Source organism: Corvus hawaiiensis, chromosome 9 (genome assembly GCF_020740725.1).
Source record: "Corvus hawaiiensis isolate bCorHaw1 chromosome 9, bCorHaw1.pri.cur, whole genome shotgun sequence".
Classification (NCBI taxonomy): Eukaryota; Metazoa; Chordata; class Aves; order Passeriformes; family Corvidae; genus Corvus; species Corvus hawaiiensis.
The window spans coordinates 13,496,795-13,640,973 of NC_063221.1; the positions used below are offsets into that span (position 1 = coordinate 13,496,795).

At 37.8% G+C, this 144,179-nt stretch overlaps 1 long non-coding RNA gene across 2 annotated transcripts; it reads right to left on the bottom strand.

The window, feature by feature from the left end:
• Positions 1-994: 994 nt before the first annotated feature.
• Positions 995-101,394, bottom strand: LOC125330461. Of its 2 annotated transcripts, XR_007205544.1 has the most exons (7): positions 101,153-101,394; positions 80,535-80,588; positions 79,397-79,564; positions 78,342-78,482; positions 74,343-74,427; positions 1,589-1,643; positions 995-1,390 (listed from the first exon to the last, which is right to left on the bottom strand). It is a non-coding gene; the product is annotated as an uncharacterized LOC125330461 (long non-coding RNA). The 2 variants fall into 2 exon arrangements; XR_007205545.1 differs by lacking the exon at positions 79,397-79,564 and having other exon boundaries at positions 101,153-101,392.
• Positions 101,395-144,179: the final 42,785 nt, after the last annotated feature.

Below are 144,179 nucleotides of genomic sequence, written 5' to 3' on the forward strand. Positions count from 1 at the left end.
AGGCTTACATCTTTCTTCTATTGTGGCACCCAAAACTGCACTCAAGGTGATACTTACAGTTTAGTACTCCAAGAAATACACAAAAGCCCTCCTTTAAGAGGTGGCTTTAAAGACACTTTTAGATGTTTATTCTGAGCAAAACTCCCTGCAGAGGCCTGGTTTGGGCGCTCCCCGTTTTGCCCTCAAGCCTGTGGGCCCAGCCTGAGGGGTGTGCTCTGCCAGGTGGCTCCAAAGCCCATGAGGTGACTTTGAGCCCATATGTGTGTCAAAAGAGATGTACCTTCACTTACCCCTAGCCAAAACCCAACACTATCTTTTTGTCAGGCATTTTTCTCCCCTCAATTCTCATTTCTCCTCAAAGCATCATATTAAGAATGTACCACTCGCAGTGCCCACAGAGTTTGATACGTGTGCATGTGGAAGAGGCGGATTCACATTCAGTTGTTACCTCTGCAGAGGCATAATTAGAGTAAAAAAAAAAAACACCAACAAAAACCCAAACCCTACCAAATACAAACCTTGCCCTCTCCTCCAAAACTGTGCATGTGCTCCGACTCCCTGCCCATGGTGCTTGCAGGTCAATGGCACTCTGAGCTTTCTCCCTGTCATGCCATGCAAAATGCTTCCCATGCGTTAGCACCAGTCTAGGGGTCATTCTCTCCAGACCTTGATGTCTGCAACCTGAGGTGAGAGGCCGTTTTAGTGAAGGAATGAAAAGGGGTTTGTTTTCTTTACCCCACAGTTTGTTTCTGTGGTAGAATGGGCTGCAAAACCTGAGTACCTGTGGGCATTCGAACAGCAGGTATGCAAAGGCAATATTTAAACAACTCTGTAAATGAGCTAGAGATGTGTGTCATTGGTAAAGAGTTTTTATGCTGAAAACACTTCCTTTGAGACATGAGTCATATTAAGCTGCTTTGAGGCAGATGCTGTAGCTCCTCTTTCATGCAATCTCTTTCTCTGAAAGCTTTGATTGAGAACTAAGCCACATTCAGGGTTTTGTGGTTGAGCCTGGGAGCTTCCTTCAGTAAACTTCTTCCTGAATTATTTGCTGCTGGAGCTCATCACCCGTAATAATATTTCCAGAATCTTTCCCCTATTATCTTCATCTGTCAGGTTAAATTAATCTTTTTGATGTGACACACATTAAACACTGTAAAAGAGGAACAAAACTTTCACTACTCAACAGGGAGAAGCAGCACAGAGTCTTGTTACTGTCCACAGGTCTGCTTTGGCACTTGGTGAAATATGAAGGGCATTTCAGCAGAATGTTAAAGATAAACAGATGAAAATAAAGAATCCTCTAGTCCACAGTCCATCACCTCTGAGGAACCAAGGCTCTCTTCCCCTGGTTTTCTTTAGCTGTGAATTGTGTTAGGCTGAGGGTATCCTATAGAAACAAATGGAATGATAATTCTTGCTCAAAATATTCAGCTTCCAGGCAGGCAGGTGGGAATTGCAAGTTAAAACACTCCTGAGCAGGGTAGAACTGCAGGCCATGGTAAATTATTAAATTAACATAGGTGCAAACCATGCATTCTCCCTTGTTAGGCATTGCTCCTATTGGGATTGCAAAAAAAGGTCTTACCTTTAATGAGCAGGGTTCCAGCTATGCAGGAAATGCAAAGACACATTTTAAATACCTAGGGATGAAAGGAGAGAAAGGTTAAGACAGTCTTGATACGTATCCCATCTGAAAATAAATGCAAATTCTCTTTCTGGCAGATGCTTTTAGAACACTTATAAAAAAAGGAACCCACAAAAATTATTTTTCTTTTATGCTTTCATGAAAATACTAAAGAATTGAAAAAATTGCTTGTGCTGTAAATATGAATGATGTATCTTGATGTATCTTACAGGTGTCCAAAAGTTTTAAAGCAAATCAAAAGAAACTGTTTCAGTAGGCTTAGATTTTCTGTACATAGGTGGAAAACATTTAGTTTTTCAACTTCTTAAAAAGCTTTTATACGACATTTGGAAAAAAAATATCCCTTCAGTCACTATCACATTGTAAATATATGCCAGTATAAAACAGACAAAATTTACTTTTATAGAAGTTACATAAATATAGGTTTATACAAAGATAAAAATACATTCACTCTTCACTGTGGCAGAATCAGCCACTTATAAATACATTTAGTCTAATTTCACAAAATTTCCATGTTTTGTGGTGGCATCAAACCAAGACTGCACAGAGCTGAAGGCTGATACCAGGTTAAGTGAAAGGGAATCAGAGCCATTCTGCTTTTCTGACTGCCATTATGGTAATGCGATCAGTACCTTGACAGATGCTAAGAAGAATAATTTTGCTGATTGACTTTTCTTCAAACCTAAGGCTGTGGGCAATCAAAGAAAATATGAACATCTGGCTGAGCTTTTGATTGCCATGCTCACTGATATAGTGCACCCAAATAAGCAACAATTAGTACAGCTTGTGTCAAAAGACCCATCAGTTAATTCAAATTAAGTCAGGAAGATTGAATCCAATTGGCATTCATGCATATTTGTATGCGAAGTTTAAATAAGATTCTCCTGCATTACATTATCTTTTATTTTCAAGGGAAACACATGCAAAGTTTTGTGATTTAAGCAAATATTTTCAAAAGCTTTTGGACTTCTTAAAGCCAAACTTCTGGGAAAACTGTGTCCTTTGGAAGGACAGTCTAATAAACATAAAAATGTTTTAGGTCGTATTTCTCACTACTTAAAAAATTTCACAAATTTGGACAAGTTATTCATAGGCATTTTGTCAGTAGCAAATACAATAATGCAGAACCGATATTTGGGTAAATTTACTAGCTAAGATGGTGGCCAAGATAACTACCAGACTGTAGTAAGAAAGAAAATTCAGAAAGCTGAAGACTAATTTCCTCATGTTTTTGCTTGATTCTGAGTGTAAAACCCTAGGAATATGTACTTTCTTTTACAAAAAAATAGCATTCCTGTTGGAATTCTCTTTATGGTAACAGTAAATTAGGTTGCATGAGAACCCAAGATTAAAACTAATCAAAGGCAAAAGACAAGTTGCGTGCCTGATTTTTTAAAATGAGAAATTTAGGAAAAAAAAAGGCCAAATTGATTTTTTATTTAATTCTAGCTCTTTGCAGTAAATAAATTTTAGTCATTACTTGGCAGATATAGATACCATTGTTTCCAAGTTAAGCTGTTAAAATTTTATTTGCAACTTGGTTATAAAATCTGTTTTTTCAAAAAAAATAGTGACAGACTCTCTGGCTGAGGTGCTATCTGTGCTCTACTAACTAGAGGTGAAATTTACTGTAACCTCACCTAAATCTCAGTTAGCTCAATCTGACCTGACTCTAAAATCCTATTATGAAATTCCAGGATTTCTGCAACTCATTCAGATGTGTTAATCTAAAGCCTAATGCAAACCAGTGTATCACAGACTACATGGGGGATAGGGTCACACTGGCAGCCCCAGCTGCAGCTTTGCTCATGGACTGGGGTCACATTGCACCTGTAGCCACTGCTCCTGAGTGCTGGTGCTGTCAGAGCCAGGGAGCTTCAGAGCAGAGCTGGGAATACCTAAAATACTGATAGAGCAGAAGACCACGTCAGAGGAGAAGGCTGGGTGAGTCAGTCCATTGGCCTGGGACTCACATGCTACATCATCAGCTGCCAATGATGCAATGAGCGTGGCCAAGCAGCTGTTACATTCTTTTATTTTCCTGTATTTTTATTTATTGGGGGTCCACTTTGTTTTGATGCCAAGAAATAGGTTTTCCTATTCACTGACTTCTGTGAATATTAAGACTCAAACACTCTTGAGAACAATCAGATCGATTAATTACAAAACTGTTAGCATGCTGCCTTCATAAATCAAGAGTTAGCTTGTGATCCATAACTTCAAACAGTCTTTTAGCAGCTGTTTTCTTGAAGTTCTTTTCTTTAAAATACTAATGTCTCTTGTACATCCATCTTCTGATTCAGAGGTTATGAGTCCTCCTACTAGTGTTACCTTGAGAAATATAGTTGATGGAAAATCCCTTAACTAGTCTAATGATATGGTCCAGTTACTCTCAAGTGCACAGGCCCCTTATAAATGCTACTGAAAAATCAATATCAATCCTTCAGTGCCTTCAAGAGATGTGGAGTAACACCATAACAATAGTGATGGCCTCCAGCAAATAGCTGTTCAGTGATTATACTGCAGTGGCCTGGAAGTCCAAATCCCCTTCAATAACTTTCAAAATGGATGCATACTGGGAAATGTAAAACCATCCCTAGCAGGCAGGTCAGTAGCTGCACTTTCTAGTCAAGTACCTACTTATTTACTGTGTTGCTCTCTCATTATTGACATAAGATTTTGGAGAAGAAAGTCTGCAAAGAAAAAGGTAAGCTGCAAAACAGTAGATCAGCATTTCAGACATGTTCAGTGCAGCAAAGAGGACTGTGCACCACAGGAGAATCAGCTGGCAGCCCCACCCTTTGCCTGTTTTATTTAGGAATTTGAAAGTAGACTAAGGAGAATACATTTTCAAAGACAGTGGTAGCAGGGAAAAAAAATCACTCCAAAGTGTAAACAACAAAGCAGCATTCATAGTTATGGCCTCTGATATTTATTCTGTGAATAAAGCTGCTGCTTGCTTGGAGTCAGAAACAGCAGAATACTTAGCAAAGTTCGAAGTAGTGTGGCAATTACTTTACGGCTAAGACTCTGAATGCAATGTCATGGCATTTTCCTGGTTTCCAAGGTTTGCACATGAGGAGGTCATAGTGGACAGTATCAAAAGCTCAGCATAGTCTGGATGTAGCAGCCATTGCTTTGACTCTCCACAGAGTAAGCTGCACCACTGGAGTAAGAGACTGGCTTGGCTTGGCTCGTCAAGAGCGAGTCATATAAAGCCCATGTTTCCTCAGGGCATTGCCTTCCCATGTCATTATCTTCTGCATGCTGATACTGCATCAAAACTAGCCAATCAACCAAAATGGTTTGCCAAGACATCAGGATTTTCTTAAAGTCTGCTCTTTGGTTGAATCCATGCTTGACCCATGTGTACAATTCACTCCCAAAAATTAAAGACATGACAAAGTTCTCTCTCTCCACAGAATTATTGGAAAATGAGTGCTCCATCTTTCCTAAGATAGGAAGTCCTTGCCACAGAATAGACAACCTTGCTGCATTCACACTTCACCCTATCAAAACTTTTAAATAAAAATATTAGAAAAAATTGTCCATATGCATGCATAGACCTACTGCCTGGGATGTTACTTGCTACAAGACACAATGAAGTAATGATATAATTTTTTTAAAAAAATTGGAAATATAAAGACAGTGATGTTTTTGCATGTTAGAAACAGGATTACAAAATAAAGGTTGGAGAAGGAGAAATCCCAACAGTTTTTTTAAAATCCTGCATTGGATTTAAAGTATTTTTATTTCAACCATCTCTCAAATATTAAAGTTCATTTCCTACCAGTGTTCCTACCAATTTAACTCTGTTAGCAAGTTCTGGAAAACCAATCTTTTCTGCATACATGCTGTACCACCATGTTGAGTTCTACAGCTCCATCAACCATAATAAAATCATCCTCATGTGTTCTTCCTTAATATATAATACAGTGTTTGTATAAATGCTCATTGCAACTATTGTGCCTTCTGGCAGCTGACAGTTTAAACAATGCATAAATATTAGAATAGAGAAAAGCCCAGTGTGATTTCAGAGCCAGTTTCATTGAAAATTCTCTGAACTGGCCAGTCTCTTTGTGACATCTGTTCTCATAGGATATTCTGGTAGCTGAGGGGGGTTTTATCTCAAAAACTTTGAGAACAAATGTTATGTCCAAATATATTCTCTGCAATAAGCATTAGGTAGTGAAATAAATTAGACTAAGTAGCTACCCAGGAGTAAAATTAGGTTTTACGGATGTGAGTGCTACCAGAGCTATCAGACTCAGGGAACCTGTTATGATTTAGACTGTAGTGATTATGGCAGTAATAAGACACTTTAAGCAAGCTGTTGGCTGAATCAGTCAAGTGAATCTCAACTGTGTGTTAGTGAAGTCATTTTATCCACATAAGTTGATTTTAGTCCATTAAGACAGGCCTTTTGCTTCACAGTGTGTATAGTCATTACATTTTCCTACATTCATTTGTCTTCATTCAAAGGAGCACTCAACCACCTTGGTGCTCATTGCCATTAAAAAGATTGTGGTTCACCTTACTACAGTGTCAAATGAAGTCACAAAGAGTCATGCGGATGATAGCAAGAGAAACTGCACCAGCGTGCACAATGTTATCATGCAGATGAGAAATATAAATGAGGGATGAAATGCAATTTAAGCAAACACTCAGATGGAAAACAAATGTGCCATTTCAGACAAACAATTCCTGAAACAGCAGTACAGGAGTCCTCCTTCACTTGTAATTCTTACAATGGGATTGAAAACCAGAAGAAATCAGAATTCTTAAGCAATGAGGAAATAGCAGATATTTTCCCTAAAGTTGTTGTATTTCAATGAAATATTATCTTTTACTGACAAGACAAGCATTATAAAACATACAGAGCTAACTGCATGAGCATCTTAAAAGCTTGTGTATTAAAGCTCAAAAGTTCATTTGGCAGAGAGACAAATATGCCTAAAAGCTTTCTGGCTCATTTTAACACCTTCTGGTTTTCTCTTCAGTGCTAGCACTGATGTTCAGTTACTATTGTAGGATCTGATCATATTTACAAACTCTTGCTACTTTTCCTCCTTAGAGACCTCATCTGAATCACTTTTGAATATCTAGCAGATGTTCAAGATACTCAGTTCTTAGAAAGATGCAAGACTCTTTAAAACCATGTGAAGCACAGCTACAATCTCTAACTACTGTGCCTAAAAAGGAACATTTTCCTTGAAGACACTGTCTCATACAAGTACCTGCTGCTGGTTTTATCCTCTGAATCAGATTGTCTTGATCATGGAGGATTCAGGATCCCAGACTAGACTAAGCCCACACAGCTGTACAAAGTCCCTGTGTTAATTTTGTCTCCAGCACATATCATGTTCAACATTTCCAGTACCACTTTTGATAAAAGTCTTTTACCATCAGTCCTTAGCTTCCAACCTTTTGTAGAAGAAATGTTAACTCCTGAGGCCACAGAGTTTGGATGAGAGAAGATAGTTTTGCCTTTTACAGTACTGAGCTTAGTAACTTTTAAAAATGCACACTCAAGGGAATATGCTAATTTGACTGAGTATTCCTCACTTCATGAAAGAATCAACTTTTATCAGCATCTCAGGTTTGCTTGTATAAAATGAACTTGTGGGGTCTGTGCACAGCTAATAAGTTTAGTGCTCTTATAGAAGCAGAGTGTTTTGTCACTGTGCAGCAGCAGATGACCTGCTGAGACCAGATCAGATCAGAGTTTTAGAAACACTTGCAATTTTCATTTTCTCTGAAATTAAGGGTAAAAATGTCTTCAGCATAAGAAACATCTTCATTAAGGATGGGTTCCTATACGCACTCCTTTCTGTACACCTTGATCTCCTTCCACATTAGCCATAGGGGAGTTAATAAGTTGCTCAAAGTGAACTTCAGGAGAACATGCATATGTAGCAGGCAGGTTAGAAGAAATCACTCATCTCTCACTGGCATAGCAGTCACATGATGAGGTGAGCATGGATATAGAGCTGAGAGGAACAAGAGTGATGCTATCCAAACTCAGAATGCCTCGATCCATCATCAGGGTCAAATCACAAATACTTCCCACCAGCAAGAGAGACCAGCCCCAGCTACAACCACCACAAACTGTAATTTTTTGAGTAAGCAGCAGTCCAGTAGACGATCTATGTCCATGTGTGGTAACTAAGCTCTTATAAGCTATATTTCTGATGCTAGCACACCTTTTTCCTAACTTTTCTTGTAAGACTAGCATTGGAACCAGCTTTCTCTTTGAAGAGCTTCTCAGGTCTCTTCCCTGCCTGCCCCTCTACACCACTTTTCCAGAAATATATTCCCATGTATTCATATTTGCTGTTTTAAACCCACACTGGGACTACATGAATCAAATCTAATCTGCTCATCTGCTAATTGTTGAAATAATGAAGTTTTTTCTGTGTATATCTGTATGTACCTGCCTTGTCAAATTCCCTGACCTGTGGGTGTTACCAATAGCTAACCCCAGTACTCCCACTGCAGCTGCACCTCTTAAGAATCTTGGCCTCTTCTGCTCTCTGAGGAGAGAGGAAAAGCATCAACGTGACATCCCACTCCCCTTGAAATCTCTCCAAATCAGGAACAAGTTCATGCAGGACAGCTTGCTCTGATTCTGTCAGTGTTTACACTTAGGCAGAAAGGGGCTGACTCTGATGACTAATGGTACAAGGACACTAATATATAAAACTGTATCAATTAAAAGGAAACATCTACTTTAATATATTAATACAAGAATATAGTCAGAAATCCGAAAACCCTTTTTGTTCTTCCCAAATTAGATTACATATATATCATTATAGTCTTCATTTTATGGGTATGTGGAAAAAGAACATATGACTGACCTTCAAATCAACCCTCAGCTTGACAGCCTAGATCAATGTATTATCCAGACCTCTATTTCTCATTCTGTTTCAACTGTCAAATAGAATTTGTTTGTTATAAATAGGAACTCTCCAGTAACAACAGCAAATAAGATACAGGCAGCCACCTTGCAATGTACCTGTTCTCAAAATTCTCTTTGGTTTTTAAAGAACCCCACATTTCCAGGGTGCTTGCACAAATAGCATCATCATCTCTCGGACTGGAGTATTCATAATGAAGTGAGATGAACTGTTTACAATGTCCTGAAGGACATGGAGTTGACCTAAGTCACAGATTAATGGCTTTTTGTTCTCTGTGTGGGAAGGTCATAGGAGATCTCAGATTATAGCAGGTCTTAGATCATAGAAGGGTCTCAGTTTAAACAAAAATGTAAACCAGAGACAGAAACTTCAGGACAAAGACTCTATAACTTAACTGCAAACAACTTTCCTTCACTTTTTGAAGTCCATTTGACTTTAATACTGTGTTTAAATACTCTTAAATCACAGCTTCAGATAGCCAGAATTGTAACAAATGAAATTATTTTTAACCCAGGGTACCTTCAAAAGGTATGTCACTGACATTCCCGTGTTGTGAAGACAGGTAAGGAGTGGGTTTCTGAAGTCATTGTTACGCCCTAACAGACTTGCATTCATTGCAGGTACAGTCTTTTGCTGAAGTACATAAGCAAGCCTTGGGAAAGAGCACATGCTGGGGAGGTGTCCTTAGGCCAGCAGTAATTAGCTCCCCTAAGAATCCTGTAGCCACGAGGCGCAGTTAGCATTAGGTAATGCACTGCACTTTGAAGATGTAAAAGGATTTCAAAGAGCTCATTGGTACCAGATTATCCACTACACTGGGATTTCTGCATTACTGTTTTCAACTCTTAATACAGAACTATAAATAGATATTCAGCCAAATTTGTAAGTTATTTTTGACAACCAGTTATTACACTTATTACTTGAAACCCCAAAATAAAAGTTTTCACTAGGAATGTCCCTTTCGTGTAAGGAAACAAAAGTTTGTTTTCATTTATTAAGGAGCCTGAAAATCTGTTCTTTTTTTTTTTCCAATTGTTTGCTCCTTAAAAAAAATTTGTGGTCGGTATAAAAGAACAGAACTCATAAAAGTAACTAATTTTTTCTTCCCTGATTATACTGCAAGATTCAATGAAAAAAACCCCAACAAACCACAGAAGGATTTTGTCACCTTTTGACAACAGGACAACAGAACAGAAATGTAAGCTGCAAAAGGCTTTCTTTTCCTCCAAAAGCTCAAGATTAATATGAAATTGATAATCAAAAAACCAAGTTGAAGGGGAGTCACATAGACATCAGAAAAAAACTTTTTCTCAAGGAAGGTAATGCTGCTCAGGGACAGGTCATTAGCGAGAACACCTCAGAGGTACTCAAGACAGCAAAACAAGGCCAGGACTGGCTGGACCAAGCTCTAGTAACAGCACCACCTCAAGTGAGGGCCTGGAGTTGATAATTCCCAGAAGACTTTTCCAAGCAAAAGTTCTCCTACTGCAATTACTGAAACTACCCAAGAATAATCGAAGAAAAGAGATTATAGGATTTTAGCAAAAAGGTTAAATATGGTAAACCCCCTAAATATAGAAATAAAGCCAAATATTGAAATTCTAATGCAAAAAGAGCAAAGCTTCAAATAAGGAAACATATGCATTCCTCAAAGCCACACTATAATTTTGGGCTTTTCATTGAGTTGTACATACTAAATGGAAGCTAAGAAGGGACCCACACTTTTTTTTCCTTTCAAGTCATCCTAACAGAAATCAGATACGTTTACTTTATCACAGCAAGAGTCTGCAGACAGAAAAAGTATTTAATAAAAGTTACCCATATTATCTGTCATCTGCATTTCAAAAATAAACATGTAGTTTTACACAGTAGAAATCCTTTAAAGGTAAGTATTATCACTTCAACATACTTTTCTTCATATAAGATTTTCCTTCCCAAAATTTCAACATTTCAGACTTCAAACTGTAACAAGAAATTTTCTTTTATTTTCCCTGTTCAGCACTGTTTCTACTCAGGCATTCAACTCAACGTTTTACACTAGCAGGGTTTGTAACTGGTTGGATGGGCTGCTTGTTCTGCAGGTAAAAATTTAAAATATACTAAATTCCTCTCTAATACTTGGATCAGTGTATTCCCAAGAGGCAAGAAACTGATACTTTATTCTATCATCCTGAGAGCACACCTTATTGTAGACAAGCTAAAGAGTGAAGCCAGCATGAAACCCAGCTTCCCTTCCTCATAAGCACATGCCCAACCAGCTTATAAGATTGTTCTACTTCTTCAATGAATAAATAGATCATGATTCCACTACAGCTTTAGATACAGCAATTTCAAGCTACTGGGTTTTGGTGTAAGGGGAAGAATTGGCTCAGGCTGCAATTACTCATAATTTTAGAACCTGGAGATTCATGGTTCATCTTGTGTACCGGCCAATATCAAAGACATCACATCTGTAGCAACAATATTGTTCTTGCACGGGGATTTTCCCATATTTTTGGACTAGAACCTAAAGAGAATGATGTTTGAATCATGGTGATTTCACTACTAAACCAAAAGATGAGACCTACATTAACCCCACTCAGAATTCAGTGCCTGTATCAATTCCCTACATGAAACAAGTGACCATCTGCTCCACTTGCCCATAAGCAATACTAATATCTTCTCTCTCTGTCACCCTATTCATCCCCCTTCCCCCCCTCCCTGCTTAGCTTTAAATCCTTCTCTTCATATAACATGACCCACCTATTTTTAACTCATGTCTTCCAAATTTCCACTTGGCTGCTCACCTCAACATATGGTACCTCTGCTCACTGGTGCTACAGACCTCCTATCTGGGACCATTTATGAACCATCTTGTAGCTGGCACAGTCATTTACAGGTCTTAAAGGCATTTACAGAATGTCACCACCTCAGAATATATCTTCAGATGAAGCTATAGCCAGATCTACTTAAAGCTGTTGATCTTAAGTTTGTTCGCTCTGTAGTGGGTCATAATTTCAAAAGTTAAAATAAAGCTTGATGTTAAGTCTGGTACTATCATTCTAATCCATCCCATTCTGATATTGAAGTTTCCATTTGATCTGGAAATTTCTCTTATATTGAAAAGTAGGGCTTTGTGAGATTAAGAAACGCTTTAGTATTTATATTTTTTCCCCCCTTCCAAAAGAAGAGGAAAGATACATTTCTACGCTTAATTTCTTCCACTCTTAATTTATTTGGAATACTAGATTCCGTCTTTCAGATGTCCAGTGAGAAAAGTGTACCTAATAAATGTTTTGTTTTTAAAAAACAAAACATAAGGATGTTTCTGAGCTTAGAGGGCCTTATTGCTGAAGTTTGAGTCTAGTGATTATCTTACAGCTGTTCAATAACAATTCTGGGTTTCATATAAATGTGTAAAGTCCTTCTTGTACATAAGCCAAGAAATGATGCAGAGCTGCTCATCTGAGCTTTTCTAATCATTCTTATACCAGCAGCACAGGAATTCGTGTAGATAGGTTTGTCATAATATCTTGTCATTTTTTATTTCACAATTGCCTCTTGAAGCTAAGCAAACCCTGGAGAAGAATAAAGCTATGGTGAATATAGATGCAATACTAATTAACATACATGCTAAATATGAATTTTTTAGTAAGAATTTAAAAAAAAACTTACCAGCATGTCAAGAAGCCAGGAAATACTTCGAAAATCAAGTTTTATTTCCTTGAAAATCTGACACTCTGCTCCATTAGAATACATTGAGCTGAAATGCAGGGCAGCAAATTAAAGCAAGGGCCTTGTGTGTGCCCCTACGCATTATTTCTCTGGTGTTGATGCTTACCTCAGCTGCCCTTTGGGTAGACTGCAGAATTTGGACAAATTTATAAACTTACCAGTAATTTCTAGGCTCTAAAGTACTGCAATACGAAGTACTAACAGCAGTCATCTGGAACAGACTTACTGATTAGGCAGCCCAAGTTAATTATTAAAGACATAGTAGTTTTAACACTGCTGTCTCATATTTGTAAGCAAAACAAAGGAAACGTCAGCGACATATGTACTTTGACATGTTCTAATACTCTGAAGAATGCCAAACCATGTGTATATAAGAAATGGCTAGAGAAACTCATCTGAGCTCCTCTGAAGGAAAAAAAGTTGGTAAAGTCAAAAGATAAATGAAAACAACTGATTCCTCTCCAATATCGTCTCAAGATATCTGATATTGTTGTCCTCAAGTAACTAGGAGTTCAAACTAATCCTGGTTCAGAGGCGAGGTCTGGAGGTAGATACAGAGATTTTATTAATCCTCCCCTAGTACTGCTTTTACTGTGCTAATATTAGTTCTTTATTTCCATCATGTGGCATCCTTAGGGTCGGGCTGTACCTAACCCAAGTATCACTATCACAAAGGAAGCTATAATAGAGATTGATTTGATTTGCCTTTATCTAGTGAATTACTTCATCCTGCACTCACTTTCCTTTATTTTTGCAATTTCCTGAATCAAGAGAATGAACTGTTATTGCCAAAGGAAAAGGAGAAGAAGAAAGGGAGGGGTAGAGAGAATGGAGAGGGAATCTTCATTTGTCTGCATTTCTCTGTATCTCAACTTCTGCCTTGCATTCAGATAGATTCGGTGCTAAAAAATCCTCATTAATAAATAAAAGCAACCTTCTAACTCTCTATTGCTTTTAGTCCTGAAAAACATCAAAAAACTGTGCAAACCTAAAGTAAAATGCAGTCAATTACCAAGCTCTGGGGATTATTTCACCAAAGCAATTGATTTAACTTCACCACTGCAGCCACTTCTCATTGGAAACATATCAGCTATTTAAGAGCACACTCATAAAACAAGGTAACAAATTACCTCAACATTTCCTAGCGAATAACCTTTCAGTCTCACTAGAAGAAGACAGGTCAAAAATCACCTTTTTTTTTTTCACTTCAGTTCATATGATCTCTACTATACCTACAAGAAATGTATTATAAAAGGGAATCCAACTGAGAATTTCATACAATAGAATGTATAGCTTAGGTTTCAGTAAATAACAGGATCTTTAATGACTGCATACAACAAGGATTGGGAGTTGTCACATCAAACTACATTTCTACTTAACAGCATGACAGGAAATAGATTTCAGAAAGAAACACGACTCAATTCACAAATGGAGGGTTTCCATCAGTGAAGACATTCTATCCACGTGTGATCCCAGAGGGAGTATATGCAGGAATTTGAGGACTGACATTTGTCTTAACGAAATGGAGAGTTCTGAGTTTGACAAGGGGCACTACCTTAGAAGGGAAGGAGACACTGTCTAAAATATCTTATCCAAAGTAACTTGTTTATTTCTTGGTCTTGCCACACATTTTTTTCTCTATCAAATGAGAAAGTGATTCCTTTTCTTTCTTTCCCTTGGGCTAGGGCCACATCTTACTTTCACTGTGTATCTAAAGAGAAAACGCTCTCTGTTGATGCTGGTTCCCTTCAGAGACTTCCCATACTAGTAATAAGCAAATTCTATTAACCTTTTTTCAAAAGTGCTGAAAAATCTGTAATTGCCATTACAACTCAGCAAGACACTGCAATGTTTTTCACTGTGTTGTTGGTTTTGAAAAGCTACATAACATCATACAGAAATGAAATAACTTCATTTTCACCACCAATTCCTCTTTTTAACATTATTCAGTATGTGGATCATCTGTCTTGTATTCCCATGATCAGATATTGAAACTTAGCTTTAAAATTTAACTTTTCTCATAAACCATAATGCCCGGGACTAGAATCTTTGTCATGACACAGGGTTTTTTCAGGGAAATCCAGCAAGGTGAAATCATTCAAGCAAACACAGTTACATAGAGGAGCATAAATAAGTCATCATATACCCAGGTGGACAATACAGGAGCCCCAGGTGCTGAGTAGCAGCTGCCATTCTGATGGAAGTGCTCATTAAAAGCTGCCAGCGTTCATGCAGTGAGCTGGAAATGCCTGACTCTAGGAAAAAAAATAGGCCAGAAATTGCCAAGTGTCAAGAACACAAAGTGCAGACCACCAGCAGCACTTTAAAGCTCCTATAATTCCTGAAGATCTGTTTGGAATGGTATTCCTCTTGAAATCTGTCAGCCCATGGGCCTGCCTGACCTCTGCTGTTGCTTTTGTGGAGTCAGCTGTACCAGCATGCAAGTGTGAAACAGCATTTCTCTTGCTTGTAACCAGTCAGAATGAAAAAAGGGATATAAATATTATAGATTCCCAGATCCCAGTGCCTCAGGACAGGTGGGAACATGACAGTGCACAAGTCTGTCTAAAAGCACACAGGGATGGTACAGGTAACAGCACTTCTCTGAATAAAAATTTTCACTGGCTTTGGCAACAATGACCCACTCAGGTTTTATTTTCTCCCCCTCAAATGAGAATTGTTCTCAAATCAGCAGTGTTCTAAAGAGTACAATTTGAAATTTAATTCAATCTTTATTTGACATGTATTAACATGTATAAAGAATTGCCTTCACTACGGCAATTTTTGAAAGTTTTTTTCATGTTTTGTTTTCATTTTTTCTTTTTTTTTCAGCCAAACCTGTAACACAGTACTGGTATTTAATCATCTTCAGAGATTTTATCATCCTAATTCTTGAAAAATAAAAAAATTGTATTGATGTGTACTCTAGATACCTCGTGATTTAAAGAAGAAATTTAGCATTCATGACTGATATTTTTCACTTTGCTGATGATACTACATTCTCATATAGCAGCTGAATACTCTGTAAGTATATAGGACATACCCAAGCACACAAAAAAGGAAATTAAGGTCGTCTATAAGGTGGCATTTCTATAAGTAGAAATAAAAAGTATGACAAACTAGTGAGAGAGTCACAGAAAGTCATTTGGCAGCAGTGGTTATGTCTGAAAATAATCCAGCTGCCATCTCATTTTAGACAGTCACAGGAATCTGACTGACTTTGAGCTAAGAAGCTGTCATCAAAGAGGTCTGAAAGCTTGGTAAAGTACAGAGAAATCAATTTTTCAAACCCAGCCAAACTTCAACTTGGATACTTGGGGGATACAGCAGAATAATTGACTGGTGTAAAGGAACTAGAAAAGTTAAATTACTCAAGATATTACTGGATTTGTCTATTTGTTCTGTCACCCAGTTTGCACACATGAATATTTTGTTCACTGTACTGCTATTCATTTTTTTTCCAGTTAACAGATAAAATGGACTCAGCGCTTCCACTTTTGGATTATCTTTTTTCCTCACTTGCAGACATTGTACTTACAAAAATCACTTCCATTTTTTTCTGCTAAACATCTTCACCTCCCAGTACTGTTTCTATTTATGTATACTCAAGTGTGTAAGTTCTGCTGAAAGTCAATGGACTCTTCAAAGAAATTCCCACATTTATTTTATGGAAAATACCTCTGCATATACAGTCCAAAAGGCTTAAATCACTTCTGGCAGTGACAGACAACACTGTTGCTTCATGTTTTCTCTATGGCTGTTTCCTAATTGTGGAAGTTGTGGTGCCCGTGTCCACAAGCCATTTAGACAGCTTTGAAAATGTAACCTCAGATCTCCTATCCCTTGCTCAGCTCCAAAGAATTCTCCACCTTCTCATATAATTTCTTTTACATCTGTTAATTCCAATTAAACTTACACTAAACAAGTTTAAAAAATATATTGCTGCTTTAAAATTATTGAATTCCTCTTTTTGTTTCATGCTCCCTCAAGGAATGTTTTAAAGAGTGTACTTACATATAATATTTTGCAATTTCTTGGGCATGTTGGGTTTTAAAAGTGATCAGGTTTCAATTACCAATAATGACCTTGCAGGACCTCAATAATTACCACAATTCTCAGCTGGTGCTTATTAAATTTTAGTGGGTTTTCCTCTTATTTAAGAAACTTTATTCCTTTTGCACAAAAAAAAAAACCAAAAAACCTAGATGATTTCAAGAGGACTATTTATGCCTGAAGCTACTTACTGATGATAAAAGAGTAGTACTGTTTGCTCATATTTTATTTTTCCATATTTGCAGCTATTTAATATTCTGCCCTACCTTGCTATGTACTAAATACTTTGCAGCTTTTAGATGCTTGATGTTATAATTTTTAACAGTCCTTATATTCCTTTCTGGTGACATCAGCTGTAATTTTAATCCTTAATTTTATTGAAATAAGTGTTATTTCTTTTCCTTATATCATAATCACCTCTAACATCTCACAGTAAACAGCAGGTGGTTCTAATCAATCTCCTTCCATCCATTACTTATTCCCACAAATGTTGTCTTTTAAAAGTTCTGTGGGTTTGGAACTATACATTGTATAAAACTGTCACGTAATTTTCATTTCTGATGATCCATTATCACAAGATACCAGATGTTCACTACTTCTTCTTAATTACCATACTTAGGGCTTATGTCTTAGGACTAACTGAGATAATCTTTGAGATAATTTTTGATCTGGGTATTTTCTTCCAACACTGGGAGGACACAATGCTACATTACCTCAGGTTATGCTCACACAATATTTAGTAATTGCTCATAGGAAAAGCAATTTGATTGTTTGAGCAGCAAAAAGAAGTCTGCAAAAGCTGCTTTTCCATACATTCCTCAACTTCCTGTAGTCCATAGGACTACTCAAGTGCTGTGTGTGTTGAAGAACTACCTTCTTAAACCAGGGAAAACAAGTTTTTGTCAGGTAGGAAAAAATATACATGCAAGAAAACATAATGCTTAGTCCTTAGGGATATCTTATTTTAAATATTGATTTTTCTCCCCTAGATCCTCACAGCTCTTACCAGAAATTACAACATTTTTGAACTGACATTCTGGGGATAGAATAACCTGTCTGCTGTCCAAAAAAATACTTCTTTAAAAAAATTAGAATTAAGAATTTTTTCAAAAATTTTAAATTTCATTTTTCTTCCAGTAAGTATTTCTCAAAATAGTGGATATTGTAGCCAGCATGTTGTCTACAGCCTGATTTGCTAAGCCCATCCTGCTGGTCTCACACCACAGAAAGCCTCTTTCCAGAAGGTATTGTCTGTCTTGACTGCCTGGGAAAGAGATGCTTAACAAGACCTGGATTATGCAGCCCACAGGTCATTAGAACCAAAGTCTCTCACAGTGACCACTTTCTCTACCATGAGTTGCAGATTTTTCAGACTAGCACTCCACAGCAGTGTTAATGTTAAGGATTAAAAAAAAATTAGTTTGAAGCAGATTTAAGAGTTAAAATCTGATATTCAGCAGTGCTATTTTTAAATTGCCAAGTAAGCATAAAACTCTGCTTTAACTTCTGAGGTAAAGAAGTAGAGAGAAGAGCTTATCTTCAGTGGGAGAGGGAATGTCTGTCTCTAGAGACTCTGCTCCACTGAGTGCTAAAAGGATGAACAGGCAGGTTTATACTGCAAACTGAGACTGAGCCCAGCAGTCCAGCAGTGTGGAAGCCTGGCTTCCTTTCCTTGCCAAGTTCTCTCTAACCTTAGTTAGCTGTGCATTGCTTCACGAGTCCTTAGTTTTTGTCTTGCTCTCAATTATCGTTTTGAATGGCACTAATACAGGAGTGCACACAGTGGAACCTTCCAAGAAAACTTTTGAAATATTTAACTGGCAAAAATAATACATATTTAATTAACATTTGACCTACTGCAAATAAAACATACCTTTATTTTCTGCAGAATTATTATGTCAACTATGAAGTCAGTTGTCTCTAATACAGGGCCATACCTTGGGGTTTGCTTTTGTCATTGTATTTTCGATGCAACTTTTCTAATGAGGTATATAAATTATAGTTCTGAAGTTCCCAATCAGAAGTCAGAAGTGTCTTTATTTGCAAGAATTCGGGTGAATAGTGAAAGATTATCCAGAAGTAAAATACTTAGAAAAGTTAGCACAGGAAACAATTTTTAAATATTTTTTCTTAGCAAGAAAAAAATCACCTATTCAAATAGATTATGATTATCTTCCATTCAACACTCTCAAAGCAAATTTTTCAGGAGGTGTAAATTGACATGGCTTCACCAAAACCAGTATGCTTTTGGAGTTCTAATCCTTCATTATCCAAGTGACTTCTTAATACAATTTTACAGCCCTGGTATGGTTCTGAATCATTATTTTCCATATATTCAGAGACTCTCAGAATTCGACAGCTTCCAGCCATTCTAATAGCTCTAATTTCGTGACAGTTCTTCAAAATTGGACCCCAAATTACTCAAAACTGCAAAAAATATCATCTGCATTTTCGAATCTACCCACAAAGTTCCACCCTGATTTATGTATTTCTTAACTCTGCTGCAGATACCTGAGAGCTAAGTCTGCTCTAGTTCGCACGAATATGGATGATCTCACCAGATCATTCACGTACAGATTCTTCAACAGCTTAAACAAGCACTGTCATAGTTTCTAGTCTTGAAACAGGAACCATTCTGCTATCATCATCTTTACACTTCACAGGCTGAAGTATTTATATCTCATGGGAAGGATTATTCAGATTCAGTTCTTCTCTGCAGCAATTATAGATCGGTACCACTCAGTAACATGGACAGTTCTACTCCGTGTATCTGAAGCCATCAATACTGTTTTCCTGGGATGAGGTTTTTTGCTCATCACTTCCAGCTAAGTGAAATGACGGGTTTGGCATAAAGTCTCTAAAGAGTGCCTCACACACCCTCCCAAAAGGGACACACCTTAACAAGCCTGCAAACGGGGCAGGTTTTCCAAAAGCAGGACTGTTGCAGTTAGAGCTGCAGAGAACTTGCAGTGCTGCTGGCCTGTAGGCAGAGACAGATTGCACTAATTTAGATGGCTCCTTGGGGCGTTCAAAATTATGCCATGGGCCATTCCATGGGTGTGAGTTATGAGCTGCAACTCTTTGAAGAACAGCATTGAATTTCACCTCAATGTATAGGCTCTGCAGCCTGATATATATCATGTTGACAGAGTCACTTCTTTCACATCAGAGCTCTGTTGTTCAAGTCAGTGAATTCAGAACTTATTCAGGTTAACATCTGGAGCTAGTCCCTAAATTTCTGAATTTGGTAGGCATATCTAATGTAATTCTGATCAAGCTTTTATTCATATTTCTATGCTTTTATTTCCTACCCTATTTTCTTATATTTTTGTCTTTCAACCACACAGTAAATGACCTACTGTAAAGAAAAATCCTACTGATGGATTCATTACTTAGTTTGCAAAGCTGATGCTCAATTCCAGCATATGAATATTCAGGACTAGATAGTGAACAAGCCTCAGCAGGGAGGAAGAAAGATGATGAGGAAGAAGTCTTTACCTGACATATTATGCTAGCCTTGTTCTGCATGTTTTAGCTCTTCATTCTAGCACCTTCCATTTTTTTTATTACCTCATATTTATTTTTCTCCTTTTTTGCACACTGATCAAACACTGACAGTTTGTCTTTCATACAGAATGATCCTGCAGTCACATTTTCCATCCAACCATTGCCATTGGAATAAGCGATGCTTATTTCTCTTACTAGAGCATGTTACAGTTAATATCAGACTCCAAATAATGAACCCAAGGAACAAAAAAAATAACATCAGATTAGATCTCTGACTTCTTCTGATCCAAAATGTTCCTTCAGGTAACACTGGAGGTGTGTAAAGATTTCTCCAGGTGACCTTCAAGTTATTAAAAAAATGAACCAATTATTTCTTCTCCCAATAAGCTTCCATTAAGGATAAAATACATTCTAATTTGATACAAGTGTTCAGTCAAAGACAGATGCTGCAAGGCATTCTGGACAACAGTAGTCACAGTTCCATAGACCTTTGCTAATTATGGACTTGGCACCAAGATTTCCCCAAATGAAAAACAAAGGGGCTGCATCCTTGTCTAGTTCAGCCTGCAGAGTGAGAAGTCATAAGAGAATGATGAGAGGCTCAGAGGCATTTTGTAGCTTGGCTAATCCTTCAGGGAAATCAGTGAAAGGCTGCACAGACTACCATATTCCCAATCACCTCCCAAAAGGCCTTCCAGGAAAAGTGTGGAAGTGAATCATTTTGCACAGGTGCCACCAGTGTTGTGCAGAAATTTTCACACTCTGTAACTTACTCCAATTCCCTAACAAATTTGCTCCTGCAACTGTCCAACCCTGGATCACTCCTGCAAAAAAGGCCCCATTGGCATTCTTGGTTTTAAACAGCCTTAGAACTTTGTGTATCCAGGAAGGCAATAAACAAGACCTGGACTGTGCAAGGGCAAGATCTTTCCCATCTTTCAAAATTGCCAATCAGTAATAACCAGCAAAAAGATCATGTCTCAGATCCATCATTTTGTTTCAAATTGGTTTGTTTCCCCTCCCAATTTTTCAAGTTTCACAGGGCTTTGAAAATGCAAAGCCATACATTGAGTTCCCATGATTTCCACAGAAATTGAAAAGCCTGAAACACAACACCAGATGCCTAATATTGCAGGACATTTGGTTTGTGGGATGCAGTACAAGCCAGATGCACTATTTTTCAGTATCTTGTCTCACCTTTTTGCTCCATTTCACATGATACTTCACTACTCATTCCATCAGCATTTTTCCTCCTTTTCTCCTTTTGCAGTTTGGGAAACTGAGATAAAGCTAATTCAGAACATGTTCAGCTACCAGGATTGATTTTATTAAGGTTTATGTAGACAACTTGCAACTACTGCTATTGTTATAAATTATTTCTTCTGCTTTACCTTTTACTGAAGTATTGTAATTACTTCAGTACACAAAAGTACTAAAATCAGCTACTAGATTAATATACCAGAGTAAGACTACACCAGTTTTCACAAAATTAATAATTGTGGACTTGGTGTAATGGTATATATTATCTGGCTTCCCTGGAATTTTGTTAGCTGTTATATTTTTGCTATCAAGACCATAGTCTGATAAATGTTCCTTCCTCATCCCTCCCCAAAAAATAAGTTTATGTTCTAATTATTGTGACTGATAAGATCACAATAAGAACAATAAGAAGTTCAACCCCCCCCCAATAATATTTCCTTGAAACTTAAAGTTAACTAATACCTGCAAAAGCCCATCATTTCTAAATTCAAAATACAGTTCAGTATGCAAAAATCTATTCAAGCACACATTTTCCCGGAAGACTTTTATTCCTCCCATTTCTCCAATTTCTGTATGTAACAACTAGAATCTGAAGCAGGACTAGAGCAAAACCACTTTGATTGTACTTTAATATTTCTCAAAGAAATTTTGTCAGACACAACTTGTTAGTCAGTGTCCTCTCCTTGCAAATCAATAATAGACGTTGCAGTATTCTAAGCACAAAAGGACTGGAAATTGGCTTTTTTGGCAAAAATATGCCTCTGAGTCAGCCCTCAGCATCTCTTTTCAAGACAATGCCTCTCTGCTTCAAGTACTGTACTCTGCCACTTCCAGAGCAGTGGCTCTCTTCTCAATCCATCTCCTGCCATAGCATGTATTCAACTCCCACAGCTTCATTAGAACAAGATTTCATTTTATTCATGTTCTAAAATGACTAATTTCTGTCTGGATTTGATCTACATTTTGTGACAAATACTCATTTGTAGACTAAATGCTAAGCCTAATGATTTTGATTTCATCATTTTCATGTTAGAGTCTGCTTCTCTGTTTCTAGAACAGGGTGGCTGTGTGAACCTTATTGACTGCAACTAAACCTTATTTGCCTCTGAAAAGCAGGCAAACTGAGCTGGACCCTTCATCCATCACTAATTAACTATAGAAAGCTGTAAAATAGCTAGACTGTAATATTTAGTTTAGACATAAATTAATCTTTGCATTTCTCATTAGAAAGCATTCTCTATTCTTTTGTCCTTCAAAGACATTTGTCACTGATTTTGAAGATCATCACACTTTGCATATAATCACTTCCTTTGGTAACTACCCCTTTGTTATTTCACTGGTTTGCAGCTACTAGCCTGTTCTTCAGCCACTTTTTCTGACCAGGTTAAGCAGTCTAATTTTTTCTTGTATCTGTTGAGACTTAAGCAGGTAATTGAAGAAAGTATATTTCCAATATAGTGGATTCCCCCTGTTTCTTCCTCTTGTCTTGAATTACATTCCTAGACAAGGTCTTCTATTTCTCATCCATTCTCCTCACCCCAAGGGAGGTTGTGGTTAAGCTGTAGAGAGAATTGGCAGAGAATTTCAGGAGGTGTCCTGGCACTGGTCAGGGACACCACAATGTACACAAGCTCTTTCCAGGAAAGTTCTGTGCACCTTTGCAAAACACAAGTCAGTTCTAACTTGCATTTCTACTGCTTGGGTTAAAAACATTACCTTCCTTTCCCTTGCAAGGTCATAGTGTTTTAAGCAGCTGTGATTTAGATCTAGCAGCTGCAATAATTTCTTCTTGCTGAGAGTCCAAAGACACACAGGCAGTTAATTTGGGTGACAAACTCAGATGCTGCAGATTTCAGATTCTATGCATCTTGTCTGCAGTCTCCCTTGTTCTGGTTCAATAGTAGTTCACACAAGATTTCAGGCTTGTTACAATTTATGTTTCATTGCATTCCTCCGATGGACCCTGCAAGCTCTGCCAACCCCAAGAATTTCCGTTAATGAGACAGACAATTCATCTGCCATCCCATCCTCCTCAGTCCTTTAGCTTCTTAACTGCAAATATAAATGAAAATTATTCCTAAGCATTCTGCTTGACAGAGAGTGGGGGGTTTTGAGAGATAAGAGAACTAACATACCAAGCCTTTTTTAAGAAACAGTAAGCCTTTCCATCTAACATTTTGCAGGATTTTCTCTCTCACCTCTCAAAAGGTCTAGATTTCCAAAGAACCTAATAAGCAGTATTTTTTTTCACTGAGTCTTCATGTCCTCAAAGAAAAACATCTCTACAGTTATAGTTTTAATTGCTATTCTTCTTCACAACTTGTTATACAGAAGAAACAAAGGACTGCTTCTACATACTTGAAAGGAACCACTAAATTCCTATCAGTGCCAATGGCACTGATCAAGGTTTCAGGCCCAGCACTCAACAAGCATTATAAATTCAGCTGTCTAGTGGGATCTGCACTGAGACACAAGATAGGTACTAAGCTTTCAGGGTTCTTTTCTGAGAAAGGAACAGCATTCCTAAACTAGAAACAGAGCTTATCTTGCAGTTACATGTCAAATATTGGGGAAAGGGCAGGCAATACCATGGCTTGCAGCTAGGTGCCTATACCTAGGTCTCTGCTGTTAAAAAAAAAAGAAAAAAAAAAAAAGAGAGAGAGTGTGCCACCAAAGGGTAATCAATAGATTAAAAGCCTGACCATCACATGGCCATCATGTTCAATTGTAAGAATACTTAATTCAAAACAGGGTCTTCAGCATAGCCAGCAGGAATTTCATTTCCTAGAAAGGAAATTAAGACATCCTGGGTTTAAAAACAGGTTAAGTGGTAGGTTTTCCATCCAGTTGCACCAAAACACCATTTTTGCTGCATGCAAAGCACTTGAACAACTGTATGTTCCAGGCCTTGATGGTTCTGTGGCTAAAAGCTTTGATACGCTAAATTAGTTGCCTGTTGCCTACCTTGACTTCCAACCAGCCCAAAATTCCCACTTTTTGAGCTGCAAGTATCATCTTGAATGAGATGGAGGCATTTCTTTCCACCTTAGTCTCCCTAACCAGACACAGGTTATTCAGAAGTAAAGTAAGTATCTCTCATAACAAACCTACAAAATGACATACATAATTACTCATTCTGACATATCTTTAATCAGTGCATATCCATTCTTTCATTAACCAGTAGCATTGCTAAAAATGATGTACTGAATAAGCACCATCAGCAAGATGGAAAAAACTCCACATAATTTTTGAAGCACATCAGCCGCTTACAAAACACTGCTTTTTCCCATTCAACCTTGACCACGGTGAGAACTTGTTAGTTGTCATGGCAATAGAAGCATTCAGGTGGTAGGAAAGAGAAATTAGCAGATTCCAGTTGAAACTGCTCTGGTAGGGTGTGTGCTTGGGAACATTTATATACCAGGCAAAGATTGATAGTATTTACATTTTGATGTAGTTGAATGTTTTGAAAAATCAGTCAGTGTGATAAATGTGAGTTTTTTATTATCTGCTATAACTTTATCCAGCTGTCTTTTGCCAGAATACACCAATGGCTGACTAAATATCTTTTTAAAAGTTCTTCTGGTAAAATAAATAGGAAGGAAATTAAGTACGATTTTTTTTTTTCCCAAAGCCATTGCAAAAAAATATCAACAGCAAAATAGTGATAGAGCTGATTTTGCAGAAGGCTCTTTGACATTACTCTGTATGTATCAGAGAGTTAAACTTATTTTACAAGCAAAGCAGAGCAATACTGCTACTTCAGAAAGTCTTTGGAGCTTTTAATAAAGCCAGCTTGAAGCTATAACAGTTGGGATAACTTGCATCTGGCCTTTATTGTTAGAGCATTTCATTTAAAACAAATCCATGTGTGATCATATGCCAGTAGCTATTTTCTGACTTAGGACATACACATTACTTTTTATTGTGGAAATTTTACGGTTTAAGCTTTCACTTTCACTGATATAAAACAATTAGAAGTAAGCTGGTTTGGGTTTTTTTTGTTTTTTGGGGGGAAGGGTGTTCTTGTTATTGCTTTGGGTGGGTTTCATGTGTGTGAGAAAAGGCAAGCAAGAAAAATTCAGCTCTTTTCAGTGAAGACTTCAGAAAAAGTCCTAATGACTCAACTACACCTAAATAATTCTTGACAGATACTTGCCTAGTTTATTCTTCACCATCCTCACTGATGGGGACTACACAGCCTTCCTAGGAAATCCCCTGCAGTGTTAACAATCCTAATAGCTGGGAAATGAATCTTAAAATCTAACCTATGATTTTCATGCTGTAGTTGCCATCCTTTTCTCTTACACACAATGAATACAGAGATTGATGCATTCTCTTCCTGTTTGCACTAATCTTTAACATTTGAAGACTGTTATTATGTCTGTTCTCAGTGAGGATCCATTAAAAAAAAAACAAACAAAAAAAAACCCCACCCAAGAGTAAATTTATTTCAGATCATGTGTTTATGCCACCCACCAACTCACCTTGGATAACTCCACTGCTCTTTCCTGGCTCAGCTGTGAAGGGAAGTACATAAATCCAGTTGAAGTTAAAAGCAAGGGCTCTTACAAGTGGGGCAAGATTAGAGCAATCTCATGGCTTCCATCAGTCAACTGACAGGAAATAGCTCTGATGGTTTCAGCAGAGCAGCTATACATTAATTTGTCTAAACAAAACAACTTGAGGCTTGTAACTGTTTCTCAACGATCTTGTCTTGTAACCTACTCCTTCCTATTTCCCTTCTACAAAGTAAACTTTTCCTCTTAAATTGCAGCCTGGTACATGCACCTGGAGATAATATTGAAACCTCTGTTAAGAGCATGATAAAAATAGTACCAACTATTCTATACCCTTTATGCCTTGCATCTTCCTTCCTCCTCTTTACAGCAGAATGATAGATTCAGTGGAAGTGCTGCTAAGCCAGGCATAACCCAGCTTCTACTCTGCAGTTGATTATCTGCAGTTGATTAGTATTGTAAAAAGCACAATACTTTGCACTTACCTTCACAGAACTGCCTTCCATTTTTTAGGTTTGGGGGTTTCTGGTTGTTTTTTTTAATTTCCTACTTGTCCACACTATTTTCAATTCTACTCTTGTCTTCTAATATGCTTGCAGCCCTTCCCAGTTTGGAGTCAGTGATTGCAGTGAATGCTCTATAAAGTGCTCAGCAATTACAGTTCCCATGCAGAGCTCAATTCTGCATATCTGGCACAACAGGGTTTGCAGACTCATCTTGCTGCTATTAGATATGGCCCTAATTATATTATGGAGCAGGTAGAATGAAAAGCCAAATAATTTAATTATCATGAAAATAACACTGCCTTCTAAGTCCGAAGGGAGTAGCATGGTCACTCTTGAAAACAGGCTGCTCATATGGAAAATGCAGTGTGCATTTTTTGTTTTGAAAGAGGGCATTTAATTCTGACCTTCATGAGCAAGCCCAGCAACACCATTCTGCGGGGCTTTTTTTCTCTTTGTTTTATAGTAGTTGCTCTTATTTCCAGTGTCATTGCAATACTTGGAAAACAAAATTATCTAAGGCAGTTGGAGTAGATGATCATTGCATGTCCCTTCCAACTGAAATAGTCTATTCTATTCTGTCTATTCTATTCTGCATCTGCACAATCAATCACATGTTACTGCTCCTTCAAGCAATGTTATCTTGTACTTTTATCTTGACTGTATTTTTATGTCATTTTAATGGGTGGCCTGGTATTAGTTTAGAACTGGTTACTGTTGCATTTGCAATATTGCAAAATTTGGAATTTTCATCTAAGAATTCTGGATCAGACTATTGGAACAATATGCGGGGACAAAGGGTACCACACAAAGTACACCACACACATTTAAAAAAATTGTTATGTCTCCTGGGACATCGAAAAAAGAGGAAAAGCCACGCAGAAGATTCCCAAAGCAAGTGTTGAAAGAGATAAAGATGTTCATTTATACTAAGTCATCCTTCTCATTCACATTTTAGAGGAAAAAATATGATTATTGGTGAATATCTCTGTATATTTTGAACACTGGTTTTGAGGCACTGGAGAAAAATAATGAAAGTTGACTCCTCAATTCCCTGTCTGTGATAGCTTAAGGGCAAAACCAAGGTTCTGTGTAAAAGCTGAAATAAAGGCACTGAAACTGACATTAAAGCACAGATACAGGAATATCCTCATGGATTTTAATACACTTCACTCAAATTGTCTCTGCCTTTCCCTCTGAGGGTAGAATTCAGACACTGTAAAATTCTACCACCATAGGAAACTCAGGAAAACTGCCCTGTTTCATTTGCTTGGTATCCTATTATTTCAGTTCAGAGAGTAAACAGGCTGAAACTATGGGAGCGTCTTCAAAGCTGAACCATTTTAAAGAAATGCATTGCTTTACAATAGGGGAAATCAAATTAAATTCTGTATTCCTTCCATTTCTATTGAGTCATAATTCTCACAGGTAATTAAAAAAAAACCAAACAAAACAACTAAGGCAGATATATTGATATGTTTCCAAAGGCAGTAATACGTGCTAAACATACAATCCCATGACTTGCATAGGTATCAGTTAACCACTGGCACTTCACACTGCTCGATCCATTAACAGGAACAACATAACCAACCCTCTATTCTTCGTTATACAGATTTTCACTTCCTTTCTCAGTCATCCTTCCTATGTCCCCTGCTTATCACTTCTCATTGGATATTTTTAGCTGCTTTGCTCAACTCTAAGCAGCAACAAACATAGCTGCTAGGTACACCTGCTGATAGTGTTATGGAGAACACTTACAACTCTATTTGTATTTAATTTAAATGTTTGCTTCCATTGTTCATGTGATTACGCTGAAAAGATTGCCTTTAACTACAACATTATGGGATTGGAGTGCAGAGGAATAGAGAACCAGGGCTAAAAATTCCAGTTCCTCCCTACATTCATTTATATTTCCTTAATGTAAGTTCATTTTTTCATTTCCCTTTTTTTACAGTGTTCTCAGTACAGGCAAGCTCATTTCTCTCCTACTGCAGAAACGTATTAAGGACTAGCTATATTTCCATTTGCTCAAAAGGTAATAATGAATACTCACTTTAAGCATTTTTAGTCAGCTTATAATGTTTTTTCCTGTGTCTTTTTCCTAAGGGCTCAGTAGATTTTGAAGAATAATGATTAATTGCTAAATATAACATATTTTTTCCAAATATGAAACTGAGAAACGTATGGGTTATTGTATTCATGTTAAGCAAGTTATTCATTAACACGTCACTTGGAGTATCCACCATCCTCATTTACTGTTTCAGGGGTCTAATCTACATGCATTTCCATGCCAAGGGCTGACCTGTTAATAGCAACATCAGCAAGGCTACAAGATTTATTGTTGGCCTATTCTAGAACAGCCTCATTTAAGGATGAATCTGCAACAGTGACTGAAGAATTAATTAGAATGATTGTGCAACTTATCCAACATTCTTCAAGACAGTTAGGGCAAAATAATCAGAAACCACTTTTTTATTTTTCAAAACTACTGCAGCTAGAACACGATCAATGACGACACATCCTCATGCCTAGATGCTGTAACACTCTCAGATGGCAGTCATACATTCAGCAAACACATTTCATGTGCAACATCAGCAAAGCCTGCCAAGTGTTTAAAGCCATGTTTATGTGTCAGAATGTGTATTTCATTGACTGGAATTACTTGCAGAACTGGCCAAGCAGCTATAGGCATTAAGTACACACACACATACCCACACCATTTCTTTCTGCAGTACTGTCATGATGCTGTCATACACCACTCTCTCTAGGATCACTTCTGTTCAAAGTCATAGGATATGAATTAATATATTTACCTGATTTCAGCCTCTAATCATCTGTTTGCAAACTTGTCTTTGAGGTCTTTTTCAGTTTTCCTTTTCTATCTGAACTTAATTCAAATAGGAAACTTGCAGTAATTTATCAAACTTATTTGCATTATTAATATTTTAAAGTTTTTTAAAAGTTGTCCTTCAGCACGGGGTTGATCAGATGGCTATATGGTTATATAATATGCTTCTCCTGAAATTTTTATCATAGAGCTATTGCAGCCTTAGTGGCCTAAAGGTAAATAAAAGCCAAAGCCTACAGGGAGAGGTGAACATTTGTCTGTAGCAACTCACCTAACTGGAAATGACACAAGAGTTTTCAGCCCTGCCACTGGAACACATGAAAGAACCCTCATCTGCTGAAAGTTCATTATTCAAAACAAACCCTTCAGATGCTTCACCTGTGAAATGACATTGTGACTCCTTACAAACCTTGCCTAAAAATTATTTATCAGAGAAGAGAGAATTGCCTTTTTCATTTGCCTTACCAGCTGGAAGGTCTATGTGGTGATGAGCCACATCAGAGAGCAGAGTTGTGGGCCTCTAAGGTGGAAGGTACAGCAAGGCTTGGATAACAACAGATAAATTGGAGAACTCTCCTCCCAGTTACCTTATCACAGATTGTCCACTAGTGTGTTTCCCCTTTTTCTCTTCGTGACATACCTACCAGTATAATACATATATTAGAGTAATTTAGCCTTACAAAGAGATGGTGGATGGTCACTAAAAGACCAGTAGCCTTGACCTTCCTTTGTTCTTACCTTATTAACAAAGAAATTGAGCCTACATTTCTGCTGCCAACAGTGCCAGTATTTTAAACACATTTTGTCCTCCTCTCTGTCTCAACTAACACATCCATAAAGATCTACATTCTTCATGAAGTTATCTACACTGAATCCCCAATAATGTAACTAATTTTCAAGAAAAGCCCTCCCATTATTTCCAGAAATGTAGAATGATTCTTTAAAATGTCACAAGTAAATGTGGACAAAATACTCAATCCCGGGGCAAGACTTTGCTCGCTATTATAAGACCTTGCAATAAAGAGAGAAAGGTTTCCTGAGAAGGCAATAACCTAGGTGAGCTAACCCTTGTGAGAGTGAGGGGTGTCTTGAATCAAACTAAGATGATAAATTTTGCCACAAACTATTACTCATCAGAGTTCTGTCATTATAAGGAAAATGGTGATTTTCTCAGTTTCCATTCTCCTCCCGCTCCTCAAATTTCTTCATAACATCCAGTTATTTTGTACTTAGTTGCCTTGAGATCTAAAGCATTTCACCTCCAGCTTTTGAACCAAATATTGTTTTTACAGGCTTGCCCCACTTCATGTCATTTGTGGTAAGTAGCAGGAGAAAAATATACAATGACAGGCAATCACAAAAGGTTTTTCTTTTGTTTTGAGTGTTTGCTTGGGGTACCCCCTCCCCCCAGAAAAATCCCTAACCTATTTTCTTGCCACTGCAGAAGTCACAACTCTTGTTAACATTCCAATATTCTCACAAAAGGAAGCCTCCTTGTTCTCCTTCACTCTCTGGTGACGTCTGTCACGTCTCTGCAAAGTGCTGGTTTTGTCTTCTCAGTCCTGAAATTATTCCACTACTCTACAGCATTGCCCCACTTCTTGCAGATGTAGCTAGCTAGGGTTTTCATGCAATTATGGCAGCATAAGGAACAAAAATCTTAGGAGATTATTGTTCACATTAGCCCTGTACATGCTGACATGAGACCTCTGTAAAATAGAAAGAGAAATATAACTTGGTTTTGCACTTTTGACATGGCACTTGCAATTTTTATGGACTTGTCTCAAACATTGATATTCATTTCAGTTCAATGTATCTTTCTCTTTAAAAACAAGTTCTGGAAAGTATTGTATTACTAATGTAATGAGTCATTTCACCTGATCTGACATAATCAAGTAAATATCAAAACAAAGGTATAGTGTTGCAGAAACCCTTATATTAAAACAAAATATCAGAAGTGGAAATGTAATGTGGCAAAGAGAAATGCCCAGCAAATTATGGCTTTTATAAGCTTTGCTAGATCTCCAAGTCAAATTACTTATGGAGAGCAGAGAAATGTGCCTTGTGCAAATTCCTGATATCATTCAGGTCTCTCTTTTTCAGGAACAAAATTATAATTGTGTCATCATGATTCAGTGGAAATCCGTTTTCTCTAATAGTGCCTTCAGTCTCTTGAAATAAAACCCAGTGAAAACCTCTAAGGACAATGTTTCTGTAATGCAAAAGTTCATCGGTTCCTGAAAATATTCTTTTTATAACCCTGTGGAGCTGGGGTCTAGGAGATGCTGCTGGATCTGGAATACACAGCATTAATCTGTTAATCCATAAATAGATATGCAGCTCAAAACTTTAATTCAGAGTTCCCTAAGTGAGTAAGGAAATTATTAGATTTAATATGATTTATTTTAACTCTTCCAGATATTCATGTATGTTAAGACTGAAAGTTACTTTTGTGAGAGCCCACATACTTTATAATTACTATCTTAAATATGAAAATTATGAGAAAAGGTATCTCACAGTCATTACCTTAAAAGTCTTGGTCATTTACTGTAACTACTCAATAGTGCATTTTAATTTTGGCATTCTGGAATTGTGTTGAAAATGTTCTTATAAAAAAAAAACCAAACCAGAAACAAACAAAACAAAACAAAACAACAAAAACAAAGAAAAAAAAACAAACCAACAACCCAAGGCACTTAGTTAATTCGCTATATGGCCTTTAGTACTGAGTAAAGCTTCTTTTCTAGGCCAAAACATTTTACTATTGTAATAAAATATTTAAAACTTGATACCAACTTTCCTCTCCTCAGGGAAAGTTTTTTGTATTTTCAAAATATCTTTACTTTCTTAGCCAAAAAATTAGTCAATAATATATATCGGACTAATAGTATGACTCCAAAACTTTCAAACTTTCTTTTTCTTCACAAGCATGATATTCTCTCCCACAAAGAAAGGTTCAGAGAAAGGCATTGTGACTTTGTTACTAATGATAGCGTTGTTACTGATAAACATGTAGGTTGATTTGCTAGAAAGAAAAATACGGATGAACGATGCCAGAGATACCTGATAGGAATAGGGCTGAGTGTACAGACTTTTACCAGCAGCAAGGAGGCCCAGCCCCAGCAAAAGCTGTGCTATCCCAGAATCACACACACAATGGGGAGGGTTAGAAGGCACCACTGGAGCCACCTGTCCCATCTCCCTGCTCAGGCAGGTCCCCCAGAGCACGTTACTCTGGGTTGTGTCCAGATGGGTTTGAATTTCTCCAGAGGAGATTCAATTATGTAACAACCTCAATTATGTAACGTGCTGCAAGAAGAGAATCAGTGGCTTCTCCATTGTAAAGAGTTGGTAGAAACAGAAAGGAAGAATCATATCTTTTTGCAAAATGCTTCTTAAGCAAAGGTTTTCAGCTTTAATCAGGTCAAAAAGGAAAGTCAAGCGCAGAAGAATCATCAAATTGAGATATTAAAGAAATCATGCAGCTAGAACCCAAGACGAAACATGATCAGACTCTTCTATGTAATCATAGAATATAAACAAGGTTAAAGAGTAGATTCCACTCCTTAGAAAGAGGACAGTAAATTAAGTGCATCTACTCAACATGTGTGAAATGACAGCTTTCTGCTAATGACTACAAAATGAATAAAGGAACACTCATATTTTTGCTAAAGGACCTACTTTCAGAAAAGATACACAAAAACATGCATTCCCTCTCAAGTAAGCATCTAAAGGACAGGGATAATTTAGCCCTAACAGCTGTGTCACATTTTACTATTTCTTCACATCGTAAAGTTTATTAGCATTTCAGCAATAAGTATCTTTTCTTTTCTAATGGAACATAAAATTGTACTACTTGTGTATATCTTTCATGAAATAGTTATAGTGTGCCAGTTGGTTTGTGATTCATTTTCAACAAAGTTCCTTTAAAATCAAGTTCTTATCTTTTTTTCTGGAGCTGGCTCCTCTAGTTCCCAGATCAGGTCTGCAGGTCAGAAGGGTCTGGTGCCAGCTGGCTCTGCACTGGGTCCATGCATAGCCTGGCACTTGCCTTTGTATGAGAAATGAAGGCTAATGCTCTAACCTTCTGACTCAGGCTCAGGAGAGGCACTGATCATGAGGCACTGATCATGATCATTTCAGGGCACACAGGTATTCTGAAAAAAAGGATAGGTTGGGTTTTTTTGGTATGATGTCAGCATAAACTTCGCCTTATTGTGGTGTGACTGAGTTACATTCTTGGAGACAAGCAGTGTTGCCCACTCAGTTCATTCAACATTTGGCAAAAGCCAAGATAACCACACACACAAGTTCCTTCAGCAAACAAAACTTCCCTAAGAAACCACTGCTTCTGCTCTCTAGGTTTAACACCCAGCATGGAAAGAATAGAAGTCAAAATCCCCAGAAACATCAACATTTTGATTACTTTTCCAGCAAGGTCCAAGGATATTCTTCTGCCGTAAGTTGCCACGTGTTAGATTTTTCATCTGCAGGCTGAAGTTACTTGTTACCAGGTAGCGCCCATTTGTCTCTTTGCCAATGTTATTCTCAAGCTCTTCTTCTTTAATGTTGAGCTTCTATAACAAAGCACCCACATTTCTAGAAATGCCTCACTTCATCCATTCTTGCATCACATTTGCCTTTATCATAGCTATCTTTGTGGCTAATTATTCCCCTAAAATGTATCATTTTACACCTTCCTCCTCTTTTCTTTTATTCCCCCTCAGCTTTTTAAGCAGAGGTGTGTTTGCATCCCTGTTTCCTGAGAGCTATGAGCATGTGTATGGAGACCTTCCACAGCTGAGGTGTTGAGGTGGACTTGCATGACCATTTATTTGTCTGTGACTTGTTACTTGTAGGTAGTAATTTGGACACATGGCTGCCAACCTATTTTTTCAGCTTTTTTTAAAAGTTAATGGAATGTTATCTACCTCTTTTATTTATATCCTCTTCATTATAATCCCGCTCTTCCAAGTCAGGCATTTACATCAAATACATGACATTGTTATGGATTGAGCAGCTATTCCAGCTTCCCTTATGTCCCTGCTTTTTGCTGCCATTGACGTTTTTTATATAGGCCTTCCCAGCATATTCCCTTTTAACAGCAGCAGATCAATCATCCTTTCATGCACGATCAGGTATCAGAGACTACAGTCACTCCAAGATGGATTTTCTCTACCTTTATAGCCTGTTTTTTGCTACAATTGCACTTAAGGTCACATTCTGATTTAGCTCTTTCCCACATTGCTGGAAAATTTCTCCATAATAGATACCTTTAGTCATAATATTACTAAGTATCCTAACAGAAAAATCACAAAGACACTTAAGCTTTGTTTTTATTGTTTGACAAGGGCTGTTATAATCTCAGAAAAAAAGTGCACCCTAAAATGTTTTGAGCATATTAAACCTATGCAAAAGATTCAGCAGAAGTATGCACGGACCAGGGCAAGAAGGGCATCTACTGTGAGCGTCTGTGTAGGGAACACAGGTCACAGAAAACACCCCAGACTCCAGATTTTACAGATGGTTCCTGCTGCCACCCAGGAACAAAGGATTCAGGCTCATAGGGACTTAGGAGAAAGCAGTTAGCATGGGCATTGAGGACCCTTGTCAACTGAATGGAAACCAAAGGAGTGAGACCTGCTCGCAGGGAAGAAAGGATGACCTGCTATCAAATTACCACACAGTGGCTCTGGTTTTATAACACAGATTGTACAAATTGTTATCATCCAACAACTCTCATCTTCAAATTTTTTCTATAGAGTCATAAATCTAGTTTCATGGGATAATCTCTTTGCAGCATATAGTCTTTCAAATATATAGCATAACTAAGGTGTGAAATTGTTTGCACCTTGTGAAATGCAGCTGTGCTAAACCAGTAAGACAAAAATTCAGCTAAGCTAAAAGACAGCAAAATCAGTAGTTACCAAAAAAAAGGGGGGGGGGGAAAAAAAAACCAAAAAAGGCAAAATGCAAATGGCAGCTATTCCAGACAGTAACAGTGGGTGATAGTCCATGCTGCAGCATCTTGCTGGCAGATTATTACTCTGACAATAGCAGTGCAGAATTTATCCTACAATCAGAACTTTAACCATCTACTTTAGATCGTAATACATGACAATTTACAAATACAAAACCACTAGAACAAATGATCTTGTTAAAATGTCACCTTCCAACTCAGCTGTTCCACTCTCTGCTTTATAGTCCTAGTCTCATTCCTCGAATATAAAACAATACATTTTTAAATTTCACTAGCCTTAAGAGCCCAGTAGAAAGTGAGCCAAGTTTTCCCCTCCCTCAACAAGTATTAGCAGGCTTATGAACTGTGTCAGGTACCAAGAATAAATAAGAACACCTCCACTGAAGTTGGTAATGTCTGGTAATTTATACCCACTGAGGACCTGAATTGGATTACAAATTGAAGTCATTTCTGCCCTGAATTATAGTTATGCCACCTCACTGCAAAAGCAATTTCTACAGGTGGAGTGTAGCAATGGGGAACAAAGACGACAGAGCCCCTTGTACGTCCCCAGAAGATCCTTTTATTTCCAAAATCACCCCCTCTTTACACCCCCAACGCCAGCTGAACCCAAACCGAAGCGCCACAACAGAACTTAACAGCACGCGGGCACCCATTGGCTGGCTCAGCTGCGGCGCTGCTGTCCACGCGCCCTGTCACCCAATCAGCTTCCCGCTCATGCGCTGTGCACGCGTTCCCCCAGCCAATCACAGTCTCATGCCAGCTGTCACTCACCCGGCTCCCGCTCGCAGCCGCCTCTCGCCCCTCAGCCGCTCCAAGCGTGCGGCCGCGGCGGGGCCTTTCCCGCGGGGCCTTTCCCGCGGGGCCTTTCCCGCGGGGCCTTTCCCGCGGGGCCTTTCCCGCGGGGCCCTTCCCGCTGGGCCTTCCCCGCAGGGCCTTCTGGTGAGCATAAGCCTCAACCATTTTAACAAATAGAACCCCATACTCCACAGTGGAGCTTAGGGTCTGAGCTTACAGAATATTTATGAAAGGTCGTGATGCATGAAAAGGAGAAGATTTCAGTTGGCTTTCACTTCCATCTGAGCATTCACTTAGAATATGAGGGCTTGTTTTCTAATTTCTACTCTGGTAGTAGAATTTTTAGGAATCTTCTAGTGAAAAAATGAACTTCAATACTGGGTACCAAACCCTGCATGTGTTTAAGATGCAACTGTGGCTCTCAGTTGTTTTCAAATATATCTGTTAGCAGGAATCTCAAAGCAGCCTTAAGAAACTCCAAATACTGTACACTTCTGTAGACAAAAATTCCCATAAGAAGTTCCCTGACTAATATTAAAACTAGCGAAGTCTGAAACGATGTTTTCTCGCTGGAATTGTACAGAACCACTGGAATCTTCAGGGAAAGCAAACACAGCTGCAGCATCTTGCATAAGTGAAGTGATTAAGTGTACTACCACAATTACGGTAATCCATGTTCAATTTGAACTCAGACTGAAACAAGTGAATTGGAAGGCTGCTGGCACTATCAGAAATAAAGTGTGTATTACAGGTGGAGAGGACAGAGAGCTTGCTAAAAGGGAGCCTAGCAAAGGAAGATCAAAAGAGCTCTGTGTTTATGCTGGATGGTTCAACATGCAGAAAAAAAAGACAGCTATAGGAGCTAAAACAGTGTGGCCATAACAACTGAGGAGATTGACAGCTGGACTGACAATCCTAGAATCAGACCTGAAACCAGTCAGAAATTACTCATTAAAATATTACAGTGAAATTCTGCAACTTTAGTAAAACCCACAGAGAAGGCTAAGAAGATATTAATGAGAGAAGATGTTCTGGATACGAGGGGAGGATGTTCTTGTTATGGGACACTGAGAGTGTACAAGGAAGGACTTGTGGATAATATGTAGCAACTATACTTTTGCTTGTATTGCTGATTCTTTACTGCCTGAATGGTCATTGTTTGCTAAGCAGCCAGTCTTAAATTAAGCCACAGCCATCAGTATAAGAATAGCAGTAGAGAAAAGAAAAAATCTTTCTACTTTTCTCAACTATGGATTACGACCAGTGTGGCTTTTATGTCTGCCTCGACAACAGCCACAAACAACTAACGTTTATCACCTAGGAGAAATTTAACCTGGAAAACTGAAACGTGTTTTAACTCCAGAAAATAATCTAATTTAAATGTATAATAACTTGACTTCTCCATGATATAGGACTAAAAAACTTAGGAGGAAAATACCTTCTTGCAGTAATTCCAGTACATCTTTTCACTCCAAATCATTCACGTATATCACTGAAACAGTAATCCTTCTAATAGGAGTGGTAAAGTTGTTCTTTTTCTTAGTACAGCCACATATGGGAAGGACAGATATAAGCAATGAAAACAGATGGGGAAAAAAAAAAAGGTATGAAAACATCACAATTTGCATCATATTTGGTATGAAATTTTGGCTTCCTATCTTACCAGCTGAACCCTTTATTCACCATTCATTCCTTTTATGAACCTAATTATGATCAGTTTAATCAGACAGAAAATAGCATCCTTTATCTCAGCTTTAAGTCAGAAAATCAGGAGGTTTCTCTAGGTTGTGCTGTTTAATGCTGAGCAATTGCTTTGTCCTTTTATTCTCCAAAATACCCAACTGCAAGACAGAGGTGCAAACACTTAGATAGAAACTCTGGGGCCAAGAGATAAAAAGCACTTCCTAAGAGCAAAGTGTTCTCACTTGCTTATGTTTGTGCAGCTTTTCTGTTATATTTGGATCTTCCATAGTACTTTGGAGCCAACCAGACTTAGCCTTTGCTGTTAGAATACACTAATAAGTAACATTATACATGGGAACATGACGGCTTAATAACCCATTTTGAAATACTGAAAATGTGTTTTGACTGAGGAGAAATGTGTAGAAGCCCATTTACTATGGAGTGATGGACAATATAAAGACTACGAGCAGCAGGACACTTCCCCCAGCAGAAAACACTTTTAGCACAGAGACCTAGAGTTGCAATGCCTTTATTGGAGCAAAGTTCTGGGATATGTCCTCCGTATTATTAAAACTTTGAACTGCTTGTGCACATGGTTCCTACTGAAAGAAGCTAAACTTATCAGCAAATTCCAGAGGTTTGTGGGAGTTTTGACAAAAGGAAAACAGTTGATAGGATGCATTAATTTCAGCAATGCTTCATTTCAAAAAAGGAATTGGGGAAATAGCATGGAAAAATCCTTGTGCTAAACCTCTCAGTCACACAAGCTAACTTCTTCAACATGGAAAAAAGTTACTTTCAGTATAAATACACCAAACAGAAAAAATAATAATATACTGAAAATAAATACATTTTAAAATATGAATAACGTATTGAATTTTTTTTTAAGTAAAAAACAACATAGAGTTCTTTTAGCTGAAAGACTGAGCAATTGTGGAGTTTATTTCATTCTGTATAATGAATTTTTTTTTTCAGTTTTAGAAAGCTGCAGAAAATACTATTTTCTTCCCCAAAATAAAATTCCGTTCCTGTTCAGGTCTAGTGATTAGCAGTAATTATTTCCATAGTAATTGGTGTATACTGCCTTTAAAATGTGCTGCTCAAATGTTTATTTTTGATTTGTATCTGATCAGCTAAAACATCCATATGGTTTGCTTTGGAAAGGTTCACTAAACTTGTTTTCAAAAATAATATGGACCACAAGATATTCACCCAGTCAATTTTCAGAAGGCTCTATGAATCAGAAACAGGCATTTCTTAAATTACTGGGTGCCTGACTTAGCACAATCTGTCATTGATTAAAAAAACTAAAAAGTGGTGAAATCCCCTTGGTGTTCTTTGGAACAGGCGCAGATGGCTCCCATCTCCCTGTTTAAGTTTTATTTTGTTTTCCTCCTCTCAAAAGGGAAACTTGGTAACACTGTGACAAAAAACACACTACACAGAATAACAAGTTCAGGCACTTTAGGAGAAACTGACATATTTTTTTTAAAGGAGAATAGCACTTTCTTGGGAACTGAAGTGTTTATAGGATTATAAAATGCCTGGGATGACAGCACAATATATACCCAGACAATAAGTAGTGCTGAAATCTTTGAGTCGCTCATGGTTGCCTCCCTCAGTTTTTTACGGCTATGATATCTCATACTTTCACTAACATTGATGAAAACCACAGTTCCATAGGACAATCACTGGGCTTCCCAGCAATTTGCTAACACCAACAGACATGGAAAAATCTGACAATCTTCAGTTCTCGTCTAGGTTCAGGAAAATAAACTATTATGGTAGGCACAGGTCCATTTCCATTTCATCATTAGAAACTGCTTTGTAGCATTGCTTTTCTATTGCTGCTCTTGGTGTTTACACCCAGTTTCAATCTTCCTTACCCACTCAGTTAATCCCCTCTTTACCTATTAACCTCCTATTACCTCCTACCTCCTAACATCTGGGCTTTCGTCTCCAGTCTCTTTCCTCCAAATTTCCCTATCCAAATTCTCTGTGGCTCCAGCAGGTTCTGCTCATCCTCATTCTGTGTATCTTTGGCATGGCTCAAGGGAAGGCAGAGGAGAGCTACCACCTCGGTGTCATCGCAACTGCAGGCAGCTAACAAACAATAGTCCCACTTGGGGTGGGTTGGACAGGAAACTGCCCAGTAAGAGAAGGAAGAGAAGTCCCGATTGTCAAGTAGATTGTGAGGGAACTGGATTTCAAAGAGAAAAAAAATAAATCTTTCCTTTTCATGGAAGCTCTACATTTGTGAATCATTCTGGCATGAAAAGAGTAGGAATGCACAGAGTCGTATCTGGTTTTCAGATCACAACATGGATTTCCTACAGTAGAACCAACCGACTGTAGGAAGGAGCAAGTATTAAACTGCATTATCTCAGATATGCAACTGTATTAGCAGCAGCTAAACTAAAATTACATTACGACCTAGATTTAAGGATTTTCTATTTAAATTGTGGTTAACTTCAGCTGACATGATTCTTACCAACACTGAAGTTAGTAATCAAAACTCAGGGCTAGTCATGTATAAGGGTACTCTAGTAATTTAGTAACTTACAAGATAAAGCTCATTTGTTTAGCTAGCCATAACTTTTCTCATTTCTACTGTGATTGATAATCTGGGACTATGGATAATCTGAGGTGTTACACAGTAAAGCCTGTCAGAGAACATGAACTATCCATACCAGGATTATTGTGTTATTCATTAACATATATTTTGATGAAATTGAGGTAATATAATAAAATTAGAATTTTAAATGGCTTTGACGGGATTATACAAAATGTAAAACTTAAAAAAAAAAAGCAAACAGAGAAAGTTAAATAGGCATTTTGAGCAGCCATTTCAAAAGAATTTCACATTTTCTATGAGATGACCAGCAAATTACCTTTCGTGCATGTAGAACTCCCACTTACCAACTCAGGCCCTGTCATTTGCCCATAGTGCTGACCACAGATATTTACAGATATTTTTCCAAATCCCTTCACTTTTCTGTTTTGTTATCTAAATTTCTCATCAGAAAGAATAGCTGAGGCTGTGCTCTTCGTTCTGCTGTGACAATACTATCCCCGAAGACACACACAATTAACAATGCACAAACTCACAGGATTTTTCACTGACCTGCAAGTAATTATTTCACTGTACACCTAGAATTTGACTGTAATACTTCTTCTTTTGTCCTCTAGTCATCAGGTGCAGGGAGTTTCAGGGGGGTGGGGTGTTGTTTGGGTGTCCCGCCACCTCTCCCTTCCCACAGAAGTTACCAGAATTGTTTGCCTTTCAAACTGCTCCAGCCTATCTTCAAGGAGAACTTTAAAAAGCTGATCATAGCGGCAGCTGAAGCAATGCAGAAGTGCCCCTGAGCTATCTGCAGGGTTCCTCTGACAGCAACCTGAGTGCCCAGAGACTGGGAGCAAAGCTTGAGTCAACTCACCCGAGTTCAGCAGGAAAAGCTCTCTGCACACGATGATGTTTATTGAGGCAATAATCAGGCTGGAACTCAACATTTCAAAAGCAGATATATTCCATTAGGAGAGTTTTGTTCTGCTGTAATTTTTGAGTGTACCCAGTACAACTGCAATTCTTCATTTCCAGTTGGATGAAAACAAACCAAACTAACAAAAACGCAAGTATGTGCTGTTGAAATATTTTGCAGTTTAACCTGTGTATTTAACCATGATTCACTGGGATATTTAAGGAATAAGGTATTTGTGAACTATTAAGAAGAAGCCAAATATACTGCAGAACATTACTACTGCTCACAGTATCAATACCTAAATCAAAGCTACCTTAACAACAACTTACAGGGAATAAAGATTGCTCCGTAAGATAATAAATATTAGAGAAGACTATATGGTTTCAGAATAAAAAAAAAGGAAGAAAAAAGATAAATCTTTATGAATAGACAGAGCAATATGAAAAAAGCAATGTAAGGTGGCAATAGGAAACATGGATTTCCTCTAGCCAGACATAGAAGATTGGTGTATATACAGAATTGGGGGAAAATAATCCTGAATATACGATATCAATTCAGTAAAAAGATATCTAGAAATAAATACCTCAATATAAAGTATAAATACCTAAAAATAGGCAATAGAAATAAAACATAGAAATTCCAAAATGCCTGTATTTCTAATTGAAACCTGTCTTGTGTTTAATACTGCACTATACACACTGCTTTTGAATTGCTATACTTATACATCTGAATATGTATATAATGAAAATGGGGTAATCAGAGCTAAGTACTCTTCCAAAATTTTATAAATAGCAAGTTTATAATATATCAACACATGTGCTGAGAGGTAGTTGAGGGTTTTTTGATGAAGTGATGCTGAAAATTAAAAAGAAGAATTAATGTATGATTTGCAGAGTCTTTTTACTTAATTACATTGGCATTGGTTGATTATAATGGCTGTTTTAAAAGATTTACCAGATTTCGAATTAATGTCCACAGTTTAACCCAAGCTCTCCAGAACTGCCCTTTTTTTCTAATGTAGAACAACCTACATGGAAGTGCTGTGGAATTTTTGTTTGTTTTAATTTTATGGCAACGAAGTATCTAAACGCACTGGTTCTGCAGCTGGAATAGTCCTTACGCTGACAGAGACTTGTGCTTTCTGAAACTCCCTGGCATGGTGCTATCCATGCAAGGTGCTGGAAGGAAAGTTTTGCTGCCTGTAGCATGCCAACACTTTGGGAACGTCGATGGAGTCCTGTAATAGTAGTTGGAGTTCTGTGGCCAAGAGCTGACTTAAAGGAGCCCTTGAGTCCATCACATCAGATACGTGCTTATCTCACAATGCTTGGTCTTCTACTAAAGTCACTGCTGTACTTGTTTGTATGGGAAACCAATTTTTCATTATTTCCTTACAGATATAACCTAGGGATTAGACCCAGAAAGAAGCAGTGTGAATTCTTTGGTGCTATATTCACGAGGACATAAACTGAAATGGAATGCATTTTTGGATTCACTGTATTTAAAAAAAATTCAGTTTCCCTTTATATTTAGGATATTTTATTCTATTCACAAAATCACTTTATATTTTCCCAATTTATAATCTTATCTGTAGGTACAAATGTTTACATCAATAATTGACTTGTATGATAAAAATGTGTAATGCTGCTTTTATAGCAGCATTGTAATAGCTTTGGAATTAATGATTAACTCGAGGCTAGAGAACAGCAATTATTATTCAGCTGGATTTATTTGGAAGGAGCAAAATCTCCCTTACAATTGCTTTAGCAAAACAATCACTGGAAAAGAGAGAAGATTAGAAAGAAGAAGGTAGCCTCAACAAGAATATTGTTTTTAAAGTGCCTTACAAAGAAACTGGCGTATTTATTTTACCAAAGGCTTGAGATGGAACTTCACTACTGTGTGTAATTATCACCATCAGAAGAAAATGCAGGATCTTTAATGAAGCAGAGCTCCATATGAGTAATTTCAAAAGATATTTGAAACCTTTCTAAATCTGAAGCATTAATTGACTAAATCTTCTAATGACTTTAGGCCCCTTCTTCACCCAACCTGTCCTAGTAGAGGAAACCATCCATCTTCCCCCAAGAAAACCTCAAATTAAGGTCTTGTCCACCAACAAAACTATTATTTTCTTCTTTCTATGAAAAGATCAGGTCACCAAATCTTTCACCCAGTATTGTAAAGTTTTATAAATATGAATGATCTCAGGACTTTTTATAAGTTTAGCTTTTTTTTTCCCTACGTGTCTGAAGTAGAATAAAAAACACAGTCATTGGCAACTTCAGTAAAAGAAAGTACCACCGTAGTAAATGTTAAGTTCATCTCAATAGAAGCCAGTGGCAAGTGATCCACTGGACTATTTATGCATTAGTACACACATGAGTGTGTCTACATTAGTACAATGTAGTTTTGCATCCTGGCCAAATTCTTTCCTTGGTGTAACTCAGTGCAGAGCAGAGATGCTTCTTCACTTCCTATCTGCGCTGCCTTACTTGGTCTGCTCATGGAATAACAGCCCCTGGTGGAACTCCTAAACACAAGTGAATACCTAATGAATTCAACAGAAACAACTCCAAATTACATTAAACTGATTTTCCTCACGTAAACGTGATGCTTAAGCATTCCATAAAGGAAAAACTGTGAATCCAAAATAAGAGAATTAATTTTGATTTGGAAAGACACTGCATGTAAATGCTGATTACTCTTTGATTATGTTGATTTGGGAGGGGGCATTCATAATGAAGGCAGTACATTTTTTACGTAATGTGTCACACTTTTAAAGGACTGCAGTAAGACAAGTGCAATCAAAACAGCAGATTTAGTTTACTCAGTCGGGAGCTATAAGCACAACTGTTTGTGATTTCCAAACTTGCCACTGTGAATCAGATTGAAGGCCCCCTGCTGTGAACAATAAGGCAAGGACTGTGCTAAAGCATCGAGGCCCCTCAGTCAAAAGGCTGACATTCACAGAGGTTACTGCAACACAACAGAGAATTTTAATTGCAACAGCATTTTAAAGCAAGCCAAGTCAAATAGCAGTTTGAGTTCAATGATACCAGTAAGTATGAAATTATATCACACTACAATTCATAGAACATCCAAGAGTCTTGTAGAAAAATGATGTGAAATTTTGAAAAATCCAGGGATTTCATCATGATATAGATTTCTGTAAGTACTTATATTCCTTAGAAGCATGAATTTCCTTGATTTCAAGTGGTGGATTTACTTCTAAATTACTTAGTTGCTTCTAAAAATCTCACTTTCTGGCATAAGCTTCTCAAAAATGTTTCTCATGTTTTGGATAATTATTTCACCTAAAGAGCTGCTGAAGATTTTTTTAATCCCCCTTTTAGAACAGCTGCAAGTGCAGTTGTTCCTGCTTGTATAAAATAATGATTTAGATCACATATTACTATTTTAACTGTAAACAGTGAAAAATCCCAGGCTGTCCTCTCAAGGGTTTTGTTTACCCCAAAGACACCTGGAATAAAGGGTAACACACAACAAAACTAAAATATAATATTTTATATTTCACAAAACCATGATCATCAGTTACATTTGTTATTTGGTTTCAGGTTTTTGGGGGCTTTTTTAAAAAAAAGCATGTTTGATTTGATATTCAATCATACAGAAATTAAGAATCTGGTTATTAAACTTTTGGCAGTTTTTTATAACAAACTCCCAAAACTGATTTCCACTGGCATGTTTAACATCCTGTTTAACCCAAACAGAAAGTTAATTAATTAATTTAACAGCTCATTTGTACAGCTCCAAGTAACTCATAAGCAGACACTAATGGAAATTTCTAAATGTTTCAATACAATCCCACTTTAATAAACTACATTTGTGCAAGAAGTGACTTGAATTCTGTTGATTTTGCATGAAAAAAAATTAAGAGAAGTAAATTCCACCTCTGTCCTCTCCAAAAATATACTTAGGCAGGGAATATGCCAATGGATAAGATTACTTAAGTAGAAATCTCTCTTGATTTGGGTCTTCATTTTACCTAACGTGTAGATTAACAGCTTTGTTATTAATCAGGTCTTAATGTAAACACTTCGAAGCTGTTGCTGCTCAGTAATGCTCATTACAAATAGTCCCTGTGGGAATCACCAGCTTATTTCATTAAAACTCCTACCTACTTTAATTGCTCTTAGGAAAACATGAACAAATTAACTGTGTTTTAAGAGCCAGTGGTGTAAATTTGTACGCTTGCGTGTTTGGTTGCTGGGGCCTAATGATTTTCCTGATAATCCTCTGCTGTTGCACTCACTGTATGATAGTTGGCAGCACCAGCCTGTTTTAATCAATAGCAGTTACAAAGGCTAAAAAAGAAAATATGGTTTGAAAACCATAGTGCTCATCATGCCAGCAGAGACACAATATCATTCTGGGTCACAGGCAATTAATTTTTAAGTTTTAATGAATCTCTTGTGTGAAAGAAATGATGCTTGTTAGCTGGGGTGATTAATGTATATTAAATGAGCAAATTAAAAACCCCAGAATATTTTTACCATGACAGTGGCATAAATAGGATATGTGACACCTTGATGGTGAAATCAAGGGATTTCCACAATTCAAATAGACATGTGACTTTGTATAAATTTTAGTAACATTCAGTTAAAATAGTGTAATAAAGAAAAGAGCATTTTATTTTAAATGTCCTCAATAAAAATGTTAGTGAATATGCTCTTAGTAGTAGAAACAGCCGCCAGTACAAATTGGCCTAGAATGTATGAGCAAAAAGAAAATTACCTTCTTCAAGAAGATTAAGTAATGCTTGAAACAAACATCTGTTAAGAAATAAAGTTATTTATTATCTCCCGCATAAAAACCTATAGCATTATAAGATATTCCAGATAGTTATCTGGGCTTCATCACAGATGCCTAAATAAATCCCCCTGGAAAATCTGTGGCTGGAACCCAAAAATGAAAAGGAATTGAGTAAAGAGTAATATGGGAGATATATTTATATGCCATTAAAGAATTCATTATTCTCTCTACTAGGATAACTGAACTTGAATTTTCACTTTTCATATTCAGCATTGCCCTCTGATTTCAAGGGAACCAACACTTCAGATTCAGCTAGACATCTAAAAATTGGCAGTGTGATTGTCATTAATCATCATTAGCCACTTGATCTCAAAAAAAAAGAACTTAATGGGTAACAAAGGAATGGGATACTAAAAATGCTGATGGTAAGTAAACTCTATAGGGTTGATAATGATTAATTTAATTACACAGTAATGTGTATATTTCAGATAAGAAGGCAGTATAGATGCTTTTCCCTGTTCCTTTGTCTGTGTTCATTTCAATACTCCCGAATGTATAGTAAATAATATCATGTAACTGAAAGCTGTTTTGGCCAAGAGTTGTATTTTAAATAATTATATGACTTCCAGGCCCTTGATTTTCAACACACATAATACTGCAATTAAATCTGACCACAATCAGAGGAATATTTTAATAATACATGCTAAAGTTTAAATGTTTTCTTTAGTCCTACTGAAATTTTCCAGTTATCCCATTTGTAATTTTCAGTCCTCGGTTCTATTATTTTTGCAGAGCAAACTGGAATTTCAGTCGCACTCTGAGCACTCCTGGTTATTCTTAACACATGAATAAAATAACCAATATGGTGGAGGCCCAGCAGTTGTAAACAATGGCTAATCAGAATTAGTCCCTCTAAAAGAGAATGTCATTGATGATTGTTTGCTGCGTGTATCAACAATCTTATGACATTTTTGTTAATCTGTTTAGTCATGAGAATCACTTTCTTCTCTGTTGAGTGAATGTTTTCCTAATTTGATATTTATCAGAACATCATGAAGTACCACAAAGAGCAAAGGACTTAGAAAGTTTAACAGATACTTAAATAATTCTCTGAATTTCCTTGTGTAATCTTGATTTAAATGACAGGATCATGTTAAATACAGCCCTGTATGCATAAGGATTTCTTGCAAAGATGCACCTGTTAATTTGCAAACCCTGGAGTTTTTGAGACACTCAGCCCTCTACTTGCTGAGTTAAGGAAAAAGAGCTTTTTGCACCAGAAGGTGAAAAAAGCAAGCAAACAAACAAAAGCAAAACATGTAACTCTTGTTCACAGAACAAAAGCCTTTCTGACTTTTAACATATAGAGAAAACAGAAGTAACTTGACTTGTGGCAGTCAGAAGAACCCTGTAGGGAGTAGGAAAATGAAATGAAAACAATTTGGGGTGATAATTTCTTTTTTAAAAAAAGGTATTTTGAGTATTTTGTTTACTTGCTTATTTACACTTTCCCTATTTCCCTTGAAACTGTAACTTTTCAGATGCTAGCAGTACAGATTAAATAATTCATCTGAGGCATAAATTTGACATTTCAGGTCTCCACCAGAGAGTGTAGCTTCTACACAAAATTAAAATATTTATCTCAAACCAGTGAAAATCTGCTTAATATGAACTCAGTTATTCAAGTGTGGTCTCCCTCATTCACAGTGTGCATAAGCCAGATACTCTGAGCCATCTGTAAAGATCAAATCACAGTTCTAATGGAGAGATACTGCAAAAGTGTTGCAAAGTCTTGGTGGACTTGGTAGCATTAGGTTAATTGATGGAATCCATGATCTTAATCTTTTCCAATCTAAATGATTTCATGATTCTATGAAAGCCATAAAAAGTGATGCTACAACTCCAGCCCATCCATAAGTAGCTCTGATTGTAAAGTGCAAAAATCTCTAATCCTTCCTCTCTGAAAAACCTTTCCTCAAATACTGACGGGCGACCCAGTGCTACACCACCCTCATACTGTCTGTGAGGAAAATGGTGGAGTTTTCTGTAATACAATGGAAATTAGCAAAGGCATGGCAAATATAAACCTACTGTGCAATCTTACAGATCCTACAAAGACTGAAGAAAACACTTGCTGACACTGCAGAAATTCAACACCATCACCTGTCCACAGAGTCAGTGGTGCTTGTAAAAGTCTTCTCCCTTGCCAATGGAAAATGAAGTGAATTAATGCCTGAAGATGAGCAGCATCAAAAAAATCATTACGAACTTGACTTGGCAAGGGTTAAAAGAATGAAGGGAAATTGGTTTATATGTGCTGCACTGATTGAAGCAATGCAACCTGACAAGGAAATGCAATTCTCTGGCTTTTTCACTGAATGAGAAGGTCTAGTGTATGTTTCACAGCTGCAAGAAAATAAGATAATGTGCAGAAGAAACAAGCTTGGATCAGTCAGAAAGGACATCAAGGACAACATTCATGATGCATTTTCATGATAAACAGTCTGAAAATGTCAATGTTTTTTGTGTCAAAGAAAAACTACAAGAAATAGGAATATCTGCATACAATTTCCAGGTCAGTGGAAAACCAAAAACTGGAAAAACACCAGAGTACATTTTAAAAATTCATCAGCATGTTTGAGGTAATATGTAGTCCAAGGAGATATCTAGGATGATTCTATAACTGTCTAATTTGGAAGGTAATTTTATTGTTTGGATTACCAGAAGGAGCAAAATGCAATAATAAGTCTCCCACAGAGCTTGTTATTTGGAAGCTGGGTTTTCAGAGAACAGCTCCAGAAAGTGAGACTGCAAGAGTAATTCAAGGTGTGTGAGTATGGTCAGAAAGTCTTGGGACAGGATTTGGTGGTGGAGGTGGTGCAGTATTGTAAATCCCTGCACTGGGAAGCAGTGACAGGTATTTGCAGAGAGGGGCTCAGCTGGACTGCAAAATCACTGTGTCTGGAGGCTTACCATGGCTGTTAACTTCTTTCCAAAACAAAAAATGGCTGGCATTTTGGGAAAGGTCATACAACGGCTGCTAGGATATGATTACAGTCTTAGGACATAAGAAACAGAAATTGTTTATGATTTTGCAATGCCCAGGTTTTGCACTGTCTTGCATTTTTTATGGTTACAGTCAAAAGTAGAGGCAAAACTTGCAAATTTTTAGTCCTTTGGGATTGCATTTCAAAATTCACTGCAGTAAGTGCTGAACCCCTCAAGTGTGAATAATGAAAAAAATCAATAGATTCTCCAGATCTAGGGTAATTTAAAGATTAGATTGACCAGAATGGCAACCAAATCTCCTTTTCTTTGAACCCAAAATAAACGCATAACCTGCCTTAATACCTGGTAGAAGTATTTCCTCCACATCAACCTTGCTGAAACCTATCTGGAAAGTAGAATATAATAAAAAGGGGCATATTTACTGAAACAGATACTACTTATCTTGAGCTTACAGGCTAAGGGAGAGAATACAACTTACACAGGATATTTAACAGTGACTTAAGGGAGGATATTTTTCTGACATCACTTGTTCACACCATCAATGTAACAGTTACATCACTTCTTATTGAAATGCATTTTTTTTCAAGCCTTTGAAAGATTCTTGAAAGTTGGAGGGGTTTTTTTAATGTAGCATTGTAGAGCATAAGGAAAAAAAAAATCATTTTCCTAAGATTCCAAGCATATTGGAATAATACATCATTAGTCCTGCCATCATTAGATCTTCCACAAAACTTAAGGAAAAAATAAAACTGTGGTACTGTACATATGGGCACTTGCAGTAAGTTCCAATATACTACAGTTAAAGAGTAATATATATTCTGCTACTGTCATTATTCATTCTAATAACAGTAGTATTCCGTGTGAGGTGAGCTAGACCAGAGCCATCAATTAGTGTTAAAACTCCTGTTACAGGTTCCTGAACAGATTACAAGCAGTGATGAAACTCAAATTATATTTCAATTTTTAACTATTTGTTATAATAAATAACATTAAAAAATCTCACATCAGCTTCTAACCAGGTTCAAGAAGTAGACTAAAAGAAAGATTTGATCAGACACACAAACATAAATGATTGTATTATAATCCCATATACCCTGAGCCTAGAAAGCAAGGTTACCTTTTTACATTAATTATAGAACTACAACCCACACTATTGTAAATCAGAATGTTTGGTTTTCCTTCTTAGAGTATGAATGACCAAACAATTCCCTCAAAAAACAAGGACAAGGAGAACAGAATTAATCTGGCCTTGAGTTTTATAATTTAAAAAGAAAACATACTATAACTCATATGCTTGTAATTTCTGGCCTCCTGGTTTTGTCAAAAAACATCAGGCATGGAGAGACTAATTTTAACTCAAGTTTCCAAAGACAGGCTGTGCAAGGCACCTACAGATGCTGCCTCATTCTCCTGGCAGTCTTAGTTTGGTCAGGAGAGAAATCCAAATCCATGAATGGTTTTGGCAGTCACAGGCCTTCCAGAACAGAAGCCAACATTCAGCTTCCACAGACAAGTGCTCTGAGGGGGAATATGGCTTTGTATTTCTAAAGTAATCCACCTGTATTGAAATTTATTGAATGAACAATACTCAAAGAGAAGATACCTGACTAGTAAATTACTGGGAAAAGACAAATATGCTAAGAGCCCTGCAATTAAAAAACAAATCCATCAATTTTTAATTGACATGCTAATTAGTTGAATGTGTAAAGCCAGACACAATGCTTTAACCATGTTTATTTAATGTATTCATTTAACTGTTACTTTAACAATCAATGACTGTAGCCCCAAACCCAGAATCATCTCTACTAAAAAGACTGCAAAATCTCTTTTTAAGCAGAACTTTTCCCTGATTTAAATATGTTCCAGAATGGATGGAACAAAATAAGCTCAGAATGTTTAAGAATGCTACATATAGCCTATGCCCTGCTTTTGCTAAGAAGTGAAACTGATTTTTTTTTTTTTTAATCACATAAACTAAAAGTCGTTTACCCTGTGCTATTGCAGAATTTAGCTGAACTGCCCTAACAAGGAAGCACAGCCTTACTCAAGGACACCCTACACTGAGAGAAAAAGCCACAACACCCAGATCTCAGTAAAAGAGTAATTTTCTATAGTTCACATGGACACATCTGTGATTAGACTTAGGCAACCAAGATCCAACTCTGATGTACTGACATTCATAGCAACGTCTCACTGTCTGCTCCTTGTAACTCATTGGAGCATAGGACATGCTTAATGACTTCAGTTACAAAATCAATTGCTTTTCCTGATGCATGTCACACATTTGTTATCATAAAGCATTAGTAAGTGTCATAGGAAGAGAAATGCCTCCCAGAAAACAGTGAAGCCTAAGAGAAGCTGAAAGCAGAAATTAATAAAACACTGAAGCACACTTTAGTGGGACAGGTTAAACTCTGGTGGGTTTGGACTCTAATTCAAGAAATTGCTGTATCCACTAGTTTTACCTTGAAGTTTGTGATTAAAAATGTTTTGGTGATATCATATACTCTGAAATAAAAAGCAACCAGTCTTGCATAAACTACAGCAGGCTAGGAGCTTGTCAGAGTATCAGTTGAAACAGCAGGTTCCAAGTCATTAAATCTAAGTTTATATCATACTCCAGAGATTTCTTAAGTAGCAGAATGGTGTGCATTACTGTGTAGGCAAAATAGGAAAGACAGATGCTGAATTGACTTCTTCTCACTGCAATCTAGTTCACTATACTAACAATTGCACTAGAGATATCTCTCAAGGTGCACAGTGAACTCCACAAGAATAAAAATGAAAGGCAAATTCATTAAGATAATATCACCTTATTCACATTGCAAAAATACTGACAATTTTTTTTGTGGGAAAATGTTTTGGGGTCAATTAATAATGACCAAAATCACGCTCTAGCATAATCAAATTATTTGTGACCAATCCTAATAAAGAAAAAGGAAAACAGAAGAGACATTGAAATTCTAATCCAACATCATTTAAATTATTTGGGAAAGCTTAAGTGAGGGAGCTTCGATATTGAGAGAACTCAAGCAACATCATAAAAATGTGCAACTCTGTTGCAATTAGCATAAGCATAATTAATGTAGTTTGAAACTTCTAGTGTCTGCAGGAATTAGAAAAGCCAAAACAGAAAAGCAGTTTAATTTTTAATGGTTAGCATTATGTTATGCTTTTAGGGTTGACTGGGCATGCATTTAGTGCTAGCATTATAAAATAATTAAATTGGAACTTAAGAACAAAAAGTCACTTTCAAAGGAAATGGCAGGAAGAAAATGATGGATAAACAGGTCACACTAACAAAGCCTGGAGGAATTCACACAGCTATGATCTGGTTCTATCAGGGCTCCATGCTGAGAATGTCAGATGTTGAAAGCTCAGCAACAGCTCAGCAAGTACCAGACTGCTCAGATGAAGAGTTCACCTCTGCAGCAAAGCTACTCAATGACATAAAATAAAAAGACATGGCATCAAATCCCCCAGAACACAGTCGTAAAGTTTCTTTGGATACAAACCACACCTCTTCAGCTCACTTTCCCCCTTCCCTTCAAAAAATTCATTAAGTATCTATCCACTCAGTCTATCATCTTTACTGGTGTTTACCAATTTTTTAAAGCTTGTAAGAATTTGGTTGCAATGGGAATTAACTGTATTTTTCCCTAAATTTAAGGAAAAAATTATTTTCAAGAATTCTCTGTTTTTCCATCTTTCTCTTCTTTATGTGGAATAATATTTGTTTCAATTTTGCACTAACAACCTCAGCTGTGGCATTATGCTCAAGCTACTTGAAGAAACAGTTGGTTTTGGCAATATTGATCAGAACATCCAAGGACAATTAAGCTTTTGGGCTTACCACTTAAATCAATTATTGCTTTGTAAAGAGTCTAATGATCTATCAGTCCTTTTTGTGAATTGTACTGTCTTGTGTTTATCTGTGCTATCACTCCACACAGCCTAGCAAAGATACGTAAGTATTGGAAATGTTTCCCTGGTGGTTAAACAATCAAAAGTCTTAAATCATTGAGGTAATTGAACCTGTGTGTAATTTTAATGTTCTGAAGGCAGTAAGGCTAGTTATATGCTTGAAGCTGTATGGCCTTTTTTATACCATACAGGAGATTTCACTTCTGTAAGAAATACGAAGAAAATGAATTGACTTTTACAAATTCTCTGATAAGATTCAAACCAAGACATACTTAAACAAAGAGTATTGGGAGTACTTGCTCAGGGGCACTGTATCATTCTAACACTGTCCCTGATGTTTCCCCCATCTTTCAGAGCTGGGTATTTGGAAGACTCCCCTCATCAGGGCAATGCCATCTGGCACATACCACCTGGCATACCTGGGCTGCAATCGTTGAGGATCACTACCTTAGTTAAACACATTTTATCTGCCTCACAGGGATGCCAACAGCAATGGACAGTAGTGGCAAGGTAGAAACTTGCACACACAATGCACAAACACTCCCTCATTGGATCTGCAAGGCATTTGGAGAGCTTATAAATACAGGGGATATGGTAGAAAGTAGTATTAAGATTACACAGCACCCTTTTCTTCCAAATATCCTGATTTTAGCTTTTCTTTTTCCACCACTTTTCCTGCATCTCACAGTTGTTCTATGGCAATAATTTACAAATCCCACCAGGACTTTGTATATATTGCATATTCAAGCACATTGAAACATTTCTGTAACAACTCTGCACAGTATTCACTGCAAAAGAGTGCAACCCTTTGGCAAAATTTCAGCCAAAGCTGAAAAAGAAATACATGTTAGAGCCCTCAAACACAGAGTAACTGGAAAGTATTAAAATGGGCTAGGTATTAAATGGAAAGGTATGTTACACATTTAAAAAAAAAAAAAAAACCAACAATAGCCTCTGAATTGTTTACAGAGTCCTTGAAAGATTTCCTGCTAAGATTTAGTACGTGACATGAATAGATTATGTGTTACCTATTTTATTATATTTAGGACAAAATAAATTTACAGGAGCTAAGAAGAAGATTCAAAGCCACTAGAAACTGACCATAGCATAAAACTGGGGGAGAAGTAAGAAAACCTGCCCATCTCAGCTCTGTGTGACCAGTGATCAATGAGACAGAGCTGGGGATCCTGGCACAGTGACCAGTGAGGCACAGCTGGGGATCCTTGCACAGTGATGAGTGAGGCACAGCTGGGGATCCTTGCACAGTGACCAGTGAGACAGAGCTGGGGATCCTGGCACAGTGATCAATGAGGCACAGCTGGGGATCCTGGCACAGTGACCAGTGAGGCAGAGCTGGGGATCCTGGCACAGTGATCAATGAGGCACAGCTGGGGATCCTTGCACAATGATGAGTGAGGCAGAGCTGGGGATCCTTGCACAGTGACCAGTGAGGCAGAGCTGGGGATCCTTGCACAGTGATCAATGAGACAGAGCTGGGGATCCTTGCACAGTGATGAGTGAGGCAGAGCTGGGGATCCTTGCACAGTGATGAGTGAGGCAGAGCTGGGGATCCTTGCACAGTGACCAGTGAGGCACAGCTGGGGATCCTTGCACAGTGATCAATGAGACAGAGCTGGGGATCCTTGCACAGTGATGAGTGAGGCAGAGCTGGGGATCCTTGCACAGTGATGAGTGAGGCAGAGCTGGGGATCCTTGCACAGTGACCAGTGAGGCACAGCTGGGGATCCTTGCACAGTGATGAGTGAGGCACAGCTGGGGATCCTTGCACAGTGACCAGTGAGGCACAGCTGGGGATCCTGGCACAGTGATCAATGAGACAGAGCTGGGGATCCTGGCACAGTGACCAGTGAGGCACAGCTGGGGATCCTGGCACAGTGATCAATGAGGCACAGCTGGGGATCCTGGCACAGTGACCAGTGAGGCAGAGCTGGGGATCCTTGCACAGTGATCAATGAGACAGAGCTGGGGATCCTTGCACAGTGATGAGTGAGGCAGAGCTGGGGATCCTTGCACAGTGACCAGTGAGGCACAGCTGGGGATCCTTGCACAGTGATGAGTGAGGCACAGCTGGGGATCCTTGCACAGTGATGAGTGAGGCATAGCTGGGGATCCTTGCACAGTGATCAATGAGACAGAGCTGGGGATCCTGGCACAGTGATCAATGAGACAGAGCTGGGGATCCTGGCACAGTGATGAGTGAGGCACAGCTGGGGATCCTTGCACAGTGATCAATGAGACAGAGCTGGGGATCCTTGCACAGTGACCAGTGAGGCAGAGCTGGGGATCCTGGCACAGTGACCAGTGAGGCAGAGCTGGGGATCCTGGCACAGTGACCAGTGAGGCACAGCTGGGGATCCTTGCACAGTGATCAATGAGACAGAGCTGGGGATCCTGGCACAGTGACCAGTGAGGCACAGCTGGGGATCCTGGCACAGTGATCAATGAGACAGAGCTGGGGATCCTTGCACAGTGACCAGTGAGGCAGAGCTGGGGATCCTGGCACAGTGACCAGTGAGGCAGAGCTGGGGATCCTTGCACAGTGATCAATGAGACAGAGCTGGGGATCCTTGCACAGTGACCAGTGAGGCAGAGCTGGGGATCCTGGCACAGTGATCAATGAGACAGAGCTGGGGATCCTGGCACAGTGACCAGTGAGGCACAGCTGGGGATCCTGGCACAGTGATCAATGAGACAGAGCTGGGGATCCTGGCACAGTGACCAGTGAGGCAGAGCTGGGGATCCTGGCACAGTGACCAGTGAGGCAGAGCTGGGGATCCTTGCACAGTGATGAGTGAGGCACAGCTGGGGATCCTTGCACAGTGATGAGTGAGGCAGAGCTGGGGATCCTTGCACAGTGATGAGTGAGGCACAGCTGGGGATCCTTGCACAGTGACCAGTGAGGCACAGCTGGGGATCCTTGCACAGTGACCAGTGAGGCACAGCTGGGGATCCTTGCACAGTGATGAGTGAGACAGAGCTGGGGATCCTGGCACAGTGACCAGTGAGGCACAGCTGGGGATCCTTGCACAGTGATGAGTGAGGCACAGCTGGGGATCCTTGCACAGTGACCAGTGAGGCACAGCTGGGGATCCTTGCACAGTGACCAGTGAGGCAGAGCTGGGGATCCTTGCACAGGCCACTGCCAAGCAGGAGCTCTCTGGAGCAGCAGGAAGTGCATGTGCTGCACGCCTGCTGCTTGACAAGCAGAGGTGATGAAGGAGGGGCCTGCATATTGAAATGCTGTACACTGCCGAGATGATAAGAATTAAGTGGTTCCAAGTAAGTTATTCCTGTTGGGAGGCCTGGGATAGTGGTATAAAAGAATGTTAAATAACCAGGAAGGGCAATTGAGACCTTGTGTTGTGCCACCACATGAGGGGAAAACATGAAGGCTATGTCTCTACTAGCAAATAAAGTTGCTTATGGACTTTTCTTTGACCTGCTCTTAACATTAAATTATGTCATAATTCAAAGCAAAATATCCACATAAAACCAGCATAAAAATATCTACCCTAGTGAAAACTGAGAAAAGAAACTAATACAAGCCTTGGGATCTGCAATAGCTTATGCTAAAGCCAGACAATTAAGAAGTCAGTCATCTTGTTGATCATTTCTGATCATCAAAAGTATGGTCCAAAATTAGTATTGATTATTATGGTCTTCAAACACAAACATAAGCAGAGCATTTCTTTCCAAGCTATTCTTGTTCCTCCTTATTGCAAAAGTGGAAACAATTTTGATTAAAACAATTTGGTTTGGATTAAAACAATCCTTTGGGTGTCTTTTTTCAAATTATTTTTCTTTCTTCTTTAGCATGCCATTTTTCTTATTGAAACACAATATACAATGACTCACCAAACCATGTTCAGAGGAGGAATCCTAGGTGGGATGAAAGAAATAAAAGAGCTGCATTGAATAAAGGGAAAAAAGAATCCACAGCAATGATAATTATGTGAAAGTTCGTAAATCATTGTCAGGATCCCTCTGCTAGTACTCCACAAATATGACTGGCAGCTCACTTAATAATTCTTCAAGGTTAAGTATTTCTGCCTTTTGCATTTTTATTCTCTCTCAGAATTTTACTTCCAAGCCTGCAGTCTTCCATGTTTGCAGTCAGTGTATTTGTAGAACTACAACATACCTGCTGAAAAAAAAAAAAAATCTTAAAAGATGATCATTCAAACAAACCCAGAGGAAACACTTAACAACATCCAAAACTGATGAAAGCCATTCTTACTGGAACACAAAATGCAACCACACAAATAATCCTGGCCAAAATTAAAACTGTGTTTGTAAAGAACCAAAGCTTTGTGTTGAATTCTCCCAAAGCTGGCTGTGAAAGTTCTGCTGGCTAAATATTTGTAAATCTTGTATGCTTGGCTCTTTGCTACTGCCATTTCAATTTTAGAGCTGGAAATGGTCATGTGATTTCCAATGGAACAACTGTCGAAAAACCCATACTAACTTGTGCAAAAAAAAATACCTAACAAACAAACCAAACCAAATTAAAACAACAAAATCACAAAAACCCCCAACTTCAGTCTTGCCTATGTGTTCACAGTAAGTTTAATCTTTTAAACTGCAGGGACTGCTATGGCCAGCTGCCTAACACATGGACAATTCTTTATTAAACCAAAATTGACATTTGGGCGTGCAAGCACAGATACATATTCTGATTTTTTTCATAGATTTCTTCTGTATATTCTTTTTCAGTTGGTCAAACTTCTTCAAACTAAAATTTGTGTTCACTTCATACTTTGACAGTTCAGAAACAGTAAATGATAACTCATGGTGTGGAACTCAGAAAGCCATCTGCATGTGGGAAAATTGTTGGTTGATGCACTAAATTGGTGAAAGTAAGAATACAACACTTAATATGCAATAACCACTAATTATAGTGAGAAAAATGCAACATGAACCACTAATTATAGTGAGAAAAATGCAACATGTTTTTATGGATACATTTTAACACATTATTAACATATTTGAAAGTGCTACCTGATATTTACATATTAAAGGTCTATACATTATATCATGCACTGTGTACACATACACACAGCCACTGTCATGCATAAATATGCAGCTTTCCCCAATAATCCAAGAAAGCAAGGTACAGTTGGACTTCCAAAATACCGACACCTTGATATCATTCAAACACTGTTAATTTATTTTGTTGTATGCATCATACCACCAGTATGATACCATAAATAAATTAGAAAAAAAGATGAGTTCTAGTTAGTCCTGAGGCTGCTTTCTGTCCTTAAGTTTTTCTGTTGCCCCCTTCACCTAGTTCTCCTTTCCAGGGATCACTTCTTGGCAGAATATCAGTGTCTTACTTAGCTAATCCCCTCATCTTCAGCTTCTCTTGACTAGCACTGTCCCCTGGAAGTCCTGGAGCTCTTTCTGAAGCCCTAGAATTTTTTATAAACTGCCTCCTGCAGACAGCAGAGGGGCCAAACTGACCAAAATGCCATATTTTGCCTATTTGCCAACCTGTATCACAGAGACTTAAAGACTCCACACAGATTCAGTGATGAACATGAAGACACAAACTAAAGCTCTTTTTAAAATTACTATGATGAAAGTAATCTCAAGGAACATTGCATTGTTAATGTATGGCTAACCTTTTAATTTCCCTTTTGAGTTTTTACTTTGATCTAAGCATACTTCTTTCATTAAAGAACAACCAACCCATTTTAATTTGTCATCTTAATTTTTCAATTTGTTCATTGCCATCTGAAAAAACCTAAATCATCCCATCAGATGATGTGAGAGTTAGCCCAATTTCCATAATATTCACTTGGTGTTTAAACTACTTGCAATATCCAGGCACCAACTCTTAAGTTTTTCTGTCTTTTCTTTCTGACCTTGTCCCTTTCTATTTCTCCAAAAAAGATATTTTTCTTGTTTTAGCTGGAGTTGAAACTGGTGTGATTTTTTCTGGCTCCCAAATCAAAAAGCCTCCACCTCACATAAAGCAATCTAACCCATCAACACCCTGCTGCACACAGCAGCTTCATCAACCAATGGCAACAAAGTTCTCAGAAAAGTATTCTTTAGCTAGCTATTGATGCCAAGCCAACATAAACAGCATGAATGATTTTATTTATCTCAAGCTGTACCTTTAATATTTGATGTACTGATTGAACAATGTAAGCAATAAAGCTTGGCGGGGGCAGGGGAAATACAGCAGATACAGAGAAAATTAAAAGATGGGCAGACAAATGAGAAGGCTGTGATGAAGAGCACATACAGGGCTAGGCATAGTCCGAGGCCTTAGACCAGACTTATCTGGATTAAAGAACCTTTTAGTCTCCAGTCAGCTGCAGCCTCAGCTGCCCCCACAGCATCTCCCGCGTTGGGCACTCCCCGTCAGACGGAGTGCACGGGAGGTAGAGCTCTCTTAACTGCTCTATCACAGTTATTGCCCTCAAAAACACCCACTATTTTCATGCCTTTACTCCAAACTTTTAAAACCAGATAAATTCTACTCCCAAAGAAAATTGCAGGATACTTCCCTAGTAACTTCACTACCACCAATATCCAGCAGCTTAGAAAGGCAGACCCTTCTGTCTCAGTCCCCTGATGTTTCTACTTTTAGTTGCCATTCCTCAAGACAGGTAAATAACTATAAACACTATAAACTGGTGGTGAGGAATAAACTCTTCCCTCCCCTTGGAATACTCTTTGCCAGTTAAGAGTGCTGATAAAACCCTTTACAAACCTCGCCATATCCAAAACAATAGTCTGTACTCTTCCACAGCATTCACCAAAGTACATATATTTACACCATTTTTCATGGAAGACATGTTTTGTAAAAAAGCACACTATAGAAGGAAAATTATTTCATAGTGAGAAGGGTTCATGTATTTATTTCTATAATTGATAATAAAGGCATCCAGATAAATCTCGGACAAAACCCTTGTTACTATTTCTATGCATCTATGAAAAAAAAATTGTTGGTGGGATTCTCTTTAGCATCTGTACCAGCCACAGAGACAGTCAGTTTGTTAGACTTTGCATTAATTGTTTGGCTTTGTCATTTCAGAGGGAGGTGAAGCATCAATCCTAATGTGTTTTTTTAAACCTCTGTCGTGATAGAGAATAGAAATGCCCATGCTATTGGGAACTGTGTAAGGAAATGTTTGTTACATATGACAATTCATAGTGCTGTTTTAACAATGTTAGAGTGAGTTTCCCTACTAAATTAGAGTGCCTTTTAGTATTAAAATGACTACTAACCACTTATAAAAATAGATGTATACTTATTTCCATTTTAGAAGAATAGCAGTTCTATAGCAGTTTGTTCATTTGAGAGTTTAATAGAGATGAATATTAATTTTGCCTTTAACTCCATTTAAAAAAATCAAGCAACTTGTACTTAGTGACTTTGTTTCACAGGAATTAATTATCTGCAGAGAAGCACATTAGGATATTGATTTTTCTTAATTTCTATTTAAAAAAAATAAGTATTGTCAATTGTTCAGAATGACTTGCAAAACAAAGAACTTTATTAATAATGAGGATATGATTTAGCATGAATAATTACTATTAGCATGATGAAAAGTGCATCAGGAATCATCACATAATTATAGTATCTCCCTCCATCTTTACTTCCATTTGTTTCATTTATTTTTTTAATTACACTTGAGAATGAACATTAGAAAAGACAAGCCAGGAAGAGAAGGAAATGAACCTAAGGTTCACAAGGGCAATTTATTTCAAAAATGGAATGGTGGTGATTGACACAAAGTAAGATATATTGCTTTACTTTATCTTGTTCCAGAAGATCAAGGAAGTCCAAATGCAAAGGAAGGAGATTTCTGAAGAGGGAACAACCTACAGTGTCACAGCCTTCAGCTTAAAGCATGGCAATGCCTTAGGTTTATGGATTGCAATTGCAAATCAATTACATTATGGCTCAGATTTTGAAAAGGAAGCAAGAAATACTTCTATGATGTCTTGCAAATATTCTGAACAAACAAAAAAACCCCAGCAATGGGCAGAAGTGAATATATAGAAAAGTAAAAGAGATGGATTTTGCACTCAAGTCATTTAAAAGATTGTTCCTAAGCTCTTCTAAAACAAAGCAGTGGTGACATAGTAGCAAATTAAGAAAACCCTTTAAATACTGTAGTTTGCAGGAAAATTACCAAAGAAATGGAATCCCTTCCCCACTTGAAAGAGAAATTCCTGCAGTTCTGCAGCTCAGTCGGTGTTCTAATTACACTTTGGCACAGCATTCACAGTCAGTGCACAGTATATGCCCAGCTGCAGAGGGTAGCATGATTAGCTCTTCTGAGTGTGAAAATTCGTAATAATACCAGTATTTAAATATTGTGATCAGAACCAAAATTTACATTAACACCACTGCAAGATTTGCTGGATATCTCAATTTTTCTTGCAATCATAGTCAGCCAGAAAAATATTATTAAACTAGTCTCTAGTGACAGCCTGTTTCTCTACTGAAGAAAAACAATAGTGTAGCATTCACTGGTTTAATTTTCACAAAAAATAAAAAGAACATACTTATATTAAGAAACTCCACTTCTGTAAATGGACTGGAAAAATAACTTCTAAAATTAAACTTTCTATTTTAGAGGACAAAGTATTCCAGTTCCAGATATGCTTAACGACAACCATGAAGTGGGATCAATAAAATCTAGTAACTGTCCATCAAAAATATGAAGATAAACCTAAGAGCTGTGCAGTGAAGCATGGAAAGACCTGTCTTCTGTTCTTGAATGTCACAGAGAAAAATAAGTACTTCAAAACAGTAGAATAAATGGTTGAGGTTAGGTAAGAGACCGACAAAACCAAAATTGAATTGTCTTGTTTATACTACCAGAAAAAGATAGGAAGATTCATTTAGAATGAGCTACATATTAGCGTATCACATATCACAAGGTGGTGAATGTACAAAGATTAATACAGATAAGAAAAAAGAAAGCTGGCTTCAAAACATGCCCTCACTGATTTTTTTAATAAAATACCACTGCAGGAACACTTCAAACAGCTCAATTTCAAATGGATGATGGGAAGGATTAGTGAGAAAAAGCTTGTCTTTGATGCTGTTTCTTAAGAGTTGCTTAAAGGAAAAAAACAACAGACACCAAGACCCCACCCCCTCCCCCCCAAACCTTGACAAATAATCTGTTTATTATCAAGGAACCACTTACCCTTCTCTGCTGAGGTGTACTAGGGTAGAGATGAGCAGCATAAGCCATGGATTAACACCCTTTTTGTTCATAAAACAGAATAAAAGCATGGCTTATGCTCTCAAAACTTACAAGTGGGAGGGAAGAAAGAGCTGGGTTTACACTAAACTGAGTTGTTACTGAAATGCCCCACATTCCCAAAACCTAAACAATTAATATGAAGTCCCATTCAACCGACTTCCAAGTCCTGAACAAATTGAACATGCAGCTAAGGCTATAACCATAACTTCAATTCAGTGAATTTTCTCTTTTTAGCAGTAAGGGGAATTAAATGCTATAAAGCCCAGTCAGCCTCAATGCTACAGAACAGAGCTGATGGACCCTCTCAGCTTTCCTGGTGTCTGCCGGCCAGCTGTAATCAAAATGGGGTCAATGCCACAGGACAGCTGGGACCTCCTCCTCTGAAATATTGGAAGTTCTTTTTCCTACTAGCATTTTCGCCCCTGACTTTAATCTGTGATGATAAAAATACAACAGATCTCTGCAGCTTTAATTGCATTTCAGCACAGTTTTTAAACCCTTCAGAGACTGGTATATTTTTAGCTGTTGAGGTAGCAGCCGCATTACCTGCTGAAATACTAACTGCTGTATTTTATCATGATTTCAGGTAGGCATAAAAGAACAGCAGGGGACTCAAGGATGAGAACAAAAAGCTCCAAAATACAACAAAATTGTTGCACCTTGTAATAAATAATGTTTACCTAATAAAGACCCTTGTTCTTCTACCTACTGTTTAAACAAGGGCATTTGAAGAACCAGTTAACATGAGCCATGAATCATAAATCAGAAAACAAGTATCTCTGACCCACACATCTCTAGTCTTGTGAGGGGTTAGAGAGCAAAAGAGAAATTCTACTGTTCCTTGGGGGAATCCAAAGCTAGAGAGGTAACGAGTTTAGAAGGATACACCAGAAAAACAGCATATAATCTTTTTCTTTAAATACACAATACCTCTTCTTTTCTACTCTGTCCTTTCTGGAGATACACATGGTGGCATTCTTTTTTTGACATTTTTGCTACTCTTTATATGAAATCAAACAGATCAGTTAAACATGACAGAACCACCAAGAGAATTTTTCAAAAAAAGCAAATGAAAAACCCATACCCCATTTAAATGTCTTTACTTCACTGGGAATTGTTTCTAGTGGAAAAGTAGTCCAAAAGTTCACTATATATATCCTTCAGTTCTTCTCCCTCAGCCCCAGATGGTCTGCCAGCCAAGAGCTTTATATCTCCTAAAAATTGTGCCTTTAGAAAACAGAACTATTTTAACTGAAAAAGAAACAATGATGAATATTTTAAAAATACAGTAACACAGTTTCCATGGTAGTTGTGTTGATGATGGCATTGAAATTTCACCTGTGTGTTTTGATTTTTATATTAAGTTTATCTCTTTTCTATGCTTACTTTCCATAAATAATCTTGCTCTTTTAACAAATATTCATGAAGTGAGTGGGACTGCAGTTGTAAACTAGCCAAAAGTCATTTGCCATTTACTATTAGAAGGCAGTATGAGGGAAAACAGAGTTCCATTCAGCCTGGCACTTTGTTTTTAACAATGGGCAAATGAGGAAGGAATGTATCCTTAGGTAAGAGCATAAGACAGAGATACACTGGTGATTGAATTCTGCTTGCATGACCTTTATACACTTTGGTAGTCATTCAGACTGTGGACAGGAACCGCAGTCCAATAAAGTTTAAATTAACATTAGAAATTATTTGCAAGAGATTTTTAGAATTACTTCACCTCAGGATTCCACTTCTTCCCCCTAAGTGGTGGGTAAATGCAGTGGAAAATGTGTGTTTACAATATTTTTGTGAGCATTCATATTATAAATCCAGTGCTAGCAGTTTTGCATCCCCACAGAGAGACAACGCACTTGAACAAACGAGACAATCAACTACGTGCAACTTCAACAAATTACCCACAGGCAAGCAGGGAGAGCTAGAGTAGTATTTTCACATGTTGCAAACTTCCAAATAGCTGAGATGTCCCAATTTTCACAGGTTTATGTTTTTAACAGGATACTGGGTGACTTCTTACACCATAAATAGCATTTTCAACTCTTAGGTTGCAGTGCTGTGGTGAAATATGAAGTATTCAGGGGAATGCAGTAATAGAAACTACCCAGGTATACTTTATTTCTTCTAATGTATATTTATTTTAATGTAAAAGGGGGAGAAAGAGAGTAAGACCTAATTTAAGATCTTGTTTCGGTCTTACTTGATCCCATGCTTTTGAACTTTACCAAATTCTGTCCTCTCCCCACCTTTTTAAAGGAAAAAAAAATTTTTTTTAAATCTTCTTTAAGTTTGCTCTACTGTACATGCAGCAACAAAAATCATGGACCTAAGCAATATATGAACAAGAACTACCAGTACCTAGATATAAATCAAATGTATATTCTAAATTGGTCATTTTATTCTGTCCTAAATAAATATAAAAGTTGATTTCTTTTCTTCTCAGTCGTGTACAGACTTGGGCTGTCTGATCACCATAATTTAGGAGAGACTGAAAGAGACATCCTAATGAGGAGTTCTGTAATGGCTGCTTGCCAAGAAATCAATCAAGTGATCTCTTTCAAAGTCTATCACTAACCTCATTAAAGTAGTGAGAAATGAAGCTGTGACTCTCTCAATTCATTCCCTCCAGGTCTCTGCCACACTGAAGGCTCTCAGTGAGGAGCACTGAGTGCATCCCCAGGTGTGGGGACTGGTCACTGCCCCAGGGCACAGACACTGTGGATCTCATGGTCACAGAGATGAAAACGGCTGTAGGGGTGCTTTAAAGACTTCCTTTATTTGCTGTATTTTGCTATGTAAAAATCGAGGGAACTTAAGCCAATGTCAGCTTCACCTTTCAGGCTCCCAGTCTTTATCTGGCTCCCAGTTACTATCATGGTGATTCATCCCAATGAGCAGCAAACAACTGCTGGGAGGTGCCCTGAATCAGTATAGCAAGAGGCAAACAGACTGGCAGGAGACTGTGTTTAAAGCACAGGTGCTCTAGAAGATAAGAAAGCCCAAAGGAACTGATAAGAAGGAAGGTGATGTATTTGCAGCTGTGTTTTGTTCACCTGGCTGCTACAAGCAGGCTCATATAAAGCTTCCTACTGCCTTTCCCTCTCTCAGATCTGGTGCCATTCTCTGGTCACCTCCTGTTCTGTCCCACACGACCGCATGATATGAATTCACTTTGAAGTGTCACACATGGCACCACCCTTCCAACAGGAATAATAGGATTTATTTTCTAATAACAGCATTAAATTACAAACTACAGATGGAATATTCAAACAATTGGTATATACCAATACGATTCCAAAACCCAACTTTCCTGAACTCTATAGAGCCAAATGCCTGCTATAATTATTGCAGCTCTCCATATGTTATAAAATATTTGTCTGCTCACCAGCTCTTAATCTACTGGAAAAAGTTCCCTAACCTCCAGAGTCTTAATAAATTCCAAGTTAATGAGATTTGATTAAAGACTTTCTAGCATGAAAAAGGTTTCTTTTTTTGTAATTATTACATTCATTCAACATGACATCCACACACATGCTGCAGTCCAGCATAAGACTTAAGCTCTGCTTAAAACATACTTAATCCCACAGGCCTTTCCTTTGCATAAATCAGCTTGTTCTCTACATCTCACAGCACTAAATAATGACTGAACAATGTTATCAAGAGTTAGAATTAGACATCAATTTACATCACGCAATGGAAGCATCTAAACAGCAGTCTGAGAAATACTACAGTATTACCAACCTATGACATATACAATATATCATGAATCCCACTGAAAATTCAAAGATTTCAAGTATACACTCCCTGAGCAACAAATTTTTGACATGCTTCTGAACATTTTGAATATACATAGTCAAGACAATAAGAATCTCCAACTTAACTGTGCAGTTATCCTAAGAATATGCTGAACTCAATGTTTCAGACAAGCACTTTTAAAAATAGTAAAATATGGGTCTTTCAATAGGAATATTTGCTACTTAGGAGAACTGTTGTTTTTAATTAGACTGGAATGTACAGGCATTTCTTTAAGATGTGCTTAGAAAGATCACATTTTACCATAAAGAAACACTATATGAGATTCATCAGTGTTAATCCCACACAATGAAATGACAAAAATTAAAGTATATTCTGACAGATTGATGTTTTGCTGTTTAATTGGTCTAACTTAACCTGGCCATCAGTTCTGACCAGTCCAGTTGTGATATCATATTTCACAAGTGAAGGATATAGGCATAAATTAGTCCCCAAACTCTTCCCCATACTGATAAAAGAGAGATGCCTTTAGGAGAAGGTGAGAATTTAATTTCCTCAGCAAATGTTCTCCAGGAAACCTCCAAGAGAAAAACTACAATTTAAGGCTTAGTCTTAAGCATTAAAAATGTGTGGGGATGTGTGTTATTGACTCTGTCTTATCAGTTATTCAGTACTAATCAGCATACTTTATTTTCTTGTTCAAAATCAATGTGGTGGGACAACTCTTTGCATTATTTTTAATTAGTTTAACAGTATGATTTTAAAAGTCTCAAATAAAGATGCCATAACCCAGAAGTAACAAAACAAAAATGATCAATACATAACTGCAGCTTCAGGAATTATATGGGCTCTTTACCATAGCTGAGGTAGAGGGTCATAGGCTGGGGTTTACCACCCAATGAAGCTAAAAACAGAACTCTCATAGATTTCACAGTATTATGAATAAAACTATAAATAGTTTTACTATTTATAGGATATTTTATAGTTTAACTATAAATAGTTTTCACTAAAAAATAGTGAAAATTATTCCACAATACTATCCAGAATAGTGTGGATCCCACTGCCCTTACTGGCATTGATACTGCTATAATATTTTTTTAAATTATTTTATTTGGAGTAGTCTTCCAAATTTGAGTCACAGGAAGTTAATGCACACTGCATTAGAAGAGAATACGTGAAAAAACTGGGGCAAGGTTCAAGAAAAGCAATCACAGAAATTTATTTACATGAAAACTCAGAGCCCAGTTCCCAAATTATCCTAAAATCTCCCCTGGAGTTTCATTTAACACTGAAGTTACTCATACCAGAAAGAAACATCAGTTTCTCACTGTACAGGTCTCCAAAGACCTGAATACCAGAATGTAACTCAGTTTCAGTAGCATTGCTCAGCAGCTTTTCACATATATGCCTAGCTTGAATTAATTTTCATAAGCTGTTCCTGGTTTGAATTCATTTTCATAATGCTGTTCCAAGGGATATGAAAGGATTAGACATGCTTAGAAACATTTCCAAAATGTTAATTTCCTGGGTTTGGCCTCTAATTTTTTATTGTACCACTATAAGGTACGTACCACTATTTGGGGAAAAACTTCAGCAGCATGAAGATTCCTCACCTTCTCCCTTGCTCCTTTTTCTCTATCCCATCATCATGGTTAAGGCATCCTCAAGAACCACATGCCAGGAATATTAACATTTTTGGTCAAAACTGAAAAATTAACCTGGACCTCTCATATCGCAATTAGTTACTTCAGTATCGTAGTTACCACATCAAGACAGGAAGACTTGGTTTCCTTCAGACAAAATTCAGGTTTTCTGTCAATCCCAAGAGGATGAAAAGTGAGATTTAACCCTTACCAACAAAGACAGGAACATTTAGAAAGTGACCTGCAGATGCACACTGGGGGCTGCTCCCGGTGTGAGGGCAGCATGACTTCAGTCTGGCCTTGATGTACAGACTTATTTTCTCTGGAAGCCAGAATGTAGGTTTGAGAGGAGGAGATGGAGACCATGAACAGGTGGGGATCGAGTGTTAGGGATTGCATTAGCACTTGGAGTGCCAGAGTTCAGGGCCTCAGAAGCCATGAAGCACCATGAAGTTTCCCAGTCTGAGCAGCATCTCCCAATGGCTCTCAGAGAGAAGGCTGCTGGTGATCTGGTACCCCCCTGCAAGGCAGGAGCTCACCTGTGGTCTGCTCAAGGAGCTCATGGGCCTCTCACTGTACCTAAAAGTGAATTTTTGCAACACCCCACATCCCAATGACTGTCTTTTTTAGGAATACGCCTCAACAGAAATGAGAAAGGCTGAGAGAAAGGGATCAAAGAAAACCACAAAATTATACTAGTGGGATTATACTAGAGAGCCAGGCAGTGATCTCTCCCTGCTGAACCACCACCACTGCCAAGATTTTGGCAAATGCTAAAGCAGAATAGATCTGAAGCACAGGGCAGAGCTTCCACTGATGGAAGCTGGAAGTGCAGCAATGGCCAGAAGGGAAGATACAGCCTTTGCTGAAAACAAGCATGTAGTAATCATTGAAATAGGGGTGCATAAAAGTAGTTAGTAAGTTACAGGAAAATTCATCTAAATATGTGATAGATTTTCCAAAGAAAAAGCCCTGGCCAATGTATACATGACATTTCTACTCCTGCTGTACTGTGTTTTTTCAAAACAGTTAATTTGTCTTTGTCCTGAATGCTTACAGATACAGAGAATATTTTGTAAGATTTCAGATCACTTCCCATCCAACATAAGCTTTATTTCCTAAAATAAGCACAACCAGAGAAACAGGTGGTTTAGGAAACAAACCTGAGCCAGTGCAATTACAGCAAGACTTGACTTGCCTTCAGAATGTAGCCTTGATGTCTGCAACAGATTCTAACTTAAATCCCAGTGGGAAACTTAATAATTAGAATGCTTATCACTACCATGGTGTTCCTGTGTGTTATTTCATTTGGATTTGGACATGCAGCAGTAGGTATAACTGGGTGAAAGAATGTACATATATTACCACCATGCCTACCTTTTTTTTTACTTTTGCAGATTCTTGCACATCTCTACTCATGTAAATACACTGAAAGCAAAGGGATTATTACTGTGGTTAGGGTTAAGCAGATGCTAACGTGATTTACAAAATTGGAGCCCTAAAAAGCAAATGGTTTCAGATAGGAAGGAGTAAACCCAATCATCTCTGATTTCCATCTCCTCCCTGGTTTCTTTAAATTTTCTTTACTTTCACAGTCTCCTTTTGTATCAGCACCAAGTGCTACAGCCTCTTGCCTTATTTTTATTTTTGATTAAAAGAAGGATTAACTTAATAGTTCATGTAGGGAATCACAGCTGAATGTGTTTAATTTCTGTAACTGCCAAAGCAGCTGCTATGCATGGATAGCAGTGTGTATGTCTGAGCAGTCATGTCTTCATTTAACAAAGAATACACAGCCCTGTACAAGACAGCTATTCACCACCTTGATGAATGACTGCCAAAAGAAGTGAAATACCTTGTGGCCTCTCAGTGTCCAGCACCCATAACATGCCACCTCAGAATTCTGTAGTCAGTGCTGTCACCAGCAATCATGCTGGGCAAGCTGGACATGCCATCCTTCGCCCTGTACAAGCCCTCAGTCCCACCAGCAGCCAGTGACCCCTCATCATCAGTACCACGACATCTCTAGGTGACCCTGCTACCTGAACCTTCACAAAAACCCAGCCTTAATCATTTTTCCATAGTTTAGTGATACTTTCCCACCTCAACCTAAAAGGTTGTTTTCAAGTGGCACATGCCAGCTTCAGGTCTTGGATTAGTGTTAATAGCCTCTTTCTGAATTCACACCTTATTCTAGCTCATTTGTATTTGCAGTTCATATGTTATGATTTATATTTATATATATATATACATATATATATATGTATATATAATGTTCATACATTAGATCTACTCCAGACATTCTTTCTAGTAATAAAAATTAGTCTTTACCAGCCACTGAAGTCACTGAACTAAGTGCTGAGGCTACCTGTCAGCATCTTGTCCTTTGCTCAGCCCAGCAGCACCTTTGGAATCTGTGGCTCACTGAATTAGATCCATATCCCATGCACTGCCCTGCACTGCTTTACACCAGCACTTCCTTACTTCACTTCATCTGTCAGTACCATGAATTAAAAGATGCATCTCAGCATTTTAATCTCTGCTGATACAGCCTCAACCTTTCAACTAAAATTAGCACATTTTCACCCACCCCCTAAAAGCAGTATAGAAAATTTATAAACTAATATAAATTATTTTCTAACTTAAGAAAACTGTGTTTTATTATGGGAGATGGGAAAAAAGCCTCTCCTTTACTTTCATTAGAGAGACAGCATCCTACAGAACACTGACATACTGCTCTGCCACTTCCAAACAGGAACACCATTTCAACCTGCTCTGTTCTGCTGCTTTTCTTGAAATCAAATAAAAGTATTTCAGTAAGAGAGGGAGCATATGCTGTCACAGTACATCTGAAAATAGTGTGTACATTGGCCAGCGCTGAAAAGAGCAAGAGCTGAAATGCAGTAGAGGTGTTTCGCTGCAAAACCTCATTTGAAGGTATTTTCCAAGGAACGAGTCTGAAAGCTTTTCCTTGACTTCCTGAAAGATTCTTACAATTGTATCAGCAGGATGCTGATGCAAGTGCCTATGTTTATTAATGGCAGTCAGCCCCAGAAAAGCACAGGATGAACTTTCTTCCTAACAATGCCCCTCCCCAGTATCCTTAGGGTTTGGATGTGTACACTGATATGTACACTACTTTCTCAGTTTGAGGGTGACCTCTCTTGTTCCCACACCAAACCCCAATTCTCTATATATTTAAAGAAGAGGGACAGGCTGAGCCTCTAGCAACAAACACATGACTAAAAATTATTTGGAGGTTTTATCGTTCAAGTGTAATATAAAAACATCCTAGATTTGGACTTACTTTACAGAATAAGCAAGAATCTTACAAATATACACGACCACATGGACATTGGTGAAGTTCTTCTACTATGTTATCTTAGAATCTGCCACTTTGAATGGGTATAAAATTCATTATTTTTTAAAATGCTGAGTATACACTTTCATCCAGTATATAATTTAATTATCATATCTGGTATGAAAATATCTAGGTAGTTGCAGAATAAGCAAAGCGTAATATGAAACCTGAATTAAAGTAAAACTCTCTTGTAGAGTAATACATATCTTTTCTTTTTAATATGATGGGGGGAAAAAAAAGGGGTTGACATGATGGTGTTTTAAAATCAGAAACATCAACACTGCATTATAAATGATTTTATCTCTCTTTGTACTTTGTATTCAAGTAGTCTTGTGATTTCTCATCTCCAGGCATCCTAAGTATGCTTGAGAACCAGAATAAATGCAAACTCAGAAGCCTTCTTGAACCTTAAGATGAAGGAAATTCCATTAAATTCCTCATGACATTCTCTATTGTCATTTCAGCACATTTATGATAAGAATATGGAACTGCCTGCTTTCAATGACTCTTCAACCTGCTATCTACTGGCTTGCCTATCTCTTTAATAGTTCTTTGGATTTCAGAGGATAATACTGACAGTTTCTGAAATGAAACTATCTCAGATTTTAAAAAATATCCTCAGACATTAATTTTAAATATGAAGTAGAACTATCTGTGTTTAGCTTAAAATTGATTAATGGGACTGGATTTAATGTGCTAATTTATCACATTACAGTGATTTTATAAGCTGTGAATCTTCTTTTCAGAACATCTTGTTTCTAGTTCTTCATAAAAACATTCCCTCTTTCATTTATCTGGATGTGAACACGATGTGATGATAAATTACACACCACAAGTTCCCACATACCATCACACTCCTCACCTTCTAATACAGAAAGCTCTCTTAGAATTAAATTATCAGAAAGACATGTCAATGTGTTAACGTAAAAGGCAGGAACTTAGTTTTATGGGATTATACTGAGCAGTATAATGAACCAGAGAATCCCAGGTATTTTGAGTATGCATTTCATACTCAGCAAGATAACCAAAAAATTTTCAAAAAAGGAAGTCTACTGTTTATTATTTAGGGTAAATGTTTTAAAGCACTTACTTGATTTTGGGTCACAAACCCCTAATAAAAACCAGTATGGTTTAACATTATTTCAAAGGTAATTATGAACTAAGGGATACAGACAAGCATCCCATCATAAATACCTAACTGTCCCTGTTTTCTACCTGTAAATATTTTCTCTCCAAGTGGAACAGAAGAGGGAAAAAGAGTAGTATGTCAGTTATATCTCAAAAATGTCACCCTACCTCGACATAACTAAATTATCTAAAATAAAAGAATATAACTTGAAAACTCAGAAATATATGATATTAAAAGAGAAAAGTAAATTAATGCCTGCAATGAATTCCACATGATCTAGATGTGTGCAAAGGATCAGGATATATGACATGATACTGATACCATATCATATCACACACACTGTGGTCTAAGAAAGCAGCACAGGTATTAGTCCTTTGAACTTATTCCTAACACAATTTTGTTTAGACCAAAGTAAAAATAACTCTTGAAGTCACAGAAATATCACAGCTAAAGGTTATGCAAGTAACATGGAAGAATTATAGTTTAAAATTTAAAATAACTCAGTCAACCTGATTAGACTATGCTCTACCATGTCATCAAACCCAGAGCATCTAACATATATTTTTGATTTAAAAATGCTGTCTCTCTAACCATTTGACACTGATATTTCATAAGGCTTCTTGGCTGCCAACAATCACATGCATCTGTTATGCTGGCAGCGTGCTCAATCACAAGGTGTGTTGGATCTCTTCATTTTAGGCACCATTGCCAGAGAAATACAAAACCCTTTGAACTGAGTGCAAATGCATTCAGAAAGTACCAGCTAAAGGCTTTTTGGATGGGGCAACAAACTTCGGGCAGAAAATAAAGCACAGAGGAAAGAAAGGAACAGATCTAAAGAATGTAATAGCTCTAACACCAGTCCTACCTTTGCTTGAAGAAGTGAACAAACATTGAAAAGAGTCATTACTAACCAACAATCATGCTAAATGATACTTCCCATGAGACACATATTGGAAATAGCACTCTCTCCTATTTCTTCCACAGAGCTTAAAGACCACTTTCTGATTTCTCTCTCATACATGTGCATATAAAGCTATACATACATATAAATACACATGCATTTCCTAAACATATACATATGTATAGCAAATATAAATATTATATACACACAGTAACAAAGACATGCATGTTATATATACACACATATATATATGTATATGTATATACACATACATAATTTTTACTGACAAGCTCTCTGTGGTTCATTACAGCTACTAAGGAGCAAAATCTACTGTGCTGTGAAGTCTTTTTGTTTTTTTCCCTGGGGGAGGAGGTAGTCACTCAATGCTTCTGCATAGCAAACACATTTTCCTGCACAGTTACAAGGGAGAAAAGCCACAAGAGAGTGTGGCTAATTCATTAAGACAAGTTCTGTATGTTCTAGAAAACCACTGCAGCTCCAAACTTGCTTCCCTTTAGAAGGAGAACTAGGAAAATGTCTTCACTTGGGCAAGAGTTTTTCCAGCCATCATTTTCCTGCTACCAACCAGTATATTGGTTCAGAAATATTTAAGCATGGAAATCTCACTGGAATTTGTGGGGTTTTTTTCTCTGCAACTATCAAGAGAGATTTAAAATAATTTATCAGCTATAAAATGTGGTATCAGCATGCCAAATAATTTTCAGATTATTTCCATCTATTCCACTAAACAAACTCAGCTTTGTTACTCCTCAAGGCCTCAGTAAAACAGTCTAAGAGACAATTTTGAAAAAAAAATCCTAAATTTTAATTTCCTTGTAATTTATTCCTCCACACAGTCAGCACACCTCCCCCCCCCCCCAAAAAAAAAAAAGACTAAATTCATAGGAAAAATGCTCCATATTTTCCCAATCACTTATAGATAGTCAGGTTTTGCTTCTCTAGAGAAGTGGTGTCTGTGCCCTTCAGGAGAGCAAAGGAGCAGTGTTGGAACCCCTGCACTCAGCTCAGGAAGCACTTTGCATTACCAGCTGTCGCCAAGGGCTGAGCCCTGTGGGAAGAATCCCGTTCTGCCTGCAGCAACTCTCTCTCAGCTGTTTGGCCAGGGGCTGCATCAAGAAGCATCCTCATGCCAGCAACATTACAGTCTCCAGCGAGAACTGATCCAATTTGGCAAAAATGGGCTTTATCTCTTTGCTGACTGTGACCAGAAGAGATGAGGTCCCTACACAGTCAATGCCTGAAGTGGCACACCACAGTTCATAACTGCAAATACAGCACCAGTGGGATGTTCAGGTACAAGCTTGTCAAGGATTAGGAGCTTTCTTAGCAATCAAAAGTGCTTCATGATACCAGCTACAGAAATTGTTGGAGGAATCTACAATATATAGCACTAGATGTCAAAAAATGACAGTAAAATGTGAGAATATTGATCAAACCAGAAGAAAAATAAAAGTCTGCAGTAGAATGGAATACTTTAGCTAAAGTAGTGAAACAGTAATATATATTTCATTTTTAGTACTATTTTTGTAACAGCAAATCTCTGAGGTTTCAACCAATTACTGATATTTTGTAATTTCTACGTGTTTGGGGAATGTGCCACAGAATCTTCACTCAAGAAGCCCAGTGTATGAAAGCCTCAGTTTACTCACCACAGAGCAGTTCTTCATCTCTAATTCTGCTGGCTTGTAGATCTCTGCCTTTGTGAACTTCAAATTATATGGTTCTCTTCTTAGTCTGGAGGAAGACAAAACAGTTCACCTCTTGTAAATACATTCATGAATTTTGAACACAAAAATACATAGACAGCCTGCAATTATTTTAAGAAACAATACAGCATATCAAAATTAAGTCCAGAACATGACTCCATCACTTTGATGACTGAAGCAATGTTTTCCAGCAATAAGACTGTTTTACAAATATTGTACAGTAATGCCACTGTCAGTGATGTCAGTGTCTGGCTGTTCAGTAAGACTCTGCAAGTCAGAAAAAATTAACTATGTTTTTCCGCAGTGTGACAGTGAGCAATGAGGACTGACAGTAACTGAGTGACATCCAGTTTCCTCAGACTTTAGACCTTTCACCTGTCATATGCAGGGACACCGAGTTCTTTTTTCTTTTTGTATTTTATCCTCTTAAAAATTGCTTTTCTTCCCTAAATATAAAAGGCTAGTCTTCCACAAAGATTTATTTAAATTTCATTTTCAAGTTCAATTCACTTATCAGATTCCTATAATACTGGAAAATGCTAATTATTAGACAAATCCATAAAATAATATAATTTCTAAACTGAGATTTTTATTTTTTTATTTTAAGCTGCTTTCACTTGTGGGAGATGAGACTATATCTGAATCACAGATTGGCAGTTATATACATAGAATTGGATGTGGAAAAACTGATAGAGTTGTACAAGTCCCAGTTTCAGTTTTAAGAAGGATGATGCCTTTAGCTTGAGATCTTAAAACAGTCAACATTACAGTACAGGTTAAAAGTATCATAACCTGCACTAGTATATTTTCAAGGCTTACATCACAGAAATAGAAAAGAAAGTAGCCTTTTAAGTCAGTCAGGGCATTACATCCCACAATTAATTACTTTTCTTCTTTGTTATTACATGAACAGATCATTGAGAAGTAAAAATCTCTCTTCTTCCCAATTTCCATTTTTTCCTTCCAGTAGATCTTTCCAAAGTTTCCTGTAGTTTTATCAAACGCATGGAGTCACACCCATCCCTAGTGATACTTGTGGAGCTGATATAGTTCTGGTTCTGAGAGAACACCATCATTTCATATTGAAAAAAATCAATCAGGGAACTATTTCTCCCAGAGCTTTTCATATTATTCCTGCTATACCTCAGGCAAATTACATTCTTTGCTAAAGTAACTCATAGAATAATTTTCCCAGAAAGCAATCAATAAAAGCACCCCTCATGCCCTTCCATCTCTCTCTGCTTTCCTGAGAAATAAAGCCACCAGCTGCGCTGGCACATTTGATAGATGATTTAAGTGAATTTTTCTGGACATATTCCCTCTCTCTTAAGCATATAAGTTGCAAAACTGTTATTCTGTAGATCCTATATATCATTGAAATAGGTTCAACCTTTCAGTAATCCTGGAAAAACAGCAACTGACTTCAATCCTGAATGAAAGCAAACCAGCCCAGCTGGAAACCTGGAAATGTATGACAAAGTCACACTGAATGCTCAAAATGAGAAAAGAATTTTCACCAAATTTTCAGCAGTATTTTCTCTAAATGAATAATAAGAATTGCATTATTGCTACACAACAAATACAGAAGCAACAAATCCTCTTCAAGATTTAGGAGATTACATACCTTTCTCTTACTCAGTTTACTAATGGTAGTATGTATTTTTAAAATATTCTACATTCACATTAAATTATAAACCTAGCAATTATTTAAAATTAAGGCATAGATACATTTCCTTAGCAGTATGTGAAATTATATAACTGATCTATTTCTAATCCTAAGTAGTGATAAAGGTTTGTAATGACAAGTAGTATTTTATCACTGGTTATGATTAATGTACATTTTTGTTCTAAAGCAAGGATATATTTAAACTTTTCCTACTCCTTAGCGCAAAATTGCAACGATCTTAATTTAACTTAGAAGTAAAACAAGAGCTAATTCAACTACAGGAAAAGCTAGTTTAGTTATGTAAGCCTTGGGATGAAACTTCACCTCAAATGAAACACTTGAAATGAAAATCAGCCCCTTATACTTGCCTTTTTACTGGGCCTAGAAGCAATACAGTTGCAGCTCATCCACTCAATCACTTCTGATTTCCAGAGCTTTTTTTCCAGAGGGATGTTTAAATGAGATACCTAAATGTATTTTATGCCAAACAGTCCAACAGAACTGACTTTGGGTCTTATACCTAAGAATAATCTCAAAAATCATTTCATCTGTCATGTGAAGAACCCAGAACAAAATGAGCTGTCACAAAGCATTGTGTCACATCACCATACACATGCACACACACATTTTCACAAGATATATTGCAGCTGTTCACTTTCCCTCCTACAGGGACACAGTCTAAGGTGGCAGCTTTCCCTGGGGAATATGCTATCATTAGATTTCCCATGTGGGCCTTTTCCATGAGAGAGATTTTTCCTGTATCACAGATTTGTGTTGGGTTGACCCTGAGTTGATGGACAGTCTTTAAGAGCAATTACGCTTCTCACAATTTACATATTTAAACCGCACGGAAAGGCGGGACTTCCCCTTTTTGGTCGGAGCTCGCCTGCTGGAAGGTGGGGGGTGCTCCGAGCCTCCCGGCCCCGCTGGGCCGGGCCGGGGCCACTGCCCCTTTCCCATCGCTGCGGCACGGACCCTGGGTCACTGAGGGGGACTGTCCCAGAGCCGCAGGCAGCTAAAACCAGCCATGGACTGCTCACAGCTAAACCCATCCAGCGCGGCTTCTGGGGACAGGCGGGTCCCTCTCCTCTCCATGCGGAGCCGGCGGAGCCAGCGGGAGCCGGCAGAGCCTCCTGTCTGCAGCCAGCACACTCCGTGCTGAACTGAAGAGGACACCACGCAGCCAGCAGCACAGAGGGAGCGAGGCTTTCCCCACCGTAAAGCCCGAACAAGAACACTCTTCAACATGGCGGCTTCAGAGTCAGAGAGAAAGAGAAGTGAGTCCCGTGGGACGGAGCTGAGCATGGCGACGGGAGAAAAGAGGGCGGTGCCGCGATTCTGGCGCGCAGCTTAAAAGAAACCTTCTTGCATGCCGTGGTAAGAAACTGTAATACCACAAACTGTTTGTCTCTTTAATCCATTTGAAGAACATGGGGGGGGGGTGGAGAATCAACGTGTGCCTATGAAGTTTGTGAAGAGTGCCTATGCCAGGCTATATAGAAGTAGTAAGAGGCTGTTAGAGACTTGTGGCGAAGAAAAGCCTCTGTGTGCAGGCCAAAATAACTTATCCTTAAAAAGATGAATAACCCCATGTGATGGCCCATGTTCTGTAGTGTGAAAGAACTGTGAAATTCCTCATGGGAGAGATGTTCTACACACAGCAGACTGTTTGTTTCCGGGCGGGTCTGCTATTGGTGGCAGTTTGGGAACCACGTGCAACTGAAGGAAAACCCTTTTTTCCTTAAGCGTAAGAGAGAGACTTTTCAAGAACTGCAACACTGACTAACATCCCATGTTCTGTTATCCCTTGTGTGAGCTGGATAAAAGGAGAGAAGTGCTGGAAAGAAGGGGGGGGGGGGGGGGGGGGGGCAATTTACTTTAATTTTGTTTTGTTGTTTTCTCTTTACTTTTAATTCTGTTAGTAATAAAGCTCTTTCATTGTACTGCAACTGTTTAAGGTTTGTGGCCTGCTTTGCTTTTCTCCTAATTCTTATCTCACAGAAGGAAAATAAGTAACTAATGAATATTTTGAATCAAAACCACTACATTTAATTGGTGTTTCTGTCCGGTTTCAAACTCAACCCGCTACAAGATTAAATCATGCTAATTTCAAACTGGAGGCAGTCACATCAAACTGATTTTTAGAAGCTGAAGAGAGGAAAGAGATGTTTGGTGCATGGTGTGAGAGGAGGCAGCAATGCAATACACATTCTCAAAATCGTCCTTGCTGTATTCTGTATTTCAGAAGCCCTTGAGATTTGCATTGCTCTATTTACCTCATTGAACATTTCAGCTCTAGTAATTCCCACTCTCATATGCACTGTCACATCACTGGTAGCACTGGATTTCTGTGTTGTAAGCAGGATTATGGCTCCTTTTTGAAGTTACCCAGTAATTTCTTCAAACAGAACCGAGATCTGTTCCAGAAAAAAAGCATAAATATTACAAATAATAATAAAATATCTCTGACAATAGGAAGAATCATCTTAAGAGTCCCACTTCACTTATGGAAAAATGAAAAGGTCATCAGATGTCAGAAGACTGTGTCTGAACAAAGTGTCCTTCTGTCCAAGGAGCTGAGTTCCCAGATGTAACAGCACTTACTGCTCAAATGCTGAAGACATGAGTTCTCTAATGAATAAGTCACCACATTATAATAGAAGTTACACCAGAAGAAGCTTTGCTTTTTCAAGAAGTCTCCTCAGTTTAGTCCAGCTGGCAGAGATGCTGCCATTTATTTTAAACTCAACCAAAACAGCAATTTTACATTTCCAATACATTTTAATTTTCCAATATGTTTCAAAATTCTGAATACAAACCTCATTATTGCCTGATAGAATCAATTAAAATAAAGCACAGGTTTGTAACAGCTGATTACTAGACATTAGGATTCCTGGCACCTTGGAATAAAAACACTAATTCTTACTATGCAATAGCAACTCAAAGTGACACACCATTGATCACTAGTCTGTAGAATTGAACTAACAAGACGTCGAAAAGTTTAAAAATTGATTTTTGTAAAAATTGGAGGCAACTGTGTTTTAGTTTAGTTACAGTTTACTCCATATGGTCCAAATTGTTACAGTTGACAAAACACATCTGTTCCTCAGAATTCCTCAACAAGAATTCTTCCTCTTCCATATTCTTTTGAATATTTTTTATTATTCCTCAGAAAATTCAATTTTAATTAAGGCAGAAGCATTTAGAGTTTCTAGTTCAGGTATTATGCGCTGCTTTCAAAAGCCTTACTTGCATATGCTAAGTGGAGTGCTAATAATAGACCAGTACAATGCAAAGTTTGTTTCAAACTCCCAACTTTCTGAGAAATTACCTTCTGGCAGTCTTGAGGAGAGCGATTAATGTCAATTCAGTATCGCTTTTGATTTCCTTAGAACAGATTTAGCAGTAGAACTCAATGAAGCGAGGTGCAAGGGAAGATATCCTCAACGTAAGCCTTCCAGACTTTTATGTTTAGATCAAAGGGTATTGATTTACAGTTCTGAGGATGAAAACAGTGGTGAAAAAACCCAAGCAGCTTTAAGTAAAGTGCTGAGATCAGTGACAGATCTGATTTTAGCTGTAAGTTCCATCAAATAAAAACCAGGCCAATGGCTTGTCAGAAACATGCTTTCCTTTCCCCACCCTACTTGTAACACTTGTAACTATGCAAATGCAAAAAAAGTAAAAGAAAGCTATGAAGAGGAAAAAAAAAAACAAAAACAAAAACCAAACCGCTTATATGTCCCAGCTCAATCACAGAATGAATCCAAGTGAGAAGCTGGAGGACCACATGAAAAACAGCAGTAAAAATGAGTGCAGGAGAAGAAAGATGTCCATTGTACGATATAGTGGGCTCTTACTCAAATCTAAACACAAACCCTTTGCTGCCTCAGCAAGGAGAGGAACAGACACCCTTCCTTTTAAAGATGCAGTCCACAGCCAGGGGTCATCCAATACTAAAATTTCTGCAGATCACATCTATGCTTGCTTTTGTTTCAGGATGAGTAGTTATTTTTAAATCTTTTAGCCATTTTTAATGTTAGCATTCATAAGGGCCATTTTAACATAAGAGAGAGGAAAAGCTTTTTAAAGTGGATCTTTTTGAATGGTAACTATCACTTTTAATATTTGTATGGGTACAAAGTCCTCCTTTTTGTTAGTCAGCTGATTTTCCAATTTTCCTTTTTAAACTTCATTAAGGCAGCAACAAAATTCATAATCCTAAATAAATTAATACTAAACAAGAAGAAAACATAGGATACCACAAGTTTTACAAAGAGCTTCCATATGCTCAACCAGAATTCCAAAAGGAATGAAATAAGCTTGAACTCTAAGATTCCTGATGGAAAATACCAGGAGGAAATTAAGCACATCTTTCATGAGGTTAGTTCACTTTTCTCTCTGAGAAAAAGCAGAGGAAAGAGCTCAGAAGCTACCAGTTCCTCGTAGTAACACGATTCATGACATACCAGTTCCCTTGCTGTGTCTCAGTGTTTTCAGCAGCATCAGTCCTAGTATTCCTCCTAAAAAAAAGAAGCAACAAACAGTGCAGCATCTGTAAAGTTTGCCCTGGAAAGTGGCAGAAGAAGGTGGAAAGTGTAATGCAGAACAGCACAGGGGAGAAGGTGACTGTTGAACAGCCCTGCAATACAGCTTTGTTTTCAGAAATGGCACTACGACAATAAATACAAATTCATTTAATTCACTGCACTCAGTGCAATCCCTAAAACCAGGTGTCAAATTCTGCTCCACAGAAGAAAGAAGAACTTCAGCAGAACAGTGTATTTCTTCACAAAGCTAATACCAAATGGATGTGGGGAGTACATATGACTTAACTCTGGAATTCTTGGATGACAGTATTTCAGCTGGATGATCATACAGTAGAATAGTTTTTCCTATTCCTCCTAAAGACAACAAGAAAAGCATTTCTTTCATGTCATCACTGTGTCTGAAAAACAGCAGGTCTTTAATCAGGAAGTGGGTATGCTGATGTTATATGAACAGCAAGGCAATAAAAAAGATTAGTTTTCATTCACAGGAATGTTGTTTTTAGAAGTCATTGAAAGATAGTAAGAGTAATGACTAAGAGTAACAAATGGATTAATGTCTTTGTTCCTAATCAATTCATACAAACACACTTTCATTCCTTGAACTCTGTTTGTCAGTCAGCCTTTATGGAGAACCAGTTCATTGATAATTATACATTTAACCTGACCAAGCACAGCTGGTAACACGGACATCACCAGTTTTTGTATCTTTTTACAAAAGGTTCTTTTTTTCTCAGTGGCATGGCTTCTTCAGCTTAAAAGAAAGAAGCAGCAGCCACGGAGATACTCTCTTGAGCAAACCTCTTATCAAGTACTTTATTGAACCTAATAGAAATAATAATGCATAATTTCTCAGACTACAATGGCCCACACAGTTTAAACCTCGGAGTACATGAAGGCATCTCGATAGCTATCTAAGGGTGAAATGCACTATTGTCATAGAGAGATCAAAAACTGCTCTACAGAGATAACATGGGCAGAGGCAGGATATCTGAATTCCTCCTTAAAACCCAGAGCAACAGAGCTGCTTTAGTCTCTTAGATCAATGCCAGAGTTGCTACATCACATCGCAGGGCCTGTATGGTGTCCCCAGACAGCTCTGCTGGCACTACGTTATTTTCCTTCATATAAAAGCAGTCTTCATCATCAAGCCATAGTGTCTCTTGCCCCCCATACATCCAGGGAGCATAAAGACTTGTGACCAACCTTCCATCTCAAGGCAAAATCACTCTGTGCACCTATCCTAGTGTTGTGGTGAGCCGTGACCAGCCAAATCAAGAGGACCAAAAGGTCCATTGGTTTGATGCTTCCACAGCCCAAAAGCCTTGAGCATTCAAAAGGCTGTGAAAAATCTATTTTTCCCTGCCTTACCATTGGCCACAGCCCTCCCCTCCCCTTATTTCTCATATGAGATTGTCTTTCCAGAGAGTTCTATGTATTTCGATAGTTAATTGGCCTCCTCCCCGCCTACCCCTTCTCCCATTTGCTGTAATTCCTTCTCCCCGCCTTGGTAAGACCCCCTGGCCGATGTTCCATTGGTTACTGTGTGTTTCCCATGCCCATATTGTGGGGGTGCAAGACCCCCTGCAAGCCACGTTTCTTCAGTGGATTTTTCCTCTCCAGTAAAGGCTCTCCCCCCACAAAGAAGTCCCTCTGCTTCTCTCCTGCCTCCTTCACACGCCCTCACCATCATCGGGGGCAAGGCGGACCCGAGCGGCCGCGCTCGGTTTGCGTCCTCCCCGCTCAGAGCAGGCAGAGGATTGCCCGGTGCCCGGGACACCGTGCTGGCTGGACAGCACTGCGGCATCCCGGGATAGGAGATAAAGAAATATGGAGAGCAGTCTAAAGGAAAAAAGCTATCATAGAAAATATGTTAAATGCACCGTAAGATCCAAGCGTTTAAAGTTATGTGGTTCTCTATCCTATTTGAAACATTTTAGGAAATGAAAAAGAAAACATGATAGGTCATGGATAGGGCTCAAAAGCCTTCAATTCAATCCCTCTCCTGTCACTGAATTTTCCTCAGCTTCTTGTTTCATTCAGAATGAATGCATCAGCTTAAACTGGGACTGTTTACACATACGCTAGCAAAGGCATATGAAGTAAGAGCAATGTACAGACAAAAGGGATATCAATGAACAAATCAATTTTCTTTCAAAATACTGCAGTGTCAGCAATGTCCAACAATATTTAATGCTTTGCTTTGTAAAAATGAATTACTACACTGTGTATTGCTAATATGTTTCACGTAATTACTTGAAGTTATCTGAACATCACTCTGCACAATAGACTTCAGAGTAAAGTAGAGCCCAGTCTGATTCATGTGCAGACATGGGGAATAGAACTAATCCCTTTTGGCAGGCAGTAGGGAGTGGACAGAAAAAGGAAAAAGTGGAATCAATAAAAACAGGACCTCTTCTGTTACAATCATACTATCTTAGGTAAATTTTAAGCATTTTTTTTCAGGTATATGTTATTTTTCCTTATGTGGAAGATAATGGCCCTGGGTTACGAAAAAAAAATTGTGTTAATCAAATAGATTGTTTTTCTAAGCACTTGTGTATTGGAAGTGATATAAAAAAGAGCAAAAAATACATAGAAAAGGGTCTTGTTTTGTCTTTATCCATTAATTCTAATAAATTTCACAGTAATTTTCGTAAATACAGTTACACTGACCAATTTTTTCATGGCACATTTTCCCTCTAGAAAAATCAGAAATAGAAATCTGAGGTGTTTCAGTAAATTCCCATGATTGTCCACAGCAGGAAGTGAGAAATGGGATTGATCAATGTTTTTAATCAGACCCTGTCATAGTGTATTGTTGCACTTGTTACAACAAATGTTAGGTAACTATGCTACTAAATGAGGCTTTGTCGCAATTTTATCATGTCAGCATTATAGATTAAAGATTATTCTTTTTGATAACATCACAGACACATAAAATGATACTTGTGATACCAAGCACAATCTATTTCACCTCAGAAAACAACCACTGTCCAAAAAGGGACAACTGAAGAGAAACTTGCTTTGACTACTGAGGGATGAGTGAAGCTCAGAGAGGTGTGCAGCTGCTGAAAGTTAATATACTTTATATATTGCAGTTGTATTTCAAGAATAACCTAATTCTTAAATGCACTTATTTATTTCACGTACTTAGGTCAATAAGTAGGAAGTTTAAGCTCAGCATGATTAACAAGAAAAATGAACTGATAAAGTACAATCACAATCCACATTCTCTTACAAACAATAAATATAAAGCTGTTTTCTAGTTTATAATTTATACAAAGAAACACCAAAGATCGGAAGATTCTGCAGAAAATACTTTTTTGAAGACATACAGAATACTAATCATTCCATGGCAGGATGATAATAATAGCACCCATAAAATATTTAAATACACTCGTATCTATTGTAGAATTACACCCATGAATAGGATTGGCATTAAAGTGACAAAGGAAAAGGTAAAACAAAATAATACACACCAAGAATTTGAAATACTGTATTTTCCTAAAACTGCCACACTACGCAGATCACAATAAATAATTTGTTGTTTAAGCTACAAATCTAATGCCTAAATTACCTATAAACCATTAGCCTGAATAATCTCAGGGGAATGTAATTACATATACAAAGTCTTTCATCTCAATTATACTGCATATAAAAACAGTAAGTAGTGAATAACTTTCCATAAACAAAAATCTGCTACCATTAAACAGATCGAGATTTTTTATCACTACACATTGGGGCAAAGAAATAATTACAAAATGAAGATTCTTCTCATCTGGATTCAGCAGCACTCAGACTTTGAATGTTTAACTCAATGGGTCTTCACGGGAACCCCAGTGATGGAATCAGAAATGGATCTGAATGTCTCCATAAATCATAAACTGGTCTAGATGTCACTGAAGCAAATTGAAGTAGTTAAGAAACCAACATGTACTTGAGAAGAGGAACCAGCTGTCATCTGGCTTCAGGGCTACACAGGCACACAGCCACTTTCTCCTCACACAGCCCTTGTCCTTACTGACAAACCCATTCCTGATATTAACCATGTTACATCCCACGAGAGCTGTAAAGGAATATTGAGCCACCTTCCTTGCACAGATAATGAAAGTAACTTTTTTCCAGAAAAATCTCATACGTGCTGCAAAGTGAGAGTAAATAAAAATCAGAAGATCATTCCCTCATTAACGGCAAATCAACCTTGTTTTCTAAATAAATATTTTAGTACAAGCAGTGCCTAACTCCCTTACAGATAGAAACACTGAGATCCTCTACATGAATGTGTATTTTCTAGGAGGCTCAGTAAAACTTTGAAACAAGGAGTTAGCATTGCCTTTAAAAAAATATTTAACATGATATACTCTTCCTATTTTTACAGTAAAAAAGCCAAGAATCTTCACCTGCAGATGCTGTAATGCTTTTATTTGTATTAACATGCCCCTGGTGAAGCATAAAAATTTTTAGCCAATAATAAAGAAGGCTTATGTTAATGTTAATGTATGAACGATGTTAATTAAACAGAGTACGAATGTGCTGCAAGACCTAGTTGCAAGAAAGGATAAGAGTAATCGACATAGTTTCTCTCCATTTCTACTTTTCCTTTGGAAAATAACCTCCCCATTTGCTAACCTGCTCTTCTATTTTATGGTTATGACACTTTCATCCAGCAGCTTTGTTGTGCCTGAAACAAAATTCAATAGAAGACAAAAGGCAGTTATGATATACAAGTCTGCAATATGGATTTCCCTTAACTATAGCTACAGAAAGACAAGAGGTTGACATACAAAGGAAAGATTATTAAATACATTAAAAATTTTTTTTCTCTCCTAATCCCAAAATTATTTTCAGCCTCTTTATTACCTAGCATGCAAGTCTGACTTGATGGAAACTAATGATTCATGATAAAGCAATGAAGCCCATTTTCAGACTTTGGAAAACTTTAGTGCCAGGTTCTGTTCCCTGAACTCTTTTAAAATCTTCTCTAGTTATATTCTCCCAGTAAAGCTGCACAGTTAGGCCACAATTTCACAAGGTACTGAAGTATGTGTTAAATGCATTTTTCGATCACTGCTTTATACCATACTCAATCACTCTGACTTCAGAGTGACTCACTGGAATTTTACCACTTTTACTCACAATTAACTTTCTGAAAGCTTGACTGCGTCTTAAGTTTTCCCTTATTCCTCCAACATCATCTCAGGCTCTCCCTATTTGGTCTCCACACATCAAAGGGATTCTGAATGATAACTGAAGCTTTTGCTCACCAGATACCCAGTAGTAAATTCTGCTTCAAAGACAGCCAAAAATACTGCATGCTCAGTAACAATAAAATAATAAAACATCTTTGTTTTCTCCTGTATCTGTTGTCTTATATGAGCACATAAACTATGAATGCTTTTTAAATTTCCAGAAGCATTTGAATACACTTGATTGCTGTTTCCCCAAAGTGTTTTCCTATTTCAGGAAATGTGTCAGACCTTTGGAAGAAAATTCAGTGAAACCCTAGAACTGGACAAAAATAAATTCAATTCTATTCATACATACATTACATTTTAGTAGTTCAACAGCATATTCTACATCTTATATTTATTAAATTATCATCAATTACCTTACTTTCCTTTTTACCTGCATTTTAATGTAGGATTTTTTTTCTCCCCATAACTACAGTTCCAGGCTCCAGCCTGCATTTTTTCAGGTAATGTTTTCTCTTTCACATGCTTTGAAAAAAAAAAAAAAAACAAAACAAAACCAAAAACCACAAACCCTATTTCTAATGTCTGTGCATTACAACCTCTAGGCAAGAGTATTCTCAAGTTGACATATAAAATTTCTTTTTTTTCAAGAGCTTTGAATGGTTGTTCTGTTACTATAGCATTAAATCAGCTTTGTGGGGAAAAAAAAAAGTTATTAGCTCAAACAAATAATATCTCTGTATGATCATTTGCTTCTAGCAATCATTTGTATTCGATTCATTACATGTAAGATTGAATTTTGGTACTATACAGAAAGATGTAATGATCAAGAAAAATTGGGGGGAAAAATCAATCTAAAAATTAAATAAAAGGTTTCAGTAGAGAAAAAAGTAACTGTGAAGAAAAGCAGTAAAAAAAGGGGATGCTTAGCACTTCACCTTTAAGAAAAAATGGCACAGTGACAAAACCCCCACACTGTACTCTAGAAAAGTCATATTACCATTGCTGTGTAGAACAGAGAGAAGCCCACAAAGAGCACTCAAACTGTAAGAGAACACTCTTTCTCTACAAGGTATCATTTACTTACCTGGCCCAAGAGAAGATGCAGGTCTGAATTCTGCACTTATTTCAGAAAGGCAGAATTCATATTTCATTATACTTTCCTATTAACTTGGTTTCTATGCCTTATCACATATTAATCACTGCAAGATTAAAGTCAAGTTATCACTACAGTATCAGCTATAAGTAACTAAACAATGAGAAGCCTATCATATGTAATACAGGAGAAACCCTTTTTAATTTACTATTGTCTCCTTGTAGAATGCTTGTATTTTCAGAATTTATTTTAATGAGAAGTTCTTTGAAATAATAGTTTAAAAAGCAATTTTTATTAATTAATATTGTATTTTAAAATGAAGTTCTAGGAAATTGAGGACAGAAGCTATAAAAGGTTCAGACTTCAATGAAAAACTCATCCCTACATAATTCTGATTTCCTAAATACAGCTCTATTTGAATTCATTCCATAACTAATTTGCAGGTCAGTCTACCTGTTTCCTGTCACTTTAAAGGCCCACAACTTCACAGCATACAGGAATGAGCCTTTGTTATCTGGTGAACTAATTAGCTATAATTAGTACATTTCCACACTCTACACTCCCGGAATTTAAAAAACAATCCTTGTAGTCCTTTTGTGTAACACAATATTTTCCAAAGAGCAGAGAAGAGGCACAAGAAGATAATTTCAGTTTTGAAGATACTTCTGCAATTTTTGTGACATTTAGTTAAGACCTGTTTATACATGTGTACATATATATGGAATATAATATAAATAATTCTAAAGCAACATGGTTGGTGGGTTTTTTCCTCGAGGGCTCATTCTAGTCACTTGCATTTCTTAAGATGCTACTATTTTTCAGTATTTAGCAGAGGTGGTGACTATATATTCTGAAAGGTAGATAACTGCCCCAGGTACTGGTGTTTCTGTCTCGGTTTTCCCTGAATATGCTTTCCATTGCTGGCACTTCCAGTAGAACTCTGCACCCACAACATTCCTGCTTGCCACTGTCCTGAGCCATTATAAAGATGGTGTTCTAAATTTGAGTATCAGCACCTGCATCCCCACATAAAGGAGAAACCTGGCTATCACTCTCATGAGCACATCAAAGCTGATCTCTTGCTCCCCCGCTACATCAGCACAGAACAGTAAGGAAAGCCCTGAGAGAAACTTGGCAGTGGATACTGTCCCACTTGTCTAAGGTTCAGCTGGCAGAAAGAGCCACAGGCAGTGTAGGGAGCTCAGTGAATTTGTGATGACCATTTCACTTCAGTGCAGATATTTGAAAATTGCAGTAGCCAAAGATTTCTGATGTTTATTTCCATTAACTGTGTATGTGAAAAAACTCTCTGTGATGCTAAGCAAAGCCTCCCTCACCTTCTGAAGGCATCTGGAAGACAAAAGTTCCTACAACCTATTGGTTGTACAGTTGGTTGTAATTTTGTCCCCACCATGACACTGAATTTTAAGTTTCCTTGATCTATGTGTGTCTTTGGCCTACAAGCTTCAAGCACAAAAAAGTACAAGGGTTTTAACTGTCACACTGTTAAATGTATCCTATATATAAAAGCCATTTGCGTCCCATGCTTGGGAAAATAAGGAAGCCTAATAATTTTTCAGATCATATGCCACTGATCAGGCAAATAGTAAAAGAAATTACACATAAAATCTTACATGCCTGGGAAAAAACCAAGAGGATTGGACACTTAAAGGAATCTAGAAATACTAAAATAGATATGTCTCTATCTAGACACTGTATTACAACTTGTATCTAGGGATCTACTTATCACTGAAATAAAGCAACAATACTTCCCAAAACACTGATATAAGAACAAAATCAGTAAAGAGAAATATCCAGTAATTACTACAGAATAATGCCATGGAAAAATCAACAAGGTAGTAATAGGTCCAGGAATATTTATGCATCTATGTGACCAGGTAAATGCCTACCAATACCTTTCAAAATATACATAACTAAAAGTTAGACTTCTGTGAGCAATTTCTTTCTCTGGGGAATGATGACACTGATGAGGAAAAAAAAGCACGCAAATTTTCTATCAAATTATGGAAGAAAAAGAAAATTTAGAAAATAAAGTATTTCAGGCTAAAAAATATTTTATTCAAAGTAAGTGCCTTTGTTCAAAATGTGACTTTTATTAATATTTTCCATTGTCACTCAACCTTCATTTTAGCTAAAGCTTTTCATACAATTTAAAAAAATCGTACTAATGCATAAAAATGTTACAACTCAAAATTTTATCTGCTCCTACTGAAAACTCAGTAGATGTGAGTGAAAAAATGATTTTTTTAATTTTTCATTGTCATGTGGGATAACTCAAATACTCCCCCGCCAAAACTGCATTCAGTTGACCGGCTTTACTGACTTCAAGGACCTTTGGCAAGAGTCTGGGTTGCTCCTGTGCACTGTGTGTCTTGCAGAGTGATACATATGTCCATAAATTTTGAAGTATTGCATAAACATCTATAAATTAAACCTCAGCATGACACTGTATCAGAAATTCAGTGTTTCCTCATTTGTAAACTGAGGTATTGTGTAGGCCTATTCCCTTGATGTCATTGAGATTTCTGTTGCACAAAGAATCACAACTCTAGTCATGTCTCCTCAGCTATGAAAATGAATGGAATTGATCTTGCAATTAGTCCTAAAATGACAAAGGACATGTAAGAAAACTTGGGTGTGGAAAATTGTGCTTAGGCTTCAGCAGTGCAAGTAAATTTAAATGCCTGATGTGCCCAGAGACAGCAGCTGAGCTGCAGGGTAGACACTGGCATGGTAAGGTCGTGCTGGTTTAGGTACAATTCAGTGAATACACGTGAACTTTAGCGTCCCCCTGTCATCTCACTCCTTCTGCATCCCTGGAGTATTGCTTTGTCCCAGTATTTGGGGAAGCTGACCTTAAAAGAAAGTGTGAGTTGAGGCTGTCACGTGGATTAGCCATAGGGGCAGAAATCCTTTTCTGACACATCTGAAAAAAAGCTCTTGCTGCTCCTGCACAACATTTCCTAATGAATGCAGGGCACAGCTCTCCTAGCAGATCACCAGTCTATCTTCACACTTTGACCTCTTTATCAAATCCCCTCTTGTACTTCAGCATGCTCTGTCCCCCACACAGCCCCTCCCATTGCAACATCAAGTTCAATGACTGTCACGGTGTCTGCTTCTTCTTACCCCACCATCCCTCTGATCCTGAAGTCATGCTTAAAATCAAGTTGATGAGATTCTAATCACACTGATAACAAGAAAGGAGAAAGTTACAAAGTCATTCTTTTCATTAAAGGAGCAACAATTAACTACTTTTGCAAATACAAAGGTTTTCCTGTTTACAAAGGAAAAAGCAAAGTACAGTGGTACATTTTCATTTGTACACTTCTGTTCTACCAAGTCAGCCCATTTGAAGTCACCCAGCTTGCCATCCCCTTTCCCATACATAATCAAACAAATTCTTGCTATAATAGTAAATATTGCAAAATAATTTATTCTCAGTTGGTAAATTATGAATTAAGATTCAGCCTAAGGCACATTTCTCATAGCAGAAATGCAGCCTCTGGAAAACAGGGCATTTATAATATCCAGATTCTCAGGTAGAACAACATAAATGATGATGCTATGGCAATTTCAAAAATAAATCTTTTTATTAATTGGATCTTAAAATTTCAAACTCAAGGAAGATGTATGAGTCATATACACATGCTCACAGTATTGAAACACTTCTTATCTGCCATCCTGCCATGCTTCTGACAAATTGCAGAGAGAAAATACTAACTTTTTTTAATCAGATTGAAATTACATAAAAGTAACCCCATGTTACCTGGCTCCTTCCTCCTATCACCATGGTGTATATTACCCTTCCACATTCTCAAGAGAACTGAACTTTCTGTGAAGATTAATGCTACACTCACTTCACTGCACATTAACGTAGAAGACATTATTACTTTGAGCTCCAGGAATTCCCACTGGCAAACAATATTAAATCCATGCATTGTCTCCAGGTATGCTGACATGTTGGCCTTAGACCTGCTGTAAATTCAGCTATGTCTGACACCAGGACTTCAGCCAGAACTTTGATTAAAGTATGCACTCACTTCAAAAAAAAAAAAAAAAAAAAAAAAAAATTAAGCTTGGAAATACATTCCAATGCAAAACTACAATTGTTTTTTCCCCTGCCATAACATTGGTTTCTGTGGGAACACTAGAGAAGCTGCCTAATTTCACTTTGAAATAGTAATATTTCTGTAGAATTATAAGACCTTCATATTAATTATATTCTTTAATGTAATGTATTCATCGGTAAAGATGTGTTTTTCAGAGCACTAATATTCTTAGAGATTTAATTCTACTTTTTTAAGGGAAATATCCTTGAAACTGCTCTAAGGAAAAATTATGGGATAAGAAAAACATTTTGTTTATATATTCCCTATGTCTTCTTGCCCAAATAAATAAGGTAATGCTGAGAAATTTCAATGTTCTATGGTGCCACCATTCTCTAGAATTAAGTGAGTATAGTCTGTGCAGAGACTTAACAGGTCCTCTCCATCTGCAGATTTACTTCAGTACTTACAAAAATTAACTTCCCTTTCAAGCCCTACAAGATTTTGGGTTAGGAAAGGAAAATAAGCACAAGTTGATAAGATCTGAAAACTGTACAGATGCTTTCCTTCTTGGATGCATCCCTAACTGGTATTGTAGTAATTACATACACAGATTAAAATCATATGTATCAATTTTGGGGCAGAAGTTAAGAGAACAATGGAGAAAGGAGCATGTTCATGAAGACTGCCCATAAATCTTTAAAATTCTTGGAAAGCAGGATCTTACTCAGCAGCCCATCACCCAGCAAAATGTCTGGCATGAAAAATCTGTCTCTCTGGAGTTGAAGGTACATTGATGGTATTAAATCCCACAGCTCTGCATATTCCCACCTTAACACCTGAAGTAGCAAAGCTAGCAATTATGAAACAAGCCAAGGAGAATCTACAATCTAAAGGTCCTTTTTAACTTTACATTTAATATCTGGAGCGAGAGCAAGACTTGAGGTATTTACTACTTCTGTATGGCTTTAATACGGGCAGCAACAATTTAATGGTAGTAATCTTCTCATCCCATATTATTGATTTCCAGTCTTAGAGTCGAGGTTCTTTTCCTGAGAATTCCCAAGGGAACAGAGGCAGGCAACATGCAAACAGAGGAAAAGGGATGAGATTGATCAAAGTGATGCAACTGAGCACAGGCACTTACCACATATATCAGGAGCAGCAACTTTTTTTTTTTTTTAATTTTATATTATTTTAAATATATATCATGAGGGCTTTACTTATCACAACCCCTCTCTTCAAAAATGTGCTTTTATCATACTTTTTATGTGGTGAAACTCTTTCTGTTACAGGAAATAAAAGTTCTCTGTAGATAAAAAAGTTGAAGGTAAAGCAGCCCTTTGGGAAAAAATGTCCTGTCAGTCATATACTTGTCATAGTCATGCCCTCCATCCTGAGAAGGTCTACTTCTTCCAAGTCATGCCAGCTTCAAGCTGCCTGTTTGATGGATGCACTCAACTTGGACTAAAGAAGTCTGATTTGTGAAAGCTGGGTTTGGATCCTAAAGGCTTCTCATAAGATTTTAGGATTCTAAACTAAATGTCAAATGAGAAGTGGGACTTCTTTTGATAATTTTCACATTTTAAGTCAACACAAATGTACTAAAAAACAGCACTATGGAGCAAAAAGCTACTTTTTAATTCTTGCTTCTCATAACAGTTTAGATTTTGCACCCAAAACATAACACAAGAATTCGCACTATTTCCCTTGAAATATTTTTTTTTAGATTCTGTTCAACTTTAGAAAGGATGAACTTGAACTTACTCACTTTGTGTCATAACTCTGCACCATGAAATACCATGGTTTTCATTTATAGCCTTCTCCACTAGCTCAAAACTCTAATACTGCCAACATTTCCACAAAGCATCCAGCAGCAAAACATGGCCAGATTCAGAGATGCCTGTCTCTCTCTCTCTGCATGTGATCCAGATATAAAAGCCTAGTGAACATGCATAGCCTAGACCCTGTGCACAGCTTAGGTGTGTTAACAGTAATGCCAGTGAAAATGGCACATAGAAGCAGTTTTACATTTAGAATGTATCTGAAACTGAAATTGCACCTTGAGCTGAAAAATCATTTTTCCATCATTAGACTCCAATTCAGAAAGATACTGAAAGATGAAGGTAATTTTCCATGTTAAAAACTCACTTTCAAATAGTTGGCTTTTCAAGTTACTAGACAAGATTGCATTCCTTAAAATGAGGCAATGAAACTATTTCTTGTGTCTCCACCTGTCAATATGACACTTATTTGGCTTTCTATAACAATCAGCTGTTTACAGGCTGCTTCTCTTACCTCAGTAGTAGCAAACAAAAACAACCATGAATACATATTTTCAAAATTAGACCAGCATCTTCTAAGTACTTTAAGGCTGCAGATTTGATTTTAAATGTTATTACTGAATTTCTTGGAATACTTATTTGTATAATTTTTCACAATTCATGTCTGTTGTGCAAGATTCTTCAGAAATTGTTGGTATATAAAAGACCACTTTCTCCCTCTGTTTTTTATAAGGAAAATCCACTGTAAATCCACTTGTAGATCCAGGTTCTATAGATTAGATTCTAAAACTAATCTCATATTCTCTCCCTTGTTGATCTTTATGCATGATCATTTTTGCTTTGATGTTTAAATGGAAAGAAAAAAAACAAATGTGTAAGGTCTAGTGCAATTTACTAACTTTGATGCCTTTGTGAGTCAAAGGCAGTAATTTACTCAACACAGCCATGAGACTTAGGTGACTTCTTTCACCTGATGGAAGAAATCATGAAACTCTCTTCCTTTCTTCAAACCTACATGGGCCTGGGTGCTCATCGTGTGAGGAGGAAAGGTCTGAAAAATACTCTGTTTCTATTTTTTTCATTCTTACCCAACTTTTAAACACTTTTTATGCTGTCCTGATTATATTTTATCAGAGAACTGGACTCCTTGTGAAACAAATACAATGGATAACATGTTTCAGGGATAGCCCTGATGTTTCCTCCAAACTCTGCCATTTCCCAAAAAGTTATTGTACCAGATGGCTAAAATATAGCTACTCCCTTGTCTTTCTTGAATAACTTGCATATCAGAAACAATATTTTGTTAAGTAATGGCTTACATTCCTGGACAAGTCACAGTACTCAGCTAATGCTAATTGCATTTGCAGCTGATTGAGAGCGCCCCATGGCAGTTCTTTCAGATCAGCAGCCAGCCCCAACCTGTCACTCCAGAGCAACATTTGTGTGACTGTGTTCTAATTACTCATCCTCCCTGTTCATATGACCACGGGACTTTATGACTTGCTAATCTATGGAGCTCTGCCAGACACCAGATACTACATCTTCTGTTGCATTTAAGAACAATTTACAGTATTTCCAAAGAAACATTCTGCCAGTTCCCACTGTGGCTACAAATAGCTGCAACAGCTGGCCCCAGAAGATACATTCTTAATGTGCATCTTTTAATGGAAGAGGCTCAGACCTGAATCTCCATAGAAGCTACCCGGTTTAAGGCTCTACCTGGTACAAGGAGAATGCCTGAGAGAATGGCTTGCAGAACAAGAGGCTAAATTAGTCTTGGAGAATTTCTACAAAAGAGAGACAAAGCCCATTTTAATAAAGCAAGACTATCCCTATTCTCTGGATAAACAAACCCCACCTCTTCATGTCACTCACTATGTGAAGATTCTCCCTGGATTTTATTGCTCTTTCTGTCAGTTTCCTGTTGCATAGATGAACGCTGAATTTTCCTTAAAACCAACCCAGTGTGGCTATTGATGGTCTATTGTTTCAGGACAAAAGGGAGTGGCCCTCCCAATCTGTTGTTTTGTAGGGAGAGAGCACACACAGACTTTTAGCTGTCTGATCAAAGTGTACCTATTGATTAAATTACAATGGAAATAAAATGTCAGGTCTAGATTTTGGAACTACAGGAAAGTAAATGCCAGCTTATATGCATAGCCTCTTTATGTCTCAAAAATAGCTTTCTCCTTCATGAACAGTGCCATTGATTGATGCTATTCAGGCAAATGTCTAAGAACATTTTGTTCAGCAATTATTGTAGGCTTGAGCACACAGACTATAGAAGAAAAATCTATTTTAAGCCCAAAACTCAGTCTGCCCTTCACTGCAAGCAGGGCTGTGACTAACAAAGATGCTATGCTTATTATCTTTACCAGATGCGGAAGCTCAAAACAAACCATTGAGCTCGTTAAAGACACAAAGCATGGGATAGCATCCAACAGTCATAGCAACAAATTACTGGCTCCAGGCAAACTATCTAACTACAAATTGAAGTGGGAAAAAGGAGTGAACGTAAGATATACAGTAATTATTCACAGCAAACACAAAAGTCAAACCAACAGCCAAATTCTTGATGGTCTTTGAGCTGTCAAGGAGGAATACACAAAATGCTATCATGTCTTGCTGCCTAATGGATGAAAAACTGATTATTATTAAAAATTAGACAAAAAAACATTCAATAAGAAAGTACTGCAGCCCGGGTCAAAACTTCATATAGGTATAAAACATATTTCTATAAAAGCACTTCCATGACAGTGATGCTATGTACCTCCTTCCCTCAAGCATGCCTGCTGCACTTCTGTGACTTTAGCAGAGTTCTAATTCTTCTGGCCAAAGAACAGTTTCCCTAAAGCCACATAATTTCTTAGAGTGCTATTGCTGTTGGGTAGAAAGAGAGATTTATTCTTCATTTTCAATTGCACAAAATTGTCCTCTTACCATTTTGCTGTCTGCATCTCAATATATTTTGTGTTCTTTTCTTTGTTGTAGATCAATTTCCACTGGAATTACACAATGTAAATTAGAATAAGAAAATGAACAGGGCTCAGGATTTGGGCAAAAAGTTTTATAGGTTTTTTTCAGTTTTGCCTTACTTATAAATCCATTTCTGTTTGTTTCTGCTATTTTTATTTCTCTTTTTGAGTCTTGTATCTCACAAAGGATTCTTTCGGGTTTACTGATACAATGCTTTACTCACAATTCTGTGGCATTCTGCAGAAGAAACAGACCTATGTTTTGCATGAGGTTGGATTTCTGTCTCTACATTTTTCTCAAAATCCAAAAGTTATAGGTAGGCATTAGAAGTGTTATCCACCAATCTCAGGCTTTTGGATATACTGAAAAAACAAGCATTTGCTTTAACAACATAATTTTTATGTATTCTAATAAAAGTTAACACCGAGAGGTCAGTGGTACTTTATCACTGAGACCAACAGTTTCATTCAGAAGTAAACTGGTGTTAAAACACACGGGCTATAATCCAGCACCTGCCTTGAAAGGTTTGGATAATCCTTTGAAAGGATCCGTGCAGAAAGCTGGAGTTCAAAAGGGCTCTTATAGTGGTCCCCAGTCCATGCCTAATTGCAATGAGCAGAGCCTGGTCATGAAAAAGCAACGTCTTCCATCCTGAGACAGCCAAAAACATCATGAGAGGCTGTCAGGAGTATGAATATGTTTCAGCAAATCAATGAATAAATGGAAACTTGATTTCAGCATCTTTATCAGACTATGAAACTGTTACCAGTTGTGGCTGAAAATCAAAAACAACTTTGAGAAAGTAAGCAAAAGTCTGCTTACATTTTATGGGCATTTTTTCTTCAGAAGAGCTCTAAACAGACTGGAAATCCTACCAGATTGTTGCTATTCTTGAAAAAACACATTATCACAGCAGTTAAACCTTGGTCCATTTCAGTCAAACAGAAATATTGCGGCCTCTTGCTCTGCACCTGTCGTATTTTTCACCTCGTCTGTTAGACTGCTATAATTCATTGTTACAAGTGTGGAATTAAAGCAACACCTCTGAATCCAATTAGAAAAGTGGAATACAGTCAGTCTAAGTTTTAACAAATAAATATAACTGAGTAGAACACACTGGTATTCCATAAGAGCCTACTTTGTCTCTGGATGCATTTTCAGTGTCCATTTATTATATCTAAAAACATCAGCCTACTTTCATCCATAAAGACAAAGTAACTGTGCTGGTCAAAGTGCAAAGTTTCATGTAGACTTCTTGTGAAACGATAAACTATGAAAGGAATAGAATCTTCAGTATGAAAAACCTTCGTGTTAAGCAGTCTGCCAGCAGATACAAAGGGTCATCTTTAAGGCACAATCCAGTATCTGCAGAGGGTGTCAGAAAAAAAGTCATTAGAGAGAAACAGCTAGGTCTAATACAAAGAATATGCTTCTTTCATCTGAGATTTTAAACCTGAGTTATCTTCCTGAATGCACTAAGATTTTAAAAATAGCATTTTAAAGGTAGGTATTCAGAATCTTCAAAAAAAGAAGGTATAGACTAAAATCAATTCTCCATGAAATAATTTCATTTTAAAGTATTCTACAATACTACAAAAGGGTTCAGCAACGTACTGGGTATGACTCATTTTTCATGAAAGTGTCTTAAAAATAAAGCATAGAACCTTTTTATGAATTATCTCCTTTTGAAAAGACTTGAAAGACCAGACTGCAGATTGTTGACATGAAGATGTCAGATGAAAAGAAAAACTATCCAATCCATTTTATTACAAATTGGGTATATTTTCATTGGACTAGACTATGCACTCTCATGAATCATAATTCCAAGACACCAGGAAAAATCGAGAGTATTAAGACTTATTTAAGGGATATTACTGTTGGCCCCTATGACACTTAAAAAATAGGGCATAATTTTAAAATTACTAAGTGAAAGTTATAAAAGATAGTCGTTAGATATTCATTAAACTATGATCATTTACATTTTGATGGTCTATAATAGTTTTAAGATTGTTATGAAAACGTTTTGCATGCCTTTTTACGCTGTAAAGGCTAAATCCCTGCGGAATTATTAGGACTTGACAGCTCTACATAAAGTTGAAATAATGAAGTTTGGCATCTGAGAGCTCCTTAATCCTCTTCCATCAATACTGCTGCAATAATTGCAAATGTCAGGCTAAAATGACTGTGAGCCTCAGACATCTGTCACTTACAATTACACAAAAAACCCTGCTCTGATTATTACAGTGTAAGTTCTATCACAGAATCGCAGTACTGAAAGAATAATTACTACAGCATGTGCAGTTTGTTTCAATATAAAGAAAAAAAAATTTAAAAAACCAAACAAAAAACAACAACAACCAGAAAAAACAGCACACACACAAAAAGCCCACCCACTTGGGGCTTTCAAGGAAGCCCTAGACAACTATCAGAAAAAAATTTTCATCTTCCACAGGATAGGACAAACTGTAGTTTCCAATTCATCCGAGCATATGAAGAATGACATTGATACTGTCACTGAAAATTACAGTCACACATAACATAAACCAACAGTATTCAGATGTACATCTGCTACCCCTTCAGAGCAGCACCATGTGATAGTTGCAATTTTAATCAATAATTTTTTTTTGCCTTGCTCTTCCTTGAGATAATCTACCTTTTCTGACCTGTTGAATTGTCACAGATCACTGTATACTGATGAAATAGTATACTGTAACTTCTTTCCTTTCCACAGACATTCCTCAGCATTTTTGTTCTTCCTTACAGGTTATGGTGACTGCAAGTTGCTGAAGGATTATGCACATTTAGCTCAGTCTGATCACATTGTGATACAAAGATTGCTTAACAAGAATTGCGTAAGTATTTCAGTCAGCTTTGCTGAATCAGGATGATTTCAGTTAGTTCTTTTAACCCTGTTGCCTTATACATCTTTCACAATATTACCTTCTCAGAGCTAAAAGCTTTTACTACTTTCAGTTGTTTGGTAAATAAATGCGGTTAATTATTTTTTTTGTTCATTCTAGAGTACAAATGTGAGGGCTTGCACTAACTACCCATATATTCAAATTTCTGCTTGGAATTAGTGCTGTTCTTAAATAATTACAGTTGCTGTAGAACCATTAAAAAAACTTTTATCTTACAAAAAGAAAATCCTTTGATTAATTGCCTCTCTATTCTTCCTATGCATTTGGCTATGAAGGCTGAGGCACTGGCATTCTACCAGACTTCTCAATGGATAATTTCCTCTAAACGATGAACTAAAACTATTTTTACTTCTGTATTTTTAGATGCTCTGCCAGTTTGTTTTTCATTATTGGTATGAGGAAGTCATTTATTACATTGTTATGGGATAGTTAGCTTCTTCTCTTTCTCTATGTATGTTCCTCTCAAGATATAGAGATAGATTAGATAGATCGATAGACAGATAGATAGATAGATATCTGTTTACTCATTGAAGTAATTAACCAAACTCATCTTGATATCAGAGCTAGGAAGCTCACCATTACTTGCTCATGCAATTTGAAGTGAAATATTTGAAGGGAAAACCAGTGTTCTAACACCGAGCCTTTAGAGTTGTCAGTCAAATAAGGAAGGAATAACTGTAACAGTCTTTGGAATCTCCCTTAGCAATTTCAGACTATCTTCGTTAACACCTCCACCTACTAACTTTTTTCCTACCTGTATTCTAAATATAGAGAAAAATGCTAATAAAGCAAGATGCATCTTACCCTCAGTCATAAGTTAAATGTTATTCCCTAAAATTGTATAACAAGCTGCATTGTCTGTTAACTTCCATACAAGCTAACTCCAGCTTGTCTTCCATATTGCCTCTCATGATTACAAGGATTTCTCTATAAATATTGTAAAGATACTTCCCTCTCCCTGCCCTTTAAATCCTTTATGAAAACTTGGCCTTTCTGGGAAGTCTACAAAATCCTTGATGCTGATATGCCAGGAAGTAATCTGTCTTCCTAACTGGCACTATTTATTGGGTTTTTTTACTCTTCTATTTGTCATACCTACACACCATCTTATGTCTTAGACTTAATTTCTAAGCACCAGGGGCAAGGATCATTTATTAACTCTGTTTGTACAACATCAAGTGCAACAGGGTTATGATTTATGCCAGACCTGACAAATTAAATAAATAGCCTGTCTTTCCCCTGAAAGTCTCAAACACTGGTTTTTGGAACATTTGTAAAACAAGTACTGGAACTCAATAAAATGACTTGGATGGTGAGCACAAGCAATAAATTCTATGGACATTCCTCTCAAACTTAGGAATACTTTTCAACTCTGCTGGTTTTCCTAAAAATTTTCTATTTCAAGAAATCTTTCAACATTTTTCTTCCCAAACACAAAAACCTGAATAAAATGAACATAAGTTTAGGTGCATTGCCCTGGGGTGACGTTATGAAGCCGCTTTATTCCTTAACCATCCGCTCAATGCCCAAGGACGCTGTGCCTTTAAGACAGCCCCGGGGGCGGGGCTGGAGCCACAGGCCCGAGGGGGCCCAATGGCGCCGGGGCAGGGCTCGGCAGGGCGCTGGGAGCGCTGGGCTGTTTTTCTGGGTTTCCTTTGTGCTCCAGCTAGCTGGGAAAAGGTTCTGTTGGATTTTTTCTTTTTCTTTTTTCCCTTTCCTTCCCCTTGCCTCTCTGTGGATACAATAATGCTACTAGCAAAGATTTTCTTTATTTTCTAAGTCTGTGAGAGACTTTCTCTCTCTCACAGAGATAGCAGCAGAGTTCTGTAAACAACCAAACACCTGCAACCTTGAAAAGTCTTGTTTATAGTACAGTAGAAAAATATTTTGAACAATGGATGTTTTAGGATTCTAGCCAGTCACCCCTAAGGGGTGGCTGATCCTTTGTCCAATTAGACTATGAAGAAAAAAGTCTATAAAAGAGTTTGTAAAATAATTAAATAAATCGATCTTGGTGCACAATTCCTGCCTGCTGGATCTTCTCCTCCCCCCTACGGCTATGGGACACAATAATATACCCTAGGGCATTTTTTTTTAATATTTGGTGATCCCAACGTGATCTGCACACTGCGAAGTGTCCTGCTGCTGCGAGCCAAGCCAAATTCTTCTAGAGGTGCGCTGTTCCCCTTCCCCACCCCGGGACCCGGAGGTCTGACGGGACTGAGAAAATGGCAAACAGCGGCTCACAAACCGATGCTGTGGTAATGGTCTGGAAAGGTGTTTTCAGTATAACGCACACCTCCATTCCTGAAAACTCACTTCGCGAATTATTAGATTGGGCTACCTTGCAAGGGATTCCTATGGACAGAGACACTGTCCTGGACTTTGGCTTATGGCAGGAACTTGGCTATGATGTCCGGCACGAACTCCCATCTGGGGACCCAGCAGCGCTAGAATTATTCCGAACTTGGCGTTCGTTATTTATGCTGCTGACTGACCTTGACTGTGACAGCAGGGCTGGCTCTCCTATTTCGGTGATGAGTGACAGAGGGATGTCTGAACAGGACCCCACTGACCAGACTTCAGGGGTGTGTGGTGCTGGATGCGATAAAACCCCCCCGGCTTCATGGGCAGAGCCTGCGCTGTCTCAGCCTGCACAGTCACAGGACTCCGCGGCCCCCAGGGACCCCGCGCCGGCAGAGGCGGGGGTGTCAGGGCAGCGGGAAGCCACACAGCCGGCCTTACCGCTTGGCTCGGCAGTGGCCACGGCTTATCCAGGGCCGCAAATTAGCGGCTTAGAGAATTAGACCATGGCGGCTCCTAGCCCATCTGCGCATGCATCGGCTGTGCCAGGAACACCCGGATCTACCTTCTTGGCCAGCGTAGCCCCAGGCGTGACTGCACCGAGACTGCCTGGGTGTGGTCCATTGCCCTCTATGGCGCTGGACTGTTCTGCACAGCTGCAGAACCGAGCCATCGACCTTTTAATAGAGCATCTGCCTTTGCTGACAGAGCTGCCGAACATATCACCGCAGCTGGAGGAACTGCTCAGCTTGCAAAAGCAGCTACTGCAGATGCCAGAGGCACCCTGCTGTGTGGGGTGTGCTGGGCCCGCACCACCCGCACCGCCTGCGCTGCCTGCGGGAGATGTGGCTCCAAACCAGGAAGCAGCACGGCCAGCAGTGAACCCAGAAGTAGCGCTGATGCGGGAACACCCGGAAGCGGCGGCAGCCGTGCCCTGACCGGTGGTGGTGCCAAATGCCGCCGCGGAGCAAGGACCAGCAGCGGTGCCAGGCGCTGGTGCGGTGGAAGAGACGAGCACGGCGCCGGGCGCAGCTGCAGAGCAGGGGCCAGTGGTGGTGCCGAATGCTGCTGTGGAGCAAGAGACGAGCGCAGCGCCGGGCACGGCTGCAGCCCCGGAGATGGCTGTAGCAGCTCCAGTACCAGTTCGGTCGGGACCTGCCGAGAGAGCATTCCGTAAAGAGGCTGCTGTTCAAACTGCAGCACAGCCAGCTGCAGTCTGTGCTGTCTGTTCTGCCCCTAGCCAACCTAACCAAAGTGCCCCTCCCCGTCCATTTCTGTTCACTCACAGTGTCTCAGAGTTGCCTTTGCCCGATGATTCCTCGTCAGGAAGTGAGGCAGATGAGGTTCTGGCCCCAGGGCGTAAAGCTGCCATAGCCGGGTGGTGAAGGAAAAGGCTGCTCCGGTCTCACCCCTGGACCTTTCAGGACTGCACGGTAACAGTGCATCCGACCCGCTACAATCGCTTCTTAGAGTCAGTTAAGATGCGAGCGTTGGAGGAGGGAGATTGGAAATTATTGGAAACACTTGGAGTGCCAAATAGATTTGAGGATTCTGGGGGTAATTGGGAAACTGTTACACTCCATCCACAGGCTGTACCAGAAGTTCAGGATGCTAGTGACTCCCCAAAAGGGGAAATCCAAGATTTCCCAGTGTATAAGGCTCTCCCAAATTCAGGGGAGCATGACAACCATGAGGTAATTGCTTGGAAAGTTGCCCAGGACCTCCAATCCAAGGTGGCACAATATGGGCTAGGTTCTGCTGAGGTTATGCAGATAATAAGGGTGATAAATACAGATTTGCTTGCTCCATTTGATATCAGACACTTAGGTCAAATCCTATTTCAACCTATACAATTTACAGTTTTTGAGAAAACCTAGAGAAAGCTGGCCGACAAGGCTGCATTAGGGAATATGCAGCTCCCAGCTGCCGATCCTAGCAGGAACAGATGCTTTGATGGGGACTGGTCCCTTCTCTGATCCCAGCCTACAGGGTACCTTGTCCTCTAGCGTCCTGCAGAAAGCTCAACAGGTCGGCATGGCTGCTCTGTTGAAAACCATAGAGTTGTCTGCGCCCAGAAAGTGATACACTGAAATAGTTCAAGGGAAATCAGAGTCATTCCTCTCCTTTGTAGAGAAAGTCACTGCTTCTCTCGAGAAGCAGGTTGAGGATGATGGGTTAAGGCAGATGTTGTTAAGGCAGTTAGCGAGAGATAACGCAAACGAGGAGTGCAGAAAAATCATAGATGCCTTACCAGGGGATCCTGAGGTAACAGACATGGTCGAAGCCTGCGTTAAGGTGGGATCTGGGAACCAGAGAAGTTCTGCTTTGGCTGCGTTCCTGCAGCCTGTTCACGCATCTTCTGGTCGTGAACCAAAGCAACCAAAACAGGCGAAAAAACGGAAGCAGCCTAAGCCAAACCAAAAAGAAAGCACACCAATCCCCCAGTGCAAGAGGTGTGGGAGGCCAGGGCATTGCTCGGGCTACTGTAGATCCCGGACTCATGCCGATGGTCGGCCGTTGTCGGGAAACTCCCGCCGGGGTGCAAGGAGGGGGAATTGCTCTCCAATGCAGTCGCTCCCCCAGAGAGTGGCACAGGTACAGGCACAGGCCTACCCAGCCACCCTAGAGACGGCACCCAGGGATCAGACGGCACCCAGGGATCAGACGGGTTTGACGTCCACACTGCAGCCGCAGTCGTCTTAGACTCTAGCGGTATTTATAAGGTTCCCTTGGATGCATATGGACCCTTAGCCCAGGGATCCAGTGCAATGCTGGTGGGAAAACTTGACGTTGCCCATCAAGGAATCTTAGTGCACTCAGGAGTTATTGACACTGACTTTAAAGGTCAGATTTGCGCTATGGTCTCCACGCAAAAACCCCCTGTAACTACTCCTGAAAAGACCTGCCTTGCTAAATTAGTGCCTTTTAAGTCTTGTGTCCCCAGGATAGAACAACAAACTCATGAAGATAACGGCAGTGGATCCATGGGAATTCTGCAGGCCTTCTGGACTGCAGACATCACTGACCAAAGATGACACGTACCCTGATCCTGCCGAATGCCCGTCCACCCCGGACTCAGCTTCAAGGTTTGATTGATACGGGTGCTGATGTAACTATCATCTCCTTCTCTGCATGGCCTCCCTCATGGCCTTTAGCCCCAGTGGGATCGGCCATCGCAGGATTAGGAGGAACCACACAGAGCTATTTAAGCGAACGGCCTGTGGTGGTGAAGGATTCAGAGGGGCACACAGCTACAATTAGGCCTTATGTTACTACCACTTCCCTTAACCTTTGGGGACAGGACGTGTTGGCAGCTTGGGGGATACGGATTGGGACAAATTTTTAGCGGGGGTGACTGTGTGTAAGGGTGCACAGTATCCTACACTGCCTTTGCAGTGGTTGATTAACACACCAATCTGAGTCAGACTCTGCTTAGTTAGTTGAATTAAGGGCTGTTATCATGGCTTTTCAATGATTCTCACAGGAACCTTTGAATTTGGTTGCTGAAGCCGACTAGAAAAAGCTTTGTATACAACTAATCAGCTTACAGTACCACAAAATTCAAATAATCCTGTTATTCTGAATCATTTTCTCTCATTGCAGTCTGCAGGCGACAGACAGCTGCCCCCGGCAAAAGTCTGGGTGCGGAATTTACTCACTAAGCAGTGGGAAGGCCCTCATGAGCTCATCGTTTGGGGTCGTGGGTATGCTTGCGTTTCCACAGATACTGGGATACGGTGGCTACCTTCAAAATGCGTTCGCCCTGACCTACGGCAGCAGAGGCAGAACAGGCAACCTCCAAATGATGACCAGAACGCCAACCATCCAAATGGCGACCAGAATGTAGATCATCAGCCTAATGACTCTTCTGATGATGACCAGGATGTCGACCATCAGGCAGATGGTCCTTCTACAAGCAGAGACTGGGATGGTCCTTCCACAAGCAGAGACTGAACTTTAAATTTCTTGTTATGGAGTCAGATAGTTAAAGCCTTAAGGACATATTTAGAATTAATAACTGATGTAAATTTCTATTTAGGGCTAATAGTAGAGTTGTTATCTTATAAAACAAAAAGGGGGAATTGTAGATACAATAATGCTGCTAGCAAGGATTTTCTTGCTATTTTCTAAGTCCGTGAGAGACTTTTTCTCTCTCACAGAGATAGTGGCAGAGTTCTGTAAACAACCAAACACCTGCAACCTTGAAAAGTCTTGTTTATAGTACAGTAGAAAAATATTTTGACTATGGATGTTTTAGGATTCTAGCCAGTCACCCCTAAGGGGTGGCTGATCCTTTGTCCAATTAGACTATGAAGAAAAAAGTCTGTAAAAGAGTTTGTAAAATAATTAAATAAATCGATCTTGGTGCACAGTTCCTGCCTGCTGGATCTTCTCCTCCCTATGGCTGCAGGACACAGTAATATACCCTAGGGCATTTTTTTTAATACCTCCCTTCCCTCCTCACTGGTCCGGGGAGCCTGCAGGGGTGGCCCGGCTGGTCCAAGCCCATGTGTCTGTTCCCTCTCCAGGAATTTGTTGTATTTTGAGGGGCTTTTTTATCCTGTTCTACCCTGCTTTCTTTGTATGTTAATAAACAGTTTGGTTTCTTTTTCCCACTTTCACTTCTTGTGACCCACTTGTCTTATTGGTGGAGGAAAAGGGGAGGCCGTTTCCTCCTGAAGTTTTGTCTCCAAAACCAAGACATGCATGAATAGAATACTACAAATGACAGACTTACAGACAGAGGTATCTATCAATTACAAGATACAAAAGCAGTATTTGTTCATTACTCTCTGGTTCCCTGGCAAGCACTTGATCAAACCTTAAAGATTCCCTTTCAGCAGAAATTAAGTAAACACATATGGACACAGATTAGGCTTTTACATTTATAAATATTTCTTAAGGGGCTTATCTATCTATGGGTTCATTTGACTTATCTGTTTTATAAGGACTACATGGTTGTATGTATGCAAGGCAGGGATAATTTGGCATTCCAGATTTCTGAATGTGTATTATTCCTTCTGACTCTTGAGAATAATATAAAAGAGATTTTTTAGAAATGGTTTTGATGAAAAACTTTTGCACTCTATTCACTGATAAGAGTCAAGCAGATTCAGTCAGAAGCATTAGCCTTCTATTTTGTCACTCAAAGGCTTTGAAATCAACTCAATATTTAACAGTTACAGCTTGCTGACTTTGGTAAATGTGTGTGTGTGTGTATAAGCTCTTGCCTCTATTTCGTGACAGGTGACAGAGAAAAGATGATGTCCTTTCAATCTTTTCCTCCAATCCAGCTTAGCTAGTGAAAAGATTCTGCTGAAGAATAAAAACTCATGGCTTTAAAAGAAAGTGAGAATAACGGCGGGGGAAAGAGAAAACAAAAATGAATTGTCACAGCTGGTAAGGTTAATGCAATCTGGCCTGTCCTAATCACCCCACCAGGACAGTACCTAGATTTTGAGTGACTTAGTACAGAAGATAGGTCAAATTGGACTTCAAAAACTATAATACTACCATTAATCTCTGATAGACCTTTCAGTGCATTGCCATATGGTCCCACATATCCTGTAACTTAGCAACAGAATGCAGTTTTTATTTTTTGCCATTATGAAAGACAGTTTTTCAAGGTGAAAATTTTCTCAACTCAGAGACCAATATAAGCTTTTTATTCATGCAAGTAGACCTGCTGGTCTAAGGCTAGGGTTACAGTTCTCATGTATGCTTACAGAAAGCTTTTCAAGGATTCACAGTTTCCCAGGTTTTTCTCCAATAAATACAGAAGCAGACTGCATACTCCTAAAATTTAGGCCTGCATACTGCATTGGAGAAAAATCAACTGTGGTTGTAAAAGGATGCAAGAGAAAGGATTTTCACACCGTGTATATGACAAGCTGTTGCTATTTCAGTACAGGGGCACTTAGTCTGATCTGTAACCACCCTCAAATTATATGTGCAAATTCTGACCTCAGACAAACTACTGAAAGAATGAAGAAATAAGCAACCTGTTCCTATAAACTCTTGAATTTTCTGAAATCTAACCCTAGGGAAATAGATTTCCAAAGCTAAAACTGTGTCCAGACCTACTATTTTTCATCATTCACTCAGATTTGGATGAAGTTTTCCCCTCTTTGACTGACCATATTTGTGTACTCGTACTATTGAAACTGAAGAACATATGATTAACAAAGGACAAAGCAAATGCAGAACGGTAAGAATGTAATACTACACTTCCTCAGGAAGATAGAAACATAAAAGATGGGTAATGGCAGAAAGAACAATAAATAGAATCCCTTAGTAGCAGGTTTCCTTTCCTAATTAGGTAGAAATCCAGTTGATAAAACTGGGCACAAATGAAATAGAAATATACTATTACAATCTACATTACAACGTTCTAGTTAAATTTGACTTAAGGGTATTCTCAGAAGCAGTGAGTTTTCTGCACAGGTAAACACACCAAGGGAAGAGAAGAATGAATTCCAACATGGACAAAAGACATGCTTTAAAACCATGTGTCAGGAGAAAAGCATTGTTACTTGGAAGAAGGGAAAGCACAAAGAATGTGTTTTTCATATCAAAGGCAGTGTTTGGAAGGAGAACGGGCATTGGTTTCCTGAAAGAAAGAATTCTTTTTCTCAACACAGTCTGACATGAATGCCCTGGGACAGAAAAAGAACCAAGTCAAAAGTACTGACATGAAAATGACTCATGGTCTTTAATCTTTGTTACCTGTGTTTCATACAACTTAAGAGACACAGCTTCTCCCAAAACAAAAATTCTGGGGATTTAAGAATAAATCTGTCACACTCTGTTCTTTTTTAAAATTGCAGTCTTTAGTCATCTTATGCTTGTTTTTCTGGTTTTACTTCTGGAATAGCAACTAATGATATATCTTGACAGATAGAAAAGATTGCCAAGGGGGAAGATCCTCCTGGCCTATAGCAAATGGAAATTATTACAGAGAGATCTAGACTGCAGGATGTCAGAGCAGTTGGAACACACACTGGCAGAGAGGAAGCCCGCTGGCTGTGGGACACCAGATAGAGCATGTAGTATTATATGGCTTGATCATGAGTACTATGATACAACCATATGTTGTGCTTCTCCAGCAAATTATCCATAATCATACCTCACAGACATCCATGTATTTAATTTATATGCTTGTAATTCAGCTGAACAATGGCTCTCCTGTCTAGACGTGAACCATTGTCATAGTCTGTAGTCAAATTACCACCATTGGGCATGAGTTACTTTACTGTGGGATCACAACTGTTACACGATGAAGTAGCAATGCCATTTTGCAATCACTTCATGTTGATTTCTCACTTGCTGCTCATCTGTGTGCACCTGGATGACTTAAGTCATCCAACCACTTTAAAATGTTATCACAGTCACAAGAAATTATAGACAATGGATATTGATACAGCACAGCCGGATATTTAATTAGTCTTTTTCTAAGTAAGATCTTTGGAATTTTAATTTGCACAGATTAATGCTAGAAACCACGTATGACCAGTTATTAGACCAAACCAGGTTGATCAGGGCTTTATCCTGTCTGGTCTTGAAAATCTCCAAGTATGGAGACTGTAGAGCTTCTCTGAGCAAACTGCTTCATTGCTTAACTGTCCTCATGGTAAAAATGATTTCCCTAAATCCACTTAAGCAAATGCCCCTCCTGAAAAAGTAATGCATGAATAAGCTCCAGATACATTTTATAAACCCTGAAAGGTTCCATTAACAGTTTATATTTAATGGAGGGCTAAGCATGAAACCTAAATTATCAGAGTGACTCTCTAAAAGCAGAAGAGAAACACTGTGTAACATCCACAAAATTTGCATTACAGTTAACTGAAATACACAGAAATTTGTTTTTAATCACTCTCATATCCCAGCAATGAAGACTATACATGAATATATACTAATATGCAGTTAGCAAAAATCAATATGCAGTGAACAGCAACAGAAGTGAAAATAGGTCAATGTATTCACATCACATGGCTTATCATAGTGCTTGTTTTCTACTAAGTAAAATACTGCATGTGACACAGCTATACCCCATTATACATTACAGACACTGCAGGTTACAGTGCTAAGCTTGGTCCCTTCCATAATGATGAAATTACTTACTTGCTTTTGTTCTTTAGATTTATGTCATGCAGACTGAACTGTGCAAAATGACAGCCTTGCAGTGAATCAGTAATAAGCACTGCTTTGTTTCATTGTCCAAACACAAGAAAGGACATTTGTCTGAAGAACTGCATTTGCATTTAAATACTTCTTCTTTATAAAAGCACCTTCTACAAGTAGTAATTAGGCTACAGTATTGAAATACTGTCAAGAATGTGCTTAGTTTAGCAATAGAATTTCATAAAGACTCATTTAATGCAAAAACAGTACAGTGCAAAATTATGACTGTTTTACATTACTGAACACCATTCATATAAAAACAACATGTTTACATAGCTCTCAGATTTCCTTCATACAAGAGCATCACAGAAATCTGTGGAGTATTAAGCAGTTATGTATTGCTTTTATAGATGGCATATGCTACACAGGTTATGAGTTTGATATCAATTTACCTGACTGCCAGGAGTTAAATCAAGCAAGGCTGCTAAGGTGAAAATCAATGGAAAAGAGCACAATGGAAGAAATAAGATATTCAGGCTGCTTCAAAGTGGTAAAAAATAACATTGGCTTGGGGATTTTTAGCAGGTGGGAGCTAGTGGTCTGGCCCCACCCAGTCTACTGGATAGTTTATCCTTTTCTGGCTAATAGCCTGTAGTGGAAGGAAATCCCAAACCTTAAAATGTTGGCCAAGGAAAGCAAGAAAAATTGAATAATTATCAGGACCTTACAGCTTAAAACCATGTGAAAGAAACAGATGGACAGTTACTGTGGTACCAAATGTGTGAGAGAAAGGTAAAAAGAAGCCTGGTTTGCATACTAAGTAGCTACACTTGAAGCCATTAGTTTCCAGAGTTAACCATCCAGGCACTTTAAAATGCAGACTTTCCTTGGAAAATACAATCCTGGGCTGTCAATTATCTAAAGTCATCTCATGCTCCTGATTTTCCTCCTAGCTCTACGGCTACACGTTGCCCTTCCACTGCCAGAATTCTCATCCTCCTTTAATATGAGAAGGCTGACCCACCCCTCTCTCACTCTCTCTCTCTCTCTCTTTCTCTCTTCTCTGTCTCAAAGCAAACAGAGCTTGTTCTTTCAAACACAGTACAGTTTGAAAAAAACTGAGATGGGTTTTGAAGACAATTCTGACATGCTCATCTGTTCACATCTCTACACTGCTATTTAGGAACCCACTAACTTTTCATGATAAAGATTTGTCTTCTCTTACAATGTAAAGTACACGCTCAGAATTTTAACTTATTTCAGTATCCTCTTACACTTCCATGCTCCCTCCATTTTATTCTTCCCAGTATCACCCAGTACCCCTTCCATTTTCTTAAACATATTCCAGTTCTTTATTTTTTTTATGCACTTGAAGCAAAATTTCTTACACAGAAGAAGCATTTGGTATAAAATATGTCAATTCCATTGAGCTAAGAAGAATGGACTACATCTTCTCATTACCTAAACAGTAAAAAGCATTAATATGAAATTCAAAAGATAAAATTGGGAAAACATAGGGTGCTACTACATTCCAGCTTTAGAGAAAACATCATTAAAAAGACGGGCATGTAAATGGCCTAAGAAGTGTGTAGCCTGTGGGAATATGAGGAACAAGTGAAGGAAACACTTGAAAATTCTACAGGAGTACCTGTTATTCCAAAGATGCTCACTGCAAACTCTTTTAAGCAGACTAATTTAGAGTTGCAAAAATAGCTTCTTCATGTGAAATCAGCATAATGGATTCCTCATTTTGGAATCATAACACCATACCTGCTTCTCTTACATCTCACCAAGGAAAGCACTGCATGCTCAGTAAAAAGAGGCATGGGACCATGTGTGACCTGGCAGTGACAGCAGAGCACCATTTTGTATTGTTTCTAATAGAAAAGACTGCTCAGACTGCAAAGCTCCATCATGATGCTGAAAACATGGAATACAAACAAGAAAATTTTTAAAGCTTTCTTCTTAAAAAATAAAAAGGAAAAAAGCCCACCCAAATGTGCTTTTTCTCTCCCACCAGGCTGTTTATCTTGTATTGAATGAAATATTTATTTCACATATGAATACAAATATTTTACAGCATCTTCCATTCCATCATCTGAAGGCTATCATGAAGATCCCAAATGTCTTTTTAATGACTGACCAGACAGGGGGTACTGTATAACTGAGGGGTGAAAAGGGGGTTGCAAACAAGCTGTACTATCCTTTCATGATTAAACTTGAATATTAGATCCAACAGTCAGTACTTAAAGCTCTACATATTAAGCACCAACTTATTAATACAGTGGGAATTAAAAAATGTTTACGACCCATTTCACTGCTATGAAATGCTCTGCAACATACATATGAGCTTATTAAGGAGCCAGTCTCAGTCTGGAAAAAAAAATTGAATCCAAGAAAAATTACTAAATACTACATTGTTAGTCTCTGGGCAGTCTCATGTCTGTTTGGTGTATTTATAATGTTAAAGTCTTCCTAATGATACACTCCTGTTGATTACAGATACGAAGCAGAGGAAGTGCAAAATGGAGTGGAGCTGATCTTTCCCACTGAGCTGAGTAAATAATTACACTGTCCTTGTGATACCAGTGAAGCTAATGGAGCAGAAAAGAGGCCAATTCTTTGCTCCTGAAACTTGGTACATCATCTGAGCAATGAAGGTTAACTCATCTGACATTCTGTTACCTTTTGAAATACCCAGTCACTAATATGAAATGGGAAAAGAATGGGTTTATGTAGGACAAAAATTAAATGACTTCCCTTGACTTACCAGCCAGTCTAGACAATGGTTCACGATATGCTGCCCATCTGCCACCTCTAATCCCTGCACAGGACAGTATATCATCTCCTTTGCTACTCCTCTGCCTTTCAGAAGTAGGAAAGAAGGTGGGTATATAATGTCATAAAGATGATAAAATGCCTGTCGTCCTAGTTTGGTCTGCTGCCTGTCTGGCAGTAGTTCCATATTTGTGCCAGATTACACTGACTGAATGCTCAGAGTGTTCTGTCCATGTCTTGCCCCTTTCCTGTCAAACTATATACACATCTTTTACTGAGCTTTCACAATGGGAGGGGTCAGTGTACTTTCCTCATCTCTCTGATGAACCATTTCACAGTTCCCTCTTCTGAACTGCAACTTTTTCTCTGAAGTTGATTGTGAATTTATACAAAATGTGAACAGCTCAGATCATGGCATATATTCTGATTGTTACCTGACAATTATGATAATTGTCCTCTTGCAAAATTTTCCATTGCTGTTGATGTACTCAATAGGTTCACCACATCTTAGAAAGTAAAAATAAAATTACCATTGTATCTGGTGTCCATGAAATTATTCCGTGCCGTTTTATTGAATTCCAGACTGTGGCAGTTAGAATAGGAGATAAATTGATTAAAGATGGTACACTGTTTTTCACGTTCTGCTATTTTCCATCATCAAAGTCCTGAGCATCGCATCACATCACATCACTTTCTGGCATCTCATTTGGAGGCTCATCTGCCATAATTTTATCCATAGTGTAAATGGTAGCACAAACACAGGAATTTATGGTATCCCCAAAGAGCAATTCAAAGCTCTCCTCTTAGGAACCAATGGGGCTAAATTTTGTTTAGAAAATTTAGTCTGGGTACATTCATACAGGGAAAAAAACCCCAAAAAAACAGGAAGGCAAGTTGAGGTCAGTAACATCTGATTGATACTGGTATGATGCAGAGTAAAATTTCATATGGTAACTTATCATTAATTCAATTTTAATATGAAAAACTCTGAGTAGCAAAAAAGCCAAACGAGGAAGGAAAATCCTTCCTCTACTTCAGGGACACTAGAAGCTCTTTCTGTACATGCTATTAGGGAAGTAAAGGTAAATTGAAAATACCTGGTACAGAAACAGCCCAACAACAGCAGCAGATACTCTGAGAGTCTCTCAGCTCTCTCTCCCCATGCTTTCTAAGTGGCTGTTCTGAGCTCGTCTTCTTTTCTCTCTTGCTCTGCACTATATTCATTTCACTGCCACTCAACCACTTCATTCCATTCTCCTTTTACTTTGCCACCAGAGCATTTCCTTCCCCCCCAGCAGTCACTTTGCTTGTTGGTAAAATGCCTCACCCACCTTGTGTCTGTCCCAGCAGTTTGGGCTGTGAGCTGACAGAAACCCTGCACCCGTCTGTGTTTGCTCACCCCGTGGTGTGGCAGTGCCTCCTGTTGGTCATCGGGGGCTACCAGCGTCTACCCCAGTGACAGTACCTGCAACACACTGCAACTCCACACAGAGAAAGGCTCCTGTGCACATGTTCCAATAGAAGAGCCACGGCAATTAACTTTGTCACTAGTGGTATGTAAAAACTGAGTAAGTGGTGGTAGGAGGCCGCTGAGTGGTTAATTACATGCCTTGTGGATGCTGAGAGCTCTCGAGCTGTAATTTATACTGTTAGTCTAAACAGTATTGGCCAGCATTTACCATTTAGGTTAAGTTCTGTCAGCATTCATTTACAAGTGAACAAAAGTAATGCAGACTGCAGATACAAACAGAGCCATGGCCCATTTCCTTCTAAATAAAAACTGTACATTATTTCTGTTGGAAAGGATTTAAAAACAGAAGTTCAGCTGACGGTGTTCTGTGTCAAATTCCAGAAATACACAGATCCATTTCCACGAAGCAATTGTGGGTTTTTTTCTTTTTTGGATTATGTTCATCTGGAACAGTAGTAAGAGAGCAGGATATTTAAGCTCTTGTGTGAATATGTCTGTCCATTACATTTTTGTCACAAGCTGACATACAGCCGCTTATTCATTCACTGATAACGTCAGATGCTTTAGATCAATGTGGAGAAACTATCATGTTTTATACCAGCAGAAAAAAATCAACAAGTATCAAGGTCTTAACTTTATTTGTAGCTCCTAAAAGAGCCCAATTCTACACATTACTTTCAGCTAATGTAATTTCTCATGTTTTTTAAGGTGTAGAGCACAGAATTAATCTTAATGCAGGAATTTAGGATTACTGGTGTCATAAAGTATCTCCAGATCTTTCCAGAAGTAGGTAACAAGGACATCTTCAATGAAGACACTGAGCCATATTCTCAAGTAATTTCAAGTGAAATTCAAGTCACAGATGTGCAAAGCACAGAATTTTAAAAATAAGTAAATTGAACAATTCCCTGTTTGGACAGAATGGTGATCAATTCCAAACACTCTGAAAACAATGAAGAGGATGCGCTTACATTTATTTTTATATTATTTATCAGTTTGACTCTCCCAGACAAATCTTATAGCTGGTATCCACAGAGATAAGAAAGTATTTTCTACGGACTCTTATTAAATTGAATTATTTACTCTTACATGCACCTAATAAAGGTTAATCATTCTGTTAAAATTACTTCTTATAAGACCTTATTTTCCTTTGTGCAGCATGTGACCCACTAAGATTTATGGTACATTTGTAAAGATGCTGTCTTCATATTGCCTCTGTCATAGTCCAGATCGTCAGAAGCATCCCCAGACTTTATCTTATACTGCTTAATCTTACAAAGGTCTCAGGGAACAGCTCTGGGGCATGTCACATGCATGGGACTAGGTTTAGGCTAAAAAAGTTTTTCCTTTTAGCCTGATGAAACACAGAAAATATCCTCAAAGCCTCAAGTCCTTTTCCAGATGTGATCTATGCTTTGTGCTGGCGCTGATGCTTCTCTCCTGTTAGCATATTAATGCATCATCTTAATTTTTCATTTCTTTAACTTTTAAATTTCAAGCACTGCTCAGACAGCAAGAGGAAAAAATCTCTCATGTGAGGTTTACCACTAAGGTAGTAAACAGCCAATACAGCCCAAAGGTAAAATAATCAATGTCCTAAAGTTGCATTTAGCTTTCTTACATGTACTGTAATCAAAGGATTATACATACACATACACACAGCCTGGACTCTTGAGACTACTGGATCTAGTCCACTCTTCCTTAATTTAAAAGGGAAAGGTTATTTCTCTCTTATGGGATGTCATTGTGAGAATGCTGCAGACATGCTAAAGTTTTCAATTTATCGTAGAGGCTGAGGTGTGCTTTTATCGGCTCCTACTGAAATACACCATTTAATACCTTCACTAGGTTGCTGCAGAAGGAATAAATAAATGAGAATCCAAAATAATGTACATAGTCAGAAATGAATAAATAATAATAATTTAAAAAATAAAAAATTGCACAGGCAAGTCTGAAGCACCCACGGCACTTATAAGTTACTGTGTGTATAATCCACAGGAAATGCATTGAAAGTTTCAAACCCTTTATATTCCTGACTAAACTTAAACAATGCTAATGGCTTTAAAAGCTTTTATGGTATTGAATGAGTGGTCAGTTAATATCATTTTTTCCCCCAATTAAATAAAACAACTGGAGATTTAATAACTCTCAGAAAACACAACTTTCTGTAATTGTCCAGTGTATTAGAACAGGAAAGTTTGAATGTTAAGAATTTTCCAAGTGATTTAGGAATTCAAGTCAGAGCAAGTTTTTCTTTTTTTCAGCAAGAATTTACACTGCAATCTCAAAAAAATACATCTGTGAATGCATCTTTGTCACTACAGCCTTCTAGTCTACAACCAGTTGCAGCTCACTTCTCAGTGCAGTTGTACTGGTGTCTAACAACCCTCAAATATAACTGATCACTTCCCTTATGATCATTACACTGCTGGGCCTAAGATATTATTTAGGTTCAGGCACTTCTTTAATTTTGGCTATGTGCAGTGAAATCCTGGAAGAGTTCAAGTACCTGCAAGCACTGTTTCAACTCATCAATCTTGTTAGCCTCATAATTGCTTCTTCCAATTTTACTGGGTGGTTTGGGGTTTTTTGGTGGGTTTTTTTTTTGGTGGTGTTTTTTTTTTGGTTTTTTTTGGTTTTTTTTTTTGGTTTTTTTTTTTTTTGCATTGCTGGATATACCTTACACCAGGAGCTTCACAGCAAATGTAATTATTCGTCACTGTTCATTTGATATAAAATAATTGTTTTATTAGCATGAATTCTGCTCTTAAAAGGTAGTCTTAAGGAACAGAATATTTTTCAGACTTTGAACTAAATGATAGAGTGTCTCTTTTTCTACTTTGATAATAATTCAGAGAAACCCTGAAGTGAAAATATTTCATACCAGAGTTGTTGAAGCCAAGTGTGAGGAAGTGCTAGAACTTTCATTAAGTTATAACACTGACATCCCAGGAGCTGAGAAGCAGGGGGGCGGAAAAAACCCTCAACACAAGTTCCACAAAGCAAAGAAATTCAGAGAGCAGAGAAACAGTAACTTCTTAAATGATAATGAATCATACCCCATCATCAAAACTATCCTTCATATACTTGTTTAGACGAATAAAGGAACTCTGGAAATCATTAGCAATACAATATCACTACCACAAAATAGTTCCATACATCTTGCTGGAACAAGACCAAAATTGCTAGGTGTACCCTTTAAATTCCATAAGAGAATGTCATCATTTAAACACTGAAATTCATTATTGTTCAAGTTCTAAATGAATACTTAATAAATGCATGGGAAATAGTGAATACCTAGCAGACACAAATTAGCATAATAGGATTTTTTTTCTTAATAAACTGTGTCTACAGTTTTATTCAAAAGCACATTTAAATTAATTAAATGTATACCATTTGTATTAAAGTCACTAATTACATAGAAAAATGTAACAGCTCTTTCATTTACCTGAAAAATGCTTTTTTAAATTAAAATTTCTCACCTACACTACAACTTTATGCCCCTTTTCTGTCTTAATAGCCCAAATAGTCCCTTTTTCTAAATCAGGAGTTCTGCTTCTTCCTCCCAGCCATGTATGTTTGCCTTTGCTGTATCAAATGCTCTGCTTGGATTTACTATTCTAAATATTTCTTCAACATGTGACTTTTTACACACCTATAGGAAAAAAAAACTATCTGAAAAAGTTGACACACGTATGTTGGATTTATAATCTCCTCTAAACAAAGATTACAAGTGCTGTATTAAAAAAAATAAAATTAAATTATCAAAATACAAATTTGAACAAAAGCAATCAGTAGTTATTCCTGGCTTTATTTCTTTATCATTCAATAACTGATTGCCCATAGATTAATAACATTTGCATGTTGGCTTTCATCAGTACATTAATAAGCACACAGTAAATCATCTGAAAGTAACTTCAGTATATAAACAATGCTCAACTTTCCAGTCAAAGCAAAACTTCTGCTGGTATAACCTGACATCACCAGAGCCACCAACCCGGACTTCAGCTCTGCTGGTGGAAAAGCAAGGTGGCAATCTTATTTGGCATAAGATTAAAACTGTATTTTAAAAAGTGGGGAGATTAACACACAATATCTCACCCACATAAACCCACAATTTACTGTTTATGCAACCATTCTGTTCTGTAATAATGATCTGTATTTAGCATAGTATTGTCAGTATTTTCATTTTTATACTGCTAGTGCTCTAAAAACGGTGGTTTTTATCCACCTTGCTTTCTAAATATACTAGCAGGAATCTGTTTGTCCCAGATGGATTTACTAAAATAAGAATGTAAATTCTTTATGGAACTACTATGTTTCTACTAACTTGCTACATTTATTCCTTACAAAACTTTGAGACTGTCTCTACAAGAAATTAACCTGAGTGTACTCCATTTTGGAAATTGCATTAACTCCTCTGCTCTTCTTCCAGTAAGGGCTTTTTTAAATTTTTATTACTAAGGTTTGGTCAGCTAGAAAAGCTTACTTTTATATCCATAAGGAATATGCCCAGTAGAAAGAGTAATATCTAGAAATTCCCATTTTTTTAGTTCTTTATTTTTTTAAAGAAACAGAGATGACAAAACCAGGGTTATTTTGAAAACACCCTTGTCATCCTAATCAGCCAAGTGATTAAGAAATTAAATTGCTTAGAAACCAGATCACATCACCTGGAATTGCTTCAAATTGAAAGAAGGGAGATTTGCATTTGATGTTAGGAAGAAGTCCCTCACTGTGAGGGTGGTGAGGCACTGGAATAGGTTATCCAGAGATGCTGTGGATGCCCCATCCATGGCAGTGTTCAAGGCCAGGGCGGATGGGGTTTGAGCAACCTGGTCTAGTGGGATGTGTCCCTGCCCATGGCTGGGGATGGAACTAGGTGATCTTTAAGGTCCCTTTAAACCCAATCTACCCCATGATTCTTCTATGACATACTCCAGAAGGGAGATGCCTAAAGGTCTTGTAATTCCTGAAATTCAGAATCCTGCTCTCATGCACACAGGTTCTCAGAGAGAAAAGCACCTAAGCACATGCCTTAATATAAAATATGAAAGAAATCACAGGCTTCATGGAAAATAAAATAAAGTTCACACTCTTTTTTTACACTTAATTCAGAGGGCCTGACACTTTCAAGTCCCTGGAAAGATTCCTGTGTATGAAGCTAGTACTGGCCTGTGACTGCTCTAGAGCATTGTAAACATCCATTACTATTACCAGGGGCATAGATACTTTATAGGTAATCTCCATTGCTAGCAAGTCTTTCCTTCCTCTGTTTATAACTGCAGTGCGCCTATCTATCTCATACCATAGCCAAGTGAGTGAAGTATGACAATTTAAACATGCACCACAGCTGCTGTCACATAGAAGAATAAACAGAATCATTCAACTGTAGAGGCTATTTTTGTCTATGTGCTGTAGTGACTGACCCAGGTAAAAAAGCAGGTATCAATGATGTGATGCTATCCATGGAACACTTACCACAGACATAACATACGTACCCTGCTATATAGATATTGACTAAAAAGTCATTACAAAACTCCATCTGATGACTGAACCATGTGTGAGCAATCAACCTATGTTACAACAGAGAGCAAAAGAGGAACTGACTACTTGCTAGAAAGAACTGAAAGGTCCATAGTCATTTGTTGGCCTCTGCAAGCAATCATTAACCACACTAGACCCTCAGATCAAGGATAATTTAGTACTGATGGGTAACAGATTCCCATAATCAAAGCAATTTGAGAGCAACCTACCTCAAAGCATGTTTTTGTAGAATTTAGTACTACTTTACTCCAAGTTCAACTGTAGCCTATTAACTTCTAGTCAACCTAGCTCCCAATTTCCAGTGACATGAACAAAATCTTAAGGACTCAAAAGATTGTCCTGTTCATTCAGCATTAGTACTAGGGCCTAAAAGTCTTTTTTTCTTTTTGTATTTCTCTGCGTAAGACTTCTACATTATACATAGACTGTCATGGCTACGGCTCCGTGACTGAAGAAAGTGGAAGTCTTAGTAGTATATAAATAGTGGAAATATTATTCCTAGTTCAGCATCACACTGGAGTAAACTGAGCAAGGGAAAATGCAGCTGACAGCTCCTGACTCTCTTACCACACTGCACTGTGATCTGATTTATGAAAGGAAGGAATGAAGCCATTCCTAATTGACTCCATTGCTCAAGGTAAAGTCCAATTACATCAGCTAACACACTGATTACACATAATTCCTAAATCTAGGAGATAAACAGTTTACCCTCACACATTTAAAACAAAAATAGTGATACTACACACAATTCTGTCTGATCTTTTTTCAACTGATTTTGAAACCTGAGTAGTTTTGGCCAATTTGGGAGTCTCAGAATTTAACAACAGACGTATATTTGATTTCAGTGTCAGTTTGGACTGTATGTAAATAATGTAGACATGTATAGACTTATTTCTAATTTGGACACTATTTATCCCTTTCTTGTGTACAGCCCTACTGCACAAGTGGCAGCCCATAGCTGGGCAAAGACATATAAACAAAAACTTTGTAGTCATGCTCTCAAGCAAATAAACTCTCCATAAATCTGGAATTGGGACCATTTAGATCATAGAGAGCTGAATGCCTTTTCAGTTTTTTCGAAGCTTGATTTATGCAAGCAGCTTCTCCTGCACTTTCCAGTAATTCAGTCATACACCACAAGTGCCTTAAAATGGCTTTAACTCCTTCCCTCAGGTAAATGCTATGTAATCAGGGAGAATTTAGTATTTTCCCCATAACTTAGCTCTTTTTCTCATTCCCTGACAATTCTGACCAAGTTAATTGGCTTGATTCATCAAGAAGAACACAGCTATGTAATAGATACTATGTCTTTCTCAGGCACAGCATGTCATGATCAATCCAATGGCTTGCTGGGAGAATCCAGACTTTCAGCTCCAAGCAGCTTCTCTGTCCTCTCAGAACATCAGTCAAACTCAGGAGTCTGGGTATCATTCACTGATGGTCACTATTCTCCCCTGACAACTATTTTGGGCCAATCTGAATTGCACAGTCATTTCCTGCAGCAGGAGGAAATCACAGCAACCTGCAGTTAACTCCCTGCCCTTTATGCCAAAGTTGCACATCTCTAATGGATATACATTGCTTCTCATAACATCAATGCTGCTGCTGACTTGTGCCAATGCCTCCTGCTGCCTGGACCATTCTCAACATTATTCTCTGGCTTAAAATGTTAGTTGGAATGTCTTTATTATCTTTCAGCAAGCAGTATCTTAGCTACACACACAGCTCTTTCACAGTTTTCAAGTATATATAGTGCAACTTCACATATTTTTGCTTCCCCACAAATTATTTCCAATTAATCTTCACATTCCTGCTTCACTGCTGCCCAAAACCAGAAGGTATTAGTCCAGGTTCAATTTTCCTATGTTATACACAAAGGGATTGTGACCTCACTGGTCTGTAAATTTTATTTCCATCCCTTATTTGTATACTCAGAAAAGTCAGTAAAACATTTCTTTTGAAACTACTATAACTTCTGCAAATGTGATTTATTGACTAGACAGCAAAGCATCAGTCATTGGCTTCCTTATACACTAGCATTGAAGAACATCACAAGAGACTGACATTTGCTTTCATTTATTAGCTTTCTAAGCTTATAGGAAGGCTTTCTGGTTCATTGGTCATTAATAGCAGTGCTGAATTCCTACCATCAAACCAAAAACACTATTACAAAAATCAGACTTCAATCCAACACATTAAATGGAAAAATACACTTTGTATTCATTGAAGAAAGAAATACAAGTGATAAATTATGAAGATAAATACAAACCACGCCACTCTATGAACAACAGTTTCCTTCCTCACACTGATGAGAAATATGAGCTACATAGTAAAGCCTAGAGTAGCCTAAAATAAACACAATCAAGATCAGAATCTGCCTCCAGTGAATTTAACCTAAAAATTAATTAATCAAAATTATAAACAGATAGTTTTTCTGGTCTAATTTTTGCCTGGTTTAAAGCAGACTCCATTACACTTAGACCACAGTTGTATTCATATGGCTGGATTTTTCACTGGAGTTTATACCGCAGCCACCAATACAAATGAAGACTCTATGAAGCAAGACAGAAACACTTAAGATAGCGATGAAGTAGTTAAATGAATCATCTGCAAATCACAAAGCAGCTGATTCCATTTCCTACAGCATGGAATATGAGAGGAGATCATGAAGAGTGCTGAGCCTTTACATCAAGCAATATAAAAGGTGTTTCTGTGTTCTAGCAGCTGTTGCATAAGTGCTTCTGAAGGATAGCCTGCAGGTTTCTTCCTGAATATTAAAGAGAATTTCATAATTGAATTCAATCATGTTAATAACCTAAAGAACTTAATTTAAAAGTGGTTTGTTGGATTGTGTTCTAGAGGCAACTTAACAGAGTTGTGTTTTTGTCTCCATTCTGCTGATGAGTTACATAAAGAAAACCATAGTTTTTTACACATACAAAGTGAGAAAATGACAATACTTACCTTCTTCCTCATCTACTAATGAGAACTGAAATATAAAAGCTAAGCAAAATGTTATTTATAAACTGACACCTTAGCAGAAAAGAATCAATAAAATTATTGAAAAACACATTAATGTTGATCTTTTGTGTCTAAAGATCATTTAGCAACATTAAAACTTACTTTAATGATAACCCAGAGCAGTATGACAAGCTCTCATTTACCCTACACTTTCTTAAGCTCCTTATTTATTTTTTCCTTTGTTAAAATCATAGCAGCTACTTGAGCGAAAAGCAGCATCGTTAGACTCACTGCCGTAAATCCATCCTTTTCTTTTAAATTTATCACATTCGTATTAGGAACACTTTCACTGCAGCATTCCAGTTGAAATAACCTCTTGTTTAGCACCACACATTGGGAAAACATGAAATTGCCTTCTGAGGAAGATTAAATATTGGCCAATTTTTCTGAAAATTAATAAGTAAGTTGGAACACACCATGATGCCCTCCTACAATGATTATTAAACATGTATAAAGCATGATTTATCCAGTTAAAATAGTTACAAAGCCAGAAAGTTTGTGGGAAGCAAACTCATTCTCAGTAGAAATCCAGCTGAAGTCCATGGAATTAGGCTTTTGACCTACATTTCCTAAATGCATGAAAATAAGATTCACACTTTCTTATGAATAAGGCATTTAGCCATTAGAAACCTGGGTGACCCTTCCAGCCGTGACTGTCAGTCTGACCCAGTAATTCCCTGCATTAGTATTACCACCATGCCACCTTGGAGGAGAAAACTCCTTTCAGAACAAACTGTCAGCTCCCTTTTAGGACACTGCAATGTATTATAGGCTCTGACATTGATTTGTGAATCTTTAAACTGGTCAGTGATTTGCTGCAGTCAATGGCTCTGGCTGCAGAGTGCAAAAACAGAGCACCTCTCACAACATGTAGCTGACTCAATATTTTCCCAGTATAATTGCAATTCTTTTTATGGGGAGGATATGGACTATGATTCATATCGTCTCCCACAATCCCTTCTTGATAACATACCGTTTGAACAAGAACAAATGATTTGGAGGCTGTCACTGCCAGTTCTCTAAGGAACTATCTATTTCTACGGCCTGATGGTAAACATGTGCCATAGACTTTTGAATTTTGAAAACATTAAAATTGAAATAGCCTTTCTAACATTTATTGGAAACATATGGCCATAACTTAAAGCTATTAAATGCTTCTATTTTCACCTTCCTTGTGAATATTCCTGCTGGGGACACAATAGAGGTCCACAATATGTGTGCATATATTATGCATATTTTAAATTAAATTATTACACAATTTTCATTTACTGTGAACAGACAAGGATTTCAAGATTCTGACAATATGTCTTTCTGAGGAACTCTCAACTTCCTAAGCAAACTAAGAGACGGAGGAAAGGAAATCATTGCAGGACAAGATCTGCTGACCTAATAAAGACAGGATAGAAAAGACAACTGGATTGATAACACAGAAGTACAGAAAAAAAGATGAGACAGACCGTGACAGAGTGTTTATCTTTGCTTGTAAATATCTAAACTATCTACAATGAAGAGGAAATGCACAGAAGTAGACATTTGGAGCTTAATTGCAGTTTTAGTAAAATATGGTACTCCCCAAAATGTATCTGACCTGCAGTGTGCTGCATCAGTTCAGTTACATTGGTGCAATACACGTTGTTATAGACCTTCTGCCTGACAGGCTCCCTCTAACCTCAAGCACTCCTTTCTTACGCTCCTATCACTTTAGATTTATGCATATTCTTCTCTGGGATCACCAAAGGATCTTCTATTATCTTCCCGAGTTCAGGAGGAGTCCAATCTGCCACTCCCAATTTTACCTCTTCCAAAACTCACTCTCTGCCACAACTAACAAGAATACAATTTTCTTTACTAGCTACCACAGCTCAACTTGGACTTATTGTGGAAAATTCTTAGGGGTGAGAGGATGACCTGATCTTGCTCTTTTCAGAGTGAGGGAATCCTATCAAAGGAACCAACTGCCTAGGATTTCCAATTGTTAGGCAAATTTCTAGTTAGAATAACAAAAGCAGCTTTGCTTTTCTAGGATTCCAACTTTAGTCCAAGCAGAAGTCTAAATAAGCATTTCACTTAAATAAGATTCTTCATAAAAAGCAACAAAATGCATCACTGTTTAATATGACTGGCCTCCTCAATTCTATATAATTTTAATATTTGCAATTGCAGAAGCTCAATTACAAAAATGATTTTAAAATATATCAAGTCCAGTGACAGTGGTGCAATATTTTAAAATAAGCAAAAAACACAACCATCTATAAACATGGTTAGATAAAACACAAGACAATACAGTGGGAAATACACTTGTCAGAAATACTGTATCATAAGCCAACACATTTGCCCTTGTAACTCTGTTGGTTACCACCCTAAATTACCTGCTATTTTAGGGCATTTAACAACTCATCTTCCTTACTAACACCATCATTTCTCTAAAAGGCACAAAGCTGTGATCATAAAAGGTTCTTAAATGAGCAGACTGCTCCAGTAACAGGAGTGAGCCCTCAGGAGTAAGAAAAATAAATTATTTATCATTCATGCTTTTACATAGAGAAGTTTAGCAAAAAGTGAGCTTTCTCTTGAAGGCTGCACAAACTTGGAGAAATGTATAATCAGACTGAAATATGGAAATTCACAATCAGAACACAGTGACAATGCCTGTTGTGTTTGCAACAGAATGAGCTGGTTCTATACCTTGACATATTAGCCTGGGGAAAGAAAGAGTATTATTCAGCCAGATTTGCCTGCAATAAAGCTCACTGTCAGGTAAGCAATGGGCTTACAGGGATGTGTTCCCTCACTGTCTCCCAGCAGGATTATCTGAGGTCATGCTACTTGGACAAGCAGAAAGTTCTAAACATCTACAAGGACATATAGTAGCAGGACAATGGGAATGGCTTTAAACTGAGAGGGAGTAGGTTTAGGTTAGACATTAGAAAGAAATCCTTCCCTGTGAGGGTGGTGAGGCACTGGAACAGGTTTCCCAGAGATGTTGTGGATGCCCCACTCCTGGTAGTGTTCAGAGCCAGGCTGGATGCGGTCTTGGAGCAATCTGGTCTAGTGGGAGGTGTCCTTGCCCACAGATCTTTAAGGTCCCTTCCAACCCAAACCATTCTATGGTTCTAAGAATCCATAACCTGCATGCACTCACTCCATATGACTATCACCAGGGGTGACTGAAAACTAACTGGTTTTAACTGGCAAGTGGCTACAAGTGTTCTGGTGGGGGAACATTTCCCTAAAAAAAAGAAACTGAGAGCACATGAAGGAAAATTTTCCTTTGTAATTCCATGGTATTTGTAGTACTGAAGAGGTTGTAGGTTAAGAGAGGCTAGGTAAAGCAAGAGGGAATTTGTTGCATCTTTATAATATTGTCTAGATTGTCTTTTCAAGGTTTTGGTTGTTTCAGTATTTTTTTTCTTGGCTAAAATAAGCATAATTTTAAAAATCAAAAACACAATGACTAAAAAAAGTACCAAGACATTAGAGAAAGCTGCTATTCAAAGCACAGTGTTAAAAAGCGCAACATGAGATAACCCAGCTGAGAAATAGGAAAATGGCCAATAATTATGGGGGCAGGTAAGAAAACTAAAAACTGGGAAGAAAAGAGAATGCCACAGGGATTAGTCATAGGAAGTGCTGAGGTGAAGAGCTAAAAATGTATCTGCTGTGCTTAGACACAAAATTTGTGTCTGAAGGTGATATCAAAGCTGTGCTTGCTCCAGGTCTCATTTAGCAATTGTCAAGCAAAAGGAATATAAAATGATCTCATTTTAAATTGCTACAAAGTTCAAGACACTCCATGTTTTAAAGAAGCTTTCAGTTGGATACGTATGAAAAGCTCTAAGCTGAAATAAAAAATTCCTACTTCTTTGCCTTCTCTGTGACTCTTCTATTAAACATTTTTGCAACATGTTTTAGGAGATGTTGAAATTGGAAAAAAAACAAGAAGAGCCAAAACAGTTACAATCTTGCCAACATATAACACAATTAAGTAAAGTAAGTGATGCGCATAAGGCTAGTAATTTTTATTTATATAAGAGCACTGCAGGAAAGACAAAATGAAATAGGCAGTAAGGAAACAACGATGTATTTTCTCAGGGTATGAAGTTATTCAGTGTAGAGGTGATCTTTTGAGACATCTGTATTAGAAATATACAGAGATTAAACAAGCACCTGGTTCTAAATTTTTTCTTGGTACCCATACATTTTTTCATGGGAAGCCCTTTTTGTATTGATCCAGACAGGGCTTTTGCTAGCTATGAAACATATACTACAGCAGTTTCTATTATTACTCATCTAGGGTGTAAAGAAGCTCTTTGTTCTGTAAATCATTAGGATTCAGATGCCAGGAGACCAGCTCATGGTGAAACCACAGTGTCTTAGATACTCAGAAAGCCACAAGTTACAGCCCTCACAGTCCAAAACTTCAGTAGTATTAGGCGCTAAGTAGTACAAGCCCATAGAGTGTAAAAATGAAACACTTCACACTCTAACAAGATCATAAAAGCTAAGAAATATGGAGAAAGACAAAAAGGCCCTTCTGTTCTTGTGACATACTGAACAAGAAAGTCCAGAATTCAAACTACAATGAGAAGCCAGCAGCACCCTGATTCTCAAGGCCTGAGTTTTCTCTTTTGCCCTGCCCAGTCAGCTCATCTGAACAGCCTCTTCTTGAGGCTAGAAAGGACAGAAATATTTTTTCCCTTCAGGAATGAAGCTCTTTTCTTTTTTTCCACATAGACCTACCATGAAGTGTTCCCCTCTGTATTACAGAGGATCCTTTGGCAACCTCTGCTCTTCCCAGACACTAACATAAACTGAGTATGTACCATTTTTTCCAAAACAAGTACCTAAAAATTTTACATTAGAAAAGCTTAGACTGCAGGAAAATCACAGACTACATTTGCTATGAAAATAAATGAAGAAAAAGATGCTACACTGCTGTAGCAAGAGCAGATGCCTGCTCAACCCATAAAATAGAAATATATTGAGCAGGCTATAATTAATATTTGCTTCTCTTGAATATAGGCGTAGGTGTTCTAAATTAACACAAACATACATGCCATCCTGTATAACCATTTTTTAACAGATAAGACATAATAACAAAATGGACAAGAAATATAGAAACACCTACAGTGGGAGAGGAAAAATAGGGAAGACTGGCTTTCCCCACAACGCTTCCATTTCCTCTCAGCAAAGAGCTCCATAGCCTGATATCTCAATCTCAGTGACTACAACCACATCCATCAGCACTAACTGTACAGCTCTGTGGCACCACCATTAATTTAGGATGAGCTTGTTAAATAAGATTTGACTGCTCTGAAGTGGTGACAGTTATTACCAAATTTTATAAACAAGCACTGGCAATATGTATTGTTACTAAATGTCACTCCAGTATAGTTCTCTTTGAAGCTTCGAAGTGGCCTGATTTGTCAGATTCTAAATACTCTCATTGCTGAAATATTTCAACCTCTTATTCCCTGACTTGCACATACTTACATTCGCTTGCAGCTGAGCAGATAAGAAAAACATTGCTGCAAAATAAAGTGTGAAAATACTGAATCTGAAGGTTTGGAAACTGATTTTCACCTCACCAAAGTTTATCGGTCTACATTTCTAGAACTTTGAAGGAAAGTACTGACTTTTTTACCAGCAGTTCTCAACCTGTCAGAGACCTTTTTACTGAGTTCTGATCTTCTTCTGGCACTATAATCAACTGAATCCATAATAGAGTGCAGCAGTGTCTCTTCTGCTTTAGGACTCTACAAAACAGCAGCAGCCACCCTGCAAGCCCCAGGGTTCATTCCCAGAGGGGCTGTGCTGTACAGCACACCTCTTTCCCATCAAACAACCCTCTCTCCTTCCTCCAGCATTTCTATATCACACTCAGGGGCACCTCTATCTCCCTTCACACCTCCCTCCAAAATGCAGAGTCTAAAGCACTGGATTCACAATGTTCAAGCATCTGTGCTGTTATTCCCCACAGCTATTGCCTTATGGCTTAGCATAAAGTGGAAATTTTACATAACAGTTTACGTGATTGTTTCAGAAAAGTCTCAATAATATTGTGGGACCAGGCAGGTCCAGGGAATTTAAAGAGAGAAAAATACTACTACTGATACAAGTGTGTTAATTTAGTCTCTAAAGGTCAGGTTAAGCCTGCAGGATATAGGATATCTGCTGTCTTACACCAGCTAACTTTATTTCTGAACTGACAGGGAATTTAACACAAGGGGAAAGGAAAACATATGTGCAACTGACAACATAGAAGGGTTTCCTTGGAGAATGAAATTAGACCCCAGATTTGGCCTGTGGTACAGGTATTTGCACCAGTACACACTGCAAATCTCTGGAAAAATTAGCAATTATTTCCCCTCCCCACTATGACCTCAAATCACCTCTACCCAATTCATTGGCACATTCATCATACAACAGACACGTTCCTTCCTACAGCACTCACTCAAGTTGGTACAGTGTTAGGAAAGAGAACAGGCTCATTCAGTGTTGGTGTCTGGAGCTACATGATGTGGCTGCTTGTGGCTCCCCACAGTGTTCTGACAAGTGTGGCCTCGGGACACCTCCAGTAGCATGAAGGAAGAACACATAAGCAGTAAAGAGTTCAAGGACATATTGTTTCAAAAAGTTTCTGCTATTGTTTACGCTGTTTCTTGTGCAGCCTGTACTCAATACAGTTTACACTTCTGTTCAAATGATATTTTAATGACAATGTTATGAATAGTAAGTCATTAGAAGCAGAGAGAATAAATGAATAAAATAAATTAATGAAAAGCAAAGGCAAGAGAGAATTTCAGGGGTGAAAATGCAGATATTTGCTTACTGATGCTTTCCTCTTGCTATATCACTTGATTCATTTTTAAATGGCCCCTAAAACACTAAAGAAAAACATGCAAAAAAGCTTTCCACTGGAAGTGTAGTGGACTAGTTGAGCAGATGATACGTATTTGTTCCATCTGCTCTTCTCTAAAAGGTCTCTTGTATGTAATGCACTTAATCAATGTTGTTTACAGAATGCTGTTGTTTACAGAATGCTGTTTTATTTTTGAGGAATCTGCAAAGAAATTCTGTTTAATCCTAATGCCAATATGGACTTCCCATATGCAAGGCATCAGCAATAAAACAACAAAGCCCAAACTCAAACCAGCATAGGGAAGGAACTGTGTTTCCAATTAAATTTGTATCAGAGTGGCATTGAGAGAGAATGAGATAGCAGTGAGAGCCCAAGGATATAGGAGGTCAGTTTATACATAATTAATTTGTTAATCTTCCATGGCATTTCAGTGAAATGTGTTATTTTCCCAAATACATCCAGAAGTATGACAAGCTGTCTTTTCAAGTGGTTTTATGTGCCTCTGCTCTGCATTCTGCATTTTGATAGGAAATAGAAAAGGATGATGATATTTTAAGCACTTTCAAACATCTCTCTTAGCATTCTGGAATTTGTTTACTTTGACATATGCTATTTAATGGCATGTTCATGTTCAATCAGAATGTTCAATCACAAGAATCTAAAAATACCAAATGCCCTGGGTTTTTCTTCACAAGGAAATCACAGGAAATTAACTCCTTAGAAGTAATTCATCGCAATCCTTTGTGTTTGATGTTCCAGGTGTTTCCAGTGTTTGGGGTTTAATTAACAGTTTGGAGGTAAGAATGCAAGCCTTTTGATTCATTTAACAGATCTGGCTTTTTTGTTTTACTAATTATAAACTAACATTTGTTCAAAGTGTGCTTTAAAATGTAGAATTAGATAATTCCTTAATACAGCGATGTGTTAAAATTGTTTTGTGAGTTCAGTACTGTATGGGAATTATCATTTACAGTGTGACAGATTTTAGGAGGAACACACCAATAAATGCATGCACTCCTGGACTGTTTTGCTATTTTATGAGACATTTTAGTGTCTTGTATTTCTCAAATTCTCTCTGAGAAAATAACAATTATGAAGTTGATTTAAAAATATATATGTAAGGAGGAGCTGTATTATAAAGTAGTTTTATTCAGGTTTTAAATGGTTAAACACATATATAACTGAAACAATACTCTAGCTCAGAAGGCTCTTGGTCTGCATGTAATATCAAAAGAAAAATCTTGCTTCAAATACAAGGAGCAAAACCTGCACCTCACTGACTATTACGAACAATATTAACAGGAAGAAATTGATGCTGACCTTGAACACATAGAAGTATCTAGTGCTAAGTGTCAGTGCTGACTTGTTGGGATGATGTTGACCTACATTAACAACTGATTACCTTTTGGCACTGCTTTTAGGCTGAGCCAAGATACTATTCAGGCATTACTAATTTCTTCATTGTGCCTGTTTAAAATAGAGCCATCTAGGTAAAAATCAGAGAAAGAAAGAAGAAATTAAATATACAACAAAATGTACTTACATTTAGATTGAAGAGATATGTTAAATATTCATCATGACGTATTTATGATAATAGCAGTTTTCTGTTCTCAGCAGCTCTGATCTTCTGTTATGCAAAATTTGAAGTTACACAAGTGTTTTTTAATTAAAATCCTTACCAGGTATCTACTTTCAATACTCTGTATAGCTAATGCTAGAAGTTGCAGGTAGTGTAAATTTTTTCAAAGAGATAGATAGATAGATAGATAGATAGATAGATAGATAGATAGGATACATAGATAGTTTGTTTTCAGGATCAGTTTGTAAATTACCACCTTCTAAGGCATAATGTTTTAGATTCTTCAGCATCTTTAGCTCTTTTATGAAGTTACCAAATTACATGATGACAAATTACTAGCATGACAATTGCATTTCTGCCAGACTGTCAAGAAAGTGAAGAACTTCAGGAAGCCAGAAGTCAATGTCCTCAGAATTACACAGGCATTTAAGGGGGACACTAAAGGGCATAATCTGGCCGTTGTCATACTCTGAGCCTAGTGGTTTCCTCAGCCTTCACTCCAGCGACTCTTCCTCCTTCCTCACTGATGTTGTCATCAAACATTCACATGGTCCTAGACTCAGCAAACAAAGAGAACACTCCAGAAACAAACTAAATAATAGTGTCTAGGGAAAGCAGACAAGAATGCGAACCTAAAACCCCCAAATACTCAACGTTTGGCTTCAAAAGCCAATTACCAGCTCCCCCAATCTTTTACTGTAGCTTTAGCACCTTCGGTGTTTAAATTACTTTTGTCGTGCTACGTTTAACCTGAATATTTAAGAGATCCATAGCTCCAATGCAAGAGAGTGAACTTGATCTATAAACTGTACTTCATAAGCTATTTAAAGCCTGTGCACAGAGAAAGAGAAACAAATGTTTACAGTGAGAAATTATGTTTTGCAAATGGAAGAGAAAGCTTGAAATTATAATTTCATCCATAAATACATGAGAATAAATACAATACTAAAGCTTCATAAAGCTTCTGTGATGGATGAAGAAAACCACTATCACACTACTAAAAATGTATAAAAACATAATTGGAAGGGAGCTTTTCTTTTTTTCTTGTCTAAATTAATTTCATAAGCAAATGGAATGTATTTAGACTGAAAATAGAGGAAATGCAAGTCTATCTTTGAGTACCAAAGTCTTTCAGTCTTTGCTAATGAAAGCAGAAAGAAGGCAGGAAACAAGAAGAAGAGACAAGGGAGAGAAATGGTAAAAAATGGCTTCATGTTATAATAAATAAACTTTTAGACACAATAATTTAAGCTGATAGCTGTTGAATTTAAATACAGGCAGACGCATCACTTGGAGCCTTGTGATCAGCTTCCAAATGGTGTGGTAGACTTCCAGGGTGATAGAGATATCAAAAACAATGCACAAAGACAGAAAAATCAGACCTATTACTTGAAAAACTTTCTTTAAAATCCTTAGAAAGAATAAAAAAATAGCTTTTGAACTGCTGGGAAATAAAAATCAGCTGTGTAAATCATGATGTCCAGTGCCAAATGGGCTAACACATTTTGATTACCTGCAAAACCATGTAGGACTAGGCAAGTCTTGCTCCTCTACTACAAGGAGCAGGAAGATTTATGTGCACCAAGTGATGTGTCTGCGAAAGAGAAGAAGTATGAACACGAGAATCTATCCCATAGCTTCTATCCCTGAAAAGGCCAATCCATAATCTACTTTTTCCTCATTTTATAAATGGTAACAGGAGAGTATGTGGAAATATCTGTATTCAGAGTTGGTTCTCGTCCAATTAACGCTAAATCAATATTGTAAAACAAAGTATAGCCTTGATGTACATAAAACCCTACCCTATGTTCTTCAAAAAGGCCCACAAGGGAAGGAATAAAATTGCTTCATCAAGCAGAAAGATTCAAAAGCTTAAGAACCAGCAAATAGCAATCATTCCTGGATTTTTAAATACAAGGTCAAATCCATATATAGCCTTTCATCTTCTTCATAATATCTACTTTCTATGAAGTCCAACCCTTCTTTCATCAAACACAAAACTTGAAAGTTTTGGATTAATGTCAGTACCACAACACTCCAATTTTCTAGAAAATGCATAAATTATAACAAGGAGCCACAGAATTTTGGCACTAGTTCTCCTGGGAGGCAAAACCAGGGTGCTCCGTTCCTGCTTTCATTAATATCCTTCAGGACCTCCATTTGCATGCTATTTGCCAACTTCAGAGTCAAAGGTATTTGGGTTTCCTCTCCACATCAGATTAGCAATTTTCCTTCATCATTCTATACACAGTGAAGCATGAATACCTCTCCCAGCTTTTTAATTAATTTACTGTATTTTGAGATATCTACAAGGCTATTTAGCATCCACAGTTACTTCATGTAGCACACTACAGTTACAACCTTTGATCTTTACTATAGTACTGAAGATCTTATAGGCAGATAGTTTAGCTACTGAAGTGTTAAGTATCCTTTGAGTTTTTTAAACTGGTCCTCAAACTGTGCCTATGTATACAACAGTAAGCACTGGAATTGATACTCCCTTTGAAAAACCTTACTTCTAGCCCTGGCTTCCTCTCAAGTACAAAGAAAAGACTGAATACACTAAAATCAGCGATGCATGATTTTATCCCATCCATTTTCTGTTGTTTTATCCACGTTACATCAATACTTGGATTTCGTCCTCTCAAAGTTCAAATATTATTTTAGTATTTGTAAATTATGATGGGAGAAAAGCAGGAGCTGGAAACAATTTGCTCCCCAGAAAGTTTTCCCAGTTGCGATGACCAGTAGTCAGTATTCAAATCGTAGATGTATATACAAACTAAGCTATAACATATAGATGTATAATGTAAATATAGATGATGCATATACAAACTAATTATCAACACAGAATTAAGTTCATGAGGAAATCATGAGAAACATAGAACTAAAATATCAAAACCACAGGAAAAGAGAGGATTTAATAAAAAGAACATTTTTAGTTCTTTTGTCAGTATTTATCCAATGATTTTTCCAGTTCAGAGACAGCTGTTTTGCCATGTGTATTGTCATCCAGAAGTCTGGTACATCAGAGGCCAAATGAGAAGGAAGACACTGAAGTATGGACACCACAGTCAGTCACACAGAGACTGGAAACTGCCAGACAGAGAAACTGGGAAATAGCTGGACAAAAAGCATAAGGCAGGGAGATACAGCAGAAGTATGAACTGACAAATGCAGGGATGATTGGCAGGCTTCACACACTGTAGCTTGTCCCACTTTGAGACAAATTTGGAGCAAAATGTCCTCTGATAGGAGGCGGTTTTCAGCCACCCCTTCCCCACCAGGTTTGGGAAAAACTCCTTGGAGGAAAAGTGAAGAAAAATTATTTATTTGGCAAACACGGTGCACTGCATGCAGGCACAGGGAAAATAATAATGCTAAATAATAAAACCTCTCGCTGTGGAGGGAAACCTGGGAAGATTTCAGTCCTTTCTGTGGGTGTGGTCTCTCTCTCTCTTTTCTCTGGAGCTGGGTTCAGCGTAGGCCCCTCTGGGCCGGGGGCGTAAAGGTCCCCCAGATATGTTCTGGTGTTGCTGAGCAGTTCCAGAAGAGAGGAAGGAAAAAGCCAAAGTCCCAGGAAAAAAAAAAAAAAAATTAACTCTCCATCTCCCTCCAGAGAAACAGAGCTGAAAGATGGCTGAAAAGCAGGAAAAGGTGCTTCCTCTGCTCTTGCCACGGCAGAAGCACGCAGAGGAGCGGAGTGACCTTGGAGCACAAACTGCTTTGAAAAGTTCGTCTGGCTTTTTCCTTTCTCTCACACCCAGTTTTAAAGGCACAGAAAGGCACAGGATTCATGTCTGGGCATAGAGCAGATGATAGGGAATACAACATCATAAAGTCACCCCAAGACAAGTGTAAATAGGAATTGTCTACATTCAAGCATACACTGACAACAGAAATGATGACTCAGATCACTGAATAACAAGAAACACAAAACTTTGCTGGAAGAGAAAATCAGGCACACTACTATACATGACACCACATTTCTGGAGGGATTGGGACTCTTTTGTTAATCTATTAAACTGTAGGAATAAAAATCTCATTCATTATACTCTTCTGAATGAGTCATAACAGGCAATGAATCAAATCCCTTTCTGTTTTTCATGTCTTTAACTGTTATGAATGAGTGGGGTTAGATATCCAGTTAGAAAGACAGAACTTGTTTTGCATCAATGAACTGTCTGCAGAGCAAAAATAGGCAAAGGACTATGTATTTCATACTATAAGTCACCTTAAACAAAAAAACCTGAAAATAAACAACCCACCACACATTGATCGCATGAAGATAATCATGCAATTTCAACAGGAGAAATTTGCTACCGTCAGCAGCCTCTACAAGCAACTCTATGCAAACATTGCTTATGAAGAAAGTGGTACAAGCCTGCACAAAGGCAGAATTGAGAAGGAAACAAAACCTCAACAGGTATACATATACATAGGACATTCATTTTTTCCATGCAGGACTGAATGAGTAAAGCATTAAAGAAGTCTTAAAGGCTCTACCACACATTGCATCAGAAGTGCCAAAGAACACCAATGACACAAGTAAATGGAAGCAGGGTAAGTTTTGTTAGCAGGTAGAATTTTAGAAATGACTGCATGATCAGTAGTCAGTATCAGGAGGAATAGTATATAGTCACATTAGTAGCAGCAGTAGTACCAGTACCACCATATTAATAGCTAGTAGTAATCTCAGTCAGATCAGTAGTTCTCATTAAGGGTAGCTTTCAACTTGAATTACCCCATGGCACCAAGCTAAAGAACTCTACTGCACTCATATTTTGCAACATCATCTTTGCAGAGTAAATGGGTTGTGGCACTTGCTCATACCTACTTAAATCAATGTGCAGGCTGCTATTTGCTCCTTGACAGCCTTCAGGTGACCTCTTAGGTATAATTGTGGTCACTCTAATCAACAAACAGAAAAAGCACTTTCAACACCTTAATATGCACTTATGGACATTAGGCAGAGAGCTTAGCTAGAGAACATGCAGTATGGCCCTTCAGGATAAAAACTTCCAACTTTGAAAGATAGAAGTTATGAACAAGTTTTAAACTAAAAATCTAAATACAAAATGGTAAAAAAACTACAGAAAATAACATACTTTACTTCATTATTACAAAACCTTAGTGTATTCAGTGTAGCAATCATATATTGGGAACTGAATTTCTTTTCCAAGATTGATTCAGAGCAACTGAGTATTTGACTGGAGATCAAGACTCTAGTCAGGAATCACATTACATTTTCATAGGAAAGTTAATCAATGAAAAGTAAAAGTGTACCTAACACTACTAGAAAAAATAGGCATTAATTCATATGATATCTCAGCATTTAATAGTGTATTTGGTCAATGGATACTTAGGGATAGGAGGACAACTGCACTGCCTAATTTTACACACTTAAGGTACACGGTTTAGCAGGCTAGCCTCCAAAATTCACATATATTTTTATCCAATCCAAAAAGGCTCCCACAAAAGACTATACAAAAACAACCAAATCAGCACAGATAGTTATTCCTGATGCTGATTTCCACAAGTTTGCCTGTAATACAGGTCAACTTCTGATTACTCACCATAGAGGCTCAAAATCATGCATGCAAATGTCTGGATTCCTTAAAGTGATGCTATACCATATTCACTGAAGTCCTGAGCAGGTTTCTCTTTCCAAGTGGGTTGGTTTTTTTTTTTGATCTATCAGCTACTGTACAACTGGTCTGCTTGAAGTTTGGGGAGAAACTTCTACTGTCTTCACTGTCTTGAGCATGGGTCATGAACAGAAAGCAGTGCTATGAGGTCTACTACGTGAGCTGCTGTTAGGTAAAAAATTAACAGAATTAATAATGATTGACCCTCAGAGGCATGTAGAGCTAAAAATCAACTACAATGGCAGCTCAGGTATCTTTTATAGCTGAATTGTTTAATCTGCTGCAAGATACTGGAAGCCTAAGTTTTTGAACATACTGCAAATATGTATGTCAGATGATGTAAATACCTTTTTCTCACCCTTGGTAAAAAAAAGGAATACTTTTATTTGAAGGATTCTTACAAGAACTCATAAATCATACAGTTTTCAGTACAGAGAGCAAATATTTCTTCTCTGTAGTTTCCTTCGGTCATGAATGTCAAGCATTTCTGAGTCATTATGAGAACAAAGAAGTTGCTACAGCAAAGGCAGCTACACCATCTTCCCCCTCAGTCCCTCTTGATCCTTTCAGAGACACCTTTCAATTCCTTTTGGGTGTTTTTTAGCAGAGGCATTGTTGTGACTGTTGCTGGAATAATTAAGTGTTTCAGGAAGAGTGCTTGAACTCAAAAAGCCACTCTTTCAGCTGAAAAGGAAGCGGCTGGTACCCTGTAACTATGCAACAAAGAATGCATGAACATTAATTTCAATGATTCCATCATGCCGGGTAACATGAAACATACTGCTTTAAAGCAAACTGTCACTGAAATCTCTTCCTTATTTCAACCTGAAAATACACTACCTGAATCACTTCTGCTTGTCTTAATTTTTACATTCTCATTGTATGTGTACTTATGAAGGCTTAAGATAGAATGGTTCCTTGCAGACAAGCAGAACAACTGTTTTTTCTCTTCATAAAAGTATACTAAAAGCACCTCTCAAAATCTTTTCTTAGAGCTGTCTTGTATCTGGACCTCTGATTAAAACTGGTCTTGTACTTTGGGGTATAATTTCAATGACAATAAGCTTCTTTAATTTTTCCAGTATGTTCCTTCTTTGCTTGGGAACTTTTTTTTTTCTGCACAAGAGAGATATGAGGGTGAAGGAAGCAACATGACTATATTTAGATAATTGTTTGTATAAGATACTGTTAATGTTTACGGAACCACGACAAAGGGGATTTTTTGAATAATGAAGTTACTCAATTAAAAATAATTTAATGTGCTGGATTAGCAGGGTGTTGGGAAAAGACTGAAACAGTTACCTGGCAATTGATCAAGCAGCCTTGTCTCACAGAACAATACTAGCATAAAAATAGCTCATAAATCTGAAAAGCTGATTACTAAAACTGTTGTGGGAGCTTTATGTTTTAGAAGAATATTGAATTAATGAGAAATAATACAAAGGGGGAGTTTAATTATTCTGAATAGAATAGTTTTCCACCCTGGCCTCTCAGGATGAGTGTGATTATGTAGGTCACATATTTAAAACAACTTTTATGCATATTTCATTAAAAGCCACATCTTTTTATGAAGGATAGTAAGCAATAAGCCCTCTTCAGATTGTACTCTCTCTATAGTGCCTTAAAAGAAAGCTATTTCCTTTGTGGTTATGGAGCTGTTAAGATGAGCCATCAATAAACACAAAACCAGGCGTATCTCTTTTTCAGGTTATTGCTTTCACACAAAAATAAGTTGTTTTCCTTCCCACTCTCTCCAAGCCCTCACAATCACTTTGAGTGTACACTAATTAGACACTGACCAGGATTCCTAGTCTGCTTGTACTTCTGGAGGGTTACTATCAAACTGATGAGAATACTAGGTAAGCATTTTCATGCTTCATCCAAACATTAAAGTCTTGATTCTGTATTGATTTGTAAGAATTTTCAATGAAATTTTACAAATGCAAATGAAATTAAAGAATCAACAATGAAATTATTGATCAAATATATTCATTTTTTTGTAGTAGACAGCCACTTTGCCATTTTCAGACAGGAAACATTTTAACATCCCATTTTAGTATTTTTCTGCTTTAATTTTTAACTGAGTTTCAGAATTTTTTCAATGTAATAAAACATTCTCACTAGATTTACACATGTCAATGCTTTCAGTCTTTTAATCACTGTTGTCACCTTTTCTTAGCTGCAAGACTGAGATTTAGTGTATCGTGCATACTTAGACGAAATGGTGGAAATGTTTGATCCATTAAACATCAGAAAGACTAATTACAACTTAAATGATAATTTCTTGCCTAGTCTTAAAAAGCTAATGTGCACAGTGCAGGATCAGAAGGTTGATAAGATACTGTCATACATAGTAACAAAACCTGGATTTCCCAGCTCAGTGACTGAATGTGGATAAAGGTCTAGTTTATCCAATACATTGTACTGGTGAGCTGAACTGTACTTCAGCACGTGTCTTCAGAAATGAAGGTCTATGGATTGACTTAGACACTACTACACCCACTTAGAGTCCTAATTAATTGCTTGCCATTTTGGAGTTTAGGGGAAATAACTTCCCAGGTATTCCTGAACTCCGCTTTCATATATATTCACACCTAGATGTAAGGAACAATAAAAATAAAACTGTTGTTTTCAAATTATGAAGCCACTCCTGTCACATCTTGGTATATATCTTGGCTGTGGTACTTCTGAGTCTGAAATGTTTGATGGAACTTCAGAATTATTCCTCCAAACTTCAAATATCAAAATTAATTCCATTATTATTTTCAAAGATTAGCTATTTCAGTCTTCAATGAACACTACTTTATAGAAAAGGTAGTTGGAGTTGGTAACGAGAAACCAGGAAAGAAAGACATCATGCAAGAGAGATGTTTTAGCTAAGCAAAAATGTTAGTTCAGCACTGCCTCAAAGAGCACAGATTATCATTTATTACTTGTTTCCCTTGATGAGAGAACTGTCATCAGTCCCTCTACCACTGTTGAGACTGCACAGCCTTCCCTTGAAGCTTTTTACCCAATCCTCCCTCAGTGTTCTAACCCTCCTTAGCACCTTCTTTAATGCCATTGTGCTCTAGTGGCTTATTAAGGTTCCAGTTCCCTTCTGATAAAACTGTACCAGCAATCTGTTTGTTGTCTGATGAACTGTGGCATTCTGAACTATCTTCTCAATAAACAAGACACAAAGAAATGCTTTGGTTGGTGGGAAGTTGCCAACCTGCACTAACCTGGAGTTGAGGGGAAAAGCTTCCCATTCCCCAGAGAGACTAACACACTTGAAGCTGACAAAAAACCCAGACACATACTAAATCCAAAGGAGGAAGGGAGGAAGCTCTACTCTTAGTGTGAGATAGAGATAAAGCTAGAGAGTGCACAGGATTTGTACACACTCCATCTCACATACAGAAATATACTGCACTTATCAGCAGTGTTATTTTGATGCCCCACACTACCAATCCTGTCAACTCAGTGAAAATAGACAGAGAAAACCTTCCTTATCTCCTCCTTACATCAATGTCATTTATAGTCCACACAGGCACATACTAAATGTCTGAAACTGTGAGAGCCCCTCAGACTAGTTCCCAAGCAAAAGGAATCATCTTCCAAAGGACCCCTGGCTTCCTCCAACAACAATACACAGGGCAAGGATAGACAGGGTGTACACTTAGGTCTAGTACAACCAAATGACATTAAATTCACCACTTCTCCTGACCCATTTTTTCCCACAGGAATTCATGAGCCTTAGCAGATCCCATACAATCCCACTCCTTTCGTGATTCATACACTAAGCAGTTTGAACAGGTAAGAAATATGAACATCTTCAGAGTTGCAAGTGATTCATGAGCTAATGCCCTGGGGCCATTACATTTCTACCAGAGAGTGAAAAATTATATGGATTTTCACATTTGTTAACACAAAGACCATAATGCTAAACGCTTATACTTATGGATACCTTTTGTGCTTAGCTTTCCACTTTTCTTGTGATGCTTCTTTTTGCTTAGTTTTCATGTGCTGTTGGCATTTCAAGTATTTAATCTGGCACGGAAATAACTCCTAGTCTGTACAAGACCATATGCCACACTTGGAGAGTAGAGCAAATACAAATAAGGAGCTTTCATCTAATCTCTCATTTAATTTGCAAAGATCTAAACCACTGTAATATGGAGTACCATACCAACACCAACATTTAAAATCAGCAAAATACGCCAGAGAGCACACCTGCAACATCAACTGGATTATGTCTAACCTCACCCACATATAAATTGTGACTGGGCACAGTGTGGGTAGCTTATCACAAGGCTCATAGGAAATTAACATTTTTCCAGCAATTACTCCTCTGAAATTTATAGAAGAAACAAAATGATACCCAGGATCTACGTTCTCCACTGTTTTCAACTGGCAACAACAGTTAGACTTAGTCTCAATGTTTCGATATATATTAGCTTGATAGCTCCTGGTCTGAGCCTAGTAGAGAAACCAGAAAACAAAACTGGGTTTTATAAACACAATTGAAAATGGAGAGATAAAATCATTGAGCTTGGCACCACAGGTAAAAAGTAAGAACTGAATAAACTTTGCATTGTCAAAGCAGATATGGGTAAACTCCAGTTAGTTGTACTCATTCTTTGCTACATCTGAGGTTTTCACACATATTTCCTGATACTACTCTGTGATAGCAAGGCAGCAGGTGTGCATTCTTCAAGACATCTCAAACAGCTTATAAGAGAGAAGAAAAGACGTTCTTCCTTCAATTCTGACTATGACTCAGATGTTGAGATGTAACAGGGATAACAAAAACATCAACACAAATATTTTCCAGTGTAAGGGATACTTCATCATCATCATCATCATAGCAATTAAACTACACTTTAAGATCACTGTACCATATACAAGGAAAAAAAAAAAAAACAAACCAACAATATCCTAAGGAGTTGCCTTCTTCTGCCTGAAAGTTAAGTGACATTAAACATTTCTAAGGCTCTGTGTTAAACAATAGATACAGCTTTCTTAGCCCTGTATGCATGTTATGTATGTCATTTACACTGACTGACAGTGACTTAAATGTCAGCATACAAGCAAACCAAGACTCTTGGGAATGGCATATTGCAAATTAACGATGAGTAAATTTCAAAAGGTTCCTCAATTCCAAGTCAGCTCCCCATCTGTATTGAATGCTGTATCTATAAAAAGAAGTGTATCAATGCCACAGGGTTGTATCTCGGGTACTTGCTGATTAAGAGTCGACTAGAAACATTACAAATACAATTACATGGGAATCTTTTTGCATTTTCAGTTTTAGTTAGTTGAAACTCAAACTTTATAACATAACTCAAAATAATACAAATTCAGTAAAGCATGTGTCTTTTGATGTGCTTAAGGTTGGGGCTTTTTAGCCCAAGTAGGTAATCGGAAATTAAGAAAAAATTAGATTTTTTTTTTTAGATGTTTATTAGATGTTTTTGTTTATTTTTATTTGACTTTGTCAGTCAGTATTTTTTGTTTCAGTCGTTTCCCTCTTTTTATACCTCTGTTCACAGTCCTGCCCCTTCTGTTACCTTCATTTCCCTTCTACTCCTATGTGCATAATAAACATCTGCACTGTATAAACATCATCTAAGATATGACTCCAAACATTTTTTAAAAATCTGTAACTGATGAGGCCAGAAAATATCAAGATTAATAGAAAAGATTTCCTTCTACTTCATGTTCTCTTAGTTACCAAACAACGCCATTTTTCCTCACAAATATTGAAAACTGTTTACAAAAACCAGGAATACTATTTCAGTTAGTCTTCCCTGTGTGCATGTAAGTTTTATACATATAAAAATAAGTTAATATAAGCAGTTTCCTATGCAACTTTTCAACCAACCAACCTGACAACCAACCTGAAGACTACAGTTGAAGCTCTGAGATACAAATAGCAGAATTTTATGTAAGTACTTCTAATATCTTCCTTTACTAACCTGGAAAGCTGTGCTATCTTTACAAATCTTTGTTGTCTTATGCAAAGCTTCTTGAGAAAGCACCTACTGTTCATATCTAGTTTTGTCTTTTATGAATGCCTTTGATCCTGCTTTGATCTTCTTGTTTCAGTCAGTCTCACAGAATGGGAGACCCAAGTTGCATTAAAATCCTTAGCATGTTTCTAAAAGATATCATTTAATACTTTGGAAAAATCTTTCAGCAAGATTTCTATAGAGCTTTGATTGAAAAAATCAGTTTTTAATTCTTAGATTAACATCAATATAATTCAAAGAATTAATTTTCTAAATCTAGTTAGGCAACACATTTTCTCAGTTTAAAAGGACAAATAATAAAATCAAGATCCTCTAGTTCAGTGTTTTTGAACAATCAAAATATGCAGAATGTCTTTAATTTCATTTAGGTGAAGACAAATAATTGGAAAATTGCATTTTAGAACATAGCTAACCACATCCTATAGAGTCTAACGAGTTAGGAAATGTCAGTAACAATGGCCTCATGTCAGCCCAGGGAGCCTGCTGTTTCCAAGGTAATGTTACTCCTCTATCTAACACATAACTCAAAAATGTTTGAATACAAGTGATGGTTATGGGTCTATAAGATAATATAATTTAGTAATATATTCTACTATATTTTGCCACAGACCCACATAGTATACACACAGGTACTGATCAATTTGAAAACTGATACATTCCAGATATTCTTTTTCTAAAGATTTGGGCATAGAAACTGGATTATTTAACAAGAAACTATCAAACCAGTGTCATCAACTCCAACTGAAGATTCATAAAAAAAGATTAAGAATGCTTCTCATTCGAAATACGCTTGCCTTGTTCAAGGACTTCTCAATATGAAATGCATAAGAGATTGTTTTGGCCCATGACTGGTTCAGAAGTAAAGATATGTTGACCACCTTGCTAGCAAACAGAACAGTAAAATAGAAGATCTTCTCTCTGCAAGCAGCGCTCATATAAGTCTCTCCTCTGTACCACCACTAATAATTTTCCCCCAAATTCTAATATTAAAATAATTTCTTTGACACATCTACCCCTCTCCCAAATATGGATTAAATTAGCCAATATTTCATTTCAAAAAAAAATAAGGAGAAGATGAAGGACAGAGCAAACAAAGTGTTTGCTTTTTTTTCCTGTAGGAAACAGGATAAGAAAAACTTTCAGCTAGTCAACCCAAACACTTTCTAATATAGTTCATCCCTTGCCAGTCTGTTACTGTTCAAACAGTGCTCCAAAAAGCATCCCATTTTCTTTCCTCTTCTGGACAATTACTTTCAAGTACTTAATTTTCTTTTGAACTTAAGCCTCATACCTTAGCAAAGAAATCTTACATGTTAGCAAAAGGAAACAGGATCTTCTCAACTAAATGATGCAGGGATTTGATGATGAGGTTGCAACCTCTGTCAGAAGTTTGTCTGGGGCCACTGTGTGCCTTCTTTGTGATTTCTAGCATCCAGTTATTAAACTGACAGATGCCCACAGAAAATATTTTATTAAGACAGTAAGGGCTTCAGTAACTTTCCAAATAACTAATTCACGTAGAGAATTTAGATGTCATTAAAAATTTACAAGATGTTATCATTCTCTTCACCTTGCAGTTCTACCCACTCAGAAATTTTCCTTCTTTTCATACTATGCTTAACTGCATTTAAGTATGAAAGTCTACACACAAAAACTGACTATAATAATTTGGACAGTTTTGACCACTTCTACAAGGCCAACAGAATTTCCACTGCAATGGATTTACATGTAAACTATTCAGTAGTGCCCTAGACACTGTCAAAACCCTCTAATTTGATTGTAGGCATCTCAGCACAGCTGAGTGACAGCTAAAAAGGAATCAAACTGAAAGCTTACAGCAGTCTAAACTGTTGCTTTTCTTGGCTGAACAAATTAATCAAAACTAATGTTCATAGCCTGTCTGTCAAAAAACTTTAAAGACTTCCTAGTCTACAGGTAATTATTTTTTTCCATCTCATTCTTTCAGTGTAACATTAATATTCTGAGCTGTGGTTTTACATGGGCATTTATTTTGTAGCAAGCTCAAACACAACAAAGCAAATATTTGCCTTTACATGCAAACAAAAGAAAAATGGATGCTATTATGTGAATAAAGCTTTCCTTTCTCTCCAGTCATTTTAATCAGTTAAGAAACTAATAACTTGGACAAAGACAGGAACACTGATTTATGCATTGTA